General features: G+C 39.0%; 2 long non-coding RNA genes across 4 annotated transcripts; one reads left to right on the plus strand and one right to left on the minus strand.

Moving 5' to 3' along the window:
* Nucleotides 1-21,669: 21,669 nt before the first annotated feature.
* On the minus strand, nucleotides 21,670-73,209 carry LOC311618186. 3 transcript variants are annotated; one of them, XR_014794252.1, is made up of 5 exons: nucleotides 71,902-73,209; nucleotides 48,135-48,255; nucleotides 47,256-47,317; nucleotides 46,465-46,530; nucleotides 21,670-25,212 (listed from the first exon to the last, which is right to left on the minus strand). It is a non-coding gene; the product is annotated as an uncharacterized lncRNA (long non-coding RNA). The 3 variants fall into 3 exon arrangements; XR_014794253.1 differs by lacking the exon at nucleotides 71,902-73,209 and having other exon boundaries at nucleotides 48,135-48,596; XR_014794254.1 differs by lacking the exons at nucleotides 48,135-48,255; nucleotides 71,902-73,209 and having other exon boundaries at nucleotides 47,256-47,348.
* On the plus strand, nucleotides 48,025-95,776 carry LOC311618190. The gene is made up of 3 exons (XR_014794258.1): nucleotides 48,025-48,107; nucleotides 75,204-75,323; nucleotides 95,305-95,776. It is a non-coding gene; the product is annotated as an uncharacterized lncRNA (long non-coding RNA).
* The last annotated feature ends 48,403 nt before the right edge of the window (nucleotides 95,777-144,179 follow it).

The raw sequence follows: 144,179 nt of genomic DNA on the forward strand, positions 1-144,179 counted from the left end.
ATATCCTTTTTAGAGACATTGGAAAAGCAGAGCAATGGAGGTGTTGTGTGTTTGCACCAATCCAAAACAATGAAAAACTTAGCCATGAAATACCTTCCTTAGAATTAACAAATGTGAACACCTAGATTTTTAGTCTCCCAACATATCAAGATTTTAATTCAGTTGTCTGATGAGAATTTTCCACGTGCATATTTGATGTTTTCTATATAGTTTGCTGTTGGCTGTTTTCAAATAATGTTTCAGACATGATTATTGGTCTATACACTGAGTGGCCAGATTATTATGATCTCTGAACACACAATAATATGGCTACTCAGTGTATATCCTAAATAATAAAAGGCTAATATACAAATTGTCCCCTCAACTAGGAGTTTCACCAGCAGGTAAGCCAGCTAACCACCCATGTCCCCTCCCCCTGGTCAGACTGGCCAGACCCCCACCCATGCATGAATTCATGCACCAGGCCTCTAATATATATATATATATATATATATATATATATATATATATATATATATATATATATATATATTGAATGGCCAGATTATTATGCATTCAGAGATCATAATAATCTAGCCACTCAGTGTATATCCCCATTGTATTTTTATAGTGTAAATCTCAAATAATCTTTGCTTACATAAGTGTAGCTTCAAATATGCATCATTTAAAGGAACCTTGAAGGATTTGCCAAGGCCTATGTTAAATGTATGGCCCACTACAATACCATCCCTATATTTTCTCACATTCTTATATCTCAGATGGAGAAATTGAGGCAGAAAGTGGAGACTTTGATTCAGATCATTCAGTGATAGAGTCCAGGAAAAGAATTCATATTTCCAGACTGCTTTTATTATAACATTTTTCTGGAGCTGCCTTACAAGACCTTCCTCCAGGCATGATCGGAACACTGACAAATAACTGCCTTTAAAACAGGAAAATAACTTCTGAAATGCCCTCTAATTGACATGAGTGAAATCAAAAGCCAATAGGACCCAATAACCTTGGCTCAGGCTGCACGACAATTCTGACAGTAAAATTCTGAAATGCAAACATGCAACTACTCAGCAGAAACTAATAAAAAACCTCAACATGTCCCTCAATCCAACATAAATCAAAACAAACAATAACAGAGTCATTGGAGGCACTTCCAAAATGAGGTGGACAAAGCAAATCACGAAGCTGACGTATAAAATAATTGAGGGAAAGCCCTGTTCTTGGAACTCAGCAGCCAACCGCAGGGTAACATGTGCTCCCCTTGTCTAGTTTTCCCACCAGTGTAGGTAGCCACCTGACTCTGACTGAACCAGGGCTGCTGCCTGTGCACCAGGTCCGATGGGAAGTTGCAGCCAACCCCCAAACTCCATTTAAATGAGAATTAGAGTCAACAAAGAATTTAATCCTATATGTTCTGAAATAAGGAAAAACCAAGAAAAACAAACAAAAAAGAATATAGGAATCAGAGGCAGCAGGCTATCCTAGGATTCCCTTATCCTAGAATGAGAAGTTGGAACAATGACAAGAAAAGATTAAATGTTGAGGATTCTTTGGTTTGTGGCTACTACTCTGTACCCCATATTTGGATTCAAAATTCCTTATTGATTCTTACAGCAACATTGCTAGCAATGTGCAGCAATGAATGGGTGTTTCTTATCCCAAAACTGAGAGATTATTTCTGACTCAAAACATACTCTTTAAAGTGAGAATTAAAGAATAATAGAAGTAACACTGCCCACAGCAATCACTCTTAAGTCAGCAAAAATAAGAGCAACAGAAATAAAATCTTAACTTGCTGGTTCTGAAACACTACTCCCTCCTTCAAAACTGTTGTCACAGGTGTATTTTATGTTTACTTTGTAATGTATTTCACGACAAGTTCTTCCTCAGTTGAGAAGTCGTTTTGAAAATGTTTTCAATGGCAAAGTGTGTTTTGAATCATTCAAGAATTCATAGCAAATTAAATTATGCTAACCAAATTTTATATAGCTTCTAGACCTATTTCTAAATTGAGAGCCATTTAAAGAAATTGTCTGTGCACATATATTAGTATTCCATCTGCTACAAATTCATGACTTTTTTTTTTAAAATGTTTTATTGAAGAGCAGAAAGGAAAGGAAGAGGGATAGAAACATCAGTGATGAGAGAGAATCCTTGATCGGCTGCCTCCTGCTTGCCCTCTGTAGGGATCCAGCCCACAACCTCTTGGTTCATGGGTCAATGTTCAACCACTGAGCCATACTGACCAGGCTCAAATTCATGAATTTTGGGGGGGGGGGGGGGGGAGGGAACTGTCCATAAAAATCATAGAATCATAAACCTGATAAGCTAAAGAACTTTGGAGACTACCCACCTATTAGAATCCCCTCAATAGAAAAAATAAGACTTGGTTAATAAAACTAATCCTAACCTCAATCAGTTTTACATAAAAAAATAAATCTATCAGTAAATTGCTCTTTCATTAAAGGCTTATTTCAACCTTTTCTTGGTAACTTCAAAAGAGAAAAAAGAAATCAAATTTGGCATCTTGTAAATTGCTTCCTAAAAGATGCTCAAGATCACTAATTATCAGAGAAATGCAAATTAAAACTACTAATGAGATATCATATCACGCCTATCAGAAAGGCTGTCATCAACAAATCAAGAACAAGTACTGGTGAGGATGAGGAGAAAAGGGAACCATTGTGTACTGTTGCTGGGAATGCAGACTGGTGCAGCCACTGTGGAAAGCAGTATGAAGTTCCTTCAAAAAATTAATAATGGAACTGCCTTATAATCCAGCAATTTCACTTTTGGGAATATATTCCAAAGAAACCTGAAACACTGATTCAAAAGAATATATCACCCCTACGTTCATTGCAGTGCTATTTACAATAGCCAAGATTTGGAAGATGCCCAAGTGCCCATCTTTAGATGACTGAATAAAAAAGTTCTGGTATATTTACACAATGGAATACTACTCAGCCCTAAAATAAATAAATAAATAAATAAAATCTGACCTTTAACAACAGTATAGATGGAACTAGAGGGCATTATGCTAAGTCAAATAAGCCAGATACCATATGATTTCACTTATACGTGGAGTCTAATGAACAAAATAGAAACAGTTCGTAGATACAGAGAACATGACTGACAACTGTCAGAGGGGAAGGTGGCTGGAAGGTTGGGTGAAATATATGAAGGGATTAAGAAAAAGAAAAAAAACCTTATAGACACAGTTAACAGTATGGTGATAATCAGAGTGAAAGAGGATTGGGGAAGGTAGGAGAGGGTAAAGGAGGGATAAATGGTGACAATGGATGGTAAGCACATAATACAATGTACAGATGATGTATTATAGAATTATTCACCGGAAGCCTATATAATTAACCAATGCAGCCCCAAGAAATTCCATAAAAATAAGCTATATGCACACACAGAAATTCTTTCTAATTCTGATTTTCACACATTTTTATTTTCTTATCCCATAAGACACTGATTTTCAACCAGTATGCCACAGTAATTTGTTTAAACATGCAATATATTATTATTTAGGGGCGCTGACCTCCTTTCCCTTAGATTCTCAAATAAAAAAAAATGACAACAGCCAACACAACAATAGCTGTCTGGTGTAAATTGGATCAAAATTATAACTATTTTTTGTTAGATCGGTAAAAATATATTTTTGGTGTACACAGAATTTTAGTAATCAGTTTATGGGTGTTATAAGATGAAAAGGGTTGAATATTACTGCCTTAGGATAATATACTTTTCAAAGTTGTGTGTGGGAAATGGGTGTGTGTGTATATGTGCATACGTTTGTAAGAAAATGAGCATCGAGGAAACCTGAGTAGATGCATCTCTATGGCTAATGGGAGAGAGCAAGAATTAGCATTTGGCTGAAACCGGTTTGGCTCAGTGGATAGAGCGTCGGCCTGCGGACTGAAAGGTCCCCGGTTCGATTTCGGTCAAGGGCATATACCTTGGTTGCGGGCACATCCCCAGTGGGGGATGTGCAAGAGGCAGCTGGTCGATGTTTCTCTCTCATCGATGTTTCTAACTCTCTATCCCTCTCAATTCTTCTCTGTGTAAAATCAATAAAAATATATTTTTTTTAAAAAGAATTAGCATTTGTGGCTGCATACAGGGAATTTTGTTGAAGTCATTGTGACATTTCATGGAGGGGGGTGCTCCAAAAATTCTGAATAGATATATAGTGACTATCTCATAAATTACACCTACTGGTTGTGCTTTCTTCCTGCAAACAGAATGCACTGAATTTGTGGGTGGAGCCAACATACTAGAATGTGCCAGATTATGGTTGTGACTCCATTTGATATTTATTCTTTTATGACAAATAAATCCAGATCCTAAAAGCCCACATTTCAGTAAAGTTGAAGGGCAGATACAAAGCAGCATGATTCCTACAAATCCTTGGAAGCCAAATTGAAATTTATCTGTCAAGGAACTGTAGAACCCGAAAACTGAGACCATCCATCTTGCTCAACATCCTTGTTTCCAAGATGAGAAACTTCAAGCCTCGAAAGATGAAGTGCCTTCCTCAATGTCACAGACATAGTTCATAACAGCTAGAACACTGAAGGCTGGTCCAGTGGTTCTCCTGAGTGACAAATTCAATGAGAGAACAAATGTGAGATGGCCCAATGTGGTTCTTCCTGAAAACAGAATTTAGCCTTAATGTTTACAAAATTTTTTTCACCTGTGATTTTTGGTTGGTACTCAACTATCATGTTGATTTGGTATATATGTTTATAAAATAAACCTAAACTCCAACTCCTCTAGACTATTACCATTTAAAATATACATTTAGTTCCCTTGAACTCTATAATTCTGCTCTTAAAACTCTGACATAAAAGGCCTATCTATAATTTAAGAATAGTTTACATTCATCTCCTTTCTAATGATTTTCTGCAGACTTCAGCCAGAAAGGGAACCTTTTAAGCTGAATTTACTCCTCCTATTTAGCATTTATTGCAGATTTTCTTTACTGATGTTATTCATATGGGCATTTTTTCCCCGCCATGTCTAAGACACTTGGAGTTTAAGTGGGTACATGCCCCTTTCTCAGTTATATTCCTAAAGTACAACCTTTTGCCTTTTAGAGAAGCCCATCAGCCCTTGAGAAGTTAGTGTCTAATTTGTATTGTGGTGGATTATTTATGATCCTGGATCCTGCAACAAATTAGGAAGCCATGATTCTCTAGGATTATGTTTGTCTGTTGGTTAGTTTTTAAAAGTCCCCATTGCATTTATTTGTTTTTGTATCCTCCACTTAGGGAAATTAAATACTGAAGTAGCAACATACCTAGCATATAGTAGTTATTCAAAAAATATAGCTATACAATAACATGGAAATCTCTATAAGGTGGTATTATAATACTAACCCATTTTTTTTAAGGCTGTGCAGTATTCCATAGCATGTATAAACCTATTTTATCTGATCACATCTATACTAATAATAGAAGAATATGCAAATTGTCCAGGATGCCAACACAGTAATAACCAAACAGCAGGCTGGGTGGGGTGACAAGGCTGGCAGAGGGGTTAGTGAGGGATGCCCAAATGACTGAACAGCAAGCTACATGGAGCAACCAGGCCGACAGGGGGGTTAGTGAGAGACGATGAAACAACTGAAAAGCAGACTGCATGGGGCAACCAGGCTGGTGGAGCGGAGGGGGGGAGGGGGCAATAAGGGGTGACTAGGCCAGCGGGGGTGGGGTGGGGGGACAGCTGGGAGAGACGAGGCCAGTGGGGGGGGCAGTTGGGGGTGATCAGGCTAACAGGGGGAGCAGTGAGGAGTGACCAGGCTGGCAGAGGGGGGCAGTTAGGGGCAACTAGGATGGCAGTGGGGGCAGTAAGGGGAGACCAGGCCAAAAGGGGGGGCCAGTTAGGGGCAATCACGCAGGCAGGCAGGTGAGCAGTTAGGAGCCAGCAGTCCCGAATTGTGAGAGGTATGTCCGAGGGCTCACAATTGGAGAGGGTGCAGACTGGGCTGAGGGGATCCCCCTTCCTGTGCACAAATTTCGTGCACTTGGCCTCTAGTCTCTAACAAGGATATTTAATCTGTTTCCAGTTTTTTCGGCCACTGAAAACAAGTTTGCAATAACCAGTTTTCTATACTAAGTTCTGCTATAATTTGATATATGAATACCTAAAAATCACCTGCTTATGCACAATTGTACAATGAAAACTATAGGGCTTCTGAAAAGTATATGGTAAGGGGGCATAACATACAAAAGCCTCCAAAAAAGGACAGTGTGTTGAAAAAATATATAGGAACCTAAAAATGATAGGTTCTGTAACGTGGACTACAGATGGCCTAGATATATGAAAACATGCTCAAAGTCACTATCTGAGAGATATAAATTAAAATTAGGTATCATCATATCTGTCAGAATGGCTACCATCAATAAATCAACAAATGACAAGTGCTGATGAGGATGTGAAGAAAAGGGAATTTTCATGCACTGCTAGTGGGAATGTAGACTAGTGCAGCCATTATGGAAAACAGTATGGAATTTCCTCAAAAATTAAATATGGAACTTCCATTTGACCCAGTGATACCACTACTAAGAATATATCCTAAAAAAACAGAAACACCTATCAAGAAGAATATATGCACCTCATATGTTCATAGCAACACAATTTACAATAGCTAAGATCTGGAAACAGCCCAACTGTCCACCAGTAGATGAGCGAATAAAAAAAGCTATGGTACAGTTACAACATGAGATGCTATGCAGCTGTAAAAAAAAAAAAAAAAAAGGAACTTTTGTCCTTTGAGACAACATGGAGAAACTTGGAGAGTATTATACTAAGTGAAATAAGCCAGTCAGAGCAAGACAAGTATCACATGATCTCACTCATACAAAGAATCTAATGAACAAAATAAACTTTTAGAAAAAATAGATCCAGAGACATAGAAGCATGCTGTCAAATCTTAGAGGGAAGATGGGGTGAATGGTCTGTCAAATCTTAGAGGGAAGGTGGGGTGAATGGGTGGGTGAGATGAAATTAACCAAAGGACTAGTATGGATATATGCAGAACCCATGGACACAGACAATAGTATGGTGAAGTCCTGGGGTGGTGTGGGCTAGAAGGGGACAATAAGTGAGGACAGAGGACATCTGTAATACTTTCAAGAATAGAGATTAAAACTTTTTTAAAAATAAAAATAATAGTAGCACAATATTACCAATGATAAATGGTTAAGAAATACATAAATCATATAATAAACATGGCACTGGAATGTGAAAAGACCAGAAATTTGCTTGAGCAAGTAGGTATCAGAAGAGTGGCTGCTTTTGAGTTATTGTGAAGTGGTGAAAGGAGGGTTATCTGAAATTAGATGGAAAGTTATATAACAGCAGATGTGGACGGGTGTGGCTCCAAAGGCACATACTGAACTGGGGTAGCTGGAGATGTATGAGGTGTCTGTGTTTTGTGTTTTCCCAGGCAGCTTGGTTCAGCTGGTGCAGTTTCCTGCCATCCTTTAGTATTTCTTGCAAAGGAAATTCTGCATAAGCCAAAGCAAAATTCATGTTATGCTCAAAGTGTTCCCTAATATATCAATTGCATTGGAATAAATTCACATTTTCAGAGTAAAGCATTATAGCAGAAGTTACTTCGTATGTATCTTAGATGCCAGGGCTTTCATTCCTATGGGTTAGATTTCCAGCATAGAGATTGATAGATTAAAGAATTTGTGCTTGTGTTTTATTTGTTTTGGTGTGTGTGTGTGTGTGTTTATGTGTGTCTTTAGGTACTTCCAGATTGTATCCCAACCAGTTTTAACAATTTTAAGATGTTTTCGATTTTCACATCCTCAGAGAACACAATTCAGGCCCATAAACTATTATATATTGCATCACCACCACCCACTCCAGTTTGAGATAACAGTTGTAAGATTGGGTGAGATTTTCAAGAAGGGACCTTGGATGCCCCTGGACTCTGCTTTGTATAGTCAATCCAGCCAAATGGTTAACTTAAAGGACCAGGCACTTTCTGGGACCATTAGGAAAGCAAACTACTCCTTCCTATCTGCCCTTTACCTCTGTCTACACAGCTCAGTACCAGAAATAAAAGTTTCTTGAGGCCCCAGGGTAGTTTTAAAAATAAAATTTCATTATAGTACCCCAAAAAATCTCTTTGGCAAAAATTTTAATACATAAAAAAGAGAAAAAAATATTTACTTATAATTCCACCAGTTGGAGATAAACATTTTTAATATAATATATTGGTGAAGGCTATGTCTGTATGTTCTGACAGAATATGATACTGAGTTTTATCTTGACTATTTTCATGTCATAATTATTAAGGCACTTCATATTAACATTATTTATATACCTACATAATATCCCATTTTACAATATATCATAATTTACCTAGTCAGTTTTTCTATTAATAAAAACTAGAGGCCCGGTGCACAAAAATTTGTGCACTCGGGGTAAGGGGGTGGTCCTGGGCCCACCCTGTGGCCTCTCACAGTCCAGACTCCTTGGGGGATGTCCACTGCTGGCTTAGGCCCACTTCCCGGATGATCAGGCCTACACTCACAGTCAGTCATCCATCTAGCAGCCTGGGAGCCTTCAGAGGGTATACAAGAGTCCAACATCCTAGGCGCTGCTGAGGAGGTGTGAGAGGTTCCCGCCATCGCAGCTGCACTCGTAATCATCAGTCAGCTTGTGGCTGAGCAGAAATCCCCCTGTGGGAGCGCACTGACCACCAGGGGTAGCTCCTGAGTTGAACGTCTGCCCTCTGGTGGTCAGTGCACATTATAGCTACTGGCCTGCTAGCCAGTAGGCTGGTCACTTAGACTTTTATATAGATAGATAGATAGATAGATAGATAGATAGATAGATAGATATAGATATAGATAGATATGTTTACATATAGATGTATCTAAATACTATCTTATAAAAAAGTAATATGCAAATTAACAATCACTCTGTTATACCACACACCATGCCCATAAGCCACACCCACTATTCAATCAGAAGCAAGTAAGCAAATTAATTCAAACAAGATAGCTGCAGCCACAGAGAGAATAGGAGGGAGGCTTGGGTTTCCCCGGTGATGGAGGAAGCCAAGCTTTCTGTACACCCAGGCTGACCCAGCCCTCCACTCCAAGCTACCAAGTTTCAATTACAGAAGATAAAGAAATCACAACAAAAATGGTGGCAGCCTCAGAGCTGGAGATAGCAGGAGGCTAGGGTTTCCCCCAGAAATGGAGGAAGCCAAGCTTCTGGAGCCCTGGCCTGCCTTAGCCTCTGCTTAAGGCTACAAAGTTTCAATTATAGAAGATAAATAAATCTCAACTGAAATGGCTGCTGCCACAGAGCGAGCAGAAGGCTAGGCTCTGCTCAATGCTACAAAGTTTCAATTGTCGAACCTAAAGAAATCCCAGATACCAGGGCCTCCATTTGGGTTGCTGGGGGGTGTGGCCAGCCTGCAAAACAGCACAGGCCCCTCACCCAGGCCTCCCCACACCGCAAGGGAACCCCACCCTGATCCGGGACACCCTTCAGGGCAAACCAGCTGGCCCCCACCAATGCACTAGGCCTCTATCCTATCTAATAAAAGAGTAATATGAAGATTGACCATCACTCCAACACACAAAATGGCTGCCTCCATGTGGTCAAAGTACCTGCCCCCATGTGGACACAAGGTGGCCTGCAAGGGAGAGCAGTTGGGGGTGACCAGGACAGCAGAGGAGAGAAGTTGGGGTGACCGGGCTTACAGGGAAGGGCAGTTGGGGGGGACGCAGGCCTGCAGGGGAGAACAGTTGGGAGGGACCAGGCCTACAGGGGAGGGCAGTTAGGGGCAAACAGGCTGGTAGGGGAGCAGTTAGGCATCAATCAGGCTGGCAGGGGAGTGGTTAGGGGCAATCAGGAAGGCAAGTAGGCGAGCTGTTGGGAGCCAGCAGTCCTGGATTGTGAGAGGGATGTTTGACTGCCTGTTTAGGACATCCCTCAAGGGGTACCAGATTGGAGAGTGTTCAGAATGGGTTGAGAGATACACCCTCTGCACAAATTTCGTGCACTGGGCCTCTATAGCAATAATTCCCTCAGTCTTTCCCAAAAGAGATTTAGAATATTTACTCAGGTTACTGTCATTGGGAAAAGAGTAATACACCTTCCTGTAGCTCCACGCACAATCACCCCTCAACCTCCTTCATAGCTTGCTTCCCTGCCCCTCCTGTAACTCTCTACTGCCCACTTGCATTTGGCTGCCCCACCCTTCTGCAGATCTGTGATCCAGTCATTAAGCAGTTGGTCATTATGCCTCAGGGCATAACAGGTAATTAGCATATTCCTCTCTTATTATATAGGACTAGAAGCCTGGTGCACAAAATTCATGCATGGGGGGACTCAGCCTGCACTCTCTCCAATTTGGAATGTCCGACTGCCAGGAATGTCCAACTGCCAGCCTAGACCAGCAGTCAGGCATCCCTCTCATAATCCCGGACCACTGGCTCCTAATCACTCACCTGTATGCCTGCCTGGTTGCCTCTAACTGCCCCTTGCTGCTGGCCAGATCACCCCCTACTGCCCCCTCCCTGCAGGCCTGGTCACTCCTAACTGTCCCCATGTTGGCTTGGTCATCTCTAACTGCCCCCCCCCGCCAACTGGTTGCCCCAACTATCAGCTTGGTCACCCCTAGTTGCCCCCCCGGCCTGGTCACCTTCAACTGTCCCCACCCACCAGCCTAATCACCCCTCACTGCCCCCCCATCAACCTACTTGCCCCCAATTGCTTCCTCTGCCGGCCTGGTTGCCCCCAACTGCACCCCCACACATTGGCCTGGTTGCCCCCTACCAGCCTGAGTCACCCCCAACTGTTTTCTCCCTGCCAGCCTGGTCACCCCTAGTTGCCCCCCAGCCAACCTGGTTGTCCCCAACTACTCCCCTCTGCTGGCTCTGTTACCCCTAACTGCTGCCCCTGCTGGCCTGGTTGCTCCCAATTGCAACCCCCCACTAGCCTGGTTGCCCTCAACAGCCCTCCCCCCTGCTGGCCTGTTCTCCCCCAAATGCCCCCCCCTCAGCCTGGTCATCCCATATGGCCTGCCTGCCAGCGTGGTTGCCCCACGCAGCCTGCTTGTTCAGTTGTTTGGTCATCCCTCTGGCTGGCCCTGGGCAGCTGGAAAGCTGAGGGGATTGGGGGACTCTGGAGGAAGCCGCACCAACAGGGTTGAGTGGACTGGGTGCCGCCATCTTTGAGGACATGACAGTCAATTAGCATATTCCCTCTTTATTGGCTGTGGGCACTGCCATCTTTTATGAGGTGTGATGGCAAATTAGCATATTCCCTCTTTGTTAGATAGGATATTCAGTCTTAACATATTAATCCACTGTCTATTGTATTTACTGCAAGTATTTTAACAGTTTATTGTTTATTTTTTTCTTTGTGAGGCTTTTGTATATTATAGAAGTTTTCTAAAGTTAAAAAATTTTATCTGGTTAGAATTAAAGTTTAATTCTTTAAACTGGTCATTTCAACTTGTTTGTAATTTGAGAGTTTCTTTTTAATATTTCAATTTATATACAGTAAATTCACTCATGGTGATTTACTATTCTATGGGTAATGAAAAAATAAATCAATCCCTATGATATCACCATAACTGTAGTAGAGAACAGTTCCATGATAGCAAAGAATTCCCTCATGTTCCCTCCTTATAGTCAAACCCTACCCTTAAGCCCTCATTCCTGGCAACTACTAACCTGTTTTTCACCCATATAGTGATGCCTTTCCAAAAATATATAATGGAATCAAAAACATGTAATCTTTGGGTGCTTTCAGTTAGCAAATTAAAGATCCAGTCTTATTGTTGTATGAGTTCATTCTTTTCCTGGCTGAGTCTATCACAGTTTGCTTACTCATTAACTAGTTGTTCCACTTTGGGCAAATATGGATGAAACTACTATAAACATTTTCATATAGATTTTTGTGTGAACAGAAGAAATGAACATATTAATTTCTCTTGGATAAATACTTAGAAGGATTTCTGAGTCATATGGTACATTTACGTTTAACTTTATGAGAAACCGTACAACTGTGGGGGTTTTGTTCAAGAAATTATAGATTTTTGCATACTTACCAGCAGTAACCCAAAAGTTGCAATTGCTCTAATCTTACTCAACATCTAACATCTATTACTTTTGCTAGCCATTTCAATAGCTATGAAATAGTACCTCATTTTTATTTCAATTTGCATTTCCCTGATGACTAATAAAGTTAAGCCTCTTTTCTTATGCTTTACTATCTGTGTATCTTCTTTGGAGAAGGGTGTGTTCAGAGCTTTGTTGTTGCTATGGGAACCACTGAGAACCTCAGGCTTCAAATACTCTAGAAAAACCTTCACTTAAGGGTGAGGACGGATTTCCTAAACAATTTTCTCAGTATCTAATTCACTCTGAGCCTTGTCTTCCCTTTGCACCAACTTCAAAAATGGTATGGGTACAGATTCTTACAATACCAAGAGTTTTCTCCTGGTGTTTGCTACTTTATACTTGATGGCCTGGTGCTGGGGGGTGGAATTAGTGAGGTTTAAGCCTCTATCTTGATTAAGACTCAGTGTTAGGTATATACTGTGTACCTGGGTCTGGAGTGTGTGTTATTCTAAGTGATCCTGCCCCTCCTCCAGCTATAGTTCCAGATGCAGTACAAATGTATACTTGTATCTCCATCAGAGATAGGTTTTTTTTCTATTCACTTCCTCAAGATGTCTTTGCATTTGCTTTTTACTAGTGCCTTATGGGCAACAACATCTGTTGCCCTCCGTAGACACAGAGACTCAGGATTTTGTTTCTTGGACAATATTGGGAAGAAGTGTCCTGCTGTGGTTTTGAACATTCAAGCCCTCCAGTCTTGGTGAGTGGGAACCCACACTGCTAAGCTCTTGCATAACCTCCATCCCTGCCACTGTGGCTCACTGTGCCAACACTCAGGAGACTAATGGCAAACATTGGCTGACAACTGACCATGTCGTGTGTCTACTTGTTTAGTACTTATACAAGGGTTGATACTCTAGGCAAAATACTTTCACACCTTTTTTTCCCCATGCTACATACCTATCCATGTGCCTCTTCCCCAGACTCCTTCTCTCCAAGATTCCATATTCCTCTTTTCACCACCACTCAAGAGTCCATGTAAATCTTAGCTCAGGCTGGTTCTCTCTCCACACAGTGGATGACCAAAGCTTTGCTCATTGGGAGAATTTTCCTTCACTATTGATTTTCAGGGTTATTCCAAGGGGGGCAGCAGGGCAGCAGTAATCCTTTTATAACTTTTCCCTATATATCAAGCCAACACATCCATGAAATAAGCTTCACTTTTTTTTTCATCGGTTGGCTGATTTTAAAGAATCCCCAATGAATGTAAGCTGAATGAGAGGCTCTGGTGCAAAAATTTTTGGTGCTATGTGTATGTGGATATGGACCATCTACTCGTGCCTGACCACAGATTTGCTACAATAATGGATTACCATTTGCTATCTGCCCAATGCTCTGCTCTACCCTGGGTCACAAGGTAAGACATTCCACCTTCACTCTTCCCCACTAGCAAGCCAAGAGCTATTTTTCAACAGGTTTAGGCTGCAGATGCATTACAATATCTGCGGCGTTACAATAATTGCAGATGGCATGGCCCTGTTTCAAAGCCATAGAAACCTATGATTATTTTCATAACCCCCACCTGGCCATCTTTTCCCACCACAGATACTTTCATTACCAAGAGGTCTGCTGGATTGCAGGCCCTTTCATTACCAAAAGGTCTGCTGGATTGCAGGCCCAATTGGTAGGGCTTGTCCTGCCCTGAGCCTCACTCAAGGCCATCTTCTGGGTCCATTAGGAAATGAGTCAGAACAGTATGACCAAGTATGAAATATGCTACCTCCGGAACCAAAGAGGCCACCTAGGCACTGTGCTTAACTCTTTCATTTAATTCTTTATTGATGAGACATGTTTCTTGATCCTTCTTCTGAATAGGTACAGAGAATAATTCATTTTTCAGATCAGTATTGCATGCTTTGTATCTGAGGTATTTTATTAATCTGGTCCAGAAAAGACACAGAAGCTATAATTGTAATTACCCTTTGCTTGAATTTTTTATTAGGTTTTTTTTTCTGTCTTAATTTTTTTTAATTGATTATGGTCTCTCATAATTGTCCTTATTCCCCCATTCCCATCCCAAACCCCTCCCTAGATATGCCCCCCATTTCCCCCCACTGTTGTCCATGGCCACTGGCTAGGCCCATATGTATGCACACAAGTCCTTTGGTTGATCTCTTCCCCTTACACAAGATGTGTTAAGGAGCTCTTCCTCTGTGTCCTTTGAATATTCAATGGTGGTATTAATATCTATCACCATCCCTCTATCCAACATGGGTATTAATTTTGGTTCACAGTGTTCCATCATTTCTCTCAAGCTTCCAAGAGCCGTCTTAGCAGCATATTAGCTCTATCTTTTGGGTTTTTGATAGGGTGTTAAATCCTATAGCCTGGAAGAGTGCTCTCATGTAAATAAAAATTCTATTTCCAAACTTGATATTCTTTCCCCACCTTGATCCAGCACTCTCAAGAAAGATGCACACATGTGCGCGCGCACACATACACACATACACACACACACACACACACACACACACACACACGCATCTTCCTGGCACAAACATCTTCCTGGCACCTGCCAATACAAATTAGCCTGGCCCAATAGTTCCTTGGACATGGAACCTCTTTGCCCCTTAGTAGGCCTAGCACACCTTGGCTGGGTTATGTTATGCATAACCCTCATTCTTGTCTGGTTTCCAGGAGTGTGTTGTCTCTCAAAACCCGGTGTCATCTTCAAGCAATGGGGAAGGTGATGACTAATACTTAAGAGAGTTAAGTAGGCTACTTCTGCAGGCCCAGAGTTTAAGGAAGTATGGGGATTCAAGATTTTTGAGAAAATAAATATAGATGCCCCATTCCAAGTCACAACATCCTAATGCTTTCTAACTGGGGCCCTAATCTCCATATAGTAAACTTGCTAGGGTTAAAAATTCAACCCTCTCTAAAGTTCCACTACCCTCATAATTAAGGCCTGGAATTGATCCTCAACTTGTTCTTATTATAGTTGTAGGAGATAAAAATTTTCTTTGTATACTGCCAAGAATGTTCCCTGGCTTGTACACTTTACCTTAATTTAATGATTAACCACCCTTAGCTTTTGTCTTTCTCCAATGCATTGCTTGCACACAGCAAAAGTCATCTGATTCTACTGGCCTTATAATTCTACTTCACCAGAACCTCTCAAATGCCTGAGATATTGCCCCTGCCATGGATTCTCTCTCACTGTACCCTATCCCAGTTTACCACTTGTGGAACTGCACTGCTACATCATGCCATGGTCTATCAGTGTCCCACCCACTACCAGGGATGGTATTCTCATTTCCCTCGCAGCCAGCAGGTGATCCAGCTCCAAAATTCCATTGCAGAGTCTGGTTCCTCAGTTCACTCCAGGCACCAACTAGTATTTAAGTTGGGTTCCCCAGAAAACATATTCTAATGCTGCACAATACCTATAAGGGAGAGAAGAATGAGGACTGGGCAGAGGGAGAAGCTGAACAGCAGTTCAGTTATTCCAGAGCCCTTGCAAATCCTTCAAGATGCCCGACAGCTAAAATGGCTCTTCAGAGTTTTCTATAATTGAGGCAAGGAGGCTGGGTCTTTGTACACCCATTTAGATCAATTATTTAACGTGAGCTTCTCCACGGAAAGCGTATGACCTTGAGCAAGGCTGCACCATTTATTTTAGAGCAATTTCCAGAGAGATTCTCATCAGCCAATACTCTCCTCAGATGTGTGAATGAGTGCCACACACTTGCAGAGGAATCTGCGTCACATACACAACAGTCACCACTGACTTCCACAACAATAACAAGATAGTATTTGGGAAAGATGTTCATGAAAGTCAGCATAATGAACAGGTAGAAGAATAATTTACATCATATCTATATTATAATTTATATTATAGTATCAGTGGAGAGATTAATCACTAGTAAATAAAAACAGGAGGGACCAAACAAACTCCGGCCAAGAAGAAACCTTCCGATAGCACAAGATATGTTCCATCAGCTGCACCACCTCCCCACCCCTGAATCTGTCTCCACCTTTAAGTTGGTGCACTGGCCTACACAGTTCTACCTGCCACCCTTCCACACCTCACTCACTATGTTTTGCCTCCAGGGCAGGGACAGTTCTCAGATTCCAAAATGGATATTGTTTCATACAATTATACACCAACTACTGTTCAATCAGCTCTCTGCTTTTATTGGGAAAAACTAGAAAATAGAAAAGATTTGGGGAGGGGGTCTGGTTTCTGGTGCCACATGTAAGGAACTCAGAAGTCAGCATTAATCTTAACAAGTAAAAAGCTGAACAGCTGAAAAATCAACAACTCACCTTGGATCTGTAACAGGCAAGGGCACCTGGCAAACCGCTGCCCACAAGATCAGAGAGACAGGTGAATACAGAGAATTATGGCTTCCAAGAGCTCACCTAGGGCAGTGGTCTGCAAACCTCGGCTCGAGAGTCTGCCGCTCTGTTGACTAATGAGTTTGCTGACCACTGGCCTAGGAAATCGAGTGCAGGCAGGAAACATGAAACTGCAATTGACGAATTGAAGGCCCAGCAGGGACAGGTCTGACCTCAGGCAATCCAGTCATAGGGGTACCCCACAATATTGTGAGATTTACCTCCAGGAGCTTGACCAGATTCCCTCAGAAATATTGGAGAAACATCACCTTCTCTTCTGGCAAAGGGAGAAGAGCCATTCTGAAATATCCCAGAATACTCTGTTCTTCTTTAAAAGGTCTGCCCTCAGGAGAAGGTAATTAAGCTGAGCCTAACCTGCTGGGTATTATAGAGCCTAAGTGAACTGGGGGATGGGAAAAACTTAACTCCAGTCAGCTCTAGCCATACTGTTCCACCTAAAGGGAGAGAAAAAAAACCCTGAGAAACACTTGTGAAGTTCACAGTCCAAGGGCAGAGCCTCACTAAAAGACAGACCTAATAATAGGACTACAGGACATTTATTCTCCCTCCATACCTTGCCACCATATTACTAAAGGCCTATTCATAGCATTTCCTTTTGCCTGGTACATCATGTACAGCTATCAGGAAAAAATTACAAGGCATACAAAAAAAGGCAAGAAACAACTTGAAAAGACAGAACAAACATCGAAAACAGACATTAGACATGGTAGGGATATTGGGATTTAAAACTGTTATTAATATGCTAAGAGCTTTAATGGATAAAGTAGACAGCATGCAAGAACAGATGGATATGAACACAGGGGTGCATATATTCTTTCTGATGAGTGTATCAGGTTTCTTAACAAGTAAAAAGCTGACTAGCTGAAAAATCAACAACTCATCTTGTATTTGTAACATGCAAGGATGCCGAGCAAACCGCTGCCCCCAAGATAAGAGAGACAGACAATGAATACAGGAAGTGTATCTTAGGATATTCCTAGAAGTGGGATCACTGGGTCAAATGGGGGTTCCATTTTTTTAATTTTTAAGGGAAATTCCATACTATGTTCATATCAGCACAATTTATAATACCTAAGATTTGTAAACAGCCTAAGTTCCCATCAGCAGATGAATGGGGGGAAACAAACAAACAAACAAAAAACAGGTACATTTACACAATGGAATACTACGTGGCAATAAAAAATAAAGAATTCTTATCATTTGCAACAGCATGGATGAACCTAGAGCGTATTATGCTGAGTGAAATAAGCCAGTCAGAGAAAATAAGCATCACATGATCTCACTCATATGTGGAATCTAATGAACCAAATAAACTGATATTCAAAAATAGACCCAAAAACATAGAAGCATGAAGAAACTATTGAACCTCAGAGGGAAGGCAGGAGAGGATGGGTGGAAGGAGATCAACCAATGAACTCGTATGCACATATGCATAACCCCTGGACCCGGACAAAGGAGTGGTGAGGGTCTAAGGAGAAGGGGAGGATAGAAGTGGGTTCAAAGAGGTTAATGTGGGAGAAAGGAGGACTTACTTATGTAATGCTTTCAACAATAAAGATGTTTTTAAAAGAAAGAAAAGCTTAATTTTAACTAAGAAAAGGAAGAAAGGAAGGAAGGAAGGAAGGAAGGAAGGAAGGAAGGAAGGAAGGAAGGAAGGAAGGAAGGAAGGATGGGTATGTAAGTAGAGAGAAAGAAATCATAAGTAAGAACCAAAAGGAAATACTAGAGATCAAAAACTCTGTAACAGAAAGAAGAATGCTTTTGATGGGCTTATTAGTAGACTGAACATAGCTAAGGAAAGAATCTCTGCTTTGAGAATATATCAATAGAAATCTCCAAAGCTGTAAAGCAAAAAGAACAATTACTTTTAAAAACAGAATATCCAAGGACTCTGGGCAATTACAAAAGGCATAACATATTGTATGCACAACCAGAAGGAAAAGAGAAGGAACAGAAGAAATGTAAGAAAAAATAATGACAGAGTTCTTCAAAATTAATATCAGACACCAACCCACAGATCCAGGAAGCTCAGGGAACACCAAGCAGAATAAATACCAAAGAGAAGAGACTGAAATTACTTGAGTAGATTAACCAGCATAGGTTATTATAGGAAGGAACACTCAAAAATTCTGCAGCCTAGGTGATTTTGACCAGTTTTCATCATCCAATTTAATGAATAATCTACTCTAGTCAGAGACTCTGAGATCTACGAGTCTCACTTCTCCTGTTTGCCACGCAATAAATAAATAAATAAAATTCTTAACCCCGCTAATGACAGGAACAGCATCATTTTAAGTAGAGTCAAATGGTGGTTTCTGAACTTTAGTGAAGCCAGAGATAAAATATCTTTCTATACAAAAAGTATAGAAGTTATTATATTATAAACTAGAGGCCCAGTGCATGAAATTCGTGCATGGGGCGGGGGGGGGGGGGGGGGTAATGGTTTCCCTCAGCCCAACCTGCACCCTCTCCAATCTGGGACCCCTTGAGAGATGTTAAATTGCCCATTTAGACCCGATCCCACTGCTCACTGTTCACTCTGGCCATTATTTCTGTTTGGTTTTATTTATCTGCTATAATTGAAACTTTATAGCCTTGAGTGGAGGCCTAGGCCAGCCAGGACAGGTGGAAAGCTTTGCTTCCTCCATTGCCAGGGGCAATCCTAGCTTACTCTCTCCAGCTCCATGGCTGCCACCATTTTTCTTGGGATTTATCTTCTATAATTGAAACTTTGTATCCTTGAGTGGAACCTAGGCCAGCTAGGGCAGGCGGAAAGCTTGGCTTCTGTTGCCGGGAAAACCCAAGCCTCCAACTGCTCTTTTGGCTGCAACCATCTTGGTTGGGGTTAATTTGCATACTCACTCTGATTGGCTGGTGGGTGAGGCTGGTGGGCATGGCTTAAGCAGAATGATGGTTAATTTGCATATTACTCTTTTATTAGGTGGGATGTTTTATTAACCCACCCAAGGCCAACTTTCAACTCATGAGAACTGGCAATATGGACTTAACTTACTCTTTAAATTTAAATAAATCTAAGTTCAAGTCCTGGCTCTGCTACCTAATAGATTTGTTTTTAAGGAGAGATTATTTAACGTGCATAGAGGTGTTAATGATAGCTATTTCATTAAGTTGCAATTATAATATCTCGCAATAGCATAAGCAAATAGGTTTGGATCTGGCACTGAGTAGAAAGTCTTTAATTAATGATACCTGTAATAATCAAGGTTATAGTATATACCAATTATTATTATTTGCATTAATATTAGTCACTGTGTGAGCAATCTCCTTTCTCAGTGTTCTTGGGTTGTCAGAACACAGCCTAACAGAAGCAGAAGTCAGTGCTTTAGTGTTTTAAATTGTGGCCCTCCAGAGGACCAGCAACACAACTGTGCTTGTTTAATGTGGTTTGTTCTGCCCCATATGTGTGTGGGCTTTTAATAAATGCTATTTGATGATGATGATGAGTTCCTGGAGACAGAGCTGTGTTCAGCAGAGTCACTACATTATGCTTGGCCTTACTTTCTGCTTCTCAACTCCAGGAATGCTCTTGTGAGCAGTACAGAAACATCTGAAATTTCCATTTGAGGTGAAGTTCCACCGCCAGCAAGCCTCACGAAGGGAGTCCTTAACCATCACCCTTTTTTCTTGTGGCTTCTTCCAAATTAACCCTCAGTAGGGCTTTCTGAGCAGGCGTTCCTGGACATCTCCTCAGTCCTGCTCATTCTGCAGCAGTGCTATCTGCCACGTTTCCCTCAAAAGCAAGGAGCTAACAGCTGCTGAGCTCAGTGGGCCAACTCCCAAAGTCCAATTGATAAAGAAGAGTTTATTACAACTCCACCAAAAGGAAAAACAAACCAGACCAAGGACTTCAGTCCCTAATAGATACAAAATGAGCTTCAGCTCCAGGGACCCAAACAGGGTTTTAACTTTTTTGAAATGTTTGCATTAAAAACAGTGATACATTAAGCACCAAGCTTGAAAACTAAAATCAAAAGAAAAGACTTTTTCCTTCCCCATAACTTACTTGAAAGTGACTGGGACTCATGATGGGCATGTCATCCTCTGGGATCAAGCCATTTCAAAGAGCACAATCTCCTTTTCACAGATAGTTCGCTTTCCAATCCACAAGGGCCTTTGACTAAGTTTTGTGTTGGTAAGTCCTCCTCACTACTAGAAAACTATATCTACCAAATGGTATTTGAATTAAAAAATGTCTTTTGTTTCAAATGTATCCACTTGTTTTTAGAAAATAAAGAATTTCTTCTTGGGTGAAATGTCAACTTTCTTTTCTTTTTTTAATATATTTTTTTTATTGATTTTCTACAGAAAGGAAGGGAGAGGGATAGAGAGTTAGAAACATCGATGAGAGAGAAACATCGACCAGCTGCCTCCTGCACAACCCCCACGGGGGATGTGCCCGCAACCAATGTACATGCCCTTGACCAGAATCGAACCTGGGACCCTTCAGTCCGCAGACCGACGCTCTATCCACTGAGCCAAACCGGTTTTGGCGAATTGTCAACCTTCTTACCTATAAAATTTCTACCCTTCTGCCCAAGAGTTGTAGTTGCAAAGGGTCTAGTGACCCCTGGCACACCCTTTCCAAGGAAGATGCTTTGGACAAAGTGCTGTAAATGAACAATGCTTCCTTTCAGACAACCTGAGTTCTCTAAACACAGAGATGGCTGTGATGCTTTGCCAGATCAAGAGAGAGCCCTGTGTTTAACAGTGGTGACCTGGACTTGCAGCAACGTTATGAGCTTTGCAGACAGCCTGCCTATGCAGGCTTAGACCTGGTTTCCAAGGTTCATTGAAACTATTGCCTGAAATATCAGGGAAGAGTGAAAAGATATTTGAGAGAGCAGAAAGACATATAATCATATCTGGGGGCAGGAACAACTGTGCCTGCCCTTGGAAAACAACAACAAGACTATGAGTTTAATATTGCAAAGGTCACAGAAATAAGAAATCTTGCCTTATTATACCTAAGTTTGTGTTCCCTCTTATACTCCAAGCCACTCTTTTATCCTTAATCAAATTTTACAGCCACTTGATCAATCATTTCATCAAGTTTTTAAATTCATTCAGAGACTTTGCAATAATATTCCAAATATTTTTTTTTTTTTTTTTTTTTTTTGCATTGTGGATAAGTTTGTTGTTGTTACTGGCAATGTGTGTAGGAACTAGTCCTGGTGACCTCTCTGTGAACCCACCAAAAAGTCAAAATTTGCAATTTCTTGTTCAGTGTAAAGCTAAGCTTTGACCTTGGGGACTTTGTTGTGGTGGCTTTCCCCAGGAAATCAAAGAGACTGGTCATTTCCCAAGTCCCCAGCAGCAATTCTGTTATAAAAATCTCTCAGGGGCCTCTGAGTAAGCATCTTTCAACTTAATGGTTCAAGTATAAGTTTTCATTGGTATACAGAGACTATAATCTAAATCTCAAGTCTTTCAAGAGGTGACAGGAAGACAAAAGGGAACTAATTTCTGCAAAGAGGAGGTGGGGTGAGATAATATAAAACCTAATAAAAGGTGGTCTGTTTGTACTGAATGACCATATCATCTTCCCATCTTTTTGGAATGTCTCATTTCTTTTGTTGGGTCCCTTCCATTGTTCTTGCTGGCTCTTCTCATGTAGAGAGCAAATACTTTCTCTGCCAATTACAATTGAGTCTCTTACACCTCTGTGGGAACATTCTGTAGGTTGGACTTAATTTCCATTTACTTGGATGCCCTTCCTGTTGACCTTATTTTCCTTGTGTCTCGCTTATCAGCCCTCCCTAAGAAATTACATACTGCTAATCTACACCTCACTCCGATATTGACATAACTTTTGTCACCAGCGGTTCTACTTGTCAAAAGCAGTTGTGTGTGCTATCAGATGTCCAGAGCTCAGCAGATTATCTTTATAATAAACTTCAGGAAGATGCTCAATTTGTAGATTTATTCATCCAAACCCTTCTCATCTTGTTTACCCAACCCATGGGACCACTTCCCTCTTTCAGAACCACATGATTTTGTGAGGGCCAGGATTAGCCTCTACTTATTGAATGAACACTCATTTTCCAAAACTTTGTTAGAGAAACAAAACATAAATCATTAACATAGCCAAAAAGAACCCTGCAGCTTTAGTCTAAAAATATTATGTCTCAAACAAAGAATCTGAGGTCCAGACAGGTAAAGTAATTTTTTTCAACTCATCCTGCAATGATGTGGTGGTAGGACTAAAACAAGAAAACAATTCTTATCACAACTGCTGGGCTTTCGTATGTTTTATGGGCTTCCAGTTTATTTGTGATGTCAACTTTAATTCCATAACATCATAACCCCAAAACATTTCCATATAAACTTACATGGTCCCCTCTAGTTAAAATATTTTATGCTGTTTGATAAATGCTTATTGATGCCTCATCTTCCTAAGATTTTCCACAGAAGCAAACTTTAAATAGAAAGCTAATAAATTATTTTATTCTTTTCGTTGTTCAAATTCTCACTGACCTCATAGGTACTGGGAAATCTTCCCTCGTAGCAGTCCTACAAAAGTCATAAAGCAGCACACAGACTGCAGTGACCTTATTGAATTCAGAACAGCATGTGACAGGAAGCCTGTAAGGAGTAAGCCTCAGAACCATATGTAAGAGTTGAAAGATGGTAACTCTTATTTTGACTAGTAACAATTAGGGTAAATTAGGCTGAGTAAATCATGCAGCTTGTCCAGAACTTTCATCCAAACTAATCCATTCACTACTGAACACATGTGTCTCAAATCTGGTCCAGAGTTCCTCCAAAGTACATGTGTGTTTTATCCATACAACTTTCACTTAGTGGAATAACTACAGTGTGCAGAACAGAGGAACTTAGGGAAGAAATAAGAGGCACAGTCCCTTATAGAGTATTAGGAACACAGCCCTCAAACGCAACTGCCTTTATCCAGGTGTCTCGTCTTTTGACTTGGACTAAATATATTCCAAGGTTGTTGGAAAGGTGTATATGCAGAGCATCACCTACTTCAAATTTTTTTATCTCCATACTTATTCCATACTGAAGTACATTCTTGCTTCTGGCAAGTGACTCCTCTTCTTCAGATCTTTTGAGTCAGTACCTTAACTTCTTGTATTGGTAATCCAAGACCTTTAACTTAGAAAACAAAATATTATCTGATCCTGCCTGAGTCCTTAAGTCCTTAAAGGTTTTTTAATTTCCTTGTCCAGGTTTCCTGTCCCTGCAGCCTTCATTCTTATTGATTTTAACCCAAGATGCATACTTGTTCTCCCCTTGCTCTGCCTATGGATTTGACCTATGATGCTTTGACATGGTCATTGCTAGCACCATTCTGACTTTCCAGTATCTTCTATTCCTGATGGTTGAGAAAGATATTCATGTTGACAAACAAGAATACATGTGAGTGAGGTCTTAAAGAATATCAGGCTGGGGATAAAACCTCTGGAGCATGATAAAAAAATCATGCAGTAAGATTAAAAATTGTTCTACATTGAGGAGAACCTGCTAAACTCTGACTTTCAAACAATCCAAACATTTTTTTTAAACATGCTCAACCTTTTGTCAGAATATTAAAAGTCATTCAAGCAAACTTAGAGAAGAAATTTGATCTAAAAAATTCCTAGATGTCTGTCCTGAGGTCAGTATACATACAAATTATTTCCTGCAGTCTATATATTCAATTCCAAAATATCACACCAATGATCCCAGAGCAATGATAGTCTTTTATTCATGATTTAAGATTAAAATGGCCCTTGGCCTTGTGTAAACTAAAATAGGAGCAGATACTGATATACATTGAAATAATTTTTAATACTAAAAGCTTTATTTTTTAATTTTCCAGGAAAAACTAATTAACTAGACATTAAATTCTAACATTTCAGTTTTAAAATAAAGAATACAATGGAAATTCATTATAACTGATTTGTTAAATGACTTTTGTATACCTGAGAACTGTCAGTTCCCTAAAATATGACTGTATGAAGATGTCATCACTTATCCTACATTTACCAGTAACTGTACTTACTCAAGTAATTTGAAGTCTTTAAACCTTATGTGCAAAATAGAGTGTAAGATGTTCAACTAAATAACTTTTAAAGTCCCTTCCAATTGTGAAATAATTTGATTATATAAATTCTATAATACTATTTGTGTGTCACCCCAATATTAATCCTGTCCTCTGGTAATAACAGAAAGAAAGAAGAAAAAAAAACATAAGCACAAAATGAAGTCTCAGATGATGTCTCCAGTGTGCTCAAAGCCTGTGATTCTCATTGACTCTAAAAGGAGTTTTGCAGATGTGGAAGGAAGAACATAAATAGTGTGCCTCTGTGAAGTGAAACTGAGTGAACCAGCCAGCTGCACCCAGAGTGACTTCACTTGAACTATGCTTTGGTACCTCGTTCGCAAACCAGCTGTGCCACAATCCCTGATCCAATTTTATTTGCAACAAGAAAGTGTTAGGAGATAAAAAGGAAACTATTTACCTGTAGGAGATTAGAGATTGAAAGATAACACAACTAACTTGCAAGTCATTGGTAATTACAGGAAATTTCTCAAACAAATATTTGCTAGGCTTTTCTGTGTTTTGTGGATTTGTTTTTCACTTTACCTTGGAGCAATATTCAGTAGAGCATCTGCTGTGTACCAGATTCTGAAGAAATAGAAGGCATAGCTTTTGTCTTCAATTCTGTAGGAGAAATAAAACATACACAAATAGATACAGTATAATACTATATGGATTGGCCCACATATTGCTGATACAATATTCTCTAACAACTCCAGATAGATTTTTGGCTAATCACCATCAAGTCATTTTGACATAAATCACATAAATATAAATGATACAATCACACACACACACACACACACACACACACACACACACACGCCAAGAAGTATGACCATTGTAAATAAATATTTTTAAAAAGACATTAGTGAACTAGATAAACTTGGTGATGAAAATTCAGTGAGTCATGTAATTATAACCCTAATGACCTTGCTTTATCTCATTAATAAAAATGTCAGCATTGGTTGTTCTAGCAGAGATTAGTACAAGGTTCTCCCTCCTCCCAACTGGTGGGCGGAGTTATGACATTACTGGCACCTGTCACAGAGACATCTCCAAGACATTGAGCCATCAATCAGTGCCTGCCAAAGTGTCCTGGAGCCCACCCTTTCCTGTTCTGCCCTGGGTCCAACCCTCTCCTGTTCCTCCCCTTAAAAAGACCCCCAGACCAACCACGTGCTGCTGATCCTCCATGCCCAGGTGGCAGCCCGGCTGAGTCCATGCCCCCTCCCAACTTCTTCAATTCTGATTTATCTACCTCCATAATGAGTCCCGCTCATTACTGGGGAATAAACTTTACTTTAAAACTCCTTGGTGGTCAGTTTCCTGCACCTCAAACCTTACAATTAGTAAACTTAGATATTACATTCATGCCCCTCTATTAAGTGAAATGTTTCTTGAAAACACTAAACTGAATGCAAAATGGATGACTTTACCCCAAACATACTGCTCCTTGGAATTACAAATAATCTTGTTTAAAACTTGAAGCATTACAATTCCTCATTGTCACTGTATTTTTATCCAACTAGTTTTTAATGGGATATTTATTATTTTTAGTGGAAATAGTATATTTAATAGAAAACACAAAATAAACTTGAATTTCTGTATATATACAATTTAAGCTTCCTTATAAAATTGACCACATAAATATAGCTCCATTCCCCCCAAAATATGCTAAGATGTCAGAAGAAGAAGAAAAACATGTAGATCTTAGAAAGACAACAATAATGAGAAAGAAAACAACAGAGTATAAGAAATTTCAACAACTTTTTGGAAAGCTGATAGAGCAATTGCAATTGAAGGAGTAGTAACTAAATTAACTATAGACACACCTTGGAAATTGGCAGGTTCAGTTCCGGATCATTATAATAAAATGAGTATCACTAGAAAGTAAGTCATATCCATTTTTCTGGTAGAGGGTCTTACCTTCAATTTGTAAAAAACAAAACATCTGTGATGCACAATAAAATGAGGTGTGCCTGTACAATCTGAAATGCTGGAAAAGTCAGGCTCCTTAGAAGCAAAGACCTAAATAGGGATCCCTGCATAAATGATTTATTAGGGAAATGCTCTCAGGAATAACATGTAAGAGCAACGAGGGAATCAGGCTACAGCAGAAGAAAAGGCTAAGCAAACATGATTTTGAAGGAAGTCTAGTTTCAGCCTGATCTAACAGAGGGCTCTGGGGTGTAATGTGTACCCCTATGCTCAGAGCAGCAGCAGCACAATTTACAGTAGCTAAGATCTGGAAACAGGCCAAGGGCCTACCAGTAGATGAGTGGATAGAAAAGATCTGGTACATTTGCACAATTAAATATGATGCAGCAGTAAAAAAGAAGGACCTCTTACCCTTTGAGACAGCACGGAGGGACCTGGGGAGCATTATGCTGAGCAAGATAATCCAGTAGAGAAAGGCAAGTATCACATGATATCCACTCATTTGTGAACAAAATGAACTAAATTGACCGAGACAGAGATGAAACAGACTATCCAGGGAAGGTGGAGGGTGAGGAGATGTTGGGGTGGGGCTGGGAAGAGATTAACCAAAGAATTTATATGCATATATACATAACCCAAGGACACAGACAATAGTGGTGTAAAGGACTGGGAGTGGAGGTCAATGGGGGGGGGGGGGGGGGGGGCGGCGAGGAAGTGGGACATCTGTAATACTTGCAACAATAAAGATAAAGTTAAAAGAAAGGTTATCACATAATCCCATTCAGACAGAAGGAGGCTGGTCTATTTAATGCCCTGAGTCAATTACTCCCTCACCAGGAGGCCACCTCAGGCAAAGGGAGAAAAATCTAATCTCTTATGTGTCTCTGGGCAAAGAGATCCCCCTTGGCCAAGGACTATCTTTCAAAAAAGTGTGTGGTATATGCCATTAGCAGCCAGCATTTACAACAACTGGGGGCTGATGTATACCCTAGTAAAGGGAATCAGGGCAAAATACCGTCAGCATTCTTCATGTCCTGGAAAGGATAAAGCAGGACAGTGTGAGATTTCATCACACTACTCAAAATGATGCACAATTTAAAACTTATGAATTGTTTGTTTCTAGGATTTTCCGTTTAATATTTTCAGACCATGCCTAACCATGGATGACTGAAATTGTGGAACGAAAAACCATGGATATGGGGGACTACTGTATCTAATAAAGGACTTGTATCCAGAATATGAAAAGAACTCTGATCCAATTTAAAAAAAACAAAAAACAAAAAAAAACAATCCAATTTAAAAAAAATAGGCAAAATATTTGAAAAGACACTACACCAAGGAAATATATGGATGGCAAATAGGCACATAAAAACATGCTCACCATAAAAATCATTAGGGAAGTTGAAATAGCCACTATGAGATACTACTACACTCCTATTACATTTGATTAAAATAATGGGATTGTCTATACCAAGTATTGGTGAGGATGTATAGAAATTGCAATACCCATAAACTGGGGAGAATGTAAAATGGTATAATCACTTTAGAAAATAGTTTGATAGTTTCATACACATTCTAAATATATCATATTTAAACATCATACCATATGATACAATCATCATACTACTAGGTATTTATTTACCCAAGGGAAAAGAAAGCATATGTCCACACAGAGACCTATACATGAATATTTATAGCACCTTTATTTGTGTAACCATAAACTAGGAGCAACCCAAATCATCAATAGGTGAATAAATAAATTGTGATATATCCTCAGCAATAATAACTAGTGACTTTAAAAAAAAGAAATGAATTATTGATATATACAATAATACAGCAACATGGATATATCTCAAAATAATTATGCCAAGTGGAAAAAGTCATAAAAAAGAGTATACATTGTATGATTAATTATATTTAAAACTCCAGAAAATGAAATATAATTGTTAGTGACAGAAAAATTAGTGGTTGCTTGGGAAGAAGGTATATGGACAGGCCCAGGAAAAAGGGATAACAAATAAGCATGCTATGTATATGTTCACCATCTTGATTTAATGGGTATATGGTCTAAACATAAAATTGTACACTCTAAATATGTACAAATTATTGTAGTTAATTATAACTTGATAGAGCTCTCCAAAATCTATTCATGAAAAGGAAAGGTATTTAAATAAATATAGAAATAAGTAATCAAAATTATTCAGACATAGTCATTAACTACCGTATTTTTTGGACCATAAGACGCACTTTTTTCCCCCCAGAAGTGGGGGGAAAAAGTCCCTGCGTCTTATGGTCCAAATATAGCCTACACATATACTTTAAAAAAAAAGTTTTTTTACTTGCCCGGCTCTGTGTGGTCTCTGTGTGCTTGCCACAGCCACTGTCCATTCCTCCGTGCCCAGAGTGTCTGCCCTGCTCTATAAACCCCGAGTGGTAGAGGAGTTCCCATGTATGGTAGTCAGCCTCCATGCCCTCGCTGCAGCCATATCTCCATGTCAGCCCAGGTGCGGTGTACGGTAACTGCGTAATCCAAACCGTAATCATCGCCTGTACCCCTTGCTGGCCCGTACTCCGTGCCCGGAAGAATGCCGCGTCTATTCCCCCAATCATTCCTCTCCGCCCTCTGTTGCCGTGCTTGACTACTGGGTAGGCGTACTGTAGATCTCAGCAGAACCTTTACCATAAATCTTTCAACTTTATTCTAATTTATTACTGAAGTCTCTCGTTATTGTGTTTTACAGTACATTTTGTCTTTTGCTGACTGTATTTGTTAATAATGGTTCTAAATGGTTCTAAATGCTGCTGTTTACAGGGTTGATTACATGTGTTTATGACTGTGATGTTGGGTTTTAATGCACATAAAATATTTTAGGACACTATTTGTTTCAGAATCTTTTTTTCTTCATTTCCCTTCTCTAAAAACTGGTGCGTCTTATGGTCTGGTGCGTCTTATGGTCCGAAAAATACGGTAACTCATTCAAGAGTTACCATATGGCTCATATGTGCTATGTATTACACAAGATGCTGGGAACATAAATATTTATAGACTATAACACCCATTCTCAAGGTCTTCGAAGGTTTGTGAAATAATAGACACCTACCATTTTGGAAAGGCAAGCTATGATATATTTTTTTAAAGATGGTAGTTAATGTTCCTTATGTTTCCTTTATATCAAAAATTGGATAAAAATAATAAATAATGTTAGCAATCCCTTTTACATGAAATCCCCTTTCATTTGTAGCTGCTTCTCTGTTATTCTCACTCTGTTAACCATTGCTCCTTGGGTGGCAATAATATCTTCCCCTTTCAATGCTAGTGTATTAACATTTCAAAATCAACATTACTGATTGACCATCACTAATAATGCAGCCAACTCTCAGTTTTGATAGTGGATTTTCCAGAAATCTGGCTTTGATCTTTGCACCCTCCTGCTACTTGCATTTGTGACATTTCATTTCTTGTTAACACCTCCATCAAGGGTCTTCAGTAAGAAAGAGAAGGTAAAACTCAAGCCTATCCAATATTCTTCGAAGAATCATAAAATTGGAAGTAATCTTCAAGGCTATCTATTCCTACTCCCACCCAGTGCTGGAATCTCTTCTAGCCTATCCTTGATAATTAGTCACCCAAGCCAGATTCTGCTTTAACATTTTGATTAAAACAGAGCCAATGCTCAGATACCCAAATAATAAATTTTATGGTCTACTAGTTTAGCTCTTTCCATATCAGCAGTTCAAATAGAAGTTCTGAAAGGTGATTGGAAACAATATTTAAACTTTAGTTAGGGGATAGTAATACATATGTAACACACACACACACACACACAGAGAGAGAGAGAGAGAGAGAGAGAGAGAGAGAGAGAGAGAGAGAGAGAGAGAGAGAGAGAATATTCTTCAGACAAAATAAATCCTTCAAAATATTATATTATAAAAACCTAAGCCCCAGCATTCCATATGAGTCATGGAGGGTGGGGAGAAAGGAAGGAACTAAAAAATAAATCCACTAATACTATGAACTGAATTTACCACCCTCCCCCTCAACTACAAGTTTATATATTAAAGCCATAACTCCCAATGTGACTGCATTTGAAGATAGAGTTATTAGGAGATAACTAAGATAAAATGAGATAATAAGAAAGGGTTTTTAATCCAACAAGATTAATGACTTTCCAGATGTGGAGACTGAGAGGTATAGCAGATTTACCTAATATATAGAAACAAACAGAGAGGCAGCCAAATTTAGGAGGCAAAAATGCATGTCCCAAATGAAAGACCTGAAGAAAACTCTAGAAAAAAAGAACTGAACAAAATGGAAGTGAACAATCTACTAAATATAGATTTCAAAATACTGGTTATAAAGATGTTCAATGAACTTAGGAGAAGAATACATTAACTCAGTGAGAACTTCAACAAAGAGATATATAAAAAAGAATGTAAAATTCATAAAAAGATACCAGTCAAAAATGAAGAATATAATAACTGCAATGAAGGACACACTAAAAAGAATTAACAACAGATTTGATAAAGCAAAGAATTGATCAGTGATTTAGAATACAGGGTAGCAGAAAATAACCAATTAGAACAGCAAAAAGAAAATCTATTAAGTGAAGATAGTTTAAGGGAACTATGGGACAATATCAATCATAATAACATTCACATCATAAGCGTACCAGAAAAGAAGATGGAGAACAAGAAATTGAAAACCTATTTGAAAAAACAAACAAACTGAAAACTTCCCTAAACTGGTGAAAAAAACAGACACACAGTCAAGGAAGCACAAAGAGCACCAAACAAGATGAACCAAGAGGCTCACTCAAACTCATTATAATTAGAATGAGAGAGGTTAACAACAAAGAGAGACTCTTAAAAGCAACAAAAGAAAAGCATTTAGTTACCTTCAGGGAACTCTCATAACACTGCTGATTTCTCAATGGAAACTGTACAGGTAAGAAGAAATTGGCACAAAATATCCAAAGTGATAAAAAGTAAGGACCTACAACCAAAACTATTCTACCCTGCAAGGCTATCTTTTAGATCAGGGGTGGGGAACATCTGGCCCACAGGCAGTATAAAGCCCATAAAATCATTTGGTCTGGCCCTGCCAATGCAATCACAAGACTTGAAATTCAAGAAATCTAGGAGCCTTTTTAATAGCAACATAAATTTACATTAAGGGATTCATAACAAAAACATAAATTTTGAGGGACAAGCAAGGAACATCCATTATGGGGTAAACAGGACACATATGAATACCTGATGGGACAGATACATATGCTTCTTGTTGGCTGCCAGAAGCCTATCTGCCTGTATTGCAGTGACTCAGAGGACAGTCAGTGCCAGCAGGCTTGGAGTATACACGTTGCAAAAACGTTAACACACTATAGCAAACTATGACAATCCAGTGATGATGAGACAAGATATGATGAGATGATTTCTCACAATGCTGATGACCTTGCCTTTGATGATTGGTGACGATGTTGTTGACTTCTTTGTTGACACAGATGATAACTTCAATCCAACTTTTATCCACATATCATTATCAACAATCCTCAAAAAAACCTGAATCTCAGGTGAAGATTAAGGAAGTTACAGAACATAGAAAAGACCTCAGGAGTCAATGATACAAATGTTGGATAGGTTCGAAATCCAAGATGCAGGATTAGAACAGCGATTAAAGCAAAATAACTATCGGGGATGACACACACACTGGATACTTATTAAAACCTAAGTGGTGTGACATCCTACAAATGGTGACTACAAAGAAAAGAACAGCTGATACAGAGTGTCCATCTTTCCAAGAGAAAGGACAAATGATTATTTTTTGTTGAAGTCAAAGGCATACCTGTGTGCCTAGTTTGTGTTAGGTATTAGCAGTAATGGAAACAGCCAATCTGGCAAGGACCTAAATAGACACTTTTCAAAAGAGGACCTACAGAAGTCCAAGAGACACATGAAAACATGCTCAAAGTCACTAATCATCTGATAGATGCAAATCAAAATGGCAATGAGGTACCATCTCACACCTGTCAGAATCAAATCAGAATCAGATCAGAATAGCTATCATCAACAAATCAACAAACATCAAGAGTTGGCAAGAAAGCAGAGAAAAAATGAACCCTATTGCACTACTGGTGGGGATGCAGACTGCTGCAGCCACTGTAGAAAAAAGTATAGACTTTCCTGAAAAAATTAAAAATGGAATTCCCATTTGACCCAGTAGTCCCACTTCTAGGAATATATTCCAAAAAAACAGAAACACAAATCAGGAAGGATATATGTTCACAGCAGCACATTTTATAATAGCTAAGATTTGGAAACAGTCTAAGTACCCATCAGCAGATGAGTGAATTAGAAAACTGTGGTATATCTACACAATGGAATACTACGCTGATGTGAAAAAGAAGGAGTTCTTATAATTTGTAACAACATGGATGGAACTGAAGGAATTATGCTAAGCAAAATAAGCCAATCAGAGAAAGATAAATATCACATGATCTCACTCACTTGTAGACTATAATGAACAATATAAACTCATGGGGGGGAAAATAGATCCAGAGACATAGGAGCATTGAACAGACTGTCCAATTTATGAGGAAGGTGGGAGTGGGGGGGTAAGAGATCAACCCAAGGACTTGTATGCATGCATATGAGCATAACCAATGGACACAGAGAGTGGCAGGGGAGGAGGGGGGCAATGTGCTGGTGGGTGGGAGCAGCCAGGAAGAGGTCAATGGGGGAAAAAGAAGATTCATGTAATACTTTGAACAATAAATAATTTAAATTGAAAATAAATAAATAAAAGGAAAAAGCCAATCTGGATTGTCATCACAGCTCAAAACATGCTAAATTCAATGAATTTGGAAGTCAAATACATCTGGATAAAATCAATGTTCTTCAGTGGAGTTTGGAGTCACAACAAGCTGCTTTCACTAGGCATCACTTTGACAGAGACAATGTTATTCAGATGAGTTGTGTAATGAGCTAAAAAAAACCTGAGGAGAGTTCGTGAGAGAGTGCATGGTGGCTGTTGCAAAGTTGTTAGCACCCAAGTAAAGTTGTCTCAGAGTGTTAGTTTGTCTCAGAGAACCATCTCATATTGGATTACTAATTTAGCACAAGATATTGATAGAAAAAATGCTGAAGGATTCTGCAGATTTCCAATTTTTCTCTCTGGTTTGTGACGAGACAACAGATAGAACAAATACTGTCCAACTGGCCATTATCGGTTGTGGGAAAACTGCAGAGTTTGACATGTGAGAGGAACTGCTATCCCTGGAAGCCATGCATGGCACTACAAGAGGTGTGGACTTGTTTGAGACACTTACTTTATCAATGAAAACAAAAATTGAGCTAACATTCGAAAAATTAAGTAGCCTTACCACAGATGGAGCTCCAGGCATGGTTGGCTTGCAAAAGGGGTTAATAGCATTTGTCAAGAAAGAACTGAATCATCTCAGTCTTGATCCAAGTGATTTAATTATATGCCACTGCATCATACATCAAGAAAGTCTCTGTGCACAGTTGTTGTGGTTCAACAATGTAATGGCAATAGTAGCATCATGTATAAGTTTTAGCAAAAGCAGAGGTTTTAACAGCTACCAGTTTAAGAAGTTACAGAGTGATCTTTACTCTGGTACTGTGATCTTGTTTCTCACTGAAGTGCAGTGGCTGAGTTGTGGTAACAAGCTCATGAGTTTTAATGAACTGAGGATGAAGTCAAACAGTTCACCGAGATGAAGGGAAACCTGTCAGGGAACTCAATGATGGCAACGGGCTGTGTGATCCAGCATTCATGATGGACATTACCAAGTACCTCTCAGAGCTGAAGATCAGGTTGCCGAGCCCCAACCAGCTTCTCAGTTCTCTGCTTTCAATCATGAAATCATGTGATGCTAAATTAAGGCTGTGGAAAGTGCCACTTAAAAGGAATAGGCCTTCTACAGCACTTGAATATGCTGATGAATGTGCAAAACTAATTGAGGTATTGAATGAAAGCTTCAAGGACTTGAAAAGTAAACAAATGGAATTGAACACCTTTGCTACACTGTCAATGTGGAACCAGCTGATGTGCCTAATAACCAACAGGAAATCATTCATCTGCAAAGTGATAATGAGCTGAAAGCTAATGATAAGGAATCTAATCTAAGAAAGCTAATGATAAGTGTATTGCAGACAGCTGTGCCCATGATGCACTGAAATTAACCCTTTACATGTACAAAATAGAGGTTCAGTAAATAGGGACTGAATGAATAAATGGGAAAACGAAATGTTAAACGAATAAACAAGACTTGACAACAGTCTGGATACAGAAGGCAAAGAGAGAGAAGGACAAAAAAAACTGACAATCAGTGAAGCAACTAGGAGAGATTTGAGGCTAGACATTGAGGAAAACATGGGGAAAGGTTTATATAAAATGTCTTCCTTGTTATGCTCTGAAAATTTCATTGTTTTTAGAATTATTTTCTTTTTATAAAACTGGAGTAAATATACTGGCAAACAGGTGTAAGCTAAAGAAATGTATGAAATTATATTAATCATATAATTAGAAAGGGATTATTGGGAAAAACGGTTTTCAGGAAACCAAAAACTGGACATACTCTTGGTTAAAAGAATTGAGGAAACAGCTAATTATGAAAGTAGGATCATTTTTAAGGGAGTTTTTTATCTTTAAAGAAACCTAAAGAGATGGCACCATGTTTTAATTATGAAAGAATGTTTTTGAACATCTGTGACTTAGATCTCTGTAGTAGAGGTATGCTGTTGCATCTGGGTCCACTGACTCAGTAAGATGTAGAAAAAAATGAAAACTATAATAAATCACAACCCCTGTGGGCAACACCCGATTAAATTTCTTTCTGGCTTTTGCACAATGGTGGCAGGGGCTGTCATCCAGAACATAAACAAAACCTCATATGGAAGCAACAAACATATATTTTTTAAAAAAACAAAACATATTATTCCCCAGTTTAAAGAACTTTTTGTCTAAGACTTCATCTGTGACTTACTTATATTACTGAGTAACTCTACCCAGTGAACATAAAGCACAAAAAGACAGCATTTACATAGTCTAATGACTCCCATATATGGACGATAGATGTGCATGCCAAAAAAAAAAAAAAAAAAAAAAAAAAAAAAAAAAAAGATGTGCATGCCAAAAAGTTTGACGATTCCTTTTTGGAAATTGATTTAATAAGATGGTGACAAGTGAAGTGTGTACATAGTCAGTCCCATGATAACCCAGACATTTTTATCCTCATCTCTGGAAAATCATTCTCCATTAGCAATGTGCTTTAAAGTAACATGTAAATAGTGGGCAAACTAGCATAAAATGAATTTGCTAAAAAAAAAAAAAAAAAAAAAAAAGATGCCCTGGTATAAATATAAACAGAAACCTGAGCTTTAACCACTTCTAATGCAAAAAAATAGCTGATGAGAATGACATAAGTTTTAAACCTCCTCTTTTTGAAGTTTACTCCAGGGACTTGACAAACTGATAAACAAGAACCAGAAAAATCAATTTAGCCTACCACTTGAATTACGGGTTCTTCCAGATATCCACATCAATTATCCTACTAATGCAGATTTTCTTTGGTTAAACTTTAAAAAAGTATGCTGACTTTCCCTGCTACCCAGTGCATTCTTATTGACTGTGCATCTTTGTTAGAGAGTGCTGCCTACATAAGAGATGTAACAAGATTTAAAGTTCCCATTGAGTCTTTCTACTTCTTTATCAATATCTAAAGGGAGGGTGTATAATGGGGGATTTTATAAAGATAGTAAAGAATTGATCCTATACTGTGGAAAAATTAACAAGTATATGCCAATATTTATAAGATTAACAATATTTATAAGATGCAAACATGAGAGTATATATATGGAGTTTACCATCAATATGTCTAGCCTTTAATAAGAGTGTCTAGAGTCATACTCTCAGTATACTCTTGTTTTTCTTCTGCATCTCTTTCCAACAGTTTTTATGCAGACACAGTTTGGGTATGAGGTTTTGTCTCTTCATCCTGGATGCCCTCTTGGATTCAACACAACACCTTGATTTCCATCCTGCCTGTCCCCACCTGACTTGATATTTGATGCCCTTGACATTTTTATTCATCAATTCATATTTTTCTGTATTTATTGGCAATGACTCTCTGTTATAGGCATCATAATAGGCACTGAAAATGGACTGAAAAACAAGAGAGATGTTTGTCACCTTTCCTTAAGAGGTCAAATTTTAGCCTGACACCGCCCCCCCACAACTATGCCTCCCCGATCTTGAATAGTTACTTCAGACTCTTTGGCCCATTACCCTGGCACTGATTATAGACAAGTATCCCACTCAAGATGACTCTGACCTACCCAGAAAAAGTAGTTTCATGTCAGTGTCAAATAAGGAAAATAAAAGACAGAAGTGAAAATTTAGTGCAAACTACACACATTAAAAGTACTTGAATTCCCAAATACAAATTAGGGATAGAGGGAAGTTTCCAACCTATCCCAAATGAGTTGTCTAGGCTCAGAATGTCTAACAAATTTGTATAAAATTCTGTGCTATAAATTAGATGTTTTGTTTGAATTTCAACCCCTATCCCAGTTTCCTCTCAATTCTATTATGGTCTAATATTCAGTCAATCTGTTTCACACAGGAAAATTCACTTGGAACTTTTGAGTCAAACTACCTGAAGTGTATCTCCCTCCACCTGAGACAGTATCTGAAATAAGGTGGGTGTCACCGAAGTAGGAAAGTTCCCTCTAAAAACAAGGGAAACTTTATTCTTTATAATTACAAGGATTCTCCAGATGTGGACCTGTGTTGTCTTTACTCCAATGCAACTCAATAATTCTCCAACAACTAAGGCATCAACTATTGGGGTAATGTATCTCTTTTCTCAGCTACTAGACTGAGTGGTAACACTTGTCTTACACTAATCACAGCTATTGAAAAGGACATGAGATAATACATGTGGGAGTGTGTTGAAAAGCCTCAGTGCTATCTCTACTTAAGAGGGAGTGGTGATGTTGGGATTAGTGGTGGTCCTAGTGGTGGGGGTGTGGCAATTTCTCTGATAGAATTTTTCAGTTTAGGGACTGCAGAACACGAGTTCTGTAAAAAGTGACTTGGAGGGAAGACTCGATGTAGTGTTGGTTCTGTAGTCAAATACCTTAGGAAACACTAGGTATAATACATCTACCTTTTAGAATTTAAAAAGGCACATGAGCCATTCAAAGCTTGTAATAGCCCTGCAATAAGCAAATCTGTTTAATTTTAATAATCCAGAATTTCTGAAACATAGATTGGAAGTATTTATTCTTCATAACATCCATTAATATTCCACTGCACAGCAGTTCTACTTAGCATTATTATTATTCAGAGAGAACAAAGAATTAGATATTTACATAATGCTCATATAATAGTCCAACTCCTCCCCTTCATGATATCCCAGACTCTTGCCTATACCAACATCATGAAAGATGGGATTCTCAATTTAAAACCAATGATACTGAAACCTTTTCAAAATTTAGCAGCCAGGTTTGGCACCTAAAAATTATGTCCCAAGTACCTATCATTTACGTAAGCCTATAAGTACTAGGTAATAGGAATATTATTCAGACAAATATTAGACAATTATTGTCATAGAAATATTATTCAGACAAAAATATATTGATGGATTTTGAAGATATACAGTTTTGATAGTTTCAAAATAGAAATAAACAAGTTTATTATTGCATTTAGCTCTGTACTAGTGCTTTAAGCAACACAGTTTCCTGCTTTTAAGGAGCACACAGTATTTCTGACTTCTCAATGTGAGAAATTAATAACTTAGAAGGCAAAAGTGAGGATAAGACAAATTAAAATAACAAATAATATCCATTTGTGCAGATATAAACATGAATTACGTTCAGAAATGTCACCATCAGTAGGATATCCTCTTGGTCTAGTCAGAGAGAAAATGGGAAATGGAAAAACCCATCTGATCCTGAACAGTGTTCTTCCTATGCCACATGGCCAAATGTGGTCGCAGTACCCACCTGAAACTCTATGATAATAAATCCAGCATTGAAGCATAATAAAAAATGAAGGCTCCGGAAAGAGTGCAAAATACACAGAAGATGATGAAGAAATTAGAACATGGAAGAAATGAGAATGGGAAAAATAAGGTGGAATCAAGATAGAGTGACATGGGCTCCTCTAAAATCCAATGGGACCAAAACTATAAGGAACACCTTACAAAAAAATTACATGGCATCTGGCCACTTTTTCAATTTAGGTCTCACTTCTTAACAGGATACTTCTTTTCCAACTCTTACTTAGTAACCTAAAGCCCCATTTAAACATGTCAATAGCTTTGATGATATTAAATTTATCTTTCAAATAGACTTACCTGTTTCCTTTTTCATCAAGTTAAACTCCAAGAGTGTGACTCTCCGCCTAGGAAAAATAGGTGAGTTGCCAGATAGGAAGATACAATGAGGGTACACAGAATCATATGGTGGGCTAAGCAGAAATAAATGACAAGGGCCAACCATTTTATGTCCACATTTAGGAAATAAATCCATGAATAATATAGAAACCAAGGTCTGTGGGACTCGAAGTTTTATTTTCATTGTCATGGAAACTCTCTAAGAATAAATTGGAAAATGTTTTCCCTTTCAAGGAAATAGACAGAAATTAAGCACCATGAGATAGTATCCAGCTATCACAGAGAATTGAAAACTAACCAGCTCCAGTTCTCCATGGCTTTCAGTATCAACTATAGCAGTGTTTTTCAACCTTTTTTGGGCAAAGGCACACTTGTTTCATGAAAAAAATCACGAGGCACACCACCATTAGAAAATGTTAAAAAATTTAACTCTGTGCCTATATTGACTATATATAAAGTAATTCTCTCGAATAGGAATCAAATAAACACAAAGAAAGTATTTTATAATTACTTTGTTATGAAATATTAAGTAAACAAAATAGTGAAAAATTATAAAATTCTTGTCTTATCTGCACCTACGGCACACCAGGCAACATCTCGCGGCACACTAGTATGCCGCGGAACAGCGGTTGAAAAACGCTGAACTATAGCCTATTGTTCACTTATTTTCTCAGTCAAAACTCTTAGTGTGTGATGGTGTAGACCAGGAGAGTGTATTGAGGCCCTTTTTCCCCAACGCAATATTAAAACACGTTTGCTCACATAACCCTTGTCCCTCAACTGACTCACCAGGTAGGCTCAGCTTGCAGGCCAACATACAGACTGACCCTCCTGAACTCCAACCAAAGCACATAAAACATATATCACTGTACTTTTCCCCAACAAGCACAGAGGACCAAGGTGTGTTTGCTTGCTCGTGTTTGTTGTCATCCTCTAACTTACACCTCACATCTTGTGTAACCACCTCAAAGCTCCCTTGATGAGCAAGGGCCTTTCTGAGTTCCTATAGTTCCCAGTACTTATCTCAACCATAGAATTTACCATTTTGAATTAAAATGATCTACTTAACATTCTTTGTCCCCTAAATTTAAATTCCTTAAAAATTGGAACCAAGCTATATATAAATTGGTCTTTTGAACTCAGTTTCTATGATCCTGCCAGAAACATACTAGCAACTGTAAATGTTGTGCAGAGGATAGGGGGGGTTGTTTGTTTGTTTTTCGTTTTTTGTTTTCTATCTGAATGAGATAAAAGGGGCTGGGAATAAAGAAAAGTATAAGAAGATTTAATGATTTATTTTTTTAAAAATGTTTACAATCCACAAATACATATTGATCACCTACTCTATGGCAGGCCTAGTGCCAAAGAAAGGAATCAGGCCTTCAAGGACAAAGCAGGGAAGCTGAGAAGAGGTATGTGTATAAAATAATATACAGTGAAAAGTGTCATGTGAGAAGTACTAATTTCCCTGGGTGGTTCAGTAAGATTAAAAAAAAAAAAAAATTCCTGAAGAAGGTGGCGTTAAAGAACTAAAGGACTGAGCATATGTCCATAGGTAGACCTAGTAGGGGAGCTCCACATAAAAGATGAAAAATCGAGAGTACAGACATTATGAAAACAAATTGTTTCCCCTGACTGAAGCATAAGGTAGGTAAATGAGATTGGAAATAAAAACTGGACTGCAATCTTGGACAGAAGACTTGAATACCAGAATACCAATTCAGATTTTTCTATAAATAGTGTGGCGTCATAAAGGTATCTAAACAAAAGTGTGACATGATCATCGTAGTGTTTAGAGTCATTGCTCCAGGGGAACATGCAAGGTAATTTAGGGACAGGAAAAATATACCTACAAATACATGACAGTCTAAGACCAGAACACCTGTTAGATATCTTGTTTCATATAAACAATTTTGCCTGTAAAGTTTTTCATGAAAATCTTAAGTCGTATAAGCTATATTTCTGAGCAGGAAATATGGAACTTATTAAAATTGAACATGGGGTCAATATTAATAAGAACATGGGAGAGTAAGCTACAATTAGAAAGAATGGAAAGTAGAAGATTAAGCAGAATTAAGAATTATTCAGCAAGAGAATTCTAGAATCAAGATAATTTCCATATTAATGAGGACAAAGGTTCAGAGATTTCTGCCAAGTTCTGAGACTTAGAGAGACAATAGTGACAGTTATGTGACAACAGTAGACGCTACCTTTTGAGATTCTGTATTTCTAGTGCCCTGGAAGGCCTTCATTTTTCCACTTCTGAATAAGAAGAAAAAAAAAAAATCTGGTCTACATTTCTTCCTCTTCATTGCACTGTTCCCATGAAATAATTCCTAAACTACAGTGACAAATCTTAAGGTACAGAAAAAGAATGGAGTAGCTTTAGACATTATTAGTATGGGGAGAGTGAGGGCTGAACAAAGGTTCAGAGATCCTAGTGAAAGTCTAATAGTTTAGGAAACTAAAGAGTTATAGTGATTAAGTCTATATAAAAAAGACCAATGAAATTTTTCCTAATTAAAAAACAAAAAGGTGAGGCACTTGGGAGATAGAAGAATTTATAGTGGAAATAGAGTACAGAGCTTCTTAGGAAATCAAATTAACTAATTTGAACATTAAGTAAATCTGGCAAAAATAGAATTTTCAGAAACCAGGGATTTGGGTGGTGTGATTCTATTTCCATCCATCAAAAGGAAAATTACTACTTGATTCAAAAGAAGGGAGTTAAAAGGCTTCAAAGTTTAGAGGATGATAGTTAATCTAGGAGACTTCTGTCAAATTCTGAGATTTAGAGAGACAATGATGACTGTTAAGTGTCAATGGTAGACCCTACCTTTTGAGATTCTGTATCCAGAATATAAGCAAGGTTATAATGTTGGTTATAATCCCCTGGTAGCAAACATAGGACAAATGCAGCTATTGTCAACTGGTGTACCACAAAAAAAAAAAAAAAAATTTAATGCACTATCTGCCCTGCCAGCATAGTTCAGTGGTTAAGCATTGACCTATGAGATAGGAGGTCAGAATTCAATTCCCAATCTACGCACATAACAGGGTTGTGGGCTCAATCCCCAGTGTGGGGTTTACAGGAGGCAGCTGTTTAATTATTTTCTCATCATTGCTGTTTCATCTCTCTTTCCTTCTTTCTCTCTCTTCTTCCCTGATATGAATAAAAATATATAAAAATAATATGTAAATATAAATAAATAAATAAATAAATAAATAAAAATAATTTATAAACATGCATTATCTGACTGATTTTCCTTCAGATTGTCAAATTTAAAAAATGACAACAGCTAATACAACAATAGGTGTCAGTTGTGAATGAATAAAATTATACCAATTTTTGTCAGTTCGGCCAAAAACAAATAAAATATATATTTTTCGTGTGCCCCAGAATTTTATTTTATTTTTTTAATATATTTTATTGATTTTTTACAGAGAGGAAGGGAGAGGGATAGAGAGCTAGAAACATCCATGAGAGAGAAACATCAGCTGCCACCTGCACAGCCCCCAATGAGGATGTGCCCTGAACCAAGGTACATACCCTTGACTGGAATCAAACCCCGGACCCTTGAGTCTGCAGGCCTACGCTCTATCCACTGAGCCAAACTGGTTTTGGCAATGCCACAGAATTTTAGTCATTACTTTATGTGTACCATAAGATAAAAAAGGTTGAAAATCGCTGGACTAATGCACTAAGAGCTCTTCGTTTGATGCTACAACTGAGCACAAGTGTCACTGAATGTTGGGTTGACTTCATGGGGTTGCTGAGTGAGAGGAATACCCATTGATTAGCACACAGCAGGCATCTATCTGAAAGGTGGAAAGAACATTAGAGTGTTTGGTTAAGCCTCCTCATTTTACATACTAAATCCAAAAAGCATAAAACATCTGCCCCAAGTTTTCATGGGTAGTTAGTGGCCAAGCTGGGACTAAACCCCAGATTTCCTGACTCTGCACCCAGTGATCTTTATAAAGCCAGAGGGAGCTGTGAGGCAATCATCTGTAAGATCACCTGAGTCAGTCAGCTCTCTACCATCTGGACTAACAGGAAAACAGTGACTCACAGAATCCGACGTTCCTCTGGAATGCAGGAGAGGTGTGCCCTTCTTCTGTGCTGTGAGCCTTTTCAGCTTTTGTAAATAAAGCCTTATTTTAAAAGAAGTAGGAGAGTTGGCAATTGTAAGTGCCTTGCAGGCCAAGGTCATATTTGGTGATACTTAGCACAAGCTTAAGCTGACTGACTGATGGATGGAGAGAAAATTTCTGTACCTCGAACTTCAAATAGTCAGTGATTTTCTTTTTCTTTTTCTCTTTCTTTTTTTTTTTTTTTTTTTTTTCATAGACCAAAAGCCATGTTCATTTGCATTCGGAAGAACTTAGGAGTGGCAGGAAGAATAGAAGGTTGAAATTTGCCAAGGGTAACAAATATAAAATAGTTGAAAGCTGGCTGTTTGAAAATGTGAAGATTAATCTTTCAAACCCAGATTCCATTATTTTCTAATCCAGTAACCCCTGAAAACTCAAGAATCTTATACATCAGACCTATTTTCTGGGGATAGATACTTTTTGTTACCTTTAAAGCTACAACAGGAGCATTCAATACTCTTCACATTAATTCCACCTGTTATCTGGCCGCACAGTGCTAGAATCTTGCCTTCTCCTCGCAACCTCGCAGTGCACTATAGAAACACTCTGGGCTAACGCCACCTTCATTTCTGTCAACTCACACAGATTTCCAGGTCTGCAGGGCAAAGACACCTAGTCTTCTCTATTTCTAAGTATGCTAATGGCCCGAGACCAGTGGTCAGCAAACTCATTAGTCAACAGAGCCAAATTTCAACAGTACAATGATTAAAATTTCTTCTGAGAGCAGAAAACCGATTTCTGCGTATGGGCCATGAAGTTTCAATTGCACTGTATGTGCGCACCTGCACGGGGTATTTTGTGGAAGAGCCACACTCAAGGGGCCAAAGAGCCGCATGTGGCTCGTGAGCCGCAGTTTGCCAACCACTGCCCTGGACATACCAACAAGCATTTCTCTGCAAAACTGCTATGAAGACACTATTTTCTAAAAAAGTGAAATCTTAATAATATTCCATTTCCATCATGCTATTCTACTGTTCAAAAGTCTTCAATGACTCCTCATTGCCTACAGGATACAGTTTAGGCTACTGAGGTGACATTTGAGGCCTTCCACAGGCTGACCCCACCTCTCCTTTCCTGCTTCTTGGCCTCATTGTTCTGCTAAATAGGCCCTTCTCAGTCATGCTGGCCAATTCACCACCCTCCAAATATTCATGTGTCTTTCCCAGTTAAACACATTCCCTCCCTTCCCCTACATTCTGTGCGAATGCTACTTTCCATGGCTCAGCTCAAATGCCTCCTCCTCTTTGAAGTCTCTTTACTACTGAACTACCAGGATTTCATGCTTTTTCCTCCATGAGAACAGATCTACATTCTTGTTCTCCTCTGCTTTAAATGCAGCACCCTGTCTAGTGTCCACTCTTATTTGTTAATTGATTAATTCTAATTAAGCCAAAAAAGTTTCCATTTCAAAACTCTTTAAAATAAGGGAATCATTTGTAGCTGATATGTCCACACAGTGGAAACTTCAGACTATCTAGTATGTTGTCATTGGATTCCTTTCTTTCCACAGAAGACCAACTAGGTCATTTCAAAGAAGCATGGAACAGACTGTCAAACTACAGTGGGAAGGTAGGGGGGTGAGGGGTAAGAGATCAACCCAAGGACTTGTATGCATGCATATAAGCACAACCAACAGACTCAAGACACTGGGGGCAGAAGGATGAGGGCAAGTGCCAGGGGTTAGGGAAGGTTAGGGGGGGGGGGGGGACATGTATACTACCATTTGTAATACCTTAAACAATAAAATAAAATAAAATAAGAAATTAAAAAAAAAAAAAAAACAACTCAGTCACCTTCAGAGAGATTCTAGAAGGGCATGCTAAGAGTCAGCAAACAGATCACATTCCTGGATTCCTGACTTATTGTCCAGATCTGCTACTGAATCAGATTCAGGCAAGTGTGAACTGGAGAAATGAACTAATCATTAGCAAAATCCAAACAGAAAGAAAGAAGCTCTTTTGTTACACTGGCTGGATATTCAGGTTAGTAAAGGAGAAAAAAGTGGAAGAAAAATACAGCTGTCAATTATCTGTGCTTTTCTTGCTTTTACTGTTTCTATTTTTCCCCACTGTGTGATGAGACTGGAATGTTTGGAAGGCATTAAATCATACTAACATGTTTATCACCCAGACGCTTCTCTAACTGGGTCCTATTAAATTTGCCCAGAACACATTTCTTTGCTAAATTAAAAAGTGGCATCCTGCCTGAAAAATCACGTCTGATTTCAAGGGTCAGTCCCAGAATAGTCAATGCAGTCCTATTTCTAGGTCCAGTAACAGGGATCATTCATTTCAAAGACTTAATGAATTTGGCCACATCCTCGAAAGACAAACAATTTGGAAAGAGGAAAACTGAGTTAGGGAGGATAAGAAGAGAGTAAAACCAAATAGCAAATGGGCAGGACAGCTAATGTGAAAGTTCTAGCTTTCTAGGCATTCATTAATTCTTTTATCCATTCATTAAACTAAAATATACTGACCATTCTCTATGTGTCAGTGCTCAATAATGTCATTTATTTAATCAGACTATATGTATCAATTGAGTATTTATTTTCTGTTAGCTAGTTAACCACTAGATATAACTTCTTCATAGCCCAAAAAGTTGCTGAGTATAATCTGAATAGGAAGCATAGAAGTAAGAAATGCTATAAATAAGGGAAATAATCAATGTCAAAAAATCATGAGTAATATTGGATAATTGTTCTAATGTCAAATTTATTTATGATTAAGATATTAATGTTTTCCTCTAACATATCATTTTCTTTCATACTTCAGATGCATGGGGGTCTTACTTATTGATTGCCAGGTGTATCCAATTGAGAATAAATTTAGTTACATAGGAAGCAATTGAGGTTTTGGTCTCTAGAGGCAGGCAGATAGAAATACAATCACGTAAAAAACTAAGTCCAGTGAAAACTTAGCACATATGGCAGCTAGCAGTATTATCATCCAAATGCCCTATTGGGTATTTTCATAACAGATTTCTTTAAATCCCCTTTTATACTTGTTGATCTCTTTAGACCAATGGTTCTTAAAGGGAAGAGGGAATTTTGACCCCCAGAGACATTTGGCCAAGTGTAGGGACATTTCACAACTTGGTGGGGGTACTACTGGCATCTAGTGGGTAGAAGCCAGAGATGCTGCTCAACGTCCTGCAGTGCCCAGGAGAGATCCCCACAACAAAGAATCATTTGGCCCAGGATGTCCGTAGTACCCCCTTGGAGAAACCCTGCTTTTGGTCCACATTTTTTACTCTCTTGGAGCCCGGTAACATCTTACGGCATCAGGATCTAACTGGGGACCAGGCTAGGTGTTGTATAGGGCCACCAGGTGCGCAGGGTGCACTGGCTTTGCAAACTCACCAGCTGGGGCTCCCCCTCTTGTTAGTTTCTAGTTGTTAAAGCCCTTTGAGATTCCTTTCTTTTTTACTAAAAAAAAAAAATGTAATGTTGCCACCATTGCAGATGTCAATCTCCCATGACTGCCTCCCCCTCTCTTGGTCTTCACCACATTATTGTCCTTGCCTGTGGGGCATGCATATATGTCATTTAGCTAAGTCCTTCACTTCTTTATCCAGTCACCCCCACAAGATTTCTTTCTTAAAAAAAACTACACAAAAACGTATCATACTTACCTCATAAGGTTGTGATGAACACTGAATCAAGTTCTATGTATAGAGTTGTATATATGCCATAAAAGTTCCATTATTTTTTCCCAACCCACCCACCATCCCCCTGCCCCTCTCAAAATCCCCATCCCCAAGGCTCCAATTCTCCTCTTTTAAAATGCTTTCATTCCTTTGGTGGCAGAAACCAAGCTCAGGCTGGGAAGTGAGTCACCCCTCAGAAGCTAAAGGAGCTTGTTTTTCTTTCTCTGGATGCATGGGCTAAGAATTCCTGCCTGATCCTCCAGCAGCTTGTGGTCAGATCCTCTCTTAACGTTTAAGACACACACACACACAGAGAGAGAGAGAGTGCTATGGCACCAAGACGCTTTCCAATTGTTAGGAGTGAGAGTTTTTTAAATACTGAAAATAACCAGAGGGCAGGGAGCCCTGAAAATCCTGTTACATAAGCAGATGTTGGAGGACGCAGGCTGGCTGTGGGGTTCCTTTCCCCACAAGCCAATCCTCCCCAACCTTTGCTGGGTTTACCTTGATGCTGTAGAACCTCCAGAGGGGGCTCTGGATGCCGCACGCTGCGGGCAGGGACCATCCTGTAAAATAAGCGGTGCCGCCGGGGTGGGGAGGGCTGGGTGGTCCCCGCGGGCGGTGGGGTGACCGGGCTGGGGGCGCAGGCGGCGGCTCCGTCCCGCCGGTGAGCGCCCCTGACCGCCCTGCGCCCGCCCCGCACTAGGGCTTTGCTCCTCCGGACGCCCAGCTTGCCCGCCTTTGCCTGGCTCAGGCAACCTTCAGTTTCCCGGAACCGTTACATAGCTTTTCACATTCACAGAAAACACCTTTAATAATAACAGTCACCCAGAACCCACCTCCCTAACCCCCGTCGTCCCACCAAAAATGCCATACAAAACCGAAAAATAATTCAATTCTTCTTTTCCTTCCAGATCTTGCGTGTTTGGGTGTCTCTCTCTATTTCCTATTCATTTTCTTCCCAACTTTCCCCCCACATGTGGTCTATCTACATCCCTTTCTCTATTTCTCTGCACTCTTTTTTTTTTTTTCCTTCTCCTTCCTGCCTTCCCCGTCTACACTCCTCCCTCAGCTCCTGCACCCCATCCCCCTTCATCCCCCCACCCCACCTCCCCTCCCTCCCAGGGGCTCGGGCTCTGCCCTCTCCGCCCCTCCCCACAGAAGAGTGTCCAGCTCCTCCCGGGGCTGCCCGCCCGCCGCTCCTTCCCTGCCCACCTACCACGAGGAGCGAGGATCGACTCCTCCCACCTGCCCATAAAAGCCAAGTGCATGTTACCAGCACCACCGGATCAGAGCACTTCCCGGTCCTCTCCTGTGGGAGCCCCCAGCCTCTCTCCTGGATCTGACGTGCTCAAGGTAAGGTAACACTCCGCAGGACCTTACCTACTGAGGGGTAGCTGCTGGGAATGTCTCCTCTGGTCCATGGGCTGTTTGGCTAGCGCTGATTCTTGGGGATGCCAGATCAGCTGCTCCTTTAACTAGCAACCGGCTTGCAAACAAACTTCTGTTTGAACGGTAAAATAAAAAAAAAGTTCATTCTGGGCAGAAACAGAAGCCTAAGTATTGCAAAAGCCTCTTCTCTTTTAAAATCACTTTCTCTGGTGCTGAGTGTTGCTGAGGTTAAAATGTATCTGTGTAGGGTGTTTTTCTGAGGGTTTTTTCATTGTAAATATCTCACATATCCGTGGGGGAAAACTTGGTCCCATTATCAAAACTGTACTTTAAAAGAACACAATTAGTTTCCTAAAAATAGCACAGTCAAAAGGTCTGCTAACAATTTTGCTGTGTTTTCCAAACCCCCAATACAGCTTCCATGGGTCCTTTTAAAAATATATATATATATCTTTCCAGGTTGAAGTCCTTGGAAAAAATGATGATGTGAACGGGTGCCCTTTCCACAGAGTCGGTAATCAGGTGGCTGGTAGATAGGAAAGAACAAATCCAAGTTTACAAGCCATGGCAGAGTGTGCTCTCACAAAGCTACCTTTTTAAGCCTTCCTAAGAGGAGAACTGGATTGGAAGTCAGAAAGTGTATAAAAGGACTTCATGAATTTCTATCCACACACCTAAACATAAAGCATTTCAATGTGTTTTACGGTAGAGAAAAACACAGGCCAGATGATACAGTATTTCTATGTACACCAGATGCTTATAAAGAAAGATCAGCTAGAAGGCTTTGGAGGTTTGAACCCTGCTTGCCGCCTTTTTCCCCCTCCTCTAGTGCATTCAAATCAACCTGGTTGGCCCCCAATTCTCACAGAGATATCCAATAAGACTGCTACCTTCTTGTTTCTGAGGTCTGAAAATGAGCAGTGTGCACCTGTGGAAGGAAAAATATACTCCGCAGTGGCTTCTGTAAAACCAGACACTTGGTCCCTGAAGGTTACCATCAAAATCTGTGGGCTGTGTGGGATGAAACACTCTCATGTGGGAGAAAAGCCCTTTTCCAATGCTTCCTCTGGGGAATTGCTCAAGACCGCTTAAAAATGCAAATCAAAGCTGGCAGTCAGGAAACCAAAATGCTATTTCAGTTTTTAAGGTTCATAAAGTAAAAGAAGAAAAGTTTCACCTTTTTTTTTTTTTTTTTTTTTGGTTTGTTTATACTTTTTAACTTGAAAAATGCACAGGAGCCATAAAATAAAAAAAATGCTCCACTATTAAGGAAAGTGGAATCATTAGCAATTTAACTGAGAGTCTTCCAAACTTGTTCTCCTTATGGTTTGCATATCAAAAGAAATAATAAAGATATTTTAAAATTCTGTTTGGCATGGAGGAGATTCAATGCTATTATTCAAATGAAAGAGTTATATGTAAAGCTTTCTGTCATGTGAAATTTTGTTTCATTGGAAAAAAAGTATTGCAAGGAGTGCGGTTTCCTTTAAGAAAATGATATAAAATTACTATTGGCCAAGATATTATGTGACCTGGGCATATTAAAATAGCTTTTATCTCAAGCCACAGTGCAGGCAGCTTGCTTCATATCTGCTGTAAGTGGGTGATCAAGCATGACAAGAGCACAGGTATGGGACAAGGCCAAACCAAGTGTGTGGTATGTCCAAGTTCATTCTTCTTTTATGGTTGTGCCGGACTCACGCCCGCCCATCCTCACAAGGGTGAAAATACACTGCTTCATTCAGCAGATCCCCCTGAGGGAAATTATCTTTTCTGGGAGAAAACAAAAGTGCTCCCAGTGTAAAAGAGCTCCCTGTTGCTCCTAAATTTGGAAATGTAAAGTGTTCTCCCAGGGTTTGCTTCTGCTTTTCCTGGCAGTTGACCCACCCCACCAGCTCTGAGCCATTTAACAGTAACTGCCTTCCCCATGTGCCATCAAGTTCAACACCCTGAATAACTGGGTGAGATCATCCTAGATTGCTCATGATCTAACTTCCACAGAGGCCTTTACAAGACACTTGAAATGATTCTTCCTTCATGGGGTACACATCAGGCAAGGGGATGCTCAGAAAAATCAGTGGTGAGATTTCATGTAGTTCCCCACTGTCTCCCCCTTTGCAAAGGGTATGGAGACACAGCATGAGTCTCCTCTTGGTGCCATTTGATGGCTGCCCCCAGATTGGGTTCATTTTGCCATTCCTATGCAACATTATTCCAGCAGGTTCTGACTGACTCCTTTAATAAGTTTCTCAAAAAAGAAAAGGTGAGCAGTAGGAGGGTAATCTGGTCATTTTAAGGACCTGCTATACTAGGGAAACACGTGGTTTAGATTTTCGCTATTCCCACGGGTACAAACAATATTCTTTTCATCATCAGGAACTTTACCCCATTGCATTTCCATTTGTGAATCAAAATCAGGTAAAGGAGAATGGGAATAACTATCACACTGAGAGACAAGCTGGGAGGAATCACTCCTAAAAAGTGCTCCAAGAGGATAGAAAGATCAGAATCTCTGTTACAAACACAACTTCTTTTGCCCTTATTTTTGTTGAGATGAGGAGATGAGGAAGATCAAAACTCTATACCAGCTCTTGTTTTTCTTTCTTAAATCAAAAAGAGTATTTTCTCTAATAAATTAAAATCTATCTCTGTTGTGTCCTTCTCTAACAGGAGAGAAGTTCTAAAGACCAAAAGGATTGCAGGTTTGCCCCACATTAAAACCCACATTATTTTTTACCAGTTACAATTTTTAAAGCTATATCATGGGCATAAAAATCCTCAGAATGTATATTTAACTGATGGGTGATTTACATCAAGAAAACCAGCCCTAACTCTCCCAAAGGCCCCAGTGCTGGGTAATTATTTGAACGTTAGAAGCAGGAATGTACTCCTTCTTGTCCATGGTTATCCACTTGGGTATGACAATTTGCTGAGTAATTGAGATGCAGCCATATTTCTCAATCTTCAGTCCTCCAGGTAACCCTCTGAGAACAAGGTCTTTCTTCTTGCCTAAGCTTTCTCTTCCATCAACATTCATCTGCATAATTTAAAGATGGTACAGATCTTGAGACGAGTGCAATCTTCTCTTTGGAGAGGTGCACTGTTCCAGCTATTGAGGGAAAAGATAAACAAAAGAAGAGAAGAGGAGAGGATTAAGGGGAGAATAAATACCCTTTGGAATTTAGAGACTCTTTCTCTTCAGCTTTATGTGAAACGGACTTCTTACTAACCCAAAGCATCCAGAAAGCTTTCTTAAAAGGAACAGCTCACAAATTACTACCAAAAGGTGAGACTATAAGAGGAAAAAAATTCCCAGCGACCTGCAATGCTTGATAGCAGTTTATACCCCACAGTATAAAATTAGAGCTCTGCTAAACTTCCCCTTTCTAAAGAGATGAGGAGTAAAGAGTGAGAAATTAAGCACATTTCAGCACCAACAGAGAGAAGGCATTAATCTGACATTCCACCATAGTTTTGGTAACTATGTTTGCTGTTTGAGGGTGGAGGTTTTAGTCTTTCCTCAAGCAAATAGATTTGCAGGGAAGGGGTTAAGAGAGTCAAACAAGGTCAGAATGTCTATAAACTGGGCGCCCTGTGAGTGCAAATCCACAAAGGCATTCTAACTGAAGTGACTAAAACAAAAATGTTCCCAAAAAATGAATCTAGAGTGATCAGTTAAGTAATTCTGAATTCTAACTTCCCAGTGTAGCATAATATAAAATATTACAACACAACTGACGGTTCACCTTCAATTTCCTCCATTAATTTTGGGCTCACTTCCATTGTCCTTCCTGGAAAACAAAAGCTGCCCTTTTTCCCTTAAGCATAGGATTTGCAAATGCAGTCATGGCCTTTCTGTGCTATCCCTTTTTTTCTTTCACTGGAAGAAATCTCTGCTCAGTTCTTATAGATCAAATTTCTGGAGTACCACTCATACTTGTGGCTTTCCTCATTACCAAAAGTCTCATACTTTTCTTAAACAGAATGTAAATTTTTACTCCAACAAATAAAAAGGCTTTATATTATCTAAATCTTAACTCATATACCCAGAAGAATTTAAAATTGCTACTTGCCTCCAATAGATTCTCTGAAATACAGTTTCTAAGCAATTTCATTTACCTAGTCTCCATTCTAACTTGTTGGGGATTAAAAACTTATTGAGAAAAATCATAGAATATAAATTTTGGAAGGATCCTTGGAGCTAATTTTAACTGAAGTTAATTTTACACATGAGAAAAAGTCAGAGAGGTTAATGTCTTGCCTCAGGTCACCTAGACACACGTAGCAGAACCAGGGCTAGAGGTCATATAGCTGAATTCTCCAATCACTGATCTGTCTTGAATAATTATAATGTGTGCTCCCCACAGTGTGTATCTAAGATGTCTGACTATACTGAGAATTCTGTTGGAATTAAATATATAGGGTTCTCAGAAACTATAGCCTGGTAGAGATTTGGGAGCTGTAGCTGTACCTTTATTATAGACTGTCTAAAAACATTGACCCAAACCCTTGTGAAGAGTGAAATCACTGTTTATCATCATTAGAGGGACCTTGCAAGATTTTCTCCATTCCAGGACCTGGTATGTAGTATTTCCTTGGTAAATGTGTGAGTGGGTGAGTGAATAGGGAAAAAGAAAAGGCTGAGAATGAAATATTTATTTTTCTTAATTCAGTCCATAAAGATGTTTTTAAAGAATCTATAGGGACTCATAGATACTCAGTACTCAAATATATCAAATTTAAGATTCCCCCTTGCTTTAGGAAATGTAGGAGAGTTCTTTAGCCTTATTGATGGCCAAGCCATTTTCCTGCCTGCTGTGCTTCCACTAGTCCTCCCACAGTTATCTGAATACTAGAAGTTATACTATTGCTTACAACCAAATATCTAGTTCCAATATTTATGTGACAGAACAAATGTATTATTTTGTGATGAATTTACAACATAACCTTCTTCTTCCACTCAATAAACACTTGCACCTTCCCAAGTCTTTAATGAAAAGGGGGCAAAATATATAATGGACAGTCAGAGAAAACTTGGAGGGACATACTGGTTGAGGGATGTAGGCATGAGAATTGCTGTGACAAAGAGGAGGGGCCATCAAGGGTCTGAGATATAGACACAGGATGGTGCAGCTGAAAGGGTTTATTCTCTGAAACAGAAGAGTTTTGAGATCCTGGAGGATGTATTTTTAATATGATTGTCTGAACCAAGACCCTCTCAAATGTTTTGGAGATGAGATCCTATTTGGGTCAGGCTTCTGTTGGTACAGGACCATTTGAGGACTGGCTCACATGGATGAAAGCTTTGTAAGCATTCATCAAAATTCTTCTTAACCCTTGACTGTGCTTCAGTTAGGGAAAGAGCCTCATTTGACCTCATTTAGACTTGAATCTTGCCAAGCATACTAAATCTATGTCATAAATATGTTCTCTGCTAAGATTATAACACAGTTTTTGGTAGTATATAAGGTTACTCCAATATAGAAAATGATGAAGGTAGAAAAGAATATTCGTGTAGCATTTCTGGAAACAATTTACCCTAAGTGAGTGGACAGATGTTACCCCAGATGTGTCTTCACTTTCCTCTAAAGCATGCCTGACAATTGTTTGCATATCTTTGAAATAATAATTGTGTTTCTGAAATTGATTTATTGTATGTTAAAACTTACATAGACTATGACTAAGCATCATTGTGAAAACATTCTTTTAAGTAACGTTTTCTTGAAGACTGCCTCTCTTAAGCTCTCTATTGATGTGTTTACATCACAAGATATTTAGGCATTGGCATCATTTGATGTGTTGAAATAAAAGACAATTAATCACTTCATGTGCTACTTTTCCAACTCTAACTGAATAGTGGGTGTGGGTGTCAGCTGTTGGCTTCTCCAGGGGGGAAAAAAATGGATCTAGCCTGTTGGGGAGCTTCTCCATTCCCTTCTGTTATCTAGATAAAACAGCTGTTTTTTTGAAAGTCTGGGCTAATGGCCTCCGTAATTAAGGCTTCATATACTAGGGCAACTATGGCTAGTTTATACATAAATTGTGCTACCCAGAAGAATGTATGAGCCATAGCCTACTAAAGTTCATTTCAATAGGAGGACAGTGAATCATAAGAGCTATTTGAAGAACATTGTCCTGGGGCAGCTGGAAGGCATTTTGGCAGCTCTTATCCATCCCATGTAGTATGTTGTTCCAACTATTGCCATGCACACTCTAAACCTAAACTTAGCTCATAAACTCAGAGTGATGACTATATATTGTTAGAGTTCTATACAGAACTTCTTAGCAACTGTCCATTCTTAAAGTCCAAGTCTCATGGTGTTCATCACACTATAAATTCAAACAAGAAGCCTCTTGTTAAAAGGTAGACACAAGACAAGGCCAAGAACTACATGAAAGGAGACACTAGGTGGAGCTAAAAATTTGTGGTAAGATGGCCAAGATTGTTGAGGTTGGAAGAATGAGGGGAGAAAAGGGATCTGCAGCAAAAGTATGCTATTGGATCCACAATTCCTAGTTAAACAACATGTCTAGGATCCCTTCCAGCTCCCAGATTATTCCAAATCCCTGCTGTTCAAATGAGTGGGGAGGGGAGTCCTTCACCAGTAGAGGGAACCAGGGGCCTGGGGATAAAAAACTGACTTATTCCCAGAGGGGCCTTTAGATTTGAATTTTTCTGAAAAGAGGCAAAGTAAGGTATCCTTTGCCACCAGTAGCTAAAATATCACATTGTTGGTTTCCATTAATAAAAAATAAAAAAAAAGCCAAGGTAAGCCTCTAGGAATAAATCACCTACATTTCAGCAATGCCAGAAATGTCCAGGCTTCTAGAAGTTTATTAGAAAGAAAACCAAAGCAATCTTGAAAATGTTATTTCCAAGGCCACCACCAGACCACAATAAATGCTCAAGACTAAGTGTTCAGTTCAGTAACAAATACACCCTGGCAGCTGGGTGTCAACGAGAGACAAGCACAGAGGGCTCTCATGAGTTTAAAAGGGAAGTCAGTCCTGAGGCCCTGCCAGGACTAGACCCTCCTGTCAACAGAAGCGGGGGAAGGGAACTGGAAGAAAGCAGGAGGCATAACGGGCCAAGCAGGATCTAGCTTATTAGGGAGCTTGGATCTCCAACCGAGATGGCCCAGAACCTGCACTCCTAGTTCTGGGTCTCTCCAGGGAACAGCCAGAGCCTTGCCTAGACCAAAGTGAACACTTTCCTGAACATTTCCATTGCACCACTGTGTAGGGATGGCTTGTTAAGACCTGAGATATTTGCATAATTCAGAATCCTTTGGGGGATTGAGATCAATTAGGACTGTAAAGGAAAATATCCCTGGCACATCAGAGAAGGACTGTTTGCTTTGTAAAAATTATGACATTCACAAGAGAACAGAGCAGTCCTCTTTCTAAGGCTATTTCTGATGTCAATAGAAATGACGCCAGGAAGTTGGTATGCATGTGGCCTGAAAATCTCTGTTCCAGAAAATCTTCAGTATTTTAATTTCAAAAACACCTTGACTCTTTCTGGAGCTTCAGGCAAGTCATTGATCATCTCTATGCCTTAATTTATCTTACATAGAAGAATGGTTCTCAAATAACTACTCTCTTTACCATTTAGAGACACTGGAATTCATGCCAAGTATTTTATAGAATGATGCTACTTATGCATATGTTGTTACTGTTACTTAGTATAGTGAATGGATTATAGTTATAGTACCATGGCTCATGGTATTTATACAGAACCAAGGCAAAAGGGAATAAAATTCCAAATAAGCACATAACCTTCCAAGATATAGCAAGAACATTTTTGTGTTTTAGAATCCAGAACAAATTCCTCGTGTCTCAAAGGGTCAGATAAGGTCAAGAATAAGCAGAAAAGGGAAAGGAATTAAAATTATGGCTTAAGAAAGACCTATATTTTCACCTGTCCATATTTTTGCACCAATCAAAAGATAATTTCTCATACACACAAAAAGATTTTGTGATTTAAAATTTTTATTTTAACTGAAGAAAGATGAAATTTTGAGTAAAATGTCTGAGTGGGACTTTTCAACATTTTTCAAAGTGTCTTTCAAAACAGTAACATCTGGGACAGAAAAAAGGTGTGAGGGCAAATAAATTTTAGAAATACTCAGTAAAACAATATGATCAATTATATTCTCTGCAAAATTTTTTAAATACCTTAATATGCTACATATATTTTCTTTTTTTAAATATACTTTATTGATTTTTACAGAGAGGCAGGGAGAGAGAGAGAGAGAGTTAGAAATATCAATGAGAGAGAAACATCAATCAGCTGCCTCCTGCACACCTTCTAATGGGGATGTGCCCGCAACCCAGCTACATGCCCTTGACCAGAATCAAACCTGGGACCTTTCAGTCCGCAGGCCAATGCTCTACTCACTGAGCCAAACTGGTCAGGGCTATTTTCATTCTTTAAAAAAGTTAGTTAATAATGTGTCCTAAACTTAATCAATGACAAATCTTCCCAACCTGAGAACATCTCTTGGGACTGGTATTTTATAGATCAGTTTTGGAACAGTTTAGGAGTCGCTGTCCTTCTTCATTACTTCAAGATCTACTGGGACATGGTACTTTCAGTGTTTCTAAATATGATGTAATACACACTGGCTGTCTGTATAGATTATGTGTTATGTCAACCAATAAAATACAAAAGAATCCCAGTGTGATTTCCAAACCCAGATGAAAAAGAAAGAAGCAGATGAACATCTTAGGCCCCCAACTCTGTTTTATGTAGTAGTAGTAGAAATAGTGGAATAATTTTAAGTATTTTACAAGTTCTTGATAGATGAATGGGCGGATAGAAGGTTAGAAGGAAGAGAGGGAGGGTGGTCAAAGTCGAACAGATTGAAATGAATTCTTCCTTCCCTTTTCCACTGTCTGGATATTGTGTTATAAATAGAGAAAAGGCCAACAATGAGCAATAAATCCAATAAGTAAGGAGCCTAGATAATTCTATGACTTAGCTCATTTATCTCTGGGCTGATAATTCTGTTTCACCTTAAACACCCTGAATCGAGATCATTAGCCAAGCATCTTCCTTGAGCATTAATTTCCTCATCATCAATGGGCAGCTATTTCCTATAACAGGAACATGCTTACTGATATTTTAGGAATCTTTTCTACATTGAAGATAAGAGATACTGCTTATTAAGTGTCAGTAGGACCAGGCACTGATAAGAGATACTGCTTATTAAGTGTCAGTAGGACCAGGCACTGATAAGAGATACTGCTTATTAAGTGTCAGTAGGACCAGGCACTGTGCTGATCTCATTATCTCTGTTTTTGGGGGTTTTGTTGTTATTGTTGTTGTTTTGTTTTTTGGGTTTTTAAAATATATTTTATTGATTTTTTACAGAGAGGAAGAGAGAGGGATAGAAAGTCAGAAATATCGATGAGAGAGAAGCATCGATCAGCTGCCTCCTGCACATCCAAGGTACAAGCCCTTGACTGGAATCAAACTCGGGACCCTTGAGTCCACAGGCTGACAGTCTATCCACTGAGCCAAACCTGTTTTGGCTATCTCTGTCTTTTTATACTAACCCTACAAGGGTGGGATTATTGTTCCCAATTTAAAGATGAGAAAAATTGAGCATCTACTTAGTCAGGATCACACAGCTAGAAGGGTCAGAGACAGTATTCAAATCCAAGTCACACTCCAAACTCCATTGTCTCCCAACTCCTCCATGCTGCCTCTAATGATGTCTCATCCTATATAATAAAGAGGTAATATTCAAATTGACCATCACTCCAACACACAAGATGGCCACCCCCATGTGGTCAAAGATGGCTGACTGCATATGGAAACAGATGGCCAGCAGGTGAGGGCAGTTGTGGGCAATTAGGCCAGCAGGGGAGAGCAGTTGGGAGGGACTAGGCCAGCAGGGGAGGGAAGTTAGGGGTGACCATGTCAGCAGGGGAGGGCAGTTAGGAGCCATCAGTCCAGCAGGGGAGGGCAGTTGAGGGCAATTGGGACTGTAGGAGAGCAGTTAGGTATCAATCAGGCTGGAGGGGAGTGGTTAGGGGGTGAGCAGGCTGGCAGGCAGAAGAGGTTAGGGGCAATCAGGCAGGCAGACAGGGTAGCAGTTGGGAGCCAGCAATCCTGGATTGTGAGAGGGATGTTCCAAATTGGAGAGGGTGCAAGCTGGGCTGAGGGACACCCTTCCACTCTTCCCCTGTGCATGAATTTTGTGCACCAGGCCTCTAGTCTTCATAAATGGGGAGAGAGAAAAAAACAACATTAACTCCCTATGACAATACCTCTGACTCATAAAGTGAGAGAATTCCAGTGGCTCTGTTCCTAGACACTGCCGACTGGCTCTGTTTCTTGTTTAATACTGTTTTTAATTTCTTTTTCTTTCTTGTATTTTTTTCCTAAAAGCATGCTGTCATTTTAGAGCCAAAAAAGTAAGGACTGTGTAACTAGAAAACACACACAGCAACTATCATTTCTCCCTAGGGTAATTTGTAAGGGCTAAGGTTTCTCCATAAATTCTCCCCAAGTTGCTTGGCATTGATCTGGTCAAGAGAATGACAACCTAGCCTGTCACTCCGAAGGCAGTAGAAATCCCCATGATTATATGAGAAACAGAGTAGAACAAGGTACTAGGCATGTTGAGGATACCTGAATATGGCTCATTAGAACATTTTTTTTTTTTGGTGTTATATTTATTACAATCCACAACCAAATGGTGAAAGTCAAGACAACTTAAACAATTCCCCCAGGCCATGTGAGTCACCTAGACAAAAGTCTATGTTGTCTATACCTACTGCTTAACCTGCCGTGAGGGTATTCACAGCAATAAGTATATCTCAAGCCCTTCCTTCTTACTATACCGAAGACAAAAGAGGAAACTAGCACTTTCCATTTGGTCACATTCTGCTAAACATTTTTGCTTTTGTATTTGACCTTCCCTTTCTGCATATAGTATTCCCTTCTTAATCACTGAATTAATTTGTGCCCCTCCTTCAAAATTCAGATCAGGTGTCCTCTGAAAAGACACACCTATAGCCAGCCTGCACCGCAGTACACTGTGCACCTCCTCCACACTCCCTAGCCCTGTGCACAGCCCTCCCGTGGCCATGGTCACTCTGTAATGGCCTTGGCTTGTTTTAGGTACAAGATTGTGAGCTCCTTGCACAAGGATTTTTGTCTTATCTCTTCAACCTCAATACTTGGCACATAATAGGAGCTTAATAAATGTGAAAAAGAGGAAAGAAATAAAAGAATGGGGGGCTAAAATGCAATGATGGTGGATAAGAAGGCTTTAAATATCCTTTTCTCCATCCCGTATGTTGTTCCAAGATCCAGCTTGACCTAAGTGCATTCATGTGCCTGTGCACACACACCACATAGAATGTTACTAGGCTCAACTCTGGAGCTAACAATGGGGCACAAGATGAATTCCCACTGGTATGCTAATATTAAATATTGGCTTTCTGTACACCAAATTACATAAGAAAAACATATTTGCTGGTGCCACTGTCCTAGAACTTTCAGTAGTACTCTGCTCAAAGATATTAAGTGGATCCCTGGCCAGTGTGATTCAGTTGGTTGGAGTGTTATCCCATATACCAAAAGATGGTGGGTTGGATTCCCAGTTTGAAGTTTCAATCCCTGGTTGGGACGCACTTACAGGAGGTAACTGATCAGTATTTCTCTCTCACATTGATGTTTCTCTCTCTCTTCCTCTCTCTATAATAAATGAAAAACATATCCTTCAGTGAGGATTTTTTTTTTTTAAATTCAGTGAAGTTCTGAAATATAGAACAAACAGTTTAGGCTGGTAGTTATGTTCCTCAACCTCCACCCCAATCCACCATTCCATCTGTATCCCTTTCCAGACTGTTACAGGAATTTAATCTAAGACAGACAGGCTATTATTCCCACAAGCATTCCTTTTTATTTTCTATGCTGAATATCCCCCATTGTCCTCTTCACCTCTCAAAATAACCATAAATTCAGCGTTTTATTAAGTTTTTCAAAATATTGCAGCTGCATTGATCTCTTCCTATTCTCAGTTGACCAGCAGTTACTATAAATGGCAGCTATGTGTTGCCTAAACACTGAGCAGAAGACATCAGGATATCTTCTAGAACTTCCTGCAGTGATAGAAATGTTCCCAATCTGAGCTGTCTGATATGGTAGCCACCAGCTACATATAGCTCCTGAGCACTGAAAACGTGGCTAATGTGACTGAGTTTCTAAATTGTTTTTTCTATAATATCTTTATATTTAAAATTAAATAGCCACATGTGGCTAATGGCTGCTGTATTAGCCAACACAGAATATTTAAATTTTCATGTGCTGTGCCTTGTATCCCTTGATGATAATATAAACTACTGGGAAAGTTGAATAAGATGCTTTTGTGTACTGTATCTCCAGTAAGTGCCAGGAAGGACCACAATAAAGTTCATTATATGTTCTGTTCAATGCATTTTGTGACTATTGGGTCAACTTCTAATTGCTATATTACCTTAAATAAGTCTTCCCTACATAAATAATTAAATAGTATGGATGGCTTTTGTCTTTTGTTTTGTTTTGTTTTGTTTTAATGGTTTAAACTCACTTCCAATGGCATTGTACCACTACTTGGATCCTTAATGCTATACAAACAAAATGAGATGAAGAACAACTTGAAGTGGGCCTCTGAAAGAGAAAGTCCCATTATTTATTAAACCTCTTCTCTTCCATTTTGAAAGAAAAACATATTTTAAGTGCTGAGATATAGAATTACTTCAATTTTTAATATGACCATTTCTAAAGATTGTGCTCATGAATCCAAAACAGTCACTTTCTGAAGGAAGTTAACTCTTTAGCATAGATTTTCCCAGAGCAGTTTTGTCTCTATTTCTGGTGAACAACCTGAGGCACTTTGAAGAAGGCTAAATCTTCTACCAGCAGGTCGGGGGCGGTAGCATGTCCTTGGTATTTGACAGTGATGTGGCCCTGGCACTTACTGGCTTCCCGAAGGCCCTTAGGAATCATCATGCCAACAGGCCAACTATGCCATAAAATCTAGTGCCTGGCAAAGCCAAAAGCACAGTGATCAAATTGTCTGGCTACAGATTAGATTCTGACTTATTAATAAGCCTTTAGAAAATAAACCAGAGTGAGTCTCTAGCAGCAACAGTTTACAGGAGATGTTTAATGATTTCAGAGGTTGGTCACACCACATGCCTTCCTCCTGACTCAGTGAAGAATGGGACAAGGACACAGGAGACTCTCAAGGAGCCAGGGCCATCAGCTGTGTCTTCTCCATTCACAACTAAGTTTATTTAGAGTGACTGAAATAACATTTAATGAAAACTTTTTTAAAAGAATAAAAGAATTTACCCTGTTATCATGAGCCAGAAAACATTGAGAAATAATTATGAGTCTGTATTTTACCCTGCCTTGTAAAATATTTACAAATTGCAGCACAAACAAGCTCTAGAGTAAATGGTAAAGATAGCAATAGCATTTCACTTATAAATTTTTTATATTTTGCCATAAAAGAATCACCATGTGTTTAAATCACATTGGAATACATATGAATAAAATTCTCATCTGCAGCCAAAACCAGTTTGGCTCAGTGGATAGAGTGTAGGCCTGCAGATTCGGGTTCGATTCCGGTCAAGGGCATGTACCTGAGTTGCGGGCACATCCCCAGTAGGAGGTGTGCAAGAGGCAGCTGATCAATGATTCTCTCTCATCGATGTTTCTAACTCTCTATCCCTCTCCTTTCCTCTCTGTAAAAAATCAATAAAATATATATTTTAAAAAAAAATTCTCATCTGCAGACATGAGCCAGTGACTAAAGAAAGAACTCATGACTTCTTTTGCTTTTATGAAATAAAATTTACTACCACCACATCAATGAAAGAGTATCTTACCTAATAATAGACAAACAGGTAAAATTTACCATACCTCCGCTACACCACCAACCAATCAGGAGTGATATGCAAATTAACCCAACAAAGATTGTGGTTAATTTGCATACATAGGCGCCTAGTGATGGGAGGGCAGAATGCTTGTGTCTTCACCATGGCAATGACACAGGAGTTCTGCCCCACACCTGGTCTCTCAGGGCCTCTGGGCAATGAAGGAAGGTGGGGCTGGAGCAGAAAGAGGCAGCTCTAGAGCCTGCTCAGAAAGGGGCTGGGCCAGAGTGGAAAGGCAGTGCCAGCAGCCAGGGAAACGAAATGCATAATGTAAGATTCTAGCATGAATCTTCATGCCTCAGGCTTCTAGTTAGTAAATATCTGAATTAGGGAATTTTAAATGTGAAGACAATGATGATGACAATAAGTAACCTTTATAGAGAAATTTATAGTTTCTTACATGTATTTTTTATGCATTGCTTTATTTGAATTACATAAGGAAGGATTTAATATACATTTCACATGTGAGGCAGTGGAGGTGTAAAAAGAGTAAGTAAATTTTATAAACTCCTGAAGTCCTTTTCTTTCTATGAATCCAAAATGAGCCATGATGTATAATACCACATCCAAGAATGGTCCAGAGCATTCTGGCAGCATATATGAGAAACTGCAGCAAAGGAAAGCAGAATGACCTGTAAGGTTACTTAGTAAACCAGATTTAGTGACTAAAAATGTGCTTTTCAAGAAAATAGAACCCAAATTCTCAACAATAATAGCGGTTAATATTATTGTAGGTTTGCTCTGTGCCAAACAGAATGCTGAGAGCTCTTTTTTACATTATAGCATTTTATTCTGATCTTCCTATGAGACATGAAACTGTGTGGTAGGTTAAGTAACTTCTGCAAACTTAAATAGCTGTAGTAACAGAACCAGAATATGAAACCAATAGATCAGATTCCTATGCTCTTTTTTTTTAACTGCTAATTATTGACATTTTATCTCTAAAAAATCATCCACAACATCCTATTAATAATCTGTAGACAAACAGATTTGCACTGGTGGAAGGACGAGCAGCCTAAGAAACCCACTGATAATCAGCGGGAATCGTTTGTAGGTTGTCTTCCATATAGTTTATGATCTTAAAGGACACACAAGCAACAGCATGGATGGAACTGGAGAGCATTATGCTAAGTGAAATAAGCCAGTCAGAGGAAAATAAATATCACATGATCTCACTCATTTGTGGAATATAATGAACAACATAAACTGATGAACAAATACAGATCCAGAGACAGAGAAACATCGGTCAGACCATCAAACCTCAGAGGGAAGGTAGGGGAGGGTGGAGGTAAAGGGGAGAGATCAATAAAGGACTTGTATGCATGCATATAAGCCTAATCAATGGACACAGACAACAGAGGGGGTGAGGGCATAAGTGAGGAGGATAAGGAAAGTAAAATAAAATAAAATAAAATGTTATAACTTAAAAATATTTAAATGTTAAAAAATTTAAAATAAATAAATAAATAAAAGTAAGTGGTATTTTAACGTGTTACAAACTCAGTGGTGCTGGTACCATGTGTTTATAACAGCTTTGCTTCCTGTAATCATGCTGACCTGAATACGTTTGCTCTTCTAAAAATGAAAGAATCCAAGTTTAATTCAGTCCCTGTGTTTAGACAGGAGATAGTGTGCCCTTTTACCTGCTACTTTAATGTAAATAATAACTTCTTATAAATTCAGTCAATAAATGTAAGAGAAAATAAATGAATAAATAAATAAATAAATAGCCTGCATTGTTTAAAGGATATTTTATTTTATTTTAAAATTTATCTTTATTCTTGAAAGTATTACGAATATCCTCCTTTTTTCCCCATTGACCCCTTATAACCCACTCCAACCCCACCCCAGGCCTTCACCATACTGCTGTCTGTGTCCATGGGCTATGCACATATGCATAGAAGTTCCCCAGTTAATCTTTCCCCATCCATCCTCCATCCCCCTTCCCTCTAAGATTAAACAGTTTGTCCATGCTTCTATGTCTCTGGATCTATTTTGTTCATCAGTTGATTTTGTTCATTAAATTCTACATATGTGTGAGATCATGTGAAACATATTTCTCTGACTGGATCTTCCTTTTAATTAATGCCAACATGCACTTATGGAGAAAATATCAAAACACCTGAATGAAATCATCTATGAGAAGCCATTGTAGCGCTGTGAATAAAAGCACTTGAATTTAGCATGAGTCATGGGGTCTAGTCCCACTTCTGCCACCAGCAAATGCAGCCACACTGGCCAAGACAGAGGACATCTTCCTTTCCTCTGCTCTAAAATAAGTCTACCACTCAGGTTTGTCATGAATGTTTTATATGACAGTATGTGAGAAAGTGTCTGGAACTCAGAGGGTGATCAATAAATGTTATTTGATGATAGTGACTACTGATTTTTTTTTTAATCAATCTTTATTGTTCATATTATTACAAAGGTTCCTCATTTCTTCCCCCCTTCACCAGGTTCCCACCCCACCCCCCGCCCCCTCCCCATCCCCCATTGTCCTCATCCATAGGTGCACAGTTTATGTTCAGTCTCTTCCTCCCTCCCTTTCCCCGATAGTAAATCCCTTTTCAGATAGTAAATCAGTTACTTAGCATTTTCTCATATCAATAATACCTCCACATGCCCAATGATACATTTCACACAAAAGACATTTCCAAATAGGTCAACCAGTCTCATCCAGGCCCCACCCAAGGCACTCACAGATCAACACCCCAGCCCTATACTAACTCAACATATCCAGATCTAATCCTTCATCACTTGATTCAGCAGACTCTCAAGTTCCCACAAAAGTTTCCAGCCATGTCTGAGAGGCAGCCGTGGGGCAGGGGCAGGCGAGGAGCGAGCTGTTCTGGACCTGGCTGCTCTGAGCCTGGCCTCTGTTGCTCTGGTTCATTCCACAACCAGCTGCTCCGGGTCTGGTCACTGCTGCTCCCGACCCAGTTGCTCTGGACTTGGCTGCTGCTGCTCCAGGCCTGGCCGCACCCGACCTGGCTGCTCCGGGCCTGGCCGCTCCCAGCCTGGCAGCTGCTGCTCCGGGCCTGACCACACCAGACCCGGCTGATCCGGGCCTGGCCGCTCCCAGCCTGGCAACCGCTGCTCCGGGCCTGGTCGCACAAGACCTGGATGCTCCAGGCCTGGCCGCTCCCAGCCTGGCAGCCGCTGCTTCGGGCCTGGCCCCACCAGACCCGGCTGCTCCGGGCCTGGCCGCTCCCAGCCTGGCAACCACTGCTCCGGGCCTGGTCGCAAAAGACCTGGCTGTTCCGGGCCTGGCCGCTCCCAGCCTGGCAGCCGCTGCTCTGGGCCTGGCCGCACCCGACCCGGCTGCTCCGGGCCTGGCCGCTCCCAGCCTGGCAGCTGCTGCTCCAGGATTGGCCACTCCCAGCCTGGCAACAGCTGCTTCAGGCCTGGCCGCACCAGACCCGGCTGCTCCGGGCCTAGCAGCTCCCAGCCTGGCAGCTGCTGCTCCGGGCCTGGCCTCACCCGACCCGGCTGCTCCGGGCCCGGCTGCCCTGGGCCCGGCCGCTCCGAGTCTGGCCGCTCCCAGCCTGGATGCTCCGGGCTTGGCTACTGCTGTTCTGGGCCTGGCTGCTCCCAACCCGGCTGCTCTGGGCCCAGCTTCTCCTGGCCCGGCCACTCCGGGTCTGGGTGTTCCTGGACTGGCCACCCTGGGCTTGGCTGCCTCCGCCTCTGGCCTGGCTGCCACTGCCCCAGATCTGGCTGCTCCAGTGCTGGCTGTTGTTGCTCTGGTTCTGGCTGCTGCTGCTCTGGGGCCTGGCCATTGCTGCTCCAGGCCCGGTTGCCACTGCCTTGTGCCTGGGCACTCTAGGCCTGGCCGCTGCTGTTCCAACATTCTGTCCTTTTTTTTTTTTTTTAAACGCATATATGTTGCAATGTTGGCTGGTGAGTTGAGTTCTGACTTAGTCTTTGATTTTTCAAGATCTTCTTTGTATTCTTTCTTAAGTAATTTTACAATCTTTTGCTCTCACTTGATTTCTTCACATTGAGAACTTCTTTGGTTTCTTCCTCCTTGTCCTGGAAGCTCAGCAGGTTGTCCTGTGGCACCCCTTTGTTCTCCGCGGGCTCCCGCGCTGCTCCAGCCTGTTGCGGGGGTTGGCGCTGCCCAGGAAGCAGCCCACGGCCTTGGCTCCATTGCCCGCGCTCAGAGGTCAAAGGCTCAGGGGCACCCCCCCGCCCTGGGGGCCCCATCGCCCGGCTCCCTGCCGGCGCCCGGCTGGCCGGTGTCCGGCAGGGGCTCCTGCTCCCTGTCGCATTCCTCCAGTCTGGAGCTTTTTTTTCTCTTTCCCGCTAGGGGAGTCTAGGATCAGAGTCAACAGACTGTCCTCTGCGCGCAGTGCGCGCAACTCTGGGGGCTCCGCTTTTCGCCACTCCCCTGGGATTCCGCCTCACAGCCCCTTCTCCCCCTGCTCGAGCCTGGGTCCCCAGGGTCTGGTCCAGGACTGGGGTTCAGTGCAGTCGAAACTGGGGCCCAACACAGCCGGGGCTCCCATTTCCTTCCCTCCAGGGCAATCCCGCATCAGAGTCAACATTCCTTCCCTTGCAAGCAATGTGCTCGACTCCGGGGGCTCGGCCTTTCGCCACTCACCCAGGACTCCACCTCACAGCCCCGTCTCCCTCTACTTGAGCCTGGGTCCCCAGGGATTGGCCCAGAACTGGGTTCAGAGCAGTCTGGACTGAGGCTCAGCGCCGCCAGAGGCCCTGTTCCTTCCGGCTAGGGTAATCCAGCATCAGAGTCAACATTCAGTCCTCTGCGCACAATGTGCACGCGACTCCGGGGGCCCTGCTTTTCGCTGCTCGCCTGAGATTCCACCTCACAGCCCCGTCTCCCCCTGCCAGAGCCTGGGTCCCCAGGGTCTGGCCCATAACTTGGGGCTCAGCGCTGCCGGTTCGGGGGTTCAGCCCAGGCTGGGGGTTTTATTTCCTTCCTGCTAGGGAACGCCGGGCAGCACCCAGCCCTCTTCTCCTCTCCGGCTGCGACCTCTCCGCGCGCGTGCGTGTGAGCGCGCAGCATGTCTCCGTACCTTAGGCTTTTTTTCAGCTCCTCTTATTTTCCTTCTGGTTTTCTCTTTCCTTCTTGTTGTAGAATTTTCAGTCAGTTGACTACCTGTAGCTCTGGGCAATGTCCACTCTACATTTTAGTTGTATTCCATTGAAATTGTTGTGTGCTGCTGCGGTTAGGTGTCTACCCGAGCAGCCATCTTGGATTCTCCGTGACTACTGATTATTGAATGCTTACTTAAGTGCCAGCATAGTGGGCATTGGGGTGAGCAGAAGCTTCAAATGTGCCTTTCTACAGCTTGCAGATGAGGACACTAAGGATCCCTTTGCTTGTAGTTTATTTAATGAACTCAACTCCTACTCCAGGGCGCTGCTCTTAGCTTTTCATGGTGGTAAATGTGGGCAACTTTGTACACTAATTTAGATTCCTGGTCTTTTAGTTTGGGTTTTATTATTCTTAGTGAGAAGGAGGGTTTATTTATTTATGTACTTTTTATTTGTTGGCTTTTTCTAAATGGCACTGATCAGGGATTGAACCCACAACCTATTTTATTCTCCCCACAAATTCCCCAAAGGAAGAAATTACCATGATGCATACTGCTTCCAGATCAAGGCCACCTTCCTCTCCTCATCATGGCATTACACATTTTATGGAAGCTGTGTTCTCATCAGGAAAAGATGGCTGTCCTGAGTATCTCAACTAAGGTCTTGGTTCATCCCATGAGTTTTTGAAGTTTTATGCTGCTGTGCTCTACAGAATTCCCATTGAGTCTTTTGGCATCCCAAATGCATCCTGGCCCCTGCATTTTGATGCTGTAATATACCTTAAGTCATGTATGTATTCCCTACAGTATTCATTGCCAACACACCAGAATCCTACCTTACATAAATTTCATTTTCCAGTTTAAAAAAGTCCTAACCTTTTGCCCTGGCCGGTGTGGCTAAGTTAGTTGAGTGTCATCCCATGCAGTGAAAGGTTGTCAGTGTGATTCCCAATTAGGGCACATACACAGGTTGTGGGTTCAATCCCTGATAAGACAAGTACAGGAGGCAACCAATCAATGCTTCTCTCTCTTTTTCTCCCTCACCCTTCTTCACTCTCTAAAATCAATAAAAATCTATAAAAATAAATAAATAAGTTGTACCCATTTTATCACTGTACTTTAATTATTAAGAAATCTTTCAACTCAATCTTCCTAAAGAAAATGACTCTAAGAAGCCCAATATTTGAATAAGGGAAATTAAAAGCTACAGTGGAGGCATTTTAGTTCAGAAAGACAAAGGAAGAAAGAGAATAAGAGTTTAAAAGAGCCGAAACCAGTTTGGCTCAGTGGATAGGGCATCGGCCTGCGGACTCAAGGGCCCCGGGTACGGTTCCGGTCAAGGGCATGTACCTGGGTTGCAGGCATATTCCCAGGAGGGGATGTGCAGGAGGCAGCTGATCGATGTTACTCTCTCATCAATGTTTCTAACTGTTTATCCCTCTCCCTTCCTCTCTGTAAAAAATCAATAATATATATGTTTCAATATTGCAAAATCTTTTAAACTCCATATATAGAGAGAGTTTAAAAGATTTTGCCCTCAAGTTCAATTACCCTAGTTTTGTTTGTTTTCTATTCCAATCTTAACCTCACTTATTCATTCATTCATTCATTCATTCATTCAACAAATAATTATTGGAGACCTACTTTGTTTCAAGAACTGGGATATACACCATAAAGAATTATTTCAACTGCACCTGTGGTTTGCAGCTGAAAGATATAGAAACCAATAAAAAGCCATTTGGAGCATAAATGTACAGGGAATGTAAGGACCCCTTTTCTTTTCTTTAAAGGGAGGCCACTTTTTGTATATTTTTCATACCAATCAAGGTGTTTGGGGGCCGGTGTTTTCTCACATTTCCATCTGCACTAGCAAAAAGCTCTCAATGACTGGTGATGATAATATATTCAAGCTCTAGTCCACTCCCTAGGTGGCAGAAAAAGTAACCAGTTAGGACCTCATTAAACATACACAGAGTGGCCAGATTATTATGATCTCTGAATGCTCAGTGTATATCCTATATATTCCTATATAATAAAAGGCTACTATGCAAATTGTCCCCTAGACCAAGAGTTCAACCAGTAGGCAGGCCAGCCAACCGCCATGTCCCCTCCCCCTGGCCAGGCTGGCTGGACTCCAGGACTCCACCTATGTGTGTAATTCATGAACCAGACCTGTGTGTGTAATATATATTTACACACACACACACACACACACTCTGAGTGGCCAGATTATTATGCATTCAGAGATCATAATAATCTTGCCACTCAGTGTATTTTCAGACATTCAATACACTTTTATATAAAAATCTATGAAACAGGAAGCTATCTTTTACCTGGTATTCTTTCAACTAAAATAGTTAGGGAATCTTAATTTTGTTATCAACAAGTACAATGAGTACTGATGGTCCCAAGAATAACCCTGATTCTTTGCTTTCAATAATTGCTTCTTAATCATTGGAGGAACATTAAACTATTCCAAGTTGAGTTTTAGAATTAAAATATACTTAAGTTATCTTTTCATTTATCTAGAATTCCAATTTCTGAAAACTCTCACCCTATTGAACACAACTGAGGACAAAAGTAAGTCAAAATGATTCAGAATAAAAGACAGCATTCATTAAGGTTCATATTCATAAGCAATCACATGAAGCCCCTATTTCAAACCTATTTACTTCTATTGTAAAAACAATTCTAACAAACATGGTTTTCTGTGTACTAAGAACATTGCAGATTAGAATACTTAATTATAAAAGGGAAAGGGGCTACAATAAGTAAATGTACTGACAGCAGAAAGAAGTATAGAAGCCTAGCAATAAAGGAATAGGAAAAGAAGCTTTAAAAAAGGTAAGAATTTTAAAGGCATAAAGGCATTTATTGAGGAAACAAGTAGTTATATAGCTTTGGGAAGTTCCTGAGGGAGACACTGAATTACCCTGGAATATAAATATTAACATATTTATAATAGTAGCTTTTTTTTGAGAATTAATAAAATTGTGTAATTTAAGTATATGATAGGAAAACATGCATATTTTGATCCTTATTCATGTAAAATTAATTATTCAAAATGTCTCATTCCATAAAGACTAAGAATAGCTGAAAATAACTATTTTAATATATATGAGTGTGTATGTACACACACACACACACACACACACACACACAAGTATACACAGTTCAACCTTGCACAATCAGAATTAGGAGCACCAAGCCCCTGCACAGTATAAAACTTGACTCCCCCAAAGCTTACATGTTGTCCCTTGGTATATCCAGGACCCCCTGCAGATACCAAAATGCATAAATACTCAAGTCCCCTATTTAAATGGTGTAGAACCATGCATGCAGTTGGCCCCCTGGATTTCTCCCAATCACTGATCAAAAGAGTACAGGGCAGGGAGGGGGAATTCACATATAAGTGGACTTTACAGTTCAAACTAGTGTTGTTCAACAGTCAATTTTGTGTCTAAATTATATGATGTAGAATTTCTATTAAGCTAGAAAACCTCATCTCCCTAACATACTGATTATTAACATTTTGATTGTCAGCTTCCAATAAAAACATGATCAAAGGGGGTACCTGGAATTCAAAACCTTAAGTTCATGTTTTCTTTTCATCTAATGCATCTGAGACCAGGGAAATTACCTCACTGTTCAGTGACTCAATTTATCTATTTGTATAATGAGAAAAACAAAAGCTTACCTCACAAGGGCATGGTGGACTTTGTTCCTGTTTCAAAACTTGGAAATACTTAATATAAACCTCAATAATAGCCTGCTTTAAGCAAACACCCCTCAAGGAAAAGATGCAAAGGAAGTTAGTCTTTCTTTCCCTGCTTTTCTTTCCTTACAATCATTTCTTTCCAGAGAACACCACAAAGAAACAAAGAGCCAAACATACTGACTCACGTCTTTTTCTAATAGTGTTGTGGTCAATTTGCTCCCACAGAAAAAAGTAGTAGTGAAGCTTTGAACTATGGGTTTTGGAAGGCCAAGAGTGGAAAAACGTTTTGCAAAAAGAATGGCACATTCCAAATCTGTCCAGAGTTGTGCATTTGTGAGGAAAGTCTGCTTGGGCAGGCAATCCCCATGGAAGTCCTTCTCTGTTGTTAGAACTTTCTGATAAAAGAAAGAGCTGAACTTTGCCTCAATGAAATAGTGAGTTGGTTTCTTTCTTTCTTTTTTTTTTTTTCTTAAGATAGTTTCTCAATTTAATCTTACTTTTAGTGCAAATAGGAAAGGGATGTAGTTCTCAAAAAGCTGGCTCCATCCTTCTTTGGGAGGAAAAGGTCTAACATGGTTCAGAAAGCTGAAGGTGCCCTCAGAGTCTTCACAAAGAGATTTCTGATACTAAAGCCATTATTACATCTTAAGGTTGAGCGGATGTCATGCTTTTTGTTGTTCTAGATGTTGCTTTCTTACAGTTTGTCACATCTAATATTGTCATACGACTTTCTAGTGTACAAAGGGCTTTCACTCTTTCATTTATTTGTAAGATCTAGTGTGCCCCTGACTTCTCAATGTTTTATAGTTGTTTTTAGTTTTAAATGTTAAAGAATCACAATCTGAGGGGGAAAAAATGTTTTTTTTCTAAGTAACTAGTATGATTCTTTGGCTGATAAGGTTGAGTCCCTGCCTTATTCTACATATCACTCAAAGAATTTATCCGAGTGAGAAACTCTCATCTGAAGTACTCTGAACCATTTCAAGTGTCACTCTTTTCTCCCTCCCAGTAAATTTCTATAAAAATATCCTCAACTTACCGTCACCACGCACATCTTCCCTGCAGGCCACTGTTACAGTGGAAGAGATATTTCTCTTCCTTAGTCTCTTCCCTCACGTATTCTTTGGATGCTTTTCACCATCTCTCCTACCTACCGAACTTCACTCTGAATCACTTGCACCATCTTTTCATCACAGCTGTAGCCTTCTTTCTCAATGCAGACTAGACTGTGACTCAACCATGTGGCTCAGTTGGTTCTCCTGGGGAACTGAAAGGTTACAGGTTTGATTCCCATTCAGGCCACATGCTCAAGTTTCGGGTTTGATTCCTTTGGTCAAGGTGCTTGGGGGAGGCTGTCAATCTATGTTTCTCTTTCACATCGATGTTTCTCTTTCTCTAAAATCAATATAAACATGTACTCAGTAAATATGTTCTTAAATGCTTAAAATATTTTAGAGATATTTCACGACTCTCAAATGTAAAGTCCAAACTCCATCAGAGATGATGAGAAGTGTTCCAGTCTGAAAGACAGAGCTGTGTGAATAAAAGCCCCTAATGAGAAGAGAGACTGCTACCTTCAGAGAAAACTGTGCTTGTAGTGTAGAGTGGGGTTGGTGACACAAGGTGTAATGGCAAGGATTTATAAGGCCTGGTCTGGGCCTGTCCATCTCTTTCCAGATCCATTTCTTGCCATACCACCTGGACTGGATCACATTGTCCCATATCCCTTTACAGCATCTAATACTCTCACTCTAGCTGTTTAAATTAACTGTCTCTCCTGCTGATCCCACAATGACCTGAATTACATCTGTCTTACTAAGCAATGTGTCCCAGCACAGAGCCTGAAACCAAGTACAGGTTCTTAGTATTGGTTGAATGGAAGAAAGAATAAAAGATGCGCAAATGATTACCAGAGAAGCCTAGATAACAAAGAACAGATTCAAGGATTGACCAGGGTTCTAGAAAAAAATGAATGGTCACAAGTCTGGTCAAAGAAGTCCAAAACCAAGAAGTATTTAGCCACGAACAGTGAAAGGCATGAAGGAAGGTCTAAGATGGGCCCTTAGCAATCACACCAACAAAATGACTAATTCTCACAACACTCAGCCAGTCCCCTCACCCTCATCCTGGACAGAGTTTCCCAGAGCGTGTCATAGTGTGGTCCAAGGACAAACTGCATTGTGATTCCCCATCCCCAACTAACTCTAATGAAGTAGAATCTCACAGTTGAAATCTGGCCTAAAATCTTCACTTTTCACCAGCACCTAAGGTCCTAGGCCGCAAATGGGGACAGCCATAATATCTGGTTAAGTAGAAAGAAACAGTAGGAAGAAATATCCTTCCCTGGTGGTGGCTAGTTCAGCACTGTGAGCCCCCTGTTGCTCTATGTATGATGCATGACTCATGGATAATGCATAGCTGACTCGTGGTTGGCCCTTAGAAATTCCCACCAGGGTCATGTGCATGGAAGTGTAGGGTGCAAGAGGGGGATACTTTCATGGCACTTTGGTCAAAACTGTCACTTAACTTTTCACTGTGGCCTCCCTTCTCCTGCCAGGATAATCCATCTATGCATTCTGTCTGGACAAATGAATATTAACCAGCATTCAATAAAGCAATATTTTCTTGTCCAAGACCTGGACAAAAATGCTAATAATAATAGCTATGAAAAATTTGTTGTCAGCTATTACTTCTCTGAGGAAAGCAAAAATGTCCCCTTTAGGCCCCACTGAGCCTGTGGTTTTAAAGTCTTTCCAACTTTGCATTATTGTCAAAGAAAAATAATGAGATATGGCTGGCTGGAAAAAAAAAATCTAGAAAGTTCTATCTGAGGAAAAGAGGTTCACCTCAAACCAACATTTCCTGTTTTGATCTTGTGTTCCAAGAAGTCTCATATTTTCCCATTGGGTTTCACATATAGTTTTGTCATTTATGGTCATGCCCATAATCTGTCATGCTCACAACGAGTCCAGAATAAACACAGATTTTTGTTACTCCTTTATTATTTATAGCTTAAGATTACTCTACACCTTCCTCCCAGGACTCTGTTCTATCACTGGCCATTTGATATCAGTGCACACTGCATTGTAAGTCCCTAATAAACCAGAACATATGTGATGTGGGCAGGAAAAACAATACCTCTGACTTTCCCAAAGTCGTTCAAACCAAATGTTTTAAGTGTAATTGAAAACATATTTTTACAAGCAAATAGAGCCAATAAACCAAAAAAGGCCATATGGAAGCACCAGGCCCCACTTCTCTGGTTTTTAATAAACTGCAATCGAGGATGTTAGGAAGAGTGAAAGTGTGTGTTCCAACCCAGAATCACACGGAACAATCAGTGCTCATCCAGAGCATGGTCCATCCTTCACAAGCGCTCTCTGCAGAACGTCCCAGCAGGGAAAGAAGAGGAAACGTGTGAGGACATGGTGGCTTTGCATGGCCTCCCTAATGTCAGTGTGGGAACCTCACATGCCTTTATACAAGTGGTATGATTTAAGGGTGAGAACTTCATTGCTTTCATCCCCTTCTGGTCCCAACACCTAAAAAAAGTGATTATCTTCCTATAATTATTTTTTTAAATATAGCCATAATATATCTTCATGGGCCAGGTCCTTTTCTTGATTGCCATGACACAACTCACACCAAATCTGTGGGACATCATTGCCCATCATTTCCCAATGTCAGATATTTCAGTTGCACTGCTTTTTAAGCCCAGCACAGAGGACCTGGCAATGGGGAGAATTCTATGCTGAGAGACTGAATCCTTGGCATAGATTGGACATTCTGGCGTACTGGCTTCTCCTATAATTTCTCCAGCTATGAATTGGAGTGGATTTATTTACTCAATTTATAAAATGGCACCATTCATTAGAATAAATCTCTTGAGGTAAAAGAACTAATTATAGAGCTTTTAGTAAAAAGAGTAAAAACGTTTTACCCTAAGGCTGAGGGCAGAACCAATATCTGAGTTATAGGTTTTTACTGTATGAATGTGTTAAAGGTCCAGGAAACATGATTTGGCCAAAATTCATTTAATAACAAACCATGATATGACAGACTTTTACTGTTTGAAGAAAAGAATGGTGGTGTATAAAAAATATCCTTTTCAATGTCTATGTCAATTTTTATAATATATCTCTTATGCAATTCTGACAAAGGAATAGAGATGGGATAATAGTCATACACTATTGGTAAGAATATAAATTGGTACAACTTTTGGAAGTTCAATTAGGAATTTCACCCAGAGAATCTGTCTATAAAAGCCTAATATGCAAATTCTTTGATCAGGAATTCAACTGTGAGTTCTACCTGCTTGCTATGACATGTGTTTACCACCAGGGAGTGAGGCAAAACATTTTGGGCATTGGCAACATGGTGCTGGCAGCAGGCAGCAGTGGAGGCACTGCCAGCCCTGATGGGCCCTGATGAGAGCGGGATCTTGGCAGGATGGTGGAGCAGGTGAGCAGGCCAATTCAGGTGTGAGCGAGGCCCAAATCACTCTGCCAGTTGTCTCACAGATGACTACCAGTGTTGGTGGCAGGGCAGAGGGGAGTGGGGAGGGCGAGGGTTCACCACCTGGCTCTTAGGCACTGAGTGGTCGGGATAGTGGAACAGTAGAAGGGGTGGTGCCAGGTCTTGCGGAGTGCAAAGAAGGGCTCAGGGCTGTGAGGCTGGGGGCATGAGTTGGGGCTGCAAGCCTGACGGTGTGAATTGAGGCCCAATCCCCACAGGCCACCCTAAGGGCCCCATCCATGCACAAATCTGTGCACCAGGCCTCTAGTACTCATATGTTTCTCTTAGGATTTAAGAACATCCTTTAAGAGCATAGTCAATAAAGTGAAAAGGCAACCTATGGAATTGGAGAAAATATTTGCAAATCAGATATCTGATAAGGGGTTAATATCCAGAGAACTCCTACAGCTCAACAACAACAATAAAATAAACAGCTCAAATTTTTAAATGGGCAAAGGACTTGAATAGACATTTTTTCCAATGACATACAAATGACCAAGAAGTATGTGAAAAAATGTGTAGCATCACTAATTATTAAGGAAAAGTAAGTAAAAACCACAATGAGATATAGCCTCACACCCATCAGGATGATGACCATTTAAAACACACACACACAAATTAGTAAGAATATGGAGAAATTGGAATCCTATGCACTGTTGGTAGGAATGTAAAATGACACACCCACCATGGGAAACAGTATGGCAGTTACTCAAAAATTTTTAAATAGAATTATCATGTGACCCAGAAATTTCATTTCTGCATATATATCCAAAAGAATTAAAATTATGGGCTCAAAAATATATTTGTACACTTATGTTCAATAGCAGCACTATTCACAATAGCCAAAAGGTAGAAGCAACTTAACTTTCCCTTGATAGATGAATGAATGGATTAAAAAAAATATGGTCTACACATACATATAATGGGATAGTATTTATCCTTTAAAACAAATACAACTGTGACACCTGTCAAAACATAGGTGAAATTTGAAGGCATCATACTAAGCAAAACAAGCCAGGCACAAAAACAAATATTGTATGACTTCACTTATATGAGATACTTAGAATAGTTAAATTCAGAGATAGAAAGTACCATAAAATGGTGGCTGCCAGGAGCTGAGGGGAGGAGGGAATGGCAAGTTGTTTAATGGGTATAAAATGACAATTTTTCAAGATGAAAATTCTGGAGATTGCACAATGTGAATGTACTTTACAGTATAAACTGTACACTTAAAAATGATTAAGCCGAAAATGGTTTGCTCAGTGGATAGAGAGTGAGCCTGCAGACTGAAAGGTCCCAGGTTCAATTCAGGTCAAGGGCATGTACCTTGGTTGCAGGCACATCCCCAGTAGGGGGTGTGCAGGAGGCAGCTGATAGATGTTTCTAACTGTCTATCTCTCTCCCTTCCTCTCTGTAAAAAAAAAAATCAATAAAAATATATTTTTAAAAATGATTGAGATGGATTTGCAACAGCATGGATGAGCCTGGAGAGCATTATGCTAAGTGAAATAAGCCAGTCAGAGAAAGATAAGTATCACATATTCTCACTGATTTGTGGAATATAATAAACAACATAAACTGATGAACAAAAATAGATCCAGAGATATAGAAACATCCATCAAACCATTAAACCTCAGAGGAAGGTAGAGGAGGATGGAGGTGAGGAAGAGAGATCGACCAAAGGTCTTGTATGTGTGCATATGAGCATAACCAATGGACACAGACACTAGGGAGGTGAGAGCATGTGCTGGGAGATTGGAGTGGAATGGGAAAGGTCAAAGAGGAAAAAAGGTGACATATGTAATACTTTAAGAATAAATTTTTAAAAAATGGATAAGATGGTACATTTTACATTATGTGTGTTTTACCACATTAAAAAAAATAATGGTGCTAATTGCAGTAATAGTGAAAATATGCAAGTTTTTAAAATGGGAAATCACCATTGAATAAGATTCCATGCAACAATTTTAAAATGTTGTATAAATACATGTATTGATTTAGAAGGATGTATATTTTGAGTTAAAAAAGGCAATTTTCAGAACAACATCCTTATAATGACTATATTATTAGTTAGTTAGGGCTACCATAACAAAATACTACAAATTAGGTGACCTAGAACATTAGAAATTTATTGTTTCACAGTTCTGACAGCCAGAATACCAAGATGTCAGAAGAGGAAGTTCTTTTAGAGCAGTGGTTCTCAACCCTTTCTAATGCCGCGACCCTTTAATACAGCAGCAGTTCTCAACCTGTGGGTCGCGACCCACAGGTTGAGAACTGCTAGCAGGGTCACCTAAGACCATCGGGAAAACACAGATATTTACATTATGATTCATTAACTGTAGCAAAATTAGAGTTATGAAGTAGCAACGAAAATAATTTTATGGTTGGGGGTCACCATAACATGAGGCACTGTATTAAAGGGTCGCGGCATGAGAAAGGTTGAGAACCACTGTTTTAGAGGGCTATGAGGAAGAATGTTTCATATCTCTCTACCAACCTCTGATGGTTTCCTGGCATTTTTTGTCATTCCTTGGCTTGTAGATGATGCATTACCCCAATTGCTCCCTGTGTCTTCACATAATGTTCTCTATGTGCATGTTTATCTCTGTGTCTAAATTTCCCTTTTTATAAGAACACCTAATCATATTGGATTAGGAGTCCACCCTTCTTTAGTATGACTTCATCTTAATGAATTACATCTGCAGCAACCTTATCCAAATAAAGTCACATCCTAAGGTATTAGGGTTAGGAGTTTAACATCTGAATGGGGACAGGGGTGAACAATTCAATACATAATAATTATCTCATTTTTTCTAATTAAAAAGGCTACATACATGTACATATGCATATATGTATATATGTGAGTATGTGCATCTATGAGTATGTAAAACACTGGTACACATAAAACTGTTAACTGGGATTACCCCTTGGGAAATGGTAGGGAATGAGGAGGTTGAATGGTTAGTACTTATGCTTTTTATCTCCAAACTTTTGAATTGATTGAAAAATGTTCTGGCCTCGCCCAGTGGCTGAATTGGTTAGAGCTGTGGTCGGCAAACTGTGACTCTCGAGCCACATGCTGCTCTTTGGCCCCTTGAGTGTGGCTCTTCCACAAAATACCACGGCCTGGATAAGTCTATTGTATTTTGAAGAAGTGGCGTTAGAAGAAGTTTAAGCTTTAAAAATTTGGCTCTCAAAAGAAATTTCAATCGTTGTACTGTTGATATTTGGCTCTGTTGACTAATGAGTTTGCCGACCACTGGATTAGAGTAACATTCAGATATACCCGGGTTGTGGTTTGATCCTCGGTCAGGGCACATACAAGAATCAACCAATGAATGCAGAAATTAATATAATGACAGATCAATATTTTTCTCTCTCTCTCTTTCTATCTTTCCCTTCTTTTCTCTCTAATCTCGATGAATAAAAAATTTTTTTTAAATGTTCAACAAACATGTGTAGCTATTACAAATTTAAGAAAGGAACTGAAGAGCTTTTAAGGTGTCTTACAGGTGTCCATTAAAGTAGATGGTAGGCAACATTGGAGAGAAGTGGGAACTACAACAATTAAGCAATCCAAATTGTTGGAATACTTTTCAGATAAAAATGTGCAAAACAGCAATATTTTATATGTCCCCTTCCCCCAGAAAAGGCCTTGGGAGTCATTGACAGAGTATAAATGGCACTGTAGTTGGAATCCAGAAAGCCTGATGGAGCTGCATTTCTGGCACTCGCTGGCCATGTCACCAGGTTCTTAACCACACTGGATTGTTATCTTTAAGTAGTTCTGTAAATTTCAGATATGCAGTCCCTTGGTCTATGTTTGATAATGTCTGGCTTATATATGTATGCCACACATCACAACAAAATTTGAGTCTAAAATAGCAACCGTCACTTTTCCTAGATAAAGATCTGGACCAGAGGCCATTGGCCTGAGCTGTATGCTTAAAGGATAGCATATAGGTGTTACATGATCAGACAGCCTGATTCTGCCTCTGCAAATTGTCTATGTCACCCTCCACTACTGTTATGGGAAGGATAGTTTCCATCACAGAACCATACAACAGACACAGCTGAACCCCACAAACCCATCACTCTCCAGAGCTGTGTCAATTGTCCATTCAATGAGGAAATTATAAGTACCCACTATGAGTCAGGACTACAGCAGCCCCTGGGTCTCATTGGTCAGCAAAATAAACAAAGTCTCTATCCAGGTGAAGGAGGTGAAGAAAACTTGTAATTACAAGACAATGTGAAATATCACGTGAAAGAATCATAGGGTGCTCAGGGAAGCCCAGCTCTCTGAGTTAGGGCTCCCCTCACTCAGGCATAAAGGTTTTCCAAAGGCTTCTCTCCACAGCATGGCATCAACTCGGCTTTGAAATCCTGAGTTAGATCATTCTGACCACTACCCTATTGGCTTTCCAAAAAGTTTGTCTCTCACTTGCATCTGTGCCTACTGGGGAAGGGCATAGCTTGGACAAGAAGTGACCAAGGCTCTATGGTTTAGCTTCTTAACGAAGAGAAATAATGGCATTTCTGATTGGGAGGTGTTTTGCAAATTCCTGGATGGTGCGATGTTTTCACTCTAGGTAAAAGAATCCACTCTGTCCAGGCTAGATGAAAAAGGGTTTCAACATTTGATCACAAGTGCTGAGAATAATGAGAAACACGTACCCATTCCTCATTAAGTCAACATCTACCATAGCCCACTCACTGCTTTTATTGACTATTACATCAACCACAAAGTGTCCATTTGAAGTCTTCCAAGAGTATTTTATTAGTTCCATTAAGCATAAAACAAGCAACAGGCCTTTAAAGTTCAAGCAAACACAAGGTTGTTTTTGTTTACAAGGAATTCTACTCAAGGTGGTAGTGTTTTGGTTTGTCTTTTTACTGAAGAAAGCCGTAATTGGGATTTACCAGATCCCAATGTAAGCTGATATCTGACTTCTATGACCTTTAAATCTTATTTTCTAACAATGCCCACTGTCATTTTTTTCTCTTATGATTGACTTCTGAAATCATGACAAGTCTACACTACAGGAAACAAGCTTGGTGAGAAAGGGATGAAGATGGTGAGATTATTTTTCCCCCACAGAAAGGGACCCACCTTGATCTCTTATGAAAGCGAGGTATCTTTGGAAGTTGAAAAAATCTGGGTTTTTAGAAGTTGTAAAAATCTAAAATGTTTTTTTAGAATTTTCCCATACATCAAAGAAAAGACAATTAGTTTGAGATTTTTTTTCCAAGTCCTGCTAATTCTATAAATTCTACAATTTTCTGCATACAATGGACATTACATCACAATATCACAATTCATTGTGATAAAATCCTACCTAATAAAGAGGGAATATGCTAATTGACCCTTATACCATCACAAAAATGGCAGCACCCATAGCCAATAAGGAAGGAATATGCTAATTGACTGCCCCACCCTCAAAGATGGCTGTGCCCACAGCCAATAAGGAGGGAAAATGCTAATTGACTGTCATGACCCCAAAGATGGCAGTGCCCAAGGCCACAAGATGGCAGTGCCCAGTTCCCTTAGCCCCTCAGCCCCCCAAGGCTGACCTGAGGCACAGACAAGCCTCAGATGGTGGCCGCCCAGCTGCCCAGGGCCACTCGAGGCTCAGGTAATCAGGGCTGGCTGAGGCTTGTGCTCTCTGGCAGTGGCAGCAACAGAGGTGTGATGAGGATGGGTCACCTTCCCCTGATTGCCAGATCACCTCATGCCCCTGAGGGCTCCCACACTATGAGAGGGGGCAGGCTGGGTTGAGGGACCTCCCATCCAGTGCATGAATATTCATGCATCAGGCCTCTAGTAAATAAATAAATAAACAAAATCCCACTTGGTACCAAACAAAAGTCTACCCCTTGGTACCAAATACTCTCTGAATATAGCAGCAACCTTAAAGTGGAGTCTATCCATGGGATCTAAGTAGAATCCTATTCCACTGAATGAATATTATATGTACATTCTCCACCATAGGAAGGATATGATTATGTATTGTAGAATTCAGTGTGCAACCATGCTATTGACAGTTGCCTTTCTCCCACTTGAATGTAAGCTCTAAAGAACAGGGACTTTATTTTGTTCCCTGTGTGCTGAATGTCCAAGGTCTGGAACAATGCCAGGCACAATGTAGGCCTTCAACTACTATTTGTTGAACAAATGAATGAATGTAAAAACAAGGTTATTTTTCTCTAATGGCAACTTTCAGATTGGCTTGACTGACTCAGCTTTAGCTGTTCTTAATGACATCTTAAATAGATTCTGAATCTTCCTGGTCACTTTTCAGCAATTAAAGGCTCAATACAGTTCAACCTCAAATCTCATGTAAATCTTTTTCCTCTCCCTCTGCTGTTTCACTTCTCCTCCCAGCTCAGCACCCTGTTATGGATGCTGAGCTTGCCTTGGCTCTGGTTTTAACACCCTTTTTTTCTCACTTCCCTTTTGTGGAGGTCTGTTCAAGTATTTGGGGTGGGAGGATGGAGAAGAAATAGACCAGCTGTGTTTGTTTAACCTGCTGTAGTTGAAGTGCTTTATCCATTGACCAAAGCATCTTCACTGGGTGCTATTTGGTGCCCCCTTCCCCTCCCCCCCGCTCCCCACCCCCTGTCTCCCTACCAACGCTCCTCAGTATTGCCATTTCTCAGATTGGAAAGTCAAGGAGCAAGTGCCAGGTTTCACTTCTTGCAAGTACCCTTAACTTTTATAAGGGATTCTTAGAGCCCCCTATCTTTCTGCCTCCAGCCAATAACTTGGCTTTGGGAAGTGGAAAGTTAGCTACCATCCCCCTCCCCAAAAGCACTGACTCCTTCACTCTCCCCATCTTCTTGTACTTTCTCAGATAGAGTAGGGTGAAGGGGGTGGAGGAGGAAAAGAAACATTAAGTTTGGTTGCCACAGGTCTGCTACTTCTGGGGTCTCTTAGTAAAACCACATTTGATGTGTCAGATACAATTGGTGAATCTATTTAGATTTACCACCTTTCTGAAACCCTACACCTCTATTTCAGTGCAACAAGAAAAATCCGATTAAAATCCTGTTATTTGTGTTACAGAAAAGATTAGCTGTCCTTTCTTCCTTCCTTCCTTCCTTCCTTCCTTCCTTCCTTCCTTCCTTCCTTCCTTCCTTCCTTTCTTTCTTTCTTTCTTTCTTTCTTTCTCTTTCTTTCTTTCTCCCCCCCCCCCGCCTTTTTTTATTGAAAGTGCTTTTCTTTGAGTTTTATTTAACACATAAATATCCACTGTTAGACAACAGTGTTTCCTGATATTTCCTTTCAAGAAGATTGGCTGCCCTTTAGATTCACATCTCTGTCAGGCCTAGCATAGTGCATTCTTCTGTAAGCAGTGATGGGAATATTCAATAAACACATTACATTCTGGATCCAGGATTAGGTACTTGAGAAGTTGACCAGAAATTCGAGATATCGAACTGAAACCTGCTTAAAGAAGCTTGTGAGTATCATGTCATTAACCTTGGATGAAATCATGGGGACTTCAGACCTATGCAGATGTTTCTAAACCCCACTCTGAAATTTTGCAGGGTTCAAAGTTGGGTTCCAATCATAAGGGAAAAAAATCTATGTGATAAAAGAATAGGGACGATATTTTAAAAATAAAATGTGTGCTTGGGGGCATTAATAACAGAAATATTTGATAATGAAACAGTCTTTTATTTCTATTTGCTAAAAGCTCTTTGGGCATCAAAATGTCTCATAGGGGAAAAAAAATGTCTCATGAGCTCCTAGAATCCCAAAATGGCCAGAAATTGCCACAACTTACAAATGTTTTTGTAGTTTTCTTCCTTGGGGTTCAATTCATACAGTGGGCCTTATCACAGGGTTTTCACTCTGCCACAATTAGATAAATGAGTGGGGCAGTCCCTGTGGTTTCACTTTCATACTCATAATTTCTCCAGCTTTTTTTGGATTTTAAATGAATACATTGGATATGTCCCTCTGTAATATATGCATTTGGAGAACAAAAACTCAGATTAGTGTGAAAAGTTATTGTGGGGAGAAAGGATTAATCTAATTTTATTGGTTTCAATTTTTCATTGAAACTTGAATCACATTCTTATTTAAACCAGTTTCCCTCTCTATACTTTTCCTGCTCTCCTAATAATAAGGGACATCTACTTTTCTCAGACTAATGCAATGTTATGGCAATTAAATGGAAAAAATGGGATAAAACAAAACTTTATGGAAAAAAATCCCCTTTGTTGTATCAAAAGGTCTATAACTAACTACATATCACAGTCAAGTCTTAACACCTAGTATTCATTTTCCTCTTCTGTCAATTTACGTTCAGGCGAATTTATTGTCTATTCTGCACCAGGTATTATGGAGAGCATTTATCATATTTTATTTGTATTCATGATAACTCTGAATTTTGTACAAGAAACAGATTCTGTAAGGTTAAGTAACTTGCACAGCATATGTTTTGGTCCCTCAATTACAGAACTTCAATCCAAACCTTCATTTAGTTAGTACCAAAACCCTAGTTCTAATTGCTACAGTATGCTATCACCTAAATGAGCTCCGAGCTTCCTCAACTAATTCCTTTAGATTCCATGTTCTGAGCCATGGAACTATTTCATTTCAATGCAAGAAGTATCATTGGGTCAATTATTATTGCTGGCTATATACATAGCAAACATAGTATGCCTTAATATTCTTTAATTAAGATTGTACTGTTATGGTGGAGTGGGAAAAAAGTATAAGGTTTTATCTTCTTTAACTTCTTCTATCAAAAGCATGCTACCTATGTAAATGGTTTTCTTCTTAAAGATTCTTCCAAAAAGAGATTACACAACCTCTCTCAGAAGAACATCTATTGTGTAATATTGGATGATGTTTTTCCTCTGTCTAATGTGGCTCCCTCCTATTCTAATTTATTGTTAGTACTTGAGAGTTAATTTGATCATTGTTTCCGATCTTTCTTATGATGGGAAGTAATAGGACAGGATGTGCTTAAGGGGAGATAGAAAAATATTGCATTGAGACACCACATGGGAAGTTCATTCTTTCTTGCAATCAATTTTTCAATGTCTGTACAGATTAAAAGTAGAAGGAAAGAAATGCCTATAGATGGACAGATGGGAAGCCCAAGTCTTACATTTAAAAAAAAAAGTGTTTAACATCCACTCCTCTTTTAAACAACAAAATTTCAGTTTCAGCTGTGCCTGAGTTTTTTGGCCTTGAGAATTAACACTTAAAAGGAAGAGGGTGGAGAGGAAGGAAAGGTAACTCCAACTGATAGATAACTGATTTCATCAAGAATTATTCAATGTGCTTAATTAGAATTATTTTCTCCATATGTGCTGGCCCAGAAAATGAACAATGTCTTAACCATCAGTCTTTGGAGTGAATTCGGCTTTTCCTATCAGCTAAACACTTAGTGAAAGAAAAAACATTTGAAAAGATAGTACAGAATTTTTAAAAAAAAAAAAATTAGAAATGAATGAGAATTTGTAGGCCTCTTTTTTTCCACTTTGGCAAAACTATTATAAATAGCATATTTAAAAAACGTCTGGCTAAAACAAAACAAATGTTTCCTGTCAGCACGGAAAAAGAAATTCCTGTCTAAAATTGTGTTATCTGGTTTTTAGTCCACTTAATTAAGAAAGCTGTTAAATGTCATGCTACATGTCATCAAATGTTCTTTTGAAAACTTACTTTAATTTTTTATAAATTTATTCCAGTTTTTGTGTTCTCACCATTTAATCCTGTAGTATTTTTTAAAGTAGATTCATCATTTCTAAAATTTGAAGTCACAGGATTTTGCCATACCTACTTTTTACACATCAGAGTTAAAAGATACCCGAACAGAGAAATACAGTGAAGATTAAGTCATCTAATAAAATATATTACACATACCATTAATATCATTAGTGTCTCCCATATCATTAATACTTTTAAAAAGAAAAACTGAGATACGAAAATTGCTTCAGGTGAGTTGAGCTATAATAATTAAATCTAAACCCTCTAAGTTTTCACATAAGAAAACTTGAGACTCAGAACTTAAATAAAGCAAAGCTCATAAAGTTTGTGCCAGGAAGCTAGTGAACTTGCTTCACTCTCACACTGTTCAAATAATATTTATTAAGCAGCTACTATGTTCCATGCATAGTGTTAGTTTCTGGTTATACAAAAGTGAATACAGGGTGTCCAGTCTGAAGTTTATAATTCAATGGAAGTGTAAAATAAATAAATTGATAAGTAGATTTTTGTTTAACAAATGACTCACAAACTTAGTACCTTAAAAATATATACATTTATAATCTAACAGCTTCATGGGTAAGGCATTGGGCATAATTTAGCTGGGACCTCTGCTTCAGGGTCTCTCACAAGGCTGCAGTCAAGGTGTCAGCCAGCCTAGAAGGCTCACCTGAAAGTCAACTGGAGAAGGATTCTCTTTCAAGCTCATGTGGTGGTTGGCCTGTGGTTTTAAGTTTCCTGCTGGCTATTGGATAAAGACCACCTTGTACTCACCAAGTTCTGTATAATTTCTTTCTCAAAAAACATACGCAATACATCATTCGTAGGACCCAAGATAAGAAATGGTTTATAGTTCATATATCTACATCAGATTTAGCTTTTTTTGCTTTGGTGTGAAATATATATAATTTTGTATTTCAACTGAAGAGCTTATTTTTTAAGTGATATGAAAACAATAAAACAAGAAAATATAACTCTGACATTGGAGTAATTACCTAAATGACACATATAGCAGGTTTTCTGAACCAAAAATAAATTTAAATAATAATGGTAATCCCTTCTTGCGTGTCAGGTATGGTTGTAGGAAATATACTAAATGAAAACTACACATTTATGATTATTCCATTCATATAGTGTCAGATCTACATTGGTCAAGTTTAGTCATTCTGTTATCCTATGATAATGGGTAAACCCAGCGGTAATCAGCTTTGGAGAGAGAACAGTGGGTTTATCAGTGAGGACATCCTCTTTCATCGCCTCTTGGGATGCTGGCTCATTGCCTTCCTTCCTTCCTCAGCCGAGGCATACCTATCTATCCTGGTGTGTGTGGAGGGGGAGGGGGCAAAAAGTATATTTATTTCTATTAATTCTCTACAATTCAGCAACAGTACTACAATCCTTGAGTAAAAAGATTTTTAAAGAATATGGAGCATGAACCACTGGGAAGGAAGATGTCAAAGAAATAGGAGTACAATTATTTTTAAATATGGAAAAATAAAAGTAATAACTAAGATGTATGTGACAAAACATTGTTTGAAAGTCCTGCAGAAATGACAATTCTTCAGATGCTTTGAGGTTCAGAAACATTTTTTTTTTTAATTATCTTGAGGAGGGGATGGTCTAAGGTAGAAAACTTAAAGCTCTTGATTATGTACACCAATTTTTGAGAGAAGTATTCAATTATCTAGACTAACTCTCCCAAAACTGCTACGAAGAGAAAAAAAGGGACTTGGAGAACTTTAGTTATTCACTTGATTTGTCTTCATAAAACACTTTCTTAAAATATATTTTCATTGTATTGATTTTAGAGAGGAAAGGAGAGGGAAAGAGAGATAGAAACATAAATGATTAGAGAGAATCATTAATTGGCTGCCTCCAGCATGCCGCTCCCTGGGGATTGAGACTGCAACCCAGGCATGTGCCCTACTGGGAATCAAACCGCGACCTCCTTGTTCACAGGAGGATGCTCAGTCCCTGAGCCACACCAGCTGGGCTCCGTAGAACACTTTTATGGAATTATATGAAGTGATCCACCTTAGAGCCAAAGAGCTCTGAAAGAGAAAAGACACAGTAATCTAACACTAAAACCTGGGAGGCTCCACAGCCCAGGCAGGTAAACTAAGTAAAAAGCTCATTTTCAGAAAAGCTATTGAAAAGAGAGGTAGAAGGCATATTCTTTGTTTCTATATCTAAATATTTACATGTAGATGACATTGCTTCTTTTACGAAAAAAAAATAATTGATTCATAAGGAATATTGTGATACTTCCATTGTATATTAGAATTATTCACCTCTATCTTTCATGTTTCCTTAACTTCTTAGATTTTCCATTTCTTTTTCTCTTTGGGTTACAGTCTGAGTGCTTTTCTTATGCTTCAGTCTATCTAATCCTTTGTTTAGTTCATCTCAAGTTGGTTTTTTTTTTTTAATCTATTTTATTTATTTTTTACAGAGAGGAAGAGAGGGATAGAGAGTTAGAAACATCGATAAGAGAGAATCATTGATCTGCTGCCTCTTGCACACCTCCTACTGGGGATGTGCTGGCAGCCAAGATATATGTCCTTGATTGGAAATGAACCCAGGACCTTTCAGTCCGCAGGCCGATGCTCTATCGACTGAGCCAAACCGGTTTTGGCCTCAAATTTTTTATTTATTTATATTTTAACAGTATTTCATTTTCATTTTTTAATATATATATATATATATATATATATATATATATATATATATTTTTTTTTTTTTTTTTTTTTTTTTTTTTTTACAGATAGGAAGGGAGAGGAATAGAGAGTTAGAAACATTGATGGGAGAGAAACATCAATCAACTGCCTCCCACACACCCCCACATAGAACCTGGACCCTTCAGTCTGCAGGGCACATTCTATCCACTGAGCCAAACCGTTAGGGCACTATATTTTCATTTTTAATGAACATACTTTATTTCTATAATATATATTTGGTTCTCTTTTTAAATATCCCCCATTTTTCAGTATTTCCTTTTTCTTTTTCTTATGAATATATTTACTCTTTTATCGTTAACTATTCTTACTGTCCTTATTTTTAACTTTCTTTTAGATAATTCTCTATCAGTAGTTTAACTTATCCAATAGAATTCTCCCATTAGTTAAATAAGCTCTCTGTTTAGCAATGAGTTTTGCTGGTCCTTTTTCATTTCAGTCCATGAGCTCATCTTCAAAGAGAGTTGCCTCCTACCTCTATACTGGTTACAGCCTAGTGTGGAGATTCCTTTGGAGTAGTTCTTCATTGTACTCTGCTGAGGATCTGCAAGTGTCACCAGTTCTAGACAAGATTACCTTAGACTTTGTTGTGTGTCTGTCCTGCTTGAGGTATTCAGATTCTTGTCCCACAAACAGCTTAGATTTAGACTTCCAGTTTCCATAAGTCTTTCCTCTCATGGCCCAGGGCAGGCGTCCTGTTTCAGGCTACATCCTCAGCAATATGCCAGGCCTGTCTCTGGACCAGATTGTTCTAGCTCCTTTTATGACCTGGACAGACTATTTCCAGATATATTTCCCCATTATGCAAAGAGCTTTAGACATTAGCTTTTAAAGCATATATCTAATGCACTAACCCTAGCCTGCTTGGCATCAACCACCACTCACTATAATGACAAATTCCCTCTATTTCCTGATACTTAGATATTTCTCTTTGGTTTAAACTCAACTTTATAGCTAATAATTTAAAATTTCTATCAAAGCTGACATTACAATCTATTTTCAGTTATAAGATATGCTTTGTCAGCCAACCTTTCCATAAATCAATTTTGTAGCTGAAAAAAATAGATTTAAGAACCTCTATAGTCAGATATATTATTGAAGCAGTGTTTTACAAGTAAGAAATAGACTCACTTCTTTGAATTAAACATTTATTTCTGTTGAATCTATTCTATTATTTGTGAATTTTATTTTAGCATTTAACAAACCCTTACTAGTGAAAATGACACAAGGTCCTAAGTCCATAAAAATTACTTCATATTGGAGAAGGGACAACATATAATTTAGTGTCACTCACTTTGGCACCAAACCACGAGAAAGAAAGGCTTGGTTGCCTTCCTTGATTATGGGTAAAAGTCCTTGAATTTTCTACCAAAATGGAATTTGAGTTAATTTTCAGACTCAGATATTAAGAACATCCTCCTTCCCTTCAAAATCCATTATGAGACTACCACCTTTAGGTTTTCTACATTTCTTTTCAATAGATTTTTCTGAAAATGTAGTTATTAATTCATTTTTCCTGCTTTAAATCATTTTATATCTTTTCATATATTAAAATGGTTCTTTCTACCTTTGGTGTAAATAGCAGGAGTTTATTATTCACTGCATTAAACAGTTTATTATTAGTCCTTAACATTATGTAAATTTTGAAAAAACAGTATTTTGGGAGAAAATATTTTTTTGCTGTTTATTATTTCTATTTTATTTTCCTGCCTTCATTTCACTTTGATTCTGAGACAATTGTTGGTTTGGGATATGTTTTTTAAAATCCTCACCTTAGGACATGCTTAATGATTTTAGAGAGGGAAGAGAGAGAGAGAAAACATTATTAATGTGAGAGGGAAACATCTATCAGTTGCCTCCTATATGCATCTTAACTAGGGATCTAACCCAAAACCCAGGTATGTACCCTGACTGGAAATTGAACTGGCAACCTTTCGTTGCACAGACACACTTCAACCAACTGAGCCACATCAGCCAGGGCTGCATTTTGTTTGTTTGCTTGTTTTGTTTTTAGTCTCATTTTATGTACCATTTGTAAATAAGTAGCAGAGCATGGGTGTTGAGATTTACAGTTCTAAAGTCAGACTGCCTGGGTTTTAATTTAGCCTCTACCACTTGCTACTAATTGTGCGATCACTGACAAGCTTTATCACCCTTGTGTACTTCAGTTTTTAAATCTGGAGAGTAGAGATGATGTGATGATAATAGTGCCTACCACATAGGATTGTTATAAGGACTAAATTAATGAGTATATATAAAGCACTTAAAACAGACCTCAGTACATATTGCTTATAATTATATTTCACATTTTATGAGGCTCTTCACACACGCATCTCTAAGAGAATGTTCCTAATCATCACCAAGCCTAATGATTTCATTGTTTTATAGAAAAATCTCAAGGCATAATACCTTGAGGCACACAGAAAGAAACAATGCTATGCTATCACATTTCACAATCTCTTCCCTTTTTTTTTTTTTTTTTTTTTTTCATGAATGGATGCCTTTCCAAATAACCCTTCCTTTTTAAAATCAAAACCTTTTTTTGAGAATGTTTATAGGAAATCTCTACAAATGCTAGGAGTGTAGGCAAAAGAAGAACCCTTAGCTTTGTGGCCAGAGCGGGCCCTCACAGCCCCTGTGGGCCTGTGGGCCAAGATAAACATCCTTGGCAAGGAGTGCCTGGCTCGCCCCACCCTGTCAGCTTGGAGGTAAAGGATTTGGACTGTGGTATTTCTACTCCACCCAACTTCTGTTTCATTTTTAATATACCTTTGTGATAAAAGGTATTGTACCCATTTTTTAAAAAGCCGTGAAGGTGTGGCTGACAAGAAGGAAGGCAATATCCTGCCACTGCCTCAGACATGAAAGGGTCTCCAGCCCCAGCTTCCGGTTCGCCCTCCCTATTCTGGCTGCATAGCTCAGACCCCACATTCTGTTCAGCCAACGCAACAACATTCACATACATCACCGCCTGGGAAAATGCCATAAATTGGTATATGAGTAAGTTCAAAGTGGCCAGTCACAGAAAGAATATTAGTGCACCTTGCTTTCCTCAATAAATGGGTTGCTGAAATTGACTGAAAATCAGATAGTTGAGCATTGAATCACTTCTTAAATGCATTGGGAATTTGTTGCTTAATGAATGCTGCAGAGGGTTATTTATTGACTAATAAAATTTCTTTGTAACGTAATAATGACCCTTTTGTTGGTCAGTTTTTACATTTAGAGTTTTGTAATCTGGTTTTCCTTAAAGCAAGACACACCTGTGACATTAGTTTCTTCACTGTAGGTGCTACTTCGTCTTTGGGTGCCTTTTTTTTGTTTTGTTTTGTTTTTTGTTTTTTTTTCGGGGAATATTAGGGCACCTGACTCAATGACCTCTGAATTCCTTTCCATCCGAAAATGTACCATCTTATTAAGACACTCCAGGAACAACTGGAAAAAAAGCTCTTGGTTTGAGTATTCTTTCTGATTTTATCACCATCCATAGTCTGAAGCACCTGTGCTTCTACTGCCATTTTCTCAAATGCCTCGATTTGAGACTTCACAATCGGGCAGGTCTGACTATCTCATGGACATGGTACTGAGAGCTAGCACTAAACTGACACTTTCAACTCCCTTTCTTTCTATGGCTACTTTCCTGCTTTACTTTTGATACAGAAAGGAATCATAAAATCAGGAGTGCCTCTATCAAATTCACATGTTTGGACTTTCTTTCTGGATATTCCCTGGACCATGGGGCACTACATACAATATGTTTTATTTGCTATAAGCACCAGAGATGCACAAAGGGAAAATCACATTAACTCCACTTCATATGCTAGAAAAGAGTACTGCAAATTAGTTAGGTTACTCAACCAAGTCGCCTTAGGTGGTAGCTAATGAAGCAGAAAGTGCTCAATTTTGTAACAAATTTATAAGACCACCCTGCTTGAAGTTGAAATGTCTGACCAGGTGTATTTTATTTTTTAATTTTTTAAAAATATATTTTATTGATTTTTTACAGAGAGGAAGGGAGAGAGATAGAGAGTTAGAAACATCGATGAGAGAGAAACATCGACCAGCTGCCTCTTGCACACCCCCTACTGGGTTGTGCCCGCAACTAATGTACATGCCCTTGACCGGAATCGAACCTGGGACCTTTCAGTCCGCAGACCGACGCTCTACTACTGAGCCAAACAGGCTTCGGCTGACCAGGTGTATTTTAGTTAGTAACTTTAGTAACTTTCCTTCCTAAATGAACACCAAAGTCTTCATCCAGTGTGTTCATATGTTCCCCATCTCATCCTTGGAATAACCTCAGGAACAAAAGACAGCTGAGAAGTGATATTTCAAATACTAATGAGATATTGGTAATGGACCTCAGTTCGCTAAAGCTACAAATGCTAACTAGTATTTTGACTCCTCCTGTGGCTGAAGAAGTACTTTTAGGTTAATGTACACATTTGACAACACAGAAATCAAAAAGAATGTGTGATTTGCATCAGTATTCGCTCATCTCATTTCCTTGGCATAAATAAATGTGCTAATTTGAAATGACTTGCCAAAATTGAAAGAACAGATGACTAGCCCTAGCCAGTTTTGCTCAGTGGATAGAGTGTCAGCCTGAAGACTGAAGAGTCCCGGGTTCGATTCCAGTCAAAGGCACAAACCTCATACCTCGGTTGCAGGCTTGCTCCCTGTCCCTGGTGGATGTGGAAGGCAACCAATTGATGTTTCTCTCTCTGTGTCTTCCCTCCTCCCTTCCACTCTCTCTAATAATTAATGGAAAAAATTCCTGAGATGAGCATTAACAAAAAGAAAAAAGGAAAGAACAGATGATAATAATTGACATTATTACTGTGAGAATAGTAGCCAACATTAAAAAGGTCATTAGAAGATATGAAATCATTTATGCCAATAAAGATGACAGTTTATATGAAATTATACCAAATTTACACAGAAAAAATAGGGCTGAAAGATTTGGTAATATTAAAGAAACTGAGCCTATTTTTATAAAACTTCCCACAAAGAAAACTCCATATCCAGATAGCTTCACCAGTGAATTATTCCAAATTTAAATAATTATTCCAAATTTAAATAATAAATCTAGCACAAACACTTTCAGAGAATAGGAAAAAAGGGATAAGAGACACTTTCCTATTATTTATCAGCCCAGCATAATCTGACAAAAATGTTACAAGAAAGAAAAATAGCAAATACATGGAAGTGAAAATCATAAACATTATTAGCATAACCAAGTCAGTATTATTTTAGAAATTCAAGGGTGGAGTATGATACAAAATCAATCATTGTAATCCACCACATTAACAGAAAAAGAGAAAATCTATACTAACAAAAGGGTAATATGCTAATTAGCCCAGATAGACCGGATATCTTCTAGATGTCATTCTGGACATCCTTCCTGTCAAAGCCAGGGCCCCAGGCAAAGCCACCTGGGGGCGAAGCTGCCCGGGGTCCCAGGCCTGCGGCTGGCCAGAGGGAGGGAATCCTGGGACCCAGGTCCGGGGGCTGAGGCAGAGGCAGTTAGGGGTGATCAGGCAGGGGAGTCAGAGTGGTTAGAGGTGATCAGGCAGATAAGCAGGCGAGCAGTTAGGAGCCAGCGGTTCCGGATTGCAAGAGGGTTGTCCAATTGCTAGTTTAGGCTCGATCCTGCAGGGGTTCTGCAGGATCGGGCCTAAACCAGGAGTTGGACACCCCCCAAGGGTTCCTGGATTGTGAGAGGGTGCAGGCCAGGCTGAGTGATCCTCCCATACACGAATTTCATGCACCAGGCCTCTAGTTACATAATAAATTCAATAGACCAGAAAAAGCATTTGATAGAATTCAGCACCCATCAATGACAAAAGTGCCTAGCAAACCAAGGGGCTTCCTTCATCTAATAGCATACTTACAAAAGTTCTACAGCAAACATTACCCTTGCCTGTGACTGGAACTAGACCAGGTTGCTCACTATTACCAGTTTTGTTCAAAATTATACTGGAGGTCCTAGTCAGTGCAGTAAGGCAAGAAATAGAAATAAAAGGCATAAGAATTGAAAAGGAAAAAAAAAAAATACAATTTTGTCATTCATTATTATAAGTAATAAATGCATGTACCAAATCCATTGAATTCAAAGTCTAACATTTAAGAGGCAATTAACTTCTATATACAAATATTAAACAAAAAGGAAATGAAACTTTTAAAAAGATAACATTAAAAATAGTATTAAAAACATCAGTTTAGCCGAAACCGGTTTGGCTCAGTGGATAAGAGTCAACCTGTGGACTGAAGGGTCCCGGGTTAGATTCTGGTCAAGGGCACATCCCCAGTAGGGGGTGTGCAGGAGGCAGCTGATTCTCTCTCATCGATGTTTCTAACTCTCTATCCCTCTCTTTTCCTCTCTGTAAAAAATCAATAAAATATATTTTTAAAAAATAAAATAAAATAAAAATCCAACCTCTTCCCTAATTTAAAAAAAAAATCAGTTTAGTTGGTTTATAAAAGAATAAATGACTTTTAAGAGTAATAATTTGAGTAATAATCTGTTTAAAAGTAGATTGAAATCCACATAAATATAACATTGTTAATAATCATTTTTAAAACCAATATACAAATCTTTCTTACTTTTTCTCTTTTTTGTTAGTTGCTATAGTTCTTAAAAGCAAGAAGTCATGGCTATTTGAAAATTCACCAGTGGTTCCCCAATATCATCAGAAAATAGAAATACGTTTCAAGAAATTTTCCGTGGAAGCCATGGTTTTTAGCTGGTTTTATATCTTAGTAGGAGAATACCAAAAGAAAATAAATTAATACATGATTGTCAGAGGTCTTTCTGGCTCTCTTAAAAGCATAATCCTCCATATGATTGTATAACTTCTTCATGTGGAACACCCAAAGGTGTCTCATGTAAAAATATATGAGGGATGTAGAGAAATAATTTTGAACTAAAAGAGAACTTCTGAATATGGTTGTCACATAGTAAACAATGGGAGTTTGGTTCCAGGACCTCTACAGACACCTTAACCCTCAGATGCTCAAGTCCTTTATATACAATGGCATGGTAATTCCATCTAGCCTAGATATATCCTCTATGTTCTAGATACTTTAAATCATCTCTAGATTACTTATAATCATCTCTAGATTACTTATAATATCTAATGCAATGTAAAGATATATAAATAGGTTCTATACTGTATTGTTTAGGACATAATGACACAGAAAAAAGGCCTGTACATGTTGAATACAAATGCAACCCTCATAGGCCTAATGACACAGTTCACATGAGCAACACCATAGCATTTTTCTTCAAATATTTTCAATTACCAGTTGGTTGAATCTGTGAATGTGAAACCCATGGGTATAGTTGGCCAACTGTACCATCTCAGGCAAGGTCTAGAGAATTTATATAATATATTACTTTATATGAATTTGATAGACATCAGGGCCAACCACAAATCTTCCTTTGTACTTTTCCATACAGTTTCTCACTCAGAATAGCTCCAGCTGTCCATGGGAAGGCTCTGCAAGACAAAGAGCTGGGATTTGGCCATTTACAGACAGACCACAAATGAATTACCCAGAGTGTGCTGGCAGAGGGACTTGAACTTAAGGACATGGGACAATCTGTACAGGTTGCCAATGGTTTGTGAGAGTTCTGAGAAAAGAATAGGAAAATTTAAAAAAAATCTTGCTGGCATAATTTACATTGGACAACATGAGCACATTCCAGTCAATCCACTTCGTAGACATGATCTCACTGGTCTCCCCAACATCCCTAGAAGGAAAGGAGGGGGACAAGTGTGACTCCACCCTTTAGGCCAAAGCCCCACCCTTTACTCCCACTTGTGGCTAGGAGTGGGTGAAACACATTTATACTGGGGAACAAATGACCACCTTCCTTGCTTTCTGATCCCTCAACACAGCACGTGGGTGAGCAAGTTTGCCTTTCCTGCTTGAGGCCATACAATTCCCAAAACAACTTGTCTGAAATGTTGAGCACTGAGTCACTTGCCAGTGCTAATCCTCAAGTAACCACTGGTTTGTTTCTCAACCATTGTTTGGCCATGCTGACTTGGACTCAGTGCCTCATGTAACTAAGTGCCTGAGATGAAATGTTCTCATTGGCCTAGAGAGGTATTTTAAAAAAGGAAAGGCAATGGTGAATATGGAAGATGCATTTTACACTTTTGTACTAGAAGGGTATGTTGTTAGCACTATGCTTATCTACAAGACAAGGTATGGAGAAGCAAGCACACTGGGCCCCAGAAGTCTTCCAGATGGTAGACTAGATCTCCATATTTAGGTCATTGTTTTTCTGCAACTGCATCACCTCTCAAGACTTGTTCACTTCTTCCTTGTATATGATTGAAAAATATATCTGTGGCAGAATTATCCAAATTCTCCATCAAAACAGTTACTATTAATTATAATGTTGAGGAGCAGTAGTTGGAAAAAAGAACATATATAATAAAAACTTATTGCGTAGTACTTGTCACATTCAGGGGTCCTCAAACTTTTTAAAGTGGGGGCCAGATCACGGTCCCTCAGAGAGCTGGAGGGCCGGACTATATGAACTACTAATCCCTACTGTAACACCTTGGCTGCGCTCACTGCCCAAAAAACCTGGCGGGCAGGATCAGACTCCCCTGGGGGCTGCATGTGGCCCGCGGGCCGTAGTTTGAAGACCCCTGCGATTAGATAATACCAGATAACTATTCAAAAAACCAATTCCTTAGGACTCATGTTTGATTCTCTTATACTTAAAAACATGTTTGATTTTTTTTTTCTCCACTACAAATAAGAATGCCCCAAATACTGAAGGATTAAAAAAAGTAAATAATTGCCCTGGCTGGTGTGGCTCAGTTGGTTGAGCATTGTCCCAAGCACAGAGAGGTTGTGGGTTCAATTCCTGGTCAGAACATATGCCCCGGTTGTGGGCTCGATCCCTGGTACGAGGCATGCATGAGGGAGCAGATCAATGTTTCTCTCTCATGGATGTTTCTCTCCCTTCCCTTCCTCTCTCTCTAAAAAGAAAATCAATAAAAACGTTTTAAAACTATATATAGTAATATGTACAGAATATAATTCTTCATATAAATGTTAACACATACTCTACCCACATATGGATATTTCTTACAGATATGGAATTTGCAGCTTCTAGCAGTCAACTAAGATGAGCACCATATGTGACATAGTAAAGCATTATTTCACTAAAGCTTTCAGAGCTTAAGAAAATAGCCTGAGGAATAAGATTGCTTCTTCAGAGCCAAGTTTGCAATCTTCTAAATCCAAGGCGTGTTTGAAAACAGTCATTAAGTAATTGTAAAAGCCAAGGGAGGTCAGTTTAAGAATACGAAATAATATTACTACCAACTTCCCTTTTCTGTGTTGAATCCAGATGGAAGCTAGACGTGTGGGAAGTGACATTTGTATAATAGCAAAGAAAATGAGAAAGAGGGAGCAACCTTCCCACTCATGTTCTTTTTGTAGGATTATATTACTATTTACTCTCTCTTATGCCCAGAAAATGGGGAAATTATAATCAACTCATTGCTAGACAATTTCATTTTATATACCAATAGTAGTCTATTAGTTTGTTGAAACCAGCAACATGAAAGGTAGTTCTTGATACCAAATAAAGAGCCTTGAAATGGAAATCAGAGTACTGCACTCTCACTAACTTGGCATATGATCTTGAGCAAGTCATTTAACCTTTCTAAGCCTTGCTTGTTCATCTGTCAAATGAGAGAGATAGGATCAACTATCTCCACAGATCTTTCCAGAATTTTTCTGTACTTTTTTGCAAATTGCTTTGTTTGTTGAAAAAGTTCAATATGTTTCTGGCATTACAATGGCCAAATCAGAATCTCTATTTGGGACAGTAAGAAAAAGGGGCCAACACATTTACAAGATAAGTTACTGTGGCTAAAGATACATAAATATGTATTGGGGTGTATTTTTAATATCCAGAGAAAGTTTCATTACTTCATTATCAACTGTTACTTCACCTATCCCTGACTGAGATTTTCCTGTAACATTAAGTCAGCAATTATTTTAGAGTAGACTCTATTTTCTAAGAAAAATCTCTTGTATTTTTAATAAGCAAAATGTTCACACCAATGGCCTTGATCCATAAGGGTCCAAAGAAAAGTGGGAGATTAGAAGGAGAAAAGAAGGATTTATGTAGAAAGAGTTTCTGACCAGGGAGTGTATTTAGTCTAGAAACAAAAAGTCTGAAGTGTGGCTGGCTTAGTAAAAGTCATCAAGAATAGGAAAGGCCAGCTGTGATATATTTTCTTAGACTATAACTCAAGGAAACCACCTTTGATTACAGCAGAAGGTAGTGCTTTGGGTTAGACCTAAAGAATTTCCTGGTTGGTTCTTTGAAACAAGTCACTAAGAGAGATTTTCACCACCTCTAGAAACTTGGGACAGATATGACACTAATAATTCCTCACATGTATTAAGGTCTTCTATATTCAGGCCCTGCACTAATTGCATTACATTTATTATCTCCTTTCATCAGCACCATGTGAGAGAAATGTAATTGTTATTCTGATTTTATAGGGGGAAAAAAGACTAAGGTTTGTTAGTAGCTGACAAGCAAAGGAGCTGGGATTTGAACCCAGAGAGTTGGACCCCAGAGCCAGCTCTTTTCACCACTGGACACTACTTATCTGCAGGGAATGTATTCTCACCTAGTTAATGCCAGCTTTATTTGGAATAGAAAGTGAAGCTACTGAATTTGACTAAGTGTAAGAAGGCCTTTTATACAGAAAAATTATCTGACATTCTTCATTGCCACTAAGTCCAAAATCACTAGAAATGGCTTAAGTGCCTTGAAATTGTGTAAGGACCACAGAACCTATCAGAATTACTAGCTTTGTGACCGCAGGTATGTCATTTAACCTCTCTGATACTCAGTTTCACCTATTCAACCCTATTTGTTGAGCACCTACACAAGTCCATCAGAAATTCAATGGTGAATAAAATCTGGGAAATGAGATAATTAATTACTACCTCATGGTGTTGTGTTTACCACTCAGTCAGTGTGAGTCCCTTCCCATTTTTGCTTCCGCACAAGGGACTTATGTTCCAGAAGAAAGAATTTCTGACGTAAAGCACATTGTGAAATATGCTTCTAACTGCAGAAAGGAAGAATGGAGAATTGTTATCTTCTGAATGTAAGATGCTTTTTCCAGGAAAAGGTCCAGAGAAAAAAACACCAGCAAAGCTGTTATTTGCTTTACCCTTTGTACTTTCATAGAATTTTTCATAACTCTATCACAGTGTTTATCGTGTTTTTATTATTCTTTCACATGTCTTTCTCCCTCTATGAGATTCTGGATTCTAGAAGACAAAGTCTATCTTTTGCTCCTTTTCTGTTTTTACCAAAATCATATCAAGTCTTAGGCCTGGCACATTTTTGGCACTCATAAAACATTAGTTAAGTGAATGAATAAATGAGTAAATGATAAATGAATGAAGTCTCCTAGTTAGAAAAAGGAGAAAAAAATAACAGGAGAGAAAATATAAATTGCAACTTATTTCACAGACATACTAAGATTGATAGACCATTCATTGGAAATGGAAATTGTTTTGTTTGTTTCTTGCTTAATTTAGATGTGAGAATTGCTATAAATAAGTGCGATATTTAAGGGTCTTTCACAAATGTTTAAAACCTCCAGAGCTCCCTCCTCAGCAGCTCTTAAGGGACATGATAAATCCTAGTTTGTGAAAGGGAGTGGGTGGTCCTGCCAGGAAGCAGGTGGATGGGACCACATGATTTCTTCCAGCCTGAGCTTCAGTGACTCAGTGATTCCAAACGAACCCTCGGGAATCCTTCCAGTGAAATGATTCTTTCCACTTACCCTGACTGTACCTCGAACAAGCTCACATTATAAAAAAAGGGTCCAGATATTTAAGCCAATATTGTCATATTGCAAACATTCTGTTTTTTACAGCAGCAGATTCTTTCAGCCAAGTTGAAGTGCTATGAATGTGGGCTAGCAGAGACTCTAACTTTATCTCCATAAGACCAAAACCATAGGCTAAAAACATCAAACATTTCATGAAACCAGGTTTGGGAGCCAAGCTCTGAAATGAGCTAATTTTTTAAGTGAATTGACTAAGTAAACTGTTCAGGCTCTGGAAACCTACCTTGCTGTCATCTGGTCTGAAATACAGTGTCCTGCATTCATTCAGGCCTTTCAGTAGCAGGTGACACAGCCAACCGTGCCACCAGCAGCACACTTAGAGTATGCCTTTATAGGAAGAGCTCTCTTCTCAAGTTTAATCACTGTGTACCTAGACTTCCTGGGTGCTTGGGACTGTACTGGACATTTTATATACATTCTCTGTAATCCTCAAAACAATCCTGGGAGGCAGAGGCCATTATTCCACTTAAAAATATATTTTTAATTGATTTTTGAGAGAGATGGAGATAGAGAGAAAAAAAAATTTGACTCAAGAGAGAAATATCAATATCTGCTTTCTGCAAACTCCCTACTGGGGATGGAGCCCTCAATCCAGAAATGTGCCCTGGTCTGAATCAAACCAGTGACCTTTTAGTGCATGGGACTATGCTTACCCAACTAGGCCACACTGGCCATGGTCATTTTTCCATTTTATATCTGTAGAAATGGGTCTTTGGAGAGTGTTGAAATTATTCAAAGGTGCCTAGCTACTATGTCAGAGTTAGGATTCAGACTCAAATGCATCTCTTTGCTTGCCTTCCTAAAGTGGGAGGGAGAGCATACTGTTGGATCATTTGTAAGCATTTGAGACCAAAAGCTATGAAAAGATAAATCAACAGACATACAGCATTATTGAATGAGTAGCTACTATTCTTTATAGTATAAAGAGTTTGTCATTTGGTTCAAACTAGTCATACCTCATTTTCTTGCTGAAGTGTAGTGTTATCAAATCTCAATAACCTATTTCCCATTGCTATTTGTCAGGGCTATGTTCATGATAGAATCATTTCTTAAGGTAGAGTAGTGTATTTTCTTCATAAAGTTTGGATTTGGCATCTCATAGAATAATTTTCTAAATGGAAATTGTACTTCCATTACCTAATTGCAAAAAGTTGCCAAAATTTTAAAAAGCCCTGGGAAGGGGAGGCAGTGCAAGAATTCAAGTGGACCTTAAGGTCTCGCTCTTAAAAGAAATGGAAATATTTTAAACTGGATTGTCGTCCTACTTGTTGGAGTAATACTTTTCTCCCCACATTTTCAGTTATAACTACAAATGAATACTGCTATTTATTAAAAATATCTCTAAGTGTTCTTCAAAATTTGCCATCTCCTAAAAATTTTTAATATGCTAGTTTAATGCCTCATTCCAAGGAATAAATAAAATTATTCTTAATGTTATAAAAACTAAAGAAAAATGATGTCAATCAGGTAAAATAAAGTGCAGACAGTGAAAACACAAATGTCAAATAATGCAAAATACAGCATTAAAAGCTGATGGTAAGAGATAATGCTTAACACTGTCTTGCTATCATCAAAAGTGGTGAGAAAAAGGAATAAGAATTTGTATACCATTAGTGTACCCAAAATATGAATATCTTCCAAATATCACACATCTCAGTCTTTTATTTTGAATTACATTTTATACATATCACCGTGTAATAATATTAATTTAGTTACATTCTACTGAATAATAACATTAGTATAGCATTCTATTCTTTTCTTTTTTATTATTAATATATTTTTATTGAGTTTTTACAGAGAGGAAAGGAGAGAGATAGAGAGTTAGAAACATCAATGAGGGAGAAACATCGATCAGCTGCCTCCTGCACACCCCCTACCTGGATGTACCCGCTACCATGGTACATGCCCTTGACCAGAATTGAACCTGGGACCCTTCAGTCTGCAGGCTGATGCTCTATTCACTGAGCCAAACTGGTTTTGGAGCTATTCTTTTCATCCTTGCTAAATTATATTGATTGTAATATTAATATAGTATTTTATTTGCCAAATAAAAAATAATATTAATTTAGTTACATTCTACTGAATAGTAACATTAATATAGTGTGCTATTCTTTTCATTCTTGTCTTTTTCAGTTTCCTCATGAACTTAAAAATTTGCCAAATAAATTGTGTCAATGTGAAGAAATAAATACCTCTTCTTACCTGTATGGTCTATACCATATCCTATGTTGACATACATTTTTGTCCCCTACAATTTTAAATTTTTCCTCTTTATTTGATCTCCTTCTGATGGCTTCCCACACAGAGTAATTTTGATTTCAGTCCAAACGTGTAGAATTTACTTCTGAGTATTTAAAGCCTATGGCCACTTCTTGTTGATTGTGTTTATTCAAGTCTATAATATGGTAGTTAATAGAATAATATTCTTTATCATAGTGCTAATTCATTCATCTATGCAGTTTTCTGTGATTAAAAAATATATATGGATACAATAGTCATGCTACTTTACTCATGTGAGGTGTTCAGCTCAGAACTTGGTGACCTTTTTAACTATACAAAGGTTTTTTGCCTCTTTTGTTTTTAGTATTACATAAAATAATTTTGGTTCTAAATATCTTAATATTTCCCTTATTTTTCATCAAATGCTAGAACAGAAATCTCCCAAAGATAGCAAATTTTAAAAAGTTCACAGCTTCAACTTTGTTAGAACTAACCAACAATGTAGCCCTAAATTGATTCTAAAATTTCCCAGACAAGGGGAAAAAAATTGCCAAAAACCTGCACCCAATTTTTAATAGAATTTACCACAGTAACATATAATATTAATGATGTCCCTTATTGAATTTGGTATAAAGCTTTTTACAAATATAAAGATGAAGAAAATGAAGTAGCAATTCATTCCACTTCATGTTTGTTTATTTAATGGATTTCAGAAAATGTAAATCCAGAAAAGGGCCCACAAAATAAGAACTAGAGGATTCTGGGGAGAGGTCGATACTAAAGCCAGAAACCAGAAAAATACCTTCCTTTCCCAGGCAAAGGAGAAGAGTGAAGGCTCAGGAGCTCTCCCAAGGCCTAACAGCAGGAAATAATCTTATGAGCAGAACATTAGGGACCAGATGACTGGGCGACATAGTGGGCCACTCCTACTGTAAGGGCTCAATGTGATCACCAACTTCTACGTCTCTCTCTGAAAGTCCAAATGCAGTGAGCCACCTCACAGCAGGCTGACCAGTAACTTCCAAGTCAGAGAAATAAACTTCAAGTCCCACCTGCTTCCACTACCTTATCAACATTAGATATTAGACTATTTTAGTCCCCGTTTTCTAACCTGTAAAATAGTGATAATAGCAATGTGCTAAGAATTATAAGACAACTAGAGGCCCAATGCATGAAATTGGTGCGAGTGGCTCAGCCCTAGCAGCCCCTCACAGCCCCTTGCAGCCCTGGCTTTGTCCAGAAGGTCATTCAGGCGGTCGCTCTGCTGTTCAGTCTAATTAGCATATTAGCTCTTTATTATATAGGATGGTGGTAAAAAGCATTTGTGGGCTATCAGGCACTATGCAAATGTCAGTTACCCTTACCTTTTCACGGGTATGTGTGGGCACACGATTTGTGGACCATATGATTCTAAAACTTTTAAGTTTCACAAAAGGCGAGGGATACATGAAGGAATTGCATTCCATGTGATAAGTGTATGTAGGGGCAGGAGGCTGCAGCGTTGCACACAGACACACCAGTGAATACATACCCGAGGTGTTGACAGTTACTACATGCTGTACTCTGGGTGCCATCTAATTACTTACAAACATACTTGATATGGACCATCTGTATCCAGGATTCAATGGAAACGCAGCATTTCAGTGGAGCTTCTGTGAAAATTTTATAATATTCTTATAATAACAGCCAACTTAATATGGTTGTTGCAAAAAATAAATGAAATGATTTAAGTGAGAGCCTAACAAATGTTTGTAATTTGGAGATTTCAACAAATAATTGTACAGCCACTGTCACAATAGTTCCTTGTATTCTGCATCTTTCAACACAATTGATGAATTCCTTTACCCATAAATTGCCTATAAAAGAAGGCAGCGAGGAGAAAGTTAGCTTATGTAAGATTCCATCAACCAGCTGTTAAACCTCCCAGCACTTCTTCACCAGCTTGATCATCGATGTTTATGCAAAACCCCAAAATGCCTTTCATACCCTGAAAGAAAAAAAATGTTCCAGATAGCTATAGGTTTTACTGTATTTTGTGTTCTAAAATCTAGTTAAGCTATGTGTGGAAATACATACCCATTCTCAAATCATGATAGTGTATTAGTTTCCTATTGTGCTGTAACAAATTACCACTTGGTTGCATAAAACAACACAAATATAAAATTTTACAATTTTGGAGGTCAGAAGTCCAAAGGAATTTTCACAGGACAAAATCCATTTTCTTGCTTTTTCCATCTTCTAAGCTCCCTGCAACCCTTGGCCCATGGCCCCATCCGCTGTTTTAAAAGCATGCCACTCCAACCTGTTTTCATAATCACATATTTTCTGACCCTGACCCTCCTGTCTTCCTCTTTATAAAGACTCTTGTGATTAGATTGGGCCCACCTGGATAATTCAGAATAATATCCCCATATTGAGATCCTTATCTTAATTACATCTGCAAACTCCACTTTATCATATAAAATAATATATTCATAGGTTCAAAGGATTATACATGGACATTTTGGGGAATGTACTGTTCAGCATACCACAGATAAATTACTGTATTATCATAACTTTTGTTTGGAGGAAAATAAAACTAGAGGGACAGAGTTTTTGTTCACATATGCCCAACGATCCTATGTGATTGAACTCAGCAATCCTTGTGTCTAATTCTTCCTTCCTAAGTCAGCCTCACACAAAGTTTCTCACCTTCAGCACCATGGGCATTTTGAGCCAGGTTATTTCTTTGTTGTGAGGAACTGTCTTGTGCACTGTGGGAATTTGAGAAGCATCTTTGGCCCTTAGCTACTGCATGCCAACAGTACTGCTCCCATGTGACAACCAAAAAGTGCATCTTTACATTTTTGGGAGGTAGAAAAAAAATTATCCTCAGTGGAGAATCAATTATCTAACAGAAAGCAGTCAAATTATTGTAATGGTCCATTTAAAGGTCCTAATTTATAGAAGGCAAAAGATCTGGTGATATTAGTTGATGCTAACTTTAAAAAGGCAATTGTGGGTTATTTATCTCAGCATTGGAGCATAACTACTATTTTCATTTGTACAAAATACAAGAAACTCAAAATTGCATCTTGCTCATTAGCACTAACTCATGTATGTGACATGTACAAGTGTGGGTTATGTATGAGGCTTCCAATGTTGGAGGTACCAGACTAAGATGGGTGCCTTAGGAAGTAACATCTCACAAGAGCAGCATCTGGATGGCAGGAACTGTGTCTCGTCACCCTTGTTCCCACAGACCAAAATCTCCTGAACATAAATCCAATCACCTTTCCATTGTACTATGATAGTTCTCAGACACAAGGGGTGGTGTGTCTGAAAGGACACAGGTCAAGTACTGGGACTCACTTCCTGACTATCTCCCCCGGCATTGATTCCCAAGCTATAGTAATTTGTACACCTCTTTCACAATTTCTTTTTGCCATTATTTATATGCTTGCTATTTGTCTTTAAGTCAACTTACTTTTTCAAACATAATACTACTTTAACATGAATATACATGATATCATATGTTTTAGAATGCTATTATAATTTTTCTAAACTACCTTAAATTAAATACATAACTAGAAAATGTTTCATGTCTGTCCATGTGCCATTTAAACCTATCTCACCATTAGATGCATATATGATACTTAAAGAAATGTTGCTCTGGAGGTGAGCAACATCAGCAAAGCCTGACGTTTATTTTTAATTCTAAACATGTTTTTCCCATTTATTCTAGTTCCTCACAGATGAGGGAACATTAGATAATAAACCAAACTGCTCACAGAGAGATGCTGGGAGCTCACACAATCAGAAGGAAAATCTCAACACACCCTTCCTAAAAATTTTTCCTTTTACTTTTAAAATATCCTCTCTCTATATAAAACCCTAATATGCAAATAGACTGAACAGAGGAACAACTGAGCAACTGGTCTCTATGACGTGCGCAGACCACCACAGGATGCGCTAGGAACATGGTAGGCATTGGCTGCAGCAGGATAGTGGAGCAGGTGAGCAGGGGTGCCAGACCAAGACAGGGCACCGGTAGCTATCATCGGAGCAAGCTTCTAGTGGTTACTGAAAATTCTTTGCTCTGGTGTGCCAGGGTCCCACCCGGTGCTCACTCCTGCTGCAGGCGCCAGCCCTGCTTGCACCCATGGCTGGCACCATCAGTGGATGTGAGTGGCGACTGCTTGCCCTGATCACCCCTCTGGGACTATTCCATCTCCCCCTGCTCTTGAGGGGTGATCAGAGCCAGCAGCCACTTCTAGCACCCGCTACTGGCAACAGCCTCACTTGCACCTGCTTCTTGCCAGAGCTGCTGCTCACACCCGCAGCTGGTGTTCAGCCCCAGTCCTGATTACTTGGTGCCATCAGCGAGTGCAAGCAGCCACTGCCAGCCCCAATCACCCCTAAGGGCTTCTCCACCTCCCCCTGCTCCTGAGAGCTGCCATTCACACCGACTGGCACCCAATCACTCTGTGCCTTCAGCAGGTGCAAGTGGGGCCCACACTATCAGCACATGGGAGCAGCGGTGGCAGGATTGGGGCTGCCAGCATACAGGGGACCAGGGGCTGCAGCAGGAGGGTCAAGGTGGGGGCACAGAGGATTAAGACCCACCCCTATGCCCATTGTAGCCTCCCGGCCCACAGTTCCTTTCAAGGTGCATAAATTCATGCACTGGGCCCCTAGTATATAATAAAAGCCTAATATGCAAATAGTCTCCTCAACCAGGAGTTTGACCAGGAGTTTGACCAGGGGGTGAGGCCAGCCCATCAACTGCCCACAACCCCTCCCCCTGGCTGGCCCGGCCCAATTGGCTCTGATCAGGGTGGGACGGCAGAACCCCACCTGTGCACGAATTCATGCACCAGGCATATGTGTGTGTGTGTGTGTGTGTGTGTGTGTGTGTGTATACATATATATATATATATTAGTTAAAATGTATGACCTTAAAATACATGATTACCAGGTAGCTTGTACTGATATGTTTAACCTAAGACATTAGCCAGAAAACCACAGAAAAAGGACACTAAAAATTGGGGAAAATAATCCAGAACAGCATTTCCCAAAGTATATCCCACAGAATAGGATTCTAATAGACATTTCATGAGAAAAATGGGACTTGGGGAAAATCTATGGTCAAATAATTTGGGAAATGCTATTAAACAAAATTAAAAGATATTTTTATTATAGGACTTCTCAGAGACTTTCATATTCTACTGTGCTTTGTAAAACTTAAAGGAAATGTATATTAAGCTAGGAGTACTAAATTTATTTATTTATTAACAAAACCCTTTTCTTTCTAAGAGCATCTCTTGGAACTACTCTTCTAAGGAACATGCTTTGGGAAATGCTAGTCTATCTACATTGGAGAATATTTTCTTTTCTAGACAAAAGAGAACAAGCTTTAGGGTAATGGACATTTTTAAATGCATAGAGTCTAGTTTTTTTTACAAAGTAAAAACTATCCTGCCTTTCTGGATTAACTTTGTCCATCACTGCCTTGTACCCCAAGGGACTTAAATAATATTATTGGATATGAATGATAATTGAACATAAAAGACAATTTGGAAATTCTTTTACTGGCTATCTCATGGTATGTGCTGGCTGTTTCTTTGCTTTGATAAGTAATTAACTTCTTTTTATCTTAACTCCTAAAGCTCCACAGAATGTGGGCCCTGATATCAAAAACAATCTTTGCTAAAGCTGATATCACCTGAAGAGCATTAGTGGGAAGCTGTTAAAATTCATGGAATCAGCAAACAAGATATTTGCCTTATTGGACTCTACTTCCTATCCATACATAGTCCATCAATATGCAAGGGTCATTCTAAATGGATACTGAGGCCATGAGTTGAAGAATAGTTTATTTGAGCATTATAATATTTCTAGTAACTACTGCATATGGTTTGAGATGATATTGTGAAAGTGGGTGAGATAGTGTGGCCAAAACACTGAGCCCAGAAGGAATCCTAAGAAAGCCACAAAATATTACCAAACAATGATTTTAGCATCGGAGGGGATATCTGAGATATAGAAAGTGATGTTGTCATCAAACTGATTGATGGTCATAATATCAGGAGTTTTTGTATGGGCTGCACTACTCAATTGTTGTATGAGCTTGGGCAAATCATTTTGCCTTTTGAGGGCCCACTTTAATCTATTGAATGAGAAGATTAGGGGGAGGGAGATCATGATACCTTGATAATCAAACTGTGGACCAATAGCACCAGCATCACTTGGGATTTTGTTAGAAATATGGAAACTGCATTGTAGCAAGATCCCCGGATGAGCTAATACACCAGTTTTCTATGTCTGTTCCCAGCACCTCACACCAAGCCTCTCTCACCACCATCCAACCATTCTCATGGATGGGGAACCTAAGGGCAGTAAGAATTAAATCTTTTAAAAGTCTGGTAATCCAAGCCCTTTCTTGTGACACATAAAGAAACTGAAGTCCAGAGAGCTAAAGCGGATTTCCTGAAACCACACAGCAAATTAGTACACAGATGTTATTATTAGTTTTTCTAGTGCAGTTGATTGTAATGTTTTATGAGAATGTTACCAACATGATGGGATGAAATTGCCAAGCGTTAATGTTACAAGAAATGAATAGCAATTATTTTCTCCTTTTGGAAAAGACCTTTTTTAGTTTAAAAATGACTGCTGTTTAATGAAATTATGTTATTCCTGGAGGTAGTGAAGAAGAATTGAGTTACAGGGTGTCTCATTCCTCTTCCAAGTGGTAGAAAAGCCTCCAGAACTCAGGCCAGATGCTTACCTCTCCTTCCTTCCTTCTCTCACCACCGCCCGCCCCCCAGGTCCCACCCTGCATACACACAGAGCACCACCACCACAGTGTCTAATTCAGTTATGAATAGCGACAGAAACCACATGAGTCCACCATCCAGGTTGCTCACAAGTCCAGTTTTAATCAAATAATTCCTTCAGCAACCAACATTTTTGCCTAAAGGGGCTAAAATCTTCTGTAGCTTGAAAACCAAACATACCTCAAATAGCCACAATAAAATGGATGGATATATATAGGTTGAGAGAGTAATATTATAGTCACATTTAAACAAATTTTGCTAATTCAATATTTAGTATATGTACAAAGGTATATTCTCCCAGTGACAATAGTCTCTTTTTACCTTGAGACAATGTGTTTTGTTTTGTTTTTCCTGTTTGTCCTCACTACTCTACTAATTGTTAAGGGTACACATCTCAAACTACAATAAATAAATCTAAGTAATAAATGAATTTTTATACCAAAATTATGTAGCAGTCTATTCAATAGGACTGAGAGCCACATATGTAAATTGTAAATTTTCTTGAAGCCAAAATTAAAACAAAATGAAACTGGTAAAATTTATTTTAGCAACATATTTTATTTAACACAATAAGTCTCAAATAGCACTTCAACATGTAATCAAAATAAAAATTACTAATGAGGTATTTTACATTGGTCATAGTGGTCTCCTTATGCAGGGGTCCTCAAACTTTTTAAAGTGGGGGCCAGATCACGGTCCCTCAGAGAGCTGGAGGGCCGGACTATATGAACTACTAATTCCTACTGTAACACCTTGGCTGCGCTCACTGCCCAAAAAACCTGGCGGGCAGGATCAGACTCCCCTGGGGGCTGCATGTGGCCCGCAGGCCATAGTTTGAAGACCCCTGAGGCTTATAGCATGTTAATCTTGAGAGATTAAGAAGAGAAAATAGATTTTAGACAACTTTTAAGCAATTGAAAAGGCCATTCTTGGTTATTAATCAGCATAAGCCCTAAGATAATTGAATTGTAATGGCCTTTTTTTGTATCGATAAGTCTCTAAATTAAAGGTTTTTCACTATTAACTGCTATTCCATGAGTATTATTTACTGTTAGTGGTCAAGTTTCTTTATAAAAAATAAAAAATAAAAAAATAATTTTACATCATAAGACCAATTGTATGTTCTCTCTCTCCCTCATTCTCCTTCTTTCTCTCTCTCTCTCTCTCTCTCTCTCTCTCTCTCTCTCTCTCTCTCTCTCTCTCTCTCTTTCTCACACACACACACACACACACACACACACATATTTGTTCCCATCTCAGCACTACCAAAATTTGTAATTATTTCAGTTACTTGTTGGTCTCATTTTTTTCATGAGTATCCCATAGAACATAAGCTTCATGATGGTAAGAATCATAGGTCATGTTCATCTTTTTTAGAGTACCTGACCTCCTACATGGTACATGAGAATCATTCAATTTTTAAAAAAGAATTAATAAACAAATTAAGGAACATCAGCTAGGTCTGTATAAAGGTTGAATTCTTTTTTATTAATAACACATGCTAGAATTCTAAAAATTGGTTATCCTGGCATCTGAATTGAACAAAAAAGAGAGAGTAAACATATCAAAAGTTTCAACTTAAGTAGCACATTCCTGGGTGTTTAATTATAATGTCTTCTTTCAAATATCAAGATTAATGAGATTTTTTGGTGGCATATTTTTTCTTTATTAAGGCATTACATATGTGTCCTTATCCCTCATTGCCCCCCACCCCACCCCTGCTTATGCCCTCACCCCCATGGTGTCTGTGTCAGTTGGTTATGCTTATATGCATGCATACAAGTCCTTTGGTAAATCTCTCCTCCTTACCCCCACTCTCCCCTACCTTCCCTCTGAGGTTTGATGGTCTGATGGATGCTTCTCTGCCTCTGAATCTGTTTTTGTTCATCAGTTTATGTTGTTCATTATATTCCATAAATGAGTGAGATCATGTTATATTTCTCTTTTACCATTTGCTTAGCATAATGCTATCCAGATCCATCCATGCTGTTGCAAATGGTAGGAGTTCCTTCCTTTTTACAGCAGCATAGCATTCCATTGTGTAGATGTGGCAAAGTTTTTTAATCCACTAATCTGCTGATGGGTACTTAGGCTATTTCCAAATCTTAGCTATTATAAATTGTGCTGCTATGAACACCAATCAGAAAAGATTAATCAGATTTAAAACTTGACTGAGTTTACTCTCAGGGCTAGGAAGGATCTGCTAGGAACACCTACCATAAGAAGCCAGGACCAAGGAGTAAGACTGAGAATTTGGATATTTTCACCCACAGCAGCCAACAGCAGCTCAGTCAGGGAGAGACCTTGAAACAGCATCAAAGAAGGGAACAAATCAGGCTGATCAATATCCAACTATCCATTTGAGCAGATGGTACGGACCTAGAAGGGTCGGAGGACTGTTTGCATGTGGCCAATAGTTCACAGACTAGACCTGCCAGAGCCTCTCTGCACAGATACCCAGCAGCCTGTCTCCAGGCCCCACGGTCACTTGGTTACTGCGCCATCATAACAGAACCAGCCATGCTTATACCAGATTATGACAATCAGACCTTGATGTGGTTACCAAGATGGAAATAGGGGTATTAATTTTGAATTCATATGACAGACTCAAGCATAACTGATTCAGGTTTGTTTTGTTAAACTTCCACCATCTTCCTCTCAAACCCACTTTTCCTTGAGGGTTTTTCATTTAAAAATTTATTGTGTAGTAATTTAGTCAGTTGGCTATAATTCCCACCTGAAATACACAAAAATGTAAAATCAACACAAAGACCCGAGTGCCTATCTGAAGTATGACACATTTCCTGCTAACTACGAAAGAAGTAGCTGCTATAAAGAAACCTTGGGAGTGATTAGATCTGCTAATAAACTTTACAGGTTTATGACTCAGAATTAATTTGGTCAGATTAGGAAGTTAAAGAGAAAACAACCAAATTGTTTAAAATGCTGGCATTCCTGAGAAAGATCATGGAAGCTGAGATAAAAGCATGATGTAGGGAGTTAACTGGAAGTGCTTTGGCACAAGAGAGGTGATTTGAGAATCTTTCAACACCTAGGAGTGACTCTAGCTGAAAAATACACAGTTCCAACAATGACGGTTATAAATTCTCACCAACAACAGATAGTCGGAGGACACCTGAGATATACTCGAGTCATGCAGCTGCTTCCATCTGGAAGACCAATTTCTTTGGGGGAATTTATGAGTGCATGTCTTTATATTTCTTCATCACTTCTAACATATAGCCCTAGTCATGCCCCCAACACACACACTGACAACACTACTGCTACCTAGCCAGCTTACAATTCAAATATTATGTAGGGGAAAAGCCAGAATTGATGACAGAATGGTTTTAGAGTAAAGCATTCAACAGTCTCTTATTTATTTTAAAAATTGTGATAAGATCTTACCCTGTCATCAATAGACCACTCTGTGTGATGAAGGATGCCACCGTAACACAAGATTGGATTGCTGCCCTTGAGGAACTTACAGTCTAGTTAGAAAGAGAACACATAGGCAATTAGAAGCAAAAGCATTCCACTCAAACCCAATACAAGAGTAGTCCCACATCAGTCTGTTTTATTTTTCCTTCACCACTGCCACTATCTGGAATTGCTGTGTATGTTTATTTATTGTATATTTATTATGATGTATCTCTCCTACTAGAATGTATGCTCCATTAGAAGGGGGACTAAGCCTGTGTCAAAGCCTAGAACTGAACATTAGTTTAATGAGTATATTAATAATAAATTAAATCATTATGTGCCTGATGAGTGATATAATTCAGAGGAAGAGTAGAGTGAGGTTGTACTGTCAAGAAAAGCTCCATCAAAGAGAAGGAAACCATCCAGGAGGAGTCAGATTTGAAGGAATGGAGAAGGACCATTGCCCAAATGATGTAGAATGTGAAACTCAGAAATAAATATTGCTGGTAGAATAGTTAGAGACTAGGTCCAGAACTTATCCATGTGATAAATGTCCAATATTAAAACCTCCCCCTCACGGCACATCTCTCTTCACTAAAAAATACCATTTTCTCCATCACATCTACTCACAAACTCCTGTCCTCCCTTTACTACTTCCCCATAGCCAAAGACTGTCCAAGTTCTACAGGCTCTACCTTAGCCATCCCTCTTTCATCTTCACCCTCCACTCACACTACCGCTATCTTGACCAAGCTCTTATTAACATTTACTGGAACTACTGCAAGAGCTTGTAAACTGGTCTTCAAAACCTCCAATCTCTCTTTCAAGACCCTATTCCTTGTCCCAGCTCTGCCTCTAGGTTTTCTGTGTGACTCTGGGAAGAGATCACAAATATCCCTATGCTTTGGTCTTGTATCTGTGCCACAAGGAACTGGGTTGGAGAAATCATCTCCACAGCCCCTTCCCACTCTCACCTTAGGATACTGCAATGTCTCTGTCCTCAGCAGAACCCACTCCTGTGCTTTGTACAAAGGTGATACAGGTTATTTGAGTAATACTTTACAGTTATAGTTGAGTAATACTTTACAGATATTACTACTGAGAAATTATCTGAGAGCTCCAAATCACATACCTTTTAAAGGATTTCTTTCCTAGGCTTTACTTTTTCAAGTACATTTTCACTCTGAGCACAGGGCTTTCTCCATTCTAAGCAAATATCTCTGTTTCTCTCTCTCGCTCTCTCTCTCTCTCTCTCTCTCTCTCTCACACACACACACACACACACACACACACACACACACATTCTTTCTTATTCTTTTTTAGTGTAGATTAACCAATATAGTCATAATCAATATAGAGTCTTTCTTATAATGTGCTCAAGTTAATAATTGTTGATTAAATATGAACAAAAGGGATGTTAAAGTGATCGCTACCAAACATTGATATGCATATGATCCATTTGACAGTGTCATGAAAAGACAGATTCTGAGCATTCAATCTGGGTTGAGGCCCAAGACAGCATTTCTAATGGGCTCCCGAGTGATGTAGATGAGGCTGCTCCAAGAACCAAGGCACTGACAAGGTGGGAAGCACAGAAAAACCTTAGGAACCATCATCTCAAGCGTCCTTATTTCCACAGGGTTACTCAGAGGAAAGCTGAGACCAGGGTTACTGAAATAGTATCCTCGGAGCACCACAGTTAGTACTGGCAGAAGTGGGCAGGGCACAGATCTCCCCCGCCCCCTAAGCTGGCAGCCAGCCAACACCATGCAGCCCCAGCAGAGTACAGCCACACACTGACTCTCCCTGACCTGCGGGGCAACAGGTCACACTTTTGGAAGAGCAGGGCATGTCTCACCACCTTTTACTGATGGAGGAAATAAGTCCTCACACTCATCTGCATTTACTTGCCTTAACTTCTGACCCTAAAGACAATTAGGAGGGATAGTCTCAACTCTGCCAAATCAGCTCAGCTATCTTTCTCCACTTGTACTACAGTTTTCTTTGACAGGACTATTTTCTAATTGTCTTCACCCAGCTGAATACTAAATCTGAGAAGCCCAGATTTAGACACACTTTCACTACCAGGGCACAGCTGTTGAGACACCCTTTGAGATGTGTTGTGTGCACACGTACCCCCACACACACACCCCACCCCCTGGCAGTGTGTGTACTGGGTATCTAGACAATGTTTTGTTTACTTGGTCCAAGTACCCATGTATAAACATGTAGGTTGTTTGGTTTACATTTAGAAAATTCTAATCGCTTCTCATGCATAGGCTTCTCCACCTCTCCCCATAGCTTCATGATTTTACATCAAGTTCCTAGACTCAGAAGGAATTTGTTTATAAGAACAAAGGCAAAACAAGGAATACTCAGCAATGGTATATGTTTCTCTTCCTCTTCACTGGAGAGCATCTAAAACCATGGCGAGGCCCTGGCTGCGGGGACTGGCAAACTGCATACTCATTTTTAGTTTAGGGTACTAAGCAAAATACTAGCCATGAATTCATTTGGTTTCAATTTGCCTTTCATAAAACACATATATACTGAAAGATTTGTGTTTGCATTTTCCTTTCTGCTTGCAAAATTTCACCCCATTTAGAACATAAAAGGAGAAGAATAATGGTACTGACCAGAGCCAAACATAATATGGGTGGACACAGTACCAACTTTCCCTTAGAAAGTTTACCCCATGACTTCGTGGGTGATATTTTTCCTTAACAGAAAATGAGGAGCATATCCTTGGGCAGTAGAGTATCTTGTTGTCAATACAATACAACACATACTTGAGAGGATCTCGACTTTCTTTAACTTTTGGGAACCCACCCTTTGTGGTACAGAAAAGAAAATTAGACATATTGAGGAAGCAGAAGTTTATTGACGAAACGCATTACCCTCCTAATTTTGTCCTCTTTAAAGTAGAAGTGTAATGATAATTCTTAAATTGCCAGATCCTTTCTCAGTCTAATTCTGAATTCCATGGCACTATAATCTAAGGCATTTATGTTCCTTCTTTTCCCCTCCTTAACAAGAAGTCTCAGCTATCAAATGCCACTTAATTATGGAAATCTAGAAATCACAAATTTTAGATCTGGAAGAACATTAGCAATCATATTCTATGCAGGTGTGACTGAGACCCTTTTCAGTAACATTTTTTTAAAATATATTTTATTCATTTTTTACAGAGAGGAGGAGAAAGGGATAGAGAGCTAGAATCATCGATGAGAGAGAAACATCGACCAGCTGCCTCTTGCACACCCCCTACTGGGAATGTGCCCGCAACCAATGCACATGCCCCTGACTGGAATCGAACCTGGGACCTTTCAGTCCGCAGACCGAAGCTCTACCACTGAGCCAAACCAGTTTCGGCTCAGTAACATTTTTTAATTAGAGTCAGTTCTAGGACTTCTAAATCACAATTCCATGCTCTTTTCACTGCATCAGTTTACATGAAAGCATTAATTGGAAAGAACCCACTCGTGTCCTCTGCCCTCTCATACTTCTGTTGTTCAGAAGGAGTGATCTTATCAGTAAAGAATGAGATGATGTAAGCCAATAACTATCCATGGGTCAAAGAAGTCTTTCCCTTAATGTCAGTTCAAGTGCAATGGAAAGACCGTCCCTGTCTGCTTCCCCAGCCCTGCCACATGTCAACAACTTTCATCATTAGGGATTTTGAGCGTCATGTTAAGCAATACTCTATCCCTAGAGTCCACTCTTAAAATACAAACATTCTGAGAGAGAAGATACTAAGTTACTAAGCACTAACTCTGAATTTGTTTATAAGACAACTCCTCTCCATGTAGGGAGGCATAAGGCCTTGATATAACTTAACTTGACATAAAACTCAGAAAAAGAGAAAAAAGAACAAAAAGGAAAGATGAAGTATGACCAACTTAATCTGCTTCAGTCTTGCTTAAGCCAACCTTATCCATACTACACCCATCATTGACATGCCGTAATATATAATGAGCAAAATCCATGTAGAATCTAGTTGCCTCTAGTAACTGTAGCTAAGGAATGATTAGTGCTCAAAGACAATATAAAGATCAGTATATAAAGATTACAATTGAATCAGGATTTTTTTTTTTTGCTATTAACATTCCAAAGACCATCCAGAGAAGATTGTAATTCATGTGAGATAATAATAAAGATGATGATGTTGATGAAGACAATGACGGGTGGCATCAGATATGCCAGGTACTGTTCTAAGTGCATCATTTGTTCACTTAGTCAACAAATGATCATTTAACACTACTTCATATTTGTAAGGCACTGTTCTAGATGCTGGGGATTCTGTAGTGAAGTGGCGAGAAAAAAATGCTCTCACCCTCAAGAAGCTTGCATTCTAGTGGGGAGGCAGATAGCAAGAAAACAACTAGATTCATAACATGTCAGATGATGTAAAGTGCTATGGAGAAAGGAAAGGAAAGAAATGGGTGTTGTCAGGTAGATTTGCTTTTTGATAGACATGATTAAAGATGTCTGTCTTAGTGTAAAGGTCATTTTTGAGCAAAGACCTAAAATAAATGGAGTGAGCTAGGGCATTTTTAGGGGAGAGTGTTTCAAGCACAGGGAAGAACAGGTGCAAATGTCCTGATCAAGGAGTATGTTTGGTGTGTGTGAAGAAAATCAAGAAAGCCAATGGGACTACAGTTTGATAAGCAAGGAGACTAATGGTAGAAGCCGAAGTCAGACAGGTCAATGCAGATCCATGACCTCGGCTCTCACACTAATGGAGATGGGAACTCAGCGGGAATATTGAATTGAAGAGTGACAGGATCTGACTCATATTTTAAAAGAATCACTGCAGTTGCTCTGTTTAGACCAGACTTTTTAATAGGCAAGGACAGATGCTGATATTAGCTCACTTAAGAATCATGAGTTATGAGATTTGTACTCTTTCCCATTTGAACATGACAAAACTGAGACGAAGAAGTCATGCAGGCCATAAATAGCAGGACCAGGATAACAACCCAGGCAACCTGGCTCGAGAGGTCATACTTTTAACCTCTACACTCTATCACTTCTCATGAAAGATGTCAAAGTCAGGGGCAAGAAAAACTTATGCAAATTTCGTTGAATGGAGACCACTAGGAACAGTCCTATAATTGTGGGAAGAAGAATAATTTTCTTTCATTCCACTTTCATTATTTCATGGACTGCATTGCACTTTATAGACAATGAGTCAGAAATACCTGGCTTTGTCATTTAAAAAAAAAAAGTCTATTACAAGTCAGGAATATAAGAGTTATTAGCAGAACCTAATAATAACTTTGTAGAGGTACCTAACTGTCAGCTGCAATACTGGGAGGGTGCCTAGCACATTTCTTTGCCTGCACAATGCAAAATTAAGGGAAACGTGAAAGGGGTTGAGATTCCCTTTCAGTGATTGCTCTGTTGACATCATGTGTCAGTGATTCTCAACCCTCATTCCCTGCCAAATTGAGTTTCTTCAGTAATTTAAAATTTGTAAAGAAATTCTTCACTACGCCAAAACCGGTTTGGCTCAGTAGTAGAGCATCGGTCTGCGGACTGAAGGGTCCCGGGTTCAATTCCGGTCAAGGGCATGTACCTGGGTTGCGGGCACATCCCCAGTAGGGGGTGTGCAAGAGGCAGCTGGTCGATGTTTCTCTCTCATCGACGTTTCTAGCTCTCTATCTCTCTCCCTTCCTCTCTGTAAAAAATCAATAAAAATATTTTTTAAAAAAAGAAATTCTTCACTAAATATATATTATAATCATGTTGATTCTCCTTGCAATTTTTTTTTATTAAAGTATAACTACATACAATGTTATATTAGTTTTGGCTGTACAACATAGCGATTCATTATTTATGTACCTTACCATGTGATCACTATAAGTCTAATCCAGTACCCATCTGCCACTGTACAAAGTTATTATAATAATATATGATTCCATTTTTTAAAAAAATTAAACACCTGGTTGTCAAAAGTTTGAAGAGAATGTTATCATCATTATTTTCAACACCATTTTTGAACACAAAGAACCATAACTAAAGTAGCTTTTTTTATGATGTGCCAGAGTTTTAGAAATCTCAAAATATGAATTTGTAATATTAACAAAGAGCCATAATATATAAAATTGCATTATTAGGTAAAAATGAAGTGACATATACATAAATGATTATGAAATCAAACTTATAATTCAAGGATGGTGTTTTTCTCATTCACTTTTTAGAGGTTTTTAAGTTCTTTTAATGAATCCCACAAGATAACCAAAGTGCCTTAACGATTTACAGGGGGTACAAAGGAAGTACTAGACATAGGATTTTCCTACACTCAATGAGTTTACAACCTTGTCAAGGACAAGACTTGTATATATTATATCAAAAGGGAAGGCAGGGGGAATGCAAAGATAGTGGTTTAATAACAGTGCTGAGTACACAGGCCATCTGGCCCTGCTTGAAAATTAGTCTTGGGCTCAGATACCTAGTAGCACTGGCTCTGCCTCAGTGTTCACTCCCTCTTGCCGGTCAAATTTCTTCCATTCTCTCTCCAAGCTCTTCAGACTCTGAACTGCCTGGATTATTCTGCTCTATGTTGTAACACTTCCAAACTATCCACCTGAATCTTGTAAAGCACATACATACACCTCTAGGAGTACAAAGGGCTTCCCTTCTCTCACTAAGTTGGAGGGCCCTAATTTGATAGAGCAAGAGTTTTGATTGATTTGAAAGAAGAAAGGCTGAACCAGGCAATTTTGAGCATGTATCCCAGGAAATGGGTGACAGCTCAAGGTAAGTTATCCAGTAGGCAGCTTGGAACATCAAGAAGGTCCTAGATGTCTGATAGTTTGGGAATGAAGATATTAAAAGGTGGGAGAATTGCCCAGCATGGACTGTAGAATGGTGGTATCTTTCAGAGTTGACAGACCAGACTTTATACCCAAGAAATAGATGACAACTTTATCTATGCCCTGCCCTTCTAGCCTACTTGTTATTCTGCTTCTGACCCCCACAGAATAAGCTAATCAAAGTTATTTGATTTCAAAACCTGTTTTCCCATTAGAATTTCCAAGTAGTTCTGATGTACTGACTCACAGTGAGAGTTTATTTACTCGTTTGACAGATTTGTAGTGCCTCTGTTATGAATTAAGTGGTCCTCTGAAGACCAGCCTGGAGCCCAACCACTATCGTTTCTAGAGGCAACCCGTGTTCTGAGTTTCTGACTATTGATTTATGTTATTGGGAGCTCTTCCCGGTAGTAAATAGAAGGTTCCTTGTGTTTTCTCTCTATAAGAATGTGCATGATGCCTTCTCTTAATTCAAGGACAACATGAAAGCCCAGAAGAAGGGACTATACACCACTTGATTTTATTTATTTATTTTGCTATATTTGAATCATTTGCATGCTGAGAAAAGCTCATGCAACAGCATTGTTATAAAGGTCTCAAAAGAGTTATCTATCACAGTTGTGGTTGAGAAAACTATAATACAAGACAGATTATGTGACACACACAACAATCTGCACATGAGAAACAAGGTTTATGTTTCAAAAATTGGAAGAACTCAGAGCTCACTTTTTGTTTTTTAAGAAGCAGAAGGACTAGATTTGATTTGGGTAATGAATAAATTCCTGCCCCATGGTATGATCCTTTAGGGGGCATAAAGAACAAAGTAAAATAATTAATAACTATTCAATTTACTCAATTTCAAAATCTTCCCAGCATAGAAGCACATTATGATAAATAATATTTATATTAAAATATTAATATATTTTTTCAATTCATGTAATGTTTTTGCATATCTTTCTATTCTATGTTTTCATAAACATCTTGGGCATTTTAGGAAAAAAGTCCAAACTTATGATCCTTAATCAAAACTACAGTGAACTGAGTGACAGTTAAATATATTACTGTTAAGTCAGGAAATATATGTAGCCTCTGAACACACTTCAGAAAAGTGAAGGGTAATATAGTCTTGGCCTCCCCAAAATCCCCTCCTCTCCCCCAACCCCTGCCCAGAACCTCACAGGTTTGTATTTGCACTTACCCTCCTCAGTACTGGAAAAGCAGTGACTGAGTGAACTCGCAATAGTAGGAAAGGACGTTAGTCTCTACTTCAGGTCTTCTATTTTCTTAACGTAATCCTATTTGAAAGAGCGGGAAATATTTCCTCAATGAAAAGCAATATTTTTCCAGAGTGACTTATTTTCTTTTGTCTTGTTACCTAGAACCCAGCTAAGGAGAGTTGGAAGTTCAGACTCATTTTCTAAAACAGAAGATACCTGATAAGGTCATTCTCCCAAGGGAAAATGGAGAAAAACTGCTGAAACTTGGATAGAATTTCAGGTTTAGAATTCCAAAATCCTAAACACATTTTCAGACTAATGGCCTTGTGTGCTTACCAAATGTCCTTTATACCATGATTAACAGTTCTGACTCCTTGGCTGGTTGGAACTGGTAAGTCTGGACTTTGTCAGCTGGCATCTCTATACAACACAAGTTACATTAATTGAGTCACCTTAGTGTGCATATTTTTATGTCATTCCCAAATAATTAATTCAAACATAACCTTAACACTTCTGCAATGGTAGATTTAGTAACAGCTTGAGAAAGGTATGTAAACTTTGCTGTTCATGAGTAATATTGGGTTTTGTTTGAATCACTGCAAAGGGGACATGCTCATATACACTATCAAGGAAGAGAGCTAATATAAGTCGGGGAGCTGCCAGGATCTGCACCCATCTTGTTGAATGATCAATGCCTTGGATTGATTTATACTATATTTGTTTTTTAAAGCTTTAACTTTCCTTGTTCCAAAGAGTTTGCATCAGCTTATAATGATGCAGACAATGCAGCAAGATAAAATAGGTTAAAATAAGTAAAGAAGATGAGTCAAAGAGGAACTCAGGGTAGAAAAGTGAAACAAAGTATGGTGGAAAGGAGTACCGTATTTTCCGGCGTACAAGACGACCCCCTAATTTTACAGTTAACATAGGTTTAGGCCTATATTCGCTGTATAAGACTACCCCCCACTTCGAGGCAACCCCAGTTCTTTTTTAATAGACCGCCTCTCTAACTCAGCCAATCCAAGCAGGCTTTTGATACATGCAAATTATACATGTTCTGTACCCGAAGCTACACTGTGTTCTAGTAAAAAGCCTGCTCAGATTGGCCAGAGTCAGAGAGGCGGTCTATTAAAAAAAGAACTGGTGTTGCCTCAGAAGTGGGGGGTAGTCTTATACAGCGAATATAGGCCTAAACCTATGTTTTAACTGTAAAATTAGGGAGTCATCTTATACGCCGGAAAATACGGTACACAGAAGAGGCAACATGTGTACGGTTGCCTAAGGCTGGCTACAGATAGGGCCCACATGAAAAGGAAACATGATTAGTTATAAACGCACACTCACAGAATTAACCCCCTGCTCACAGGATCACACCAGACACCATGCTGGCATGCGTGAAGGGCCTCGAGCCCCTACATGGAACCAGGTTCAATTTCACACCCATCTAGAGAGAACTTCTGCTTTATATGAGCAGTGAAACCAAAGAGTTTAAAACTTCAGTGAGCTGACACTTCTCCTTGCTTCAGCCTGTAAGGACACAAAGTATCTCAGGGAAGGCCAGTGTCTAGCTACATCCCTATGAGGCTGGTGAGAGTGCTCAGGAAGAGATCCCCAGGCTGTCCCTTGCCCTCATTTTATTTTGTTCCTGACCCCTTAGGCAGGGCTGTAGGAAAGTAAGAGAATCTATATGATCAGACGCAGGCCCTACCTAACGTAGGACAATATTTCCAGAGAGAAGATTGGAATAAGTGCCACCAAGTAAGAAAAACATAAACTAAATAAAAACAAACAAACAACTTAAAAGCCTGCTAGTCTAAATTCATGTGTATATCCAAGAAAATAATAGCATACACTAAGTACTTAGGTGCAGATACTGCTTTAAGAACATTACATTTTATTCATTTAATACTCCCAACAAACTTGTGAGGTAGATATTATTGCATGTGTTCCAGATGTAGAAACTGAGGAAAAGAGAGGTAGACCATCTCTCTAAATCACAAAGCTGGTGAGAGGTACAGTCAAATCTTGAACCCTAGCTCTGGCCGGTGTTTCTCAATGGTTAGAGTGTCTGCCCTTGGACTGGAGGGTCATAGGTTCGTTTCCTGATTGAGGGAAGTACCTGGGCTGCAGGTTTCATCTCTAGCCTGGTTGGAGAGGCAGGGCGGGTGTATTCAGGGATTAAACAATGGATGAGTCTCACATATCTCTCTCTCTCTCTCTCTCTCTCTCTCTCTCTCTCTCTCTCTCTCTCTCTCCCCCTTCTCTCTCTCTCCCTCTCTCTCCTTTCCTCTCTCTCCTCTCTCTCTCTCTCTCTCTCTCTCTCTCTCTCCTTCTCTCTCTCTCCCTCTCTCTCCTTTCCTCTCTCTCCTCTCTCTCTTTCTCTCTCTCTCTCTACCCCCCTCCTTCCACTCTCTAAAAATCAATGGGAAAATATTCTTGGGTGAGGATTAATAACAACAATAAAAAAGATTTGAACCCTAAGGCAGTGATGTACTCCCATCTATGAATTCCACCATCCTACCTCAGTCCTCAACCTTTAGAGCATTATGCTAAGTGAAATAAGTCAGTCAGAGAAAGATAAATATCACATAATCTCACTCATTTGTGGAATATAATGAATAACATAAACAGATGAACAAAAAATCCAGAGACAGAGAAACATCAATCAGAACATTAAACCTCAGGGAAGGTAGGGGACGGTGGGGGTTAAGGGGAGAGATCAACCAAAGGACTTATATGCATGCATATCAGCCTAATCAATAGACACAGACAACAGGGGGGTGAGGGCATGAATAGGGGGTGAGACAATAAGGACACATATGGAATACCTTAATCAATAAAGAAATTTTTTTTTAAATGTAAAAAAATATATATTTTTTTAACCCTCACTCGAGAATATGGTTTCATTGATTTTTTAGAGAGAGGGAATAACATCAATGTAAAACAGAAACAATCAAGGGTTGCCTCCCAAATGTGGCCCAGGGATCGAACCAGCAACCTAAGTATGTGCCCTGACCAGGAATGGAACCTGCAACCTTCACAGTGTTTTGGTGTACAAGATGGTGCTCCAATCAACTGAGCCACCCGCTGGGCATCCTTCACCTTTTAACAAGCATTCATAGGTCCACCATTTCGGACTTCTTTTCCCTTGGGGTTAGCCTGATTTCTGCCCCTCAAAGACACAACTGCTGGGGAAACATAGTGAGTAGGCATCTGAGGAAGCGCAGAGCAAATTCTATCCTAGAACTGGAAACTAAAGACAATGCCAGAGACCTCAAGACAGTCTGTGGTCAGAAACATAACTCAGAGTGGCTGCTCCTAATTCTTCATTTCTCTTTCACCACTGGGTCTTCATTCCTCTTTGTCCCACATCAAAAGCTCAGATATTCACTTCTCTCACTTGGCCCATTGACTTGCTTTGCCAGAAAGTCACCAGCCTGAATTATTCTGATGGTAAAACCTTTCCGCCTGAGGCGAGAGCCCGCTTTCTTCGCCCTCCTTTGATCTCTGCAGAATTTTTCTTTTTTGTAAAAACCATACTGGCAAGCACACCAAACTCCTTCTACATACTTGAGCTTTTACAGTGGCTTTTTTGGAACTTCGCTGTGTTTTACATGTCAGTCGATCTCTGCTGGAGAGAGCCCCACAAAGACCTGTTGACACCTCACGGCAGAATTTCACAGAATGTTCTAGGAAGAGATAATTTTCTAATTATACCGCCGAATTTTACTTATGAAGACATTTTCCAACCACTCTGTCTCCAGTGGTGGGAATAGTCTGAGAGTGAAACTAGACCCGGGATGCATACTTTCCTTCTCTTTCTTCCTGCCTAATTCTTTTCTTTTTTGAATTAGGTAGTATTGCCTGGAAAACTGGACTTTCCTTTCCAAATGCTTACCTGAGAATGCAACCCTAATGAAATATTATTTTCATCAGAGTAACACCCAGAAGCAATGAAACTGGCATGCTTACCCTGGACCTTTTGAGTTTGGGGCCCCCAGAAAAGGAACTTTCTCATTATATGGTCCTTTGGCCCCATCTCCAAGACAGCACTTCTACCAACCACCAGCCATTAAGGCAGCTCGTTCTCATCCATTAGCTCTTGGTTGAGCTTCAGTTCTCAGGGCAGCCTTTCCTGACCAGTCCATTCTTTAAAACAGTTATATTTGTATTATATTTCTGTATTAAACTTTCCTATTGTTTATTTGGACTTATGTCCAAATAAAAGGGACATTGCTAAACTGAGCTAAGCTTCCAGTGTTCCATAAACAAAATTTCAGAAACATTGAATGGACTGAAGCTAAGGGAATGCAAGCATAAAGGAAGAGGTTTTCACTGACCTTCCAATACTTTAAAACACTTGCTCAGCTACTGTCAGCCTTGTTAACTTTTAATAATAATTCTGTTCCAGGCACAGGTATTTTTACCAGTCACCAGTGTTACTATTATTACTCCTATTTTATAAATGAAATGGTAGAATAAGAGACATTAAATAACTAGCCCCCAGTCACATAAATGTTACTTGATGAAGCGAATATATGAGTGGTAAAGTCAACATCCTGGCTATATGAGTCCAGGGCCCCTGCTGCCTGCACTGTCAAGAATCTGGAAAGTTCTGCTGTTAAGTCATAATTTCTTGATGAATTGGGTGAAAGTGAATACTATATTTTCTTATGTAATTTCTGGCCCCACTCCAAGACCATACCTACAGGAGATGAAATTCACCATGTTGGAACTCTACCTAGGTAACAAAAGGCAAATGTGTCCTCAAACCATCAGTGGTAGGGAGGAGGGTCCTCAGAATATTTGGCTACCCTGGGCCATTTATTATGACATTTCCAAGACTTTCCTAGACTTATTTTTTTCCAATTGCAAATCTTCACAGTGATCGGGCACTGCTTTTTCACTTCATTATTTCACATATGAAATCACTTCCTTTTCTGGTTTACAAGTAAAGAGGCAATTTGAAAGGTTTCTGGTTTTGAGAAACAACAGAAAGAGAAAGAAAGCAAAGAAAAATTGTGATATTCAGTAGTTACATTAAAAATGCAGAGAAAGTTAGTCACTTTAATAGAAACAAGTATGAGTCAAAATATGATTAATAATTTTGTTTTAATTTTTTATTTATTTCTATTTATTTTAATTAAATAGATTGGAGTGACAATGGTTAATAAGATTTCTATGATATATGATCTTGTGTGCCCACCACTCAAAGTCAAATCATCTCCCTTCACTATATATATGGCCCCCTTTTCCACCTCACATCCCCCTTCCCTCCGGTAACCGCCATACTGTTGTCTGTGTCTATGAGTTTCAGTTTTATATTGCACATATGAGTGAAATGATAAGTTTTTTAATTTTTTTGACTGACTTATTTTGTTTAACATGATATTATCAAGGTTCATCCATGTTGTTGCAGATGGTACTATTTCATTTTTTATTATGGCTGAGTAGTATTCCATTGTGTACATGTATCACATCTTCGTTATCCAATTCTCTGTTGAAGGGTGCTTCAGTTGTTCTGATAGCTTGACTACTGTGAGTGGTGATGCAATGAACATGAGGGTGCATATATCTTTGCGAATAAATGTTTTCAAAAATTTAAGGTAGATACCCAAAAAAGGGATTGCTGAGTCATAAGATAAATCTGATCTTAATATTTTGAGGAACCCCCATACTGATTTTCATAGTGGCTGTACCAATTTACATCCCCACCAGCAATAAAGGAGGGTTCCTTTTGCTCCACAATCTCTCCAACACTTGTTATCCTTGTTGATAACAGAGATTTAACCAGTGTGAGATGATATCTCACTTGATTGGCATTTCTCTAATAGCTAGTGAAGTTGATCATATTTTCAAATATCTGTTGGCCATATGTCTTTTTGGTAGAGTGTCTGTTCAGGTCCTCTGCCCATTTTTTAATAGAATTGTTTGTTTGGTGTTGAGTTGTAGAAGTTCTTTATATTTTTTGGATATTCACCCCTTTTCAGAGCTGTTGTTTACAAATATCTTCTCCCATTTGGTTGTTTGCCTATTTGTTTTGTTGGCAGTTTCTTTTGCTGTACAGAAGCTTTTTAATTTGATATAGTCCCATTCATTTATAGCCATTTATTTCTGCCTTTACTTACCTTGCTTTTGGAGTCAAATTCATAAAATGTTCTCGACAACCAAGATCCAAAAGTTTAGTACCTATGTTTTCTTCTCTGTAATTTATTTCAGATATTATATTTGTGTCTTTGATCCATTTTTGAATTAAGCTTTGTACATAAAGACAAACTGTAATCTAGCTTTATTCCTTTTTTATTAAGGTATTACATATGTATTCTTATTCCTCTATTACCCTCCCCTCGCCCCTCACCCCCCTGTTGTCTGTGTCCATTGGTTAGGCTTATATGCAAATCCTTTGGTTGATCTCTTCCTCTTACCCCCACCCGCCCCTAACTTCCCTCTGAGGTTTGACGGTCTAATCAATGCTTCTCTGTCTCTGGATCTGTTTTTTGTTCATCAGTTTATGTTGTTCATTATATTCCACAAATGAGCGAAATCAATTGATATTTATCTTTCTCTGACTGGCTTATTTTGCTTAGCATAATTCTCTCCAGTTCCATCCGTGCTGGTGTGTGTGTGTGTGTGTGTGTGTGTGTGTGTGTGTGTGTGTGTAATCTTTGCCAGGTTTTGGTATCAGAGTTATGTTGGCTTCATAAAATGTATTAGTAATTATTGCCTCTTCTTCCAAAAATTGGATAGGTATCAAATCTTTGAATGTTTGGTAAAATTCACTAGTGAAGCAATTTAGTCCTGACCTTTTATTTTGGGTGAGAGTTTTGATATGTGTTTTAATTTACTCATTGTTGATTGGTCTATTTAGATTTTCTGATTATTTTTTATTCTGTCTAGGAAGGTTATATATTTCTAGGAATGTATCCATTTCTTCCAAATTATTGAATTTGGTGGCATATAGTTTTTCATAGTATTCTAGTATAATATTTTATTTTTCTGTGATGTGTGCGGTAATTTCTCTTTCATTTCTGATTTTATTTGAGTCTATTATTTCCTTAGTAAGTCTAGCCAGAGGTTTATTAATTTTATTAATTTTTACAAAGAACCAGTTCTTTGTTGTATTAACTTTTCATATAGTCTTTTTGTTCTCTGTTTCATTCTCTGCTCTGATATTATTATGTCAATGAAGTATTTAAGTCCCCTACTATGATTGCGTTTTTGTCGGTTTCTCTCTTTAGTTCTATTAGTAGTTGCTTTATATATTTCCATACTCCTTGATTGGGTTCATATATGTATTAAGAAGTATTATGTCTTCTTGATGTAGAATCCCCTTTATCATTATAAAATGTCCATCTTTGGCTCTTGTTATCTCTGTTATCTTGAAATATATTTTGTCAGATATAAGTTTGGCTATACCTGCTTTTCTGTATATGCTATTTGTTTAGAGAATAATTTTCCACCCTTTAATTTTGAGTCTGTCTTTGTCTTTGCAGCTTTGATGTGTCTCCTGAAGGGCACATATGGTTTTATGTTCCAATCTGCTACTTTGTGCCCCTTAATTGGCGAATTCAGTCCATTTACAGTTAAGGGCTATCATTGATGTATGATGATTTCCTATAGACATTTTGTATTTATTTTTCTGATAGTTCTATGCCTCCATTGGTTATTTTCCTTTGTTTTTTGTATTTTTGGGGTTTTTTTTGTTTGTTTGTTTGTTTTTTGTATGTTGTTTTTGTGTTGTGGTGTTCCATAATTTTCCAATCTATTTTCTGTTTTTTGTAAGTTAGATTTCCAAGTTTTGGGGGTGGCTTGTTGTGTGGTTATCATTAGGCTTATGAAAAGAACATTATATATATAATAGTCGTCCTTTTTTTTTTTTTTTAATGCATCTGATCTCCATTCTTCTTTGCAAATTTAGACCTTTATCCCTTCTCCTTTTATGATTTGTTGTCATAAATTATTCCTATTTGTTCTGTGAGTTTGCTGGTGATATTACTTGTAGTCTTGTGATCTTTTGTTCCTTGTTTCATGTAGAATAACCTCCTTGAATATTTCCTGCAATGGAAGTTTTCTGGTGATAAATTCCCTTAGCTTTTGTATGTCTGGAAAAGTCTTTATTTCTTCTTCATATCTAAAATATAACTTTGCTGAATATATTATTTTTGGCTGATAATTTCTCTCCTTCAGTATATTTGAATATTTGGTTCACTCTCTTCTAGTTTATAGAGTTTCTGCTGAGAAGACCAAAGGTAACTTAATAGGCTTTCCTTTGTAGGCTACTTTCTTTTTCTCTAGCTTCCTTGATAATTCTTCTTTGTCATTAATTTTTTAACATTATTTATTGTTTAAAGTATTACATATGTCTCCTTTTTCCCCCATTGACCTTTCCTTGGTCACTCCCACTTTCCAACACATGCATTCCCCCCATACTGTCTGTATCCATTGGTTATGCTTATATGCATGCATACAAGTCCTTTGGTTGATCTCTTATCCCCATCCCTTCACACCCTCCCCTACCTTCCCTCTGAGGTTTGACAGTCTGTTTCATGCTTCTGTGTCTCTTGTCTATTTTTGTTCATCAGTTTATGTTGTTCAATATATTCCACAAATGAATGAGATCATGTGATATTTATATTTCTCCAGCTGAGTTATATTGCTTAGCATAATGCTCTCCAGGTCCATTCATGCAGTTGCAAATGGTAAGAGTTACTTTTTATTTATTTTTTTTTTTTCATAAGTGTAGTATTCCACTGTGTAGATGTACCACGGTTTTCTAATCCACTCATCTGTTGATGGATACTTAGACTGTTTCCAAATCTTAGCTATTGTAAATTGTGCTGCTATGAACAAAGGGGTGCATATATCCTATCTAACTGGTATTTCTGATTTCTTGGGATATATTCCTAGAAGTGGGATTAGTGGGTCAAATGTGAGTTCCATTTTTAATTTTTGTGGGGAAACTCCATACTGTTTTCCACAGTAGCTGTACCAGTCTGCATTCCCACCAGCAGTGCAAGAGGGTTCCTTTTTCTCCACATCCTCACCAGCACTTGTTGTTTGTTATTTTGTTGATGATAGCCATTCTGATAGGTGTGAGATGGTACCTCATTGTCATTTTGATTTGCATCTCTCGGGTGATTAGTGACTTTGAGCATGTTTTCATATGTTCCTTGGCCTTCTGTATGTTCTCTTTCAAAAAGTGTCTATTTAGGACCTTTGGCCATTTTTTGACTGGATTGTTTACCTTCCTTTTGTTAAGTTGTATGAGTTCCTTATAAATTTTGGAGATTAAACCCTTATCAGATATAACATTGGAAAATATGTTCTCCTTGTTATTAATTTTTGAAAGTTTTAATACAACTTACCTTGGAGAAGGTTTTTTTGATTGGGGTAATTAGGTGTTCTGTTTGCTTCTTGGATTTGAGGATCTAATGCTTTTCATAGGTTTGAAAGGTCTCATCAACTATTTGTTTGAATAGGCCCTCTGTTTCTTTCTCCCTCTCTTCTTCTATTGATAGTATGGCTATTATTCTTATACTAGAGGCCCAGTACATGAAATTGTTGCACCAGGAGAGAGGGGGGAGGGAGGTCTCCTTAGCCCAGCCTGCGCTCTCTCCAATCTGGGTCCCCTCAAGGGATATCTGACTGCCTAATCCCCAGGGCCTAAACCCTCTCACAATCTGGGAACACTGGCTTCTAACTGCTCACCTGCCTGCCTTCCTGATCATCCCTAACTGTCCCCCTTATCAGCCTGGTTGCCCCCAACTGACCCCCTCTGCCAGCCTAGTTGCCCCTACCTGCCCCTCCCACCAGCCTGGTCACCCCATGCATCCTGCTGTTCAGCCATTTGTTCATCCCTCACTAACCCCCCTGCCGGCCTGGCCAATACACGCAGCCTGCTATTCAGTTATTTGGTCATCCCTCACTAACCCCCGTGAAGGCCTTGTTGGTCCACATAGCCTGCTGTTTGGTCGTCTGTCTGGTTGTTTTCGATCGTGATGGCCTCTGGCTTTTTATATATTAGGATTGCTCTTTCTGATGGAGTCAGATATTTCTCATAGAGTTATTTAAGTTTTCTTTTATGCTTAAGTCTCTCTATTCTTCTCTCTGTGTCATTTCTAAATTTCTATTTTTGATATCACTAATTCTTTCATCAATCTGGTCAGCTCTCTTGCCTATGCTCAGTAATTCACTCTTTATCTATTTTACTGAGTTCTTCATCTCCAGTATTTTTATTTGATTCTTTTTTAAGGTTTCAATCTCTTTGGTAAAGTATTCACTTTGTTTATTAATTTTATTTCTGAGTTCATTAAACTTCCTATCTGTGTTTTCTTGCATCTGGTTGAGTGTTTTCAGAACTGTGATCTTGAATTCTTTTTCATTTAAATAACATATTTCACAAAGTCAGTTCTGGTCTTTAAGTTTATATTATGGATATTTTTCATTTTCTTTCTGAGTTGCCTCATTATTTTGCCACTCTATCTAGTTATTTTGATGTATTTTTCCTCCCTATCTAGTTATTTAGATATGAGTGGCATTTCTTTAGTAGATTGATAAAATAAGTCTTTCTGCTGTTTTACAGTAGCTGGCACTGAGTCACAGTTTGTTTGTTTGTTTGTTTGTTTGTTTGTTGTTTGTTTGTTTGTAGCTCTCTTGCACTTCTCTGCCAAGTGGTGGCAAATTGCCTCCCCTGTGATCCAGTCACTTGGGTCTCAGGGGACCAACCTCACATGGGATAATGGGGCTTCAAATCCATGAAATCCCAATGCTGTCCCCTACAGCCAGAAGCCCCTGGCAGTGCAGAAGCAATGTGTGGAGTTGGGGCAAGCTGGGGGAACCTGGCTGCCTCCTTTGTTGCTTTGCCTTCATAGCCATGGTAACCAGCAGTCCTCTATGGTATCCCTCCTGCACCCCCAACTGCTCCTGAAATTAGTTGCATAGTGTGCCCTTCACTCAGGGGAAAGTATTGCTGCAGTACCAGCTTTCAGATTTGCAGATAATGTGCTCTGCAACCTGACATGAAGGGTAAGGGCAGGTGAGATCTGGGAGATTAATGGAAGTTGGCCAGGCTCTGTGGCTTTGTTTTTCTCTCTGGAATGCCAATTGCCAGACAACCATGGCCACACCTTTGTGCTTCATCCCTACCCAAGTCACTGGCCTCAGCTACAGCTAGTACTGCCTACTCCTACAGGAATGCTCACTAAATCTCTGCTCCCCCTTAACAAAACCAGAGCCAGCCACAGCCTAATTCCTCCCCTCTCTGGGCTGAGCCTCACAATGAACTTGGGCTGCAGACCTATGTTGGTGGCTCAACTTTTCTCTCTTCTCGCCTCCAGATTTTCTCCTACTTGTCCATATTTACATGTTTTAATGTATGGATCTCTCAGATGTGTTTGTGTGTTGAACAGAGAATCCTTTGTTGAATTATAGCTGTTCAAATTGTTGAAACTTCAAGGGGAGAGACCAAGGGGATCTCTCACACTACCATTCCTCTGATGTCACTCCTCTAATTGGTGTGTTGTTTTTTCAGACTTCTGAAAACACTTTCCCTTCTCTTCTCAAAACCTTTCTCTCTGTTCTTCCCTTTATTCAAAACCCCTGGGATATTTTTTTTTATTTTTTTGCACATCTGCAAAACCAATGTCAGTTACAGGTTTCTATTCTGGTGTTGAACCAATCTGGCTTCCAATCTCAGAAAAGGAAGCCAATTCTGACCAGACAAACAAATGGAGGTGACCTAATACTTGAGGGAGGTGGGGGCAAGGAAACTGATTGATAAATGACAAAGGATTTCAGGCCTCTCTGAAAAACTGAACCACATCAGAGCTTATAGGCAATTGATGGGGTCATGGAAAATAGGTCAAGTTTGCTTTCAGAGTAGAGGAAGAGAATATGGGAGAAAGAGAAATATAATTAAGTATGATTCTTTTTAAATAATTTTAAAGGAAAAAAATCAGCAAAATAGGGATAATATTTTCTACTTATCAAATTCCTTAATTAGGATTTTATGTCTCCAAACTAAGATTTTTTTTAAAAAAGTACATCATTTTAATGCTATCAATAAATAGAAGTGATGCTCTTTGCTTTTGACTTTTCTTTCCACTCATAAAAATACTTGAGCCTGTTAGGTTTTTGTTGAGCTCTATTAAATTCAGGTAAACTTGGAAGTGAGCAATACAGAAAATTTGTACTCTTTGGAAAGGGACAAAGATATACTTTGGAATGAGAACTTTTAAAAGGGTAAGAGAGAATGTACTTAGGGCCATTTGAGGCAAAAACCTCTTAGTGAGAATAGTTCTTCACTAAGAACCCTAAAGAAAAACTGAGTTATTGTGACTATACAAATGGTACTTTCCTTTAGAAAAAGATTTCAAACAATTCCTGGAAACTCTGCCTCTCTTAAGAAGATGGCATTTTTGTGAATTGAGGGCAGAGGCCTGAAGAACATATGGAGTACATTTCCCTTTATGACACTGATCTGTTTAAAATTGAGGGAAAAACCACTCTGCGAGGTATACTGGCCAAGGCAATGGCAAAAGTCATTTCCATTTATCCTGATTCTTTCCCATGGTCCACCTCCCAGCCTACCGGACATCCGGGCCCATGATTTATTTAGCTGCTTGAATTGAAAACCAAGCAGTTAAAGATGCCTAGAGAACTCTGCTTTCGCTTGGCATGTGAAACACAAAACTGCCTTTTGCCCATGTCTACAGAGATGATGTAAGGGGGGGGGGGGGGGGAATCTAAAGATTTTCCAGAAACAAGGTAGATTTCAAAGAGTGTTAGAGTGACTGTTTTTGAAGGGTTACCTAACCTAAGGAAGACCTTACAGAACTGGGAATTAAGCATGAGACCTTTTCAGAGGTAGAGACTCTCCAGCCTGGTTTGCCCAGGGCTCTCCGGTTCTGGAACTAAAGGTCCAGCATCCACATAAACTGAGACAGTCGGTCACCATAGTAGGAGACTTTGGATGACTTTGTGGCTCAAATATTGAAAAAGAAAAGTTCCAGCAACACTAAGAACATCTTGTTCAACCTGAACAAGGGGAAAAATTGAAATAAAAATTCTGGTGTTAGCATTCATAGAGTCCTCGTATTGTGCTAGGCCCCTCCTATATGCTTTGCAAACATTATGTTCATCCTGATTATAGTTTGTGAGAATTACTTCTTATTATTGTTCCTATTTTTGCAAATAAGAAAACTGAGAAACAGAGAAATTAATTTAACTTGCTCATACAAATGTAAGGACAGAGCCAGAATGAATATCATGAAGTACCTTGAACTTAACCAAGAATGATCCCTTCTACTTTCCACCAAAGTCTTCTCATACTTCATTTGCAACCTATTTAAGCTTTAAGATAGAATTAGAACAGGATATATTTCTTCTCTTTTTGCTTCCCCAGGAATTTGCTAGATGCCAGATGCTCCCTCATGGATAGACTAAGGAAGAGAGAAACCAGTAAAGCTAATGCTTGTTAAATGGCAATTGGTTTAGCACCTCCTAAAACAGAATCCACGGGCTTCTATGTAATAAAGCTTTAAACTTTCACAGCAAGATTACTTGAATCCTGCCTCAGTTAAGACCTTTAGTGCTTTCTGTCTAAAGCATTCTTTCAGTCGTTTATCCTAGGCATTGGGCAACCTCTTGTGAGCTAAGCATGCTTCCAGAGAGCTTCCCGGAGCCCTGTGTAATCCCTCTCTCAATGAGCCAGAGTATTGTTTGAATAAAGTTGCCTCTGTAATTGTTTGGCTGGACATTTAAGAGTATTACAAGCTCTGGGAGTGGATTTGTGAAGAAAATGCAATTAAAAGAAATGTTAACAGTGTTTTATTGAAATGCAGATTGTGTGGTTGCGCAGGAGGAAAAAACTTGGCCACTAAAAAAATTGGCCACTAAAGGATTTATCTTATGGAGAGAAGCTGTTTTGCTTAACATGGTTTCCTGTATAAAAACAGAATGCAGGGAGCTTGTGGCTCTGATAAAAGGGGAGGAGGAAAAGTCAGTCTGGATGTATCTACAGGTTCACACTTAAAATCGAGCAAATGGAAAACACACCCAACTGGGAGTCTAATCATTTATACACTTGGATGACAAATTGAGACTTTCATCTTTTAAATGACAGTCCCTAACATATCTCTCCCTGGACACATCTAAAAACACATGTATTCATGACTAGTAGACCAGAGACCACTACCACACAATTGTAGCTGTAATGCAAGTAGCTCTATGTGCTGCTGGGGTTTTTTTTTTGTTTGTTTTTTGTTTTTTTTGTTTTTTTTTTATCCAAATCATCTGTTTTTTACTTAGTGCTCTACTGGACTTGTTAAAAGCTGACCCACCTCAAAGTCATGACATTCAATTTCCCCCTAGGGCACCCTTCACTAGAAAGTAAACCATAAGCATTAGCACCAGCTGGCTAGAAGGAAACAGTTGCTAAAGCTAATCCCATAAAGTTTCCATATTCTTAAGGAAACAAATAACTTATGGAGCTCTCAATGTAGGGTTCTAGTGCTTCCCAAAATTTTAACAGATATAATGATGAAATGGAACATGTCTGAAGAGCTGACCTTTGTTCTGGGGCTATTACAACTTAAATACACTTCTGCATCATACTGACCACCTGTGAGCAGTTCCCTTTATGTTCGTTGGCAGTAGTCCCTGGAATCTGTTTCCATTTATCTACCCATAATTCATCTTTCCATCTATCCATCCATTCATTCATGCAACAAATATTTGAGGCATGCTTTTAGGCTCTTGGAGGATAGCAAAAAAAAAAGACAGACAAAACTCTTTCTCTAAAGGAACTCATAGGTTAGTAAAGAGACAGACATAAACAAGAAAACAAATAACCAAAATACTTTTAGATGACAAGTGCCATAAATAATAAATGTGGAATGCTCTAGGAAATGACATGAAGGGAGTCGCTTTCCATTGGAAAAACCCCTCTGAGGAAATGATATTTTGGCTCAGACTTGAAACATTTAAAAATGTGAAAGAAGAATGTTCCAGGCCAGAGGAATTGTAAATGTAAAACCTTTAGGGATAGGAGTAAGCCTTGTGTGTTACAAGAAGAGCAATAACATCATTGTGGTTATAGCAGTTGGGTATAAGATGGATTTGGAGGTTCCTCTAAGGCTTTTCAGGCTAGGGGAGTTTGTGTCTATTCTAAATGCATCAAAAAGTCATTGGAAGATTTGGGAGAGAAGGGTGATATAATTTGGTTTATAATTTTAATGGGTCCATATGACTGCTGGGTGTTGAATGAGATGACAGATGGGATAGGGATACAAGAATGGTTACAGGAAGAACATTTAAGAGATGGTTAAAATAAACAAATGAGAAATGGTGGTGGGTTGGACTAGTAGTGGAGACTAGTAATTACTTGGACTAGTAATATATTTTAAAGATAGACCTGACATGTCTTACAATTGTTTAGACATGGGAAATGGGGGGAAGAGGAGTCTCAGGAATGACTGAAGTACTGGGCATATGCCATTGGGTGGGTGATAGTGCCATGTCCTGACACAGGCTCTCTATGAATAATCCTAGTCCAGGAAGGTCAAATTAGTTCTGTTAACTGTTTTCTTTTTACTCCATGTTTTCTTGTAATGTAAGTGGCTATTTATGTTTTCAGGGTTTGGCATCTGTAATGACAGCCTGCCAGTGCCACCCTTATATGCATGTATCTCAGAACAAGCAAAAATTTATTGGAATCAGAGGTACATAAACTGTCAGCAAAAACAAAATAATTCTCCTTAGAATTTGAGAAAATGGAAGAACAAATGAAGGCATGCATTCTGATTTTGCAGTCTTCCTATTCTCCTTGACAAGAACAACTATTATATAATAGAATGAGTCATTACTAGGGGGCAAGGGATGCTAACAGTAGAGTTAGCGTGGAGACCTGAAATGTCTACTCTCTAGACCAGCAATTATAAAACTTTTTCCTCTCATGACACACATAAACTAATTACTAAAATTCTACAACACACTAAAAAAAAATGTATTTTTTTTTTTTTGCCCATCTGACAAAAAAAATAGATTTAATTTTGATTCATTCATACTGAATGGCTATTGTTGTGTTGGCTGTGGTCATTTTTTATTTGACATTCCAAGGAAAAAGAAGTCAGTACCCTGACTAAATAATCAGGTATTGGATGTTTTAAAAATTATTGTGGCACACTGGTTGAAAATTGCTGCTCTGGAACAATCTGCCAAGATTAGTGGACTCCTGGAGATTGCTTCTGTAAACAGTCTATTGTACTTCCACATTTCATGGAGTCTATGAGATATCATTAAAAGGTATTATGCATTCATTCTGGGGCATTTCTCAGATTGCCTTTATTAAAATAAGTACACTTATACGGTCTAACCCCTTTCATTAAGGGTGAAAGAGTTTACCATTAGCAGACTGCTTGAGTCTAAATTAAATCCCGGTGTGCTACATCTCACTTTACCACACTCTGGCACACAGAGGTTGGTAATTTTAGGGCCAGACATAACCTGGCATAGGGCAGGGTAATACTTTACTTAGTAGACTTATTAACTATAACTGATTGCTGTATGAACATATGCAAAAGATGTCTCTGAGTATTCTGATTCTCACGTTGGTTGGGATAACCTGTTTATCTGAATTCCATCAGCCTGTGAAAGTTTATCCATCATTCAGTGTCTTGAATAAGCACCAGGGAGTTGCACTGGAAAAAATTACTTCTAAGACAAACATTCTGTCAGAAAGATTAGGACCAAAATGTAAATTCATTGACTTCCTAAAGATAATATATAGATCAATTTACTAATACTGACAGTGGAATTTTTATAAGCACACTCTCAAATGTCCCAAAGAAAAAAGGCTTATTAAAAATAAGAATTTCAATCACCCTAACCAGTTTTGCTCCATGGATAGAGCGTCAGCCTGCAGACTGAAGGGGCCCTAGTTCAATTCTGGTCAATAGCATGTACCTTGGTTGTGAGCACATCCCCAGTAGGAGGTGAATAAGAGGCATCTGATCAATGTTTCTCTCTCCAGGATGTTTTTAACTCTCTATCCCCCTCCCTTTCTCTCTGAAAAAAAAAATCAATAAAATATATTTTTTTAAAAGAATTTCAATAAGCACACCTTGTCAACAATGCTGGGAAAAATAGAAACCCAGACAGAAATTATAGTAGGCGGGCCCCTCCTTAGAAGAAGTCTTAATGGCACAAACCACAGTTGCAGTAAATTCTCAACATTTCTTTGCTTGACATTTGAACTTGGGGGTGGGGGGAGTATTTAGCTAACCTCTTGGTGCTGAATATTTGACCTTAAAGCTTGCTGTTTGCTCCTTTTTGGTTTCAATCCTCATGACTACAAATGCTATTATTAGTCATAAGATTGTTCAGTTCCTTTTAAATTCCATTCATGGTATTTGACTTTCTGGACTAAACATAATAGGGAATTCAAAATCCTAATTATTTCCAAAGGTAGTAAATCCTCCCTATGTGCTTCAAGTTTTCCCAGCTCTATGTAGAAGAGGACCTATGTTAAGTTTTAGAAATGTTTGCCTCTGAATCCTTTACTGAATAAGGATTTTCCTAGTAAAATAACTTAAAAGCATAGGTTTGTGTTTAGCCAGTCCTGGAAATAAATTTCAGCATTGCTCCTGGTGAGCTGGGTAACTTTGGGAAAGTTATTAAAACTCGGTGTTCTGTGCAATATATAGGAACCATGTTTACATTAAGGGTTGTTATATAAATGATACATATTACATGTAAAATATTTGATGCAAAATAAACATTTAGTAAATGGCATTTATTAGTTATTATAATATACATCAACATCACTACATTAACTGCCTAAGCAATAGTTTCAATTTCAGCCTATGGCTGGCAAAGCTTATTTTATCCTAAAATCTTTGATCTTATGATTTGACTATTTATGATCACATAAAAGTGTGAAACACTCAATATACTACATAGAACAATCCATTTAAGAGAAATTCGGCCTTACCCTATTTAGCTCAGTGGATAGAGCACTGGATCCAGGGTTTGATTCCAGTCAAGGGCATGTTGCAGGCTCCTCCCTGGCCCAGGCCCTGGTCGGGGCATGTGCAGGAGGCAACCAATATATGTGTTTCTTTCACATCAATATTTCTCTCTTTCTTTCCCTCTCTCTTCTACTCTTTCTGAAATCAATAGAGAAATATCCTCGGATGAGGATTAAGGAAAAAAGAGAGAGAAATTCAGTCTTTTAGTTGAATTTAGTGTGAAAATCCATCCGAATGTATCAATTATAAAAGATGACATGGGTGCAAAAATGAAAAAGTAATCATGAAGTCATAGCTCTTAGAGCTCATCTGAAATTTAGTTGTTAAACTCCTATTATTTACAGATGTGAACCTGAGGCCCAACTAAGATCAATAACTTTCACAAAGCTGTTCAACTTAGTGATGAGCTAACATCAGAAGAGGACCAAGTCCCAATTAGGTTTATAACTTAAAACCTATTCTACTCCAATGATGGTTCTGATACTTTTAAACTAATGGTGATCACCTTTCAGAGAGCTTGACGTGCTGTGTGCTACAAACCTGTGACACATTTGGAGCTAGATTATTTGTTGTGAATGGAATTGCCCATACCTGAGAGAACCTAAATGAAAACAGTCTTCTCTATCATTGTGAGCCATATGTGAATTGGTTTATCATTGCAGATAAATGATAAGAATGAGCTGCTTAGTGTATAGTGTAACAGGAAACTGAAAGAACAAGCCATGTGTTCAAAATCTGGAGCCTAGTTCTGAACTACCAGCAAATTTTTTTTAAAAGCCATCTTTGTTTTTGGAATTAAACTGGGAGGAAAAAAAATCATTTAAGTAGAGACCTTAGGAAGATGGTGAGGAATTTCTAAGAACAAACTCAAATTGGGGAAAAAGACCTTCATAATGATTTGTTTGGCCCCACTTTTCCTTTGAGGCTTTACTTGTGATTTCAGTGTGATGAAAGGAATGGAAGGAAAGAGGCAGGCAAATAAGGGGCAGGAGAGGAGTGGAGACCTGCAAGAAATGAAAGTGATGAAAAGGTGAAAGGTGTGGCAAAGAGCATTCTCTAAGCCACTCAGACTTTCGAAAATAACACTAAAGATAGGGGAGTGCAAGCATGCCATGCTACCAACTCACACACCAAAGCCAGGAGGCGCACCTACTGTGCAAACGTTATGCAAGGACACAGCATGTAGTGGAGCTATGAGGTGCAAGACAGAAAAAAAATATGAGAAGAACCATTAGAAACGTTATCTGATTGCTAGGCAGACCAGTCTGGCAGCCAGTGCTTGCTTTGAGCTCAGATGATACAAAAGTCTCCATCGCAGCCTGGATGGAAAGGACTAAGAGAGAGATGAAGAGAGGAGCAGGGTGATGCCCAGAGGAGGGAAAAGGATATGGTTTAAAACCCAGGTAGATTGTTTATGAAGGGAAACAAATTCCTGACAACCTTGTAGTAGAATGGCTCAAGTTTATACACTTACTCATCCTATTTTGCTATCTAGAGTATGATTAAATTTGGACTTCCCTGGTTTAATTAGCCATTAGGTTTGATGAAGAACATTTTTCAAGTCGAGCAGAAAATGATTTAAAAGTAAGGTGTGTCTGCAAAAGAAAGCACAAGAGCAAGCCAGACTGATGGATGAAAGTAAAATAATATGAGAAAATATCTACCTTTATCATAAAGTCCCTGAGAATGTTTCAGACACTTGGCTTTTTAAGTAAAGGAGGTGATGTGGCTAACTGTGGTCTGCCTTGAGATACTTAATTCAAAGTTCATCAAAAGTTTAAAAGGAAATGAAGTGGAAATTGATCACTCAATAATAGAATCACTAGAACAAGTTTCATCCCAAAAATATTTCTGCCATGGAGTCTATAAAATGTCCTACTTTTGAAAATTCTTTCAATACAGTAATTTTTAAAATTTCATATTTTTAAGTATTTGAAATATAAGGATCATCTTTTAAAGGGAACTCTATGTCTCATCATATTTTTGAAATACTCACTTTGTTAGTATGGGCTTTAAAATATCCCAAGGCATGAAAGACAGGACACATATCCATGTGGATACAGGAGATGGGGAATTATAGCTTTCTTTCCAGTGGATTAAAAGCTATTTAAGAAATTATAGCTTCCTTTCCAGTGGGATAAAAGCTATTTAATAAATATGATATCAGTGGCCTTGCAAAAAACATTCATGTAATAATAAACTAACAAATGATTTAGCATATACTACAACACATACCCTTTGTCATTAATGTATCTTATGTAAGTTAAATCTCAATTTAAATTTTTAACAAGTAAAGTATTGAAGTACTTGATTGAGAAATCAATAATAGGATGATACACATTGACCTTTCTGAGTAAAAATAATGATAGTTACAATAAAATGGTTGCTCTTTTTTGGCCCAAGGACTACTTAGAACATGTTCATAGAATTATTGGACATTTAAGATTTAAAAAAAAGCCTTAAAATTACTTTGTCCATTTTCTCATTTTATAGATCAAAGAAACAAGACATTCCTCCCATTGTGATATCTAGAGGTAAATTGTTTGCCCAAGGTATTAATAGATAGGGAATGGTCATTAATATACTGAGACTAACTCACCCATTCTAAGAAAACATATAATATAAATTCCAGGAGGATCCAAGATGGCTGCCGAAGGGACAGCAGCCTATAAGATAGTGTGTGAATGAGAGAATGAAAGGAGAGTGCAGGGATGTGCAGGGAATGTCTGTATTTATGAGTGAGGGACAGATATATTCTAAGTAATTGTTGGAGACTTCCAGATGGGGCTCCCCTATCCAGGCAGCCTCTACTGCTGCTGAAATCTCTCCCAGAGAGTGGCAGTTAAACCCAGCCTTACCTTCAACCAGGGAGACCTTGGATAACTCCCAGGACCCTACAACCACAACACCCAAGGAAAAGCTGCCCCAACTGCCAACCTAGGAACACCAAAACTTCAGCCTCTCTGACAACAGACACCTAGAAAGTCTGTCCAGGAGGAGATAAAGCAGCACAAATATGGGGACAAGCTATGCTCCTTTTAACAAAACAGATAGAAGGAACAGCTGAATCAATTACATTGGTTACATCCACCCAGAATTGGTAAATTAAATACAGCTGGTGAGGCAATCCATGAATGGAAAGGTCATATATTGCCTAAGGAAAGTGAGGAGCAACCATGGGGAGACAAAGAAACAGCCTAAATAGAAAAGAAAAGGAGGAATCTCCAGAAAAAGAAGTAACCAAAATGAATGAAGGCAAGAAATAGGTCAGAGAAAGAATTCAGAGAAATGATCACAAGGTGGCTGAAAAGAAGGAGAAAAAAATTCAACAACATGTGTAAGAACCAAGAGGAAATGAAGAAGAACCAAGAAGAAATGAAAAATGACATCACTGCAATAAAGAACTAAATGAAAGCATCAACAGTAGACTAGAAGAAGCAGAAGACTGCATCAGTTAGGTAGAAGACAAGGTAGGAAAAAATACCCAAGCAGAGCAGCATCTAGGAAAAAAATAAATAAATAAATAAATAAATAAATAAATAAATAAATAAATAAAACTTTTAAAAAAGGAGAGCCTAAAGGAACTTTGGGACAACACAAAACAAAACAAAATCCACATAATAGGGATGACAGAAGAAGAGTAAGCTGAACAAGAAATAGAAAACCTGTTAGAAGATATAATGACAGAAAACTTCCCTGATATAGGGAAGGAAAAACTCACACAAACCCAAGAAGCTCACAGAGTCCCAAACAATATGAACCCCAAAAGAACAACACCAAGACACATCATTTTTAAATTAGCAAACACCAATGATAAAGTAAGAATCTTAAAGGCTTCCAGAGAGAGACAGAAAGTTACCAACAAAGGAACCTCCATCAGACTAGCAACTGATTTCTCAATGGAAACACATCAGGCCAGAAGTGAAGGGAATGAAATATACAAAGTCATGCAAAGGAAGGGTCTGAATCCAAGAATACTGTACCCAGCAAGGCTATCAATCAAAATTGAGGGTGAAATTAGGAATTTCACAGACAAAAAAAGATTAAGGGAGTTTATTACCAACAAACCAGCAATGCAAGAAATGCCAAAGGGACTGCTGTAAAAAGAAGATATAGAAAGGGAAGAAATAACACAGGCATAAAAGAATAAAAATGGTGACAAACAAGTACCTATCAATAATAACTTTAAATGTAAATTGATTAAATGCCCCAATCAAAAGACATAGGGTAGCTGACTGGTTAATAAAACATGACCCATATATCTGTTGTCTACAGGAAACCCACCTCAGAACAAAGGACTCACACAAACTGATGGTGAAAAAATGAAAAAAGGTTTTTGAGGTGAATGGAAATGGGAAAAAAAAAATCTGAGGTAGTAATACTTGCATCTGACAAATTAGACCTCAAAGTGAATGCCATAACAAGAGATAAGGAAGGCCACTACATAATACTAAAAGGAACAATTCAACAAGAAAATATAACTCTGGCAAACATATATGCACCCAATACAGGAGCACCCAAATATCCAAAAAATCTTCTGGAGGACATCAAGGGAAAGATTGACAGCAATATAGTCACAGTAGGGGACTTTAATACCCCACTAACATCACTAGACAAATCCTATAAACAAAAAATCAGCAAAGAGCCAAAACCGGTTTGGCTCAGTGGATAGAGCGTCAGCTTGGGGACTGAAAGGTCCCGGGTTCGATTCCGATCAAGGGCATGTACCTTGGTTGCAGGCATATCCCCAGTAGGGGGTGTGCAAGAGGCAGCTGATCGATGACTCTCTCTCATCGATGTTTCTAACTCTCTATCTCTCTCCCTTCCTCCCTGTAAAAATCAATAAAATATATTTTTTTAAAAATTCTTTTTAAAAAAAATCAGCAAAGAAACATCAATCCTAAATGACTCACTAGATCAGATAGAATTAATTGACATCTTCATAACATTTTACCCCAAAGCAACAGAATATACATTCTTCTCAAGTGCACATGGGTCATTTTTAATGATAGACCACATATTGGGATGCAGGCAGTCTCTTCAAATTCAAAAATATAAAAAACATATCAAGCATCTTCTCAGATCACAATGGCCTAAAACTAGAAATCAATTACAATAAAAACAATTGAAAAATGAAACACTTGGAGGCTAAATAGCATGCTATTAAACAATAATTGAGTTACCAGAGAGATCAAAGAAAAAATAAAAAACATCCTGAAAACAAATGACGATGAAAACACAACAATGCAAAATCTATGGGATGCAGGGAGAGGGAAGTTCATAGCCCTACAGGCCTATCTCAAAAAAACAAGAAATAATGGTAATAAATTATCTAACCATACAACTCAAAGAGTAGAAAGAGAGCAAAAAGAAAAGTCCAGCATAAGCAGAAGGAAGGAAATAATAAAGATCAGAGCAGAGATGAATGACATAGAGACCAAAAAATAAAAATACAAAATACAAAAGATCAACAAAACAAAGAGCTGGTTCTTTGAAAGGATGAACAAGATTGATGAACCTCTAGCCAGGCTTACCAAGAAGCAAAGAGAGAGGATCCAAATTAACAGAATCAGAAACGAAAGATGTGAAGTAACAACCAATCCCACAGAAATACAAATGATTATGGAAAAATGCTATAAACAACTCTATTCCAACAAAATGGACAACCTACATGAAATGGACATATACTTAGAAAAAATGCAAGCTTCCTAAAACTCAATCAGGAAGAATAAAAAAACATGAATAGGCCAATAACTTCCAAAGAAATTGAAGCAACAATCAAAAATCTTCCAGCAAACAAGAGCCCTGGTCTGGACCGCTTTACAGGGGAATTCTACCAAGTATTCAAAGAAGAACTAAAACCTATCCTCCTCAGACTATTCCAAAAAATTCAAGAG

This window comes from Pipistrellus hanaki (assembly GCF_964339955.1).
Source record: "Pipistrellus hanaki genome assembly, chromosome: 2".
Lineage (NCBI taxonomy): Eukaryota > Metazoa > Chordata > Mammalia > Chiroptera > Vespertilionidae > Pipistrellus > Pipistrellus hanaki.